The sequence below is a fragment of the Dermochelys coriacea genome, chromosome 1, assembly GCF_009764565.3.
Source record: "Dermochelys coriacea isolate rDerCor1 chromosome 1, rDerCor1.pri.v4, whole genome shotgun sequence".
NCBI classification, from domain to species: Eukaryota; Metazoa; Chordata; order Testudines; family Dermochelyidae; genus Dermochelys; species Dermochelys coriacea.
In genome coordinates this window covers 27,432,075-27,576,253 of record NC_050068.2, presented here as the reverse complement: position 1 = coordinate 27,576,253, position 144,179 = coordinate 27,432,075, and the positions used below count along the sequence as shown (strand labels likewise).

General features: G+C 41.5%; 1 protein-coding gene and 1 long non-coding RNA gene across 4 annotated transcripts; both read left to right on the top strand.

The window, feature by feature from the left end:
* Positions 1-71,184: 71,184 nt before the first annotated feature.
* SESN3 (sestrin 3) lies at positions 71,185-139,722 on the top strand. Of its 3 annotated transcripts, none has more exons than XM_038400938.2 (10): positions 71,185-71,580; positions 104,559-104,624; positions 109,756-109,953; positions 111,265-111,447; positions 111,848-112,084; positions 118,868-119,015; positions 124,297-124,415; positions 126,553-126,743; positions 135,664-135,808; positions 137,235-139,722. In XM_038400938.2, the coding sequence occupies exons 1-10, from the start codon at positions 71,491-71,493 to the stop codon at positions 137,319-137,321; spliced, it is 1,464 nt and encodes a 487-aa protein (XP_038256866.1). In that variant the 5' UTR covers positions 71,185-71,490; the 3' UTR covers positions 137,322-139,722. The 3 variants fall into 3 exon arrangements, with proteins under 3 accessions (XP_038256866.1, XP_038256874.1, XP_038256892.1); XM_038400946.2 differs by lacking the exon at positions 71,185-71,580 and adding an exon at positions 108,533-108,624 and having other exon boundaries at positions 104,564-104,624; XM_038400964.2 differs by lacking the exons at positions 71,185-71,580; positions 104,559-104,624 and adding an exon at positions 108,632-108,774.
* On the top strand, positions 113,539-116,698 carry LOC119855261. The gene is made up of 2 exons (XR_005292807.1): positions 113,539-114,759; positions 115,932-116,698. It is a non-coding gene; the product is annotated as an uncharacterized LOC119855261 (long non-coding RNA).
* Positions 139,723-144,179: the final 4,457 nt, after the last annotated feature.

The window sequence follows — 144,179 nt, the reverse complement described above, 5'->3', positions numbered from 1 at the left end:
TGACAGGGTCTGAAGGTTTCAGGTCTGACAGGCCAAAGGAGAGTTAAGAAGTTAGTACATTAGATTCCAAGAGGAGGAATATTACTTTAAATACTCTGTGCTGTGAATGAGTTATTGGGAGAACCAGAAAAGAACTGAGGCCAAGCTGCCTGCAGTGCCACACCTGCCATAAGGGGGCATGCTCTGGAATTGCATTAAAACAAAAATCACATGGAAATACAGTGATGGTGAATGTGAATGCACTTGGTAACTAGACAAGCGGGAAAACCAGTCTGTAACATGCATGGACAAAACTGCATCATGTATGTTTACAAAACAGGGAACACTCTCAAGGATGGCCACCTGCACTGGAAGGGTCAAGACAGACACAATAATTGAGGGGCAGAAGATGAAATTTGCTGCCACTTCTTTATTCTCTTTAAGAAACAACCCATCCTCCCCTCCCTCCCCATCTTCTTCTGCTCTCCTTAGACCTGGGACTATGCACAACCGGGACAGGCGGAGAAAAGCCAAATGTCAGTAGGTCGTCACCTTTCTGGGTACAGTGCCACTGAAATCCATGTGTGCGCTCACGCAGAGTAAAAGATCTGGCACAAGGCCTTCACATGGTTTACTGAAATGTAATTCCTGCTCTCTGAGGTTCTTTCCCTCCTGGATTTTATTGTGGGACTCGGAAACATTCTGATGTATGATCACAAGTCCCTGATCAGCAAACAGCAAAGCCAATATTCCTCTCACAGAACAGTCCCCATCTCATTTCCTCCTTCCTCAGTCCCACCACCCACCCGCACATCTTGATTCAGGTTAAGGCTGGTGGGAAATGACAAATCCTTTACTCATAAATCTTTACACTTGCTTGAGTTCGCTGAACAACTCTGATGATTTATGGAGGATTAACAGATCAGAGTTGAGGAATGTAAAGAGGTTTAGGCCAGCGAAGTGAAACACTTACAGTTGGGTCACGGTGAATTTGATTCAGACTTATGACTATTTAATTATGAGCAATAAAAAGTAAAATAGAGAAACATGTATATCAAGTGCTCCCTAAAGCACAGAAAAGTTGTTTTCCTTTGTTGCTCTCTAGAGAATATTAAAATACTTTGAGTGACCCTCTGTTGAGAAGACTCTTCAGCTTCCAATGGCCAATGTTAAAATAACAGCAAAAGTGCACTTATTTTTTGTATGTGTACATTTGCACCAACACACAGAGTGGGGTAGGAAGGATGGTGTAGTTGATGGGGGACTGGACTTAGGATAAAAGGTAAAGGCACTGCACCCTGTAAAGCGTTAGCAGATCATGGTGGCTTGGGACAGGGTTTAAAAGCAAAGGTACGCTGGGGTTAAAGGGCAACTAATGGGAATGGTGTGTCCTCTCTCCTGGTTTGGTAAAGCAGGGAAAGCCCCTGGAGAATTATTGCCTTGTGTATTTCAAATTATTTGGTTTGTGGTTTGGTGATTGGTGCCACTAAACAAGTCCTGGGGAAAGCACCTCAAAAGGACTGAGGCTTGGAGCTTGATTTCCATTCCTGGATGGTTAAACCACCCATCAACTTACAAATGGGACTCAAGACACCTGGGTTCTATGCCTGGCTCAGTCAAAAACTTCCTGTGTGACCTTGGTCAGGTCACTTAATCTACCCTGTGCCTCAGTTCCCCATTTGTCTATCAATGGGGATAACAGAACTTTGCTACCTCACAGAGGGGTTGGAGGGATAAAATCTATTTATGACAGTGAGGTGATCAGACAGTGTGGAGATGAGGGCCAGATAAGTACCTAGATCTGCTTGAGTGAATATAAATCATTCATACTGACTCCAGTCATGCAATGTTCTACTCACACAATGTTCTACTCACTGGACCTACTTGGATTATTCATGTGAATTAGGTTTTGCAGGATTGGGCTCTAAATTTATTGCCGAATTTTTTGCTGCTCTTTAAAGGGCTAAATAACAATACCTGCATCTAACTGTTTTGCAACAGAACCCTTAAGAGCTGCTCTATATTGTCCCCTATGAGAATTACTCTTTTTTTTTTCTTTTCTTAAGACCAAAATTGGCTTTAGCTTCACCAACTAAGAGACAGAGGGAGAGCAATTAAGCTCAACTGTGTTAATATTTGAATGTTGCTTTCATGGATTCCTTAGAGTTTGCTGAATATTAATGGCTAAACTATGTATCTGCACATCCATTTAATTAGGGCTCCAACACTGCCAGACACAGTGTTCTTTAATTTAGCTAGTTGCCCTGCTAGATTCTAGAGAAACCTTTGTCATAACATGCCTGCTTCCAGCTTCTTCTGCCTACTGTATTAATTACCTACTTCTAAAAAAAGGAGTTCTTTAGCTATGTGAGACAGCGTGGATATGTCAACGTTAGGTTACATTAGCTTACTGGCATGTCATAAAGTTGAGTGAGCTCTGAGCAGTGAAATGCATACATGTTGGGCTAAATTCTTTTCTCTGCTATACTGATGTAAATGCAGAACTCATTATTTTCAAAAGTGGCTAATAATCCTGAGTTGCCTCAACTTTTGGATGCCCAATTTCAGACACTCTAAAGAAGCCTGATTTTCAGAGGGTAAGTGGCTCCACTTTTAAGATGTTTTAAAGTGGGGCTCAAAAAATGGGTGCATCCAGAGCATAGAATCATAGAATATTAGGATTGGAAGAGACCTCAGGAGGTCATTTAGTCCAACCCCCTGCTCAAAGCAGGACCAACACCAACTAAATCATCCCAGCCAAGGCTTTGTCAAGCCAGGCCTTAAAAACCTCTAAGGACAGAGATTCCACCACCGACCTAGGTAACCCATTCCAGTGCTTCACCACCCTCCTAGTGAAATAGTATTTCCTAATATCCAATCTAGACCTCCCCTACTGCAACTTCAGACCATTCCTTCAAAGTCACTAGTCATTTTTGAAAATGTTGCCTGGAGTAACTATTGAGGTCATTAGGCTCTAATGACTCTAGTCTCACACTGATTTTACACTGTTGTAATTCCATTGACTTTGCAGTACAGCCCCAGTGGAGTTGAACCAGTGTAAACTGGAGGAACTAAGAGAAGAATTTGGTCCATTGGAAGCAGGTCCTATTTGCCAGGCAGGATAGCGCCTGCCTTTCCAGGTGCTATGATTATTAGCTGTAACTAATTTGTCATATTTCCACTTGAAAAGGAAAATTGCAGTGCAAAGCATTCTTGAATAATAACATTCCAGTTGCTGCAGATTATTGCTGAGCAAAGTTTAGTAAAATGAGGATGACACATTCACTGAGACACAAAAGTTTGTCGTTGCAGTGCAGCTGTTTTTTTCAGCTGAAAGAAACACCAACCCTTAGGAAATTAAAATGGAGACACTGATAGCTCACAGTTCTATATTCACTTATCACATCACTCTGCAGGAATCACTGAGATAACATACCTGACCCCAAGGGGAGAGCATGATACTTATTAAAATTCCACTGTATGTTACTAAAACAATAGTTAATATTAGTGTAAGGCTTTGAGAGGGCAGTTCTATTGCAGACAGAATTATAGGTCTAGACATGCTAATGTATTCAGCTGAAGGACATAACGGGATTTCAGGGATGAGATTACTTTGAGGCACCTGATGATCTCTTCCTCTTGATCTCCCAGTGCAACTTGCCTTTCTGTGTTGGGTTTCTAGGTTATAATCTCTCTGGGTCAAGGACTGTCTGTATCGTGTCCAGTGCCAAGCACATTGTTAGCGCTTAACAAATGATAATTAACCATAACATACAATGTGTGAAAAGTGAATGTCATGGGCTGGTTTAGCAACACTGCAATACACTTCTTCAGGGTGGGTCTAGGTTGGAATCTTGGGCCTGATTCTGAGCTCACTTGCACCACTATGTTGAAACTCCACTGATGCAAGGGAAGTTACTCCTGATTTACTCCAGCCCGTTTCCTCCATTGCCATAGCATCTGCCTCACAATCTTTAATTTATTTATCCTCACAGCACCCCTGGGAGATAGGGACATGTGACCTTCCCCCTCCCCGGCCCCCTTCAGCTTTTCTCTGCATCAGCAGCTCTCAGAATTTTCACTAGAGTTGTGCAAAACTTTCCTAATGAAACATGAACCTCACCTGGTTAGGTGTTTCAGATCTGAATCTGTCTTATCCACCCTTAACTACACCTATGTGTAACCCACTGACTCCTAATGGGTGTAACCAAAGGTTGAATTTGACCCATGTAGACTGAGACCAGCATGAGGTAGAGCATTAGAGAAAGGGCTAAACATTGTGCTGCATCTAGCGAGCCCCTGTTTTGCCCGACAGTAGATTGGCTAAGTGCTTTTTTTCTGTGTGTCCTGTGAGATGTGTGATGTTATGCTGTATCAAAATGCAATCAATATAATTAATGGAGAGAAAAGCTACTTGACTGGGACTTTCTTATACTTCTTGAGTCATGCTTTTGCTTTAAAATAGTTTACTTCCAAAGACTATGAATGCAAACTTGAACAAAGTTGGGAGCAGGAGGAGTCATTTAGGCAATGGCCCTTGCCATACTGTAAAGTAGGTTAACCGGGTAGACTTCAAAGGCACTGAGTCATTTCATTTAAATCTGCCTGATTTTGGCACTAGAGAAGGAACGTGAGCCTAGCAGCTTGAGCAGGGGACTAGGAGTCTGGGCATGTGTGTCCTAATCCTGGCACTGACAATGAAGTGGGTACATCACTTCACCTAGGGGTATGTTTTCATTGCAGAGTTAACTTGGGTGACTGGCACCTGGGATGACCTAGCTTAGGTGTAAGTGCCCGGCTTGGCCTAGTCTGGATGTAAATGGCAACACTTTACTGTGTCCACACTACTGCTGCACTCACTCGTGTTTGGCGCTAGAACTTCAGAAGCTCCATGGTGTTTAGAGCTGCACCACTCTATGAATTCTTTTGCCGTGAATTATGAGAGAATTTTCTGTCCATCTAGGCACATAGGGGGAATTGTGGGAAAGCACTGGAAGACTATCAGCACTCGAGTGGTTTCGTCTGTGTCCTTACTGCAAAGGAGGTGGGTTACCAGCCTTAGTGAAAGTGATACCTGAGCTCTAGTCCAGTGGCTCTCAACCTTTCCAGACGACTGTACCCCTTTCAGGGGACTGATTGGTCTTGTGCATCCTCAAGTTTCACCTCATTTAAACTACTTAGTTACCAAATCAGACATAAAAATACACAAGTGTCACAGCCCACTAGTACTGGAAAAATTGCTTCCTTTCTCATTTTTTACCATACAATTATGAAATAAATAAACTGGAATATAAATATTGTATTTACATTTCAGTGTCTAGTATACAGAGCAGTATAAACAAGTCATTGTCTGTATGAAATTTTACTTTGTACTGACTTTGCTAGTGCTTTTTATGTAGCCTGTTGTAAAACTAAGCAAATATCTAGATGAGTCGATGTACCTCCTGGAAGTCCTCTGCATACCCCCAGGGGTACATGTACCCCGGGTTGAGACCCACTGCTCTAGCCTATACTGCATGCTGGGCCAGATAGCTCAGGTAGAAAGCACCACCACACACAGGGTATGTCTACACTGCACACACCTTATAGCAGCATGTAGGGTACATACACAGGTAGCCCTCCTAGCCCAGGTATATATAGCAATGTGGACAGTGAGGCACTGCATAGGCGAGTCGAGTAGACAGTCCTGAACCCCCAGGGTATGTACCCTACAGGGCTCTCTTCACCCCCAAGCAGTGCCTCCACTATTTACACTGCTATTGTTAACAGCCTAGTGTCCTGCTGCCTCAGCCTTTCTCCTCTGCCTCCCTCAGGCCAGAGCCTTTCGCTGCCCCACGCAGCTACACACTACAGTGTGGATGAAGCCTGCTTTTCATTGCAGCATGTAGCTACTGATACGCGCTGCCACCAATGGTGTGTGGTGTTGATGTACCATAGAGAAGGGGGTTTTGCGTGTGGATGGGAGTGTGCATAACTCAGCTCCTATGTAAAAGCCCAAGTTAACTCTGCAATGAAGACAAGCCCTTTGTGCCTCCATGGCCATATAATCTGGTCTCTATTGCCATAGCATCTGCCTCAAAATCTTTAAATTTATTTATCCTCACAGCACACCTGGGAGATAGGGAAATGCTGTTAACTCCATTCCACATGTGAATCCCCACTCCCTTCAGCACTGGCTTTGTATCTGTGTGATGTTCGGACAAGAATGGGGCACCTCACAGTCTTTGGACAGTTCCAATGTTTCTGCTAAAGAATAAAGCTCCTTGGCAGTGCCTGAAGTGACATCAGGGCTTACTCACACTAAGGCAGTAGCTACCACACTTGAACCCACAAACAATCAAACTCACACAAACTGAAAATAATAACTGTAACCTTTATTTATGTAAGAATTGCTTTAAAGAGAAATATACTATCAATAAAAACATTAAATGATTATCATAGAAGCACAGGGTTAGAAGGAACCACAAGGGTCATCTAGTCAAAACCCCTGCCAAGATGCAGGATTTGTTGTGTCTAAACCAGTGGTTCTCAACCAAGGATACACGTACCCCTGGGGGTACACAGAGGTCTTCAACAAGGTACCTCAACTCATCTAGATATTTGGCTAGTTTTACAACAGGCTACATAAAAAGCACTACTGAAGTCAGTACAAATGAAAATTTCATACAGACAATGACTTGTTTATACTGCTCTGTATACTAGACACTGAAATGTAAGTACAACGTTTATATTTCAATTTATTTATTTTATAATTATATGGTAAAAAATGAGAAAGTAAGCAATGTTTCAGTAATAGTGTGGTGTGATACTTTTGTATTTTTATGTCTGATTTTGTAAGCAAGTAGTTTTTAAGTGAGGTGAAACTTGAGGATATACAAGACAAATGAGACTCCTGAAAGGGGTACAGTAATCTGGAAAGGTTGAGAGCCAATGGTCTAACCACCCAAGACAGATGGCTATCCTGCCTCCTTTTGAAAACCTCCAGTAAAGGAGATTCCATTATTTCCCTAGGCCATCTCTTCCATTGTCCTACTGTTCTTACAGTTAGGAAGTTTCTCCTGAGATTTAATCTAAATCTGCTATGCTGTAGTTTGAACTCATTATCTCTTGGCCTGCCCTCTGTGGCAACTTTTCTCCATCTTTTTTATGGCAGTCTTTCAAGTCTTTGAAGACTCCTATCATGTCCCCCCTTATCTCCTCTTTTCCAAACTAAACATACCCAGTTCCTTCAGCCTTTGCTCATATGGCTTATATTCCATTCCTTTGATCATCGTTTGTTGCTCGACTCTGGATCCTTTCCAGTTTTCCTTTCTATACATTGATGACCAAAACTGGATACCATACTCCAGCTGAGGTCTAATCAGCGCCATGTAGAGCAGTACTATCACCTCCTGTGACTTCCATGCTATGTCACTGTCACTACAACCCCAGATTGCATTTGCTTTTTTTGCAACAGCATTGCATTGTTGACTCATGTTGAGGCTGTGATCCACCACTACTCACAAATCCTTCTCACCAGTGCTGCTGCCAAGCCAGTTATCCCTCATTCTGTATTTGTCCATTTGTTTTTTCTTCCCTCAGTGTAGTACCTTACATTTGTCTTTGTTGTCTATAGCCCAGTTCTCCAATTTATCAAGATCCCTTTGAATTTTAGCTCTATCCCCCAAAAATGTTGACAACCCCCCCCAGCTTTGTGTTATCTATGAATTTGATCAGTATGCTCTTTAATCCTACATGCAGGTCATCAATAAAGATGTTAAATAACACCAGACCCATAACAAATCCCTGGGGAGCCGCACTTTAAACCTCTTTCCAAACTCATTCCATTCCATCAATAGCTATTCTTTGTTAGCAGTTGTTTAATGAATTAAGTATCCACTTAATGATATTCTACTGAGCCTGCATTTCTCCAGATTATTTATCAGAATGTCATGTGGAACTGTGTCAAACCTAAAGTCCATATATATTTTGTCCACCACATTCTTCCTATCCCCCAAACCAATTACCCTGTCAAAGAAGGAAATCAAGCTGTTTTGGCATGATTTGTTCTTAATAAATCCATGCTAGGTGCTACTGATTACCCCTTTATCCTCCAAGTAGGAGTATGATTAGAGATATTAATAATGCTTTTTTAATTACTAAAGGCTATGCCTGCAAGCATACTAGGTCATGTGACCACACACTCCCCCCGTGTTCCTAAACAAAAGTGTCTCCCCTCCTAGCTCTGTCCATTCCCCACATCTCAGGTACCCAGGAGGTACATGTGGAGACATGTTGCAGCCTCGTAAGGAGATGCTGTTAGAAACACACTTCATTACACTGGGAATTGGCAGTGCAGGTCTTGATGTTCCAGGCAGGGGAAAGCCCTTTTGCGGATGCAATGGGCCTTAATGGTGCAAGATTAACTAACTACCTAACTACCTTTCTAGCGGTAATACAGTGTTCTCACACAGGCTCCTTTTCTCACTGAGCTGTCAGGAGACTGGGCAGACAGGCAAGTCCATCCTGGAGGTCACCGGAGAGAGACTAGCCACCCGCCCATTCTGGAACGATGCTGACAGTTTTTAAAGCTTGGAACCTGCGGGTTCAGTTGTAAGCAGGTCGGGTCTCTGGATACAAACTCCCACCTCTTGTTCCAGGGCCAGCAGGGTACAGGTGGTGTCAGGAGAACCGGGCTGTCTCCTCTCATTGCCAGCAGACAGGGGGCAGGAGGAGCTGATTGTCCCCTCCTAAGGCTTTTCTGCAGCCTGAGGTCACAGACGGTCCAGTTGCTGGGCCTGGATGTGTTGTGCGAGCCGGCTGCAGGGAGACCTCTCTCCTCTCCACTCCCAGCTGGTCTCTGCCCCGTGCTGGGACAGCCAGGCTATCCACTGCCTCCCAGCTGAGTTCCCAGGCATCCGGGGCGCTGCCCAGAGCAGAGCGTGCTTGCTGTCTGCCTGGCTGTCTTCTGCCCTCTGACTGACTGCTGGGGACTGCTGTTGTCTCCCCTCCTCCCATTGGAGAGGGTTGCCATGATGGCGGGGTGGGAGGGTCTCATCCCCATCCCTTCCCTCCTGCTGTTCGGGAACTCAACAGTGCAGGACTTTGTGGTGGCCCCACAGGGCCCTAAGAGATGTGTGTCCTCTTTTGGGACACAGCCCCCTTGCTATGGGGGCTGGGAGTTTGCTACATACAAATACAGAACTGAGGCACTTAGAGGCTAAGGGGCTTGCCCAAGGTCATACAAGAAGTCTGGAGTGGAGCAAGGTCTTGAACACAGATTTCCCAAGTTCTAGGCTAGTGCCGTACCCCTTCGGTCATGCTTCTTCTCTATACAGTGCACTAACACTTCCCTCACTGTCAGGACTGCTGCGAGGCTTAACTAGCTGATGTCTGTGAAGATCCTTGGATGAAAACTGCAAAAGAAGTCGATATTATCAAACAGATCATAAGCTCTTCAGGGCCAGGCTTGTGTCAACGTGTGTTTGCACAGTGCTTAACATAACAGGACCTCAATTCTGATTGGAGGGTTGGGTTCTAGTGAGATGCCCCCAACAAACAACAACGATTACCAGGACAGACGTTCCTGAAAGGCTCCATCTTTCACAACACATGTGATTGACAGCCAGTGACTAAATGCTGTGTCTTTCATAATCCTGATGACTCACGGCCCTTGGGCTGAGAACGAGTGCAGACAGTGAATGCCATTGTTCTGTGCATATCAAAATAAGCAAGGTCATTTTTCAGCATGTAAAAAGAATATCAGCACATTGGATTAGTTTCTAAACAAAATGCAGCATGAAGGAGGGATGAGTATATCTTTGAGATTAAAGTTCACAAGGATGCTCAAACCAAATTTCACAGCCATTAACAGACAAATAATACACAAACGGCCAGACTTTGGTTCCATTTACTCTAGTGTAAATCAGGAGTAACCCTGCTGAATTCAATGAAGTTTTAATGGCATAAATCTGCCAGAAAGCACGAGGAGAATCAAGCCTAGGATGAGAAGAATATGGTTTAAGTATCCAGTGGTGTATCTGGGCTCCTTGGACACTGAACACCATTATGATGACAGTGAACACTCCTCACTACCTTTGCCCTACAAATGTACACATTCATCTTGGGATGAATAAATTACCTGTACGCATGTAGGAAGGACTCTGATATATGAACACACAGGATGTAACCAATGTCAGCAGCAGAATCCCCCAAAATATGTTCTGGACCATTTATAACTGCGAGAATCAGGGTTTGATGTCCAGGGTTGAAAGTCCTGAAGTGTTAGGAGTGGGAAGGTTTATTTAAAAATAATAATAATGCATAATGGTATCAGGTATGGATGAGCACCTGAGGCCAGATCCTTAGCTGGTGTAATTGGTGTAACTCCATTGATTTCCAGATTACACTACTTGAGGATTTGGACCCTCGTCTCCATTGAACCACAGCATCAAATCCCAGCCAGGCCACCTCAGCCCTTCATCTTTGCAAGGCAGATAGCTGAGCGCCACGCAAGTGGCTATGTACATACAGGCCTAGATTTTTAAAAATGGGTGCCTACAGCACAGACTTCAAAATCCATAGGGAGGTCCCTAAATATGTGATGAGATTTTTCAAAAGTGCTGAGCATCCAGCAACTGCCACTGAAGTCAATGGAAGTTACTGGGTGCTCAAGCACTTCTGGAAAATCCGATCACTTGGGTGCCATAATGGGGATTTAGGAGCCTGTCTTTAGGCACCCATTTTTGAAAATGGCCTGTAATCTATTAAGTGACATGTTTAAAAAAAAAAGAGGTCATTAAATAGCCCATGGCAGTTCTCATAAGAGCCGAGATTTGCCGTGGTAGACTAGGTCAAAAATGTCCTTTGTCCATTGTTGTGTAGTGTGCCCTGCACAATTTGCCATAGCAGAATGGACTGATGGCCCACTTTGTCTGACGAGTACCTGGACAGTGCTTGTTTCATCACAGAAAAGTGTAAAGCCACTCCAGTGTCTCTAATCAGGCATACAGCTCTGCACCTCAGCCTCTATCACCAAAAGAGCAGTATTCTAGATCAAAGAAAGTGCTTTTCTTTTGTCTTAGTGGCATATGGCCTGATCCTGTTATGCTTGCTCAGGCAAAACACCACAGATGCACTATAGTACTTTGACTAATTGAAGCAAAAAGAACACTCTGGAGTAAGGTGGCAGGTGTTCTTCCCCCAAGACACAGATGCCACTTACATTTTACAGCACTGTCCTGAATCATCAGCTATCTGAAAACAAATACAGCCAACCATGCACCAAAGCAATTAAATGTTCATATGTAGAGGACAACTCTGTGATCAAGAAAGTAGAGACTCTGACCAGAAGTCATCCTAGATCTACTCTTACTAAAAGGTGCTTGGATAACCCTGTGATGTGGATGATATAAGAACCTGAACAGATAGATTAGACATTGATTAGCGCTTAGAGTACCTAAGTGCTATCACAATACAAATAATAAATAATAAACAAGATTAGCAATCATTGAGAAGCTTGGTTATTATTATTAATATTATGTGTAATATGCTTGTGCATAAAGGCCCCCTCCAAGACTGGTGCCCCATTGCATTTGGTACTGTACACACGTAGTAAGAGATAGCCTCATCCCAAACAGCCTTCACTTTAAGCAGACAAAACAGACCATGTGTAGGAGAGGCACAGAGACTTGCCTAAGGTCACAGAGCAGGTCAGTGTCAGAGCAGGAATAGAACATGAATTTCCTTGAGTCCCAGGACAGTCCTCCTCCACTAGAGCACACAACCTCTCTCTTCGTACCAGATATTTTAGATTTTATTTCAACATGTTTTGTTTTCTCTTCTTCCCCATTTGGGCCATGCTTAGGGATCCTGCATGTTACAACATGGTTATAAATGATGCTTCTAATTTACTTTAGCCTTGGTGTCCGAATGCCATTGGGATATAAATGTCTAGAAAATAAAGACTTATGTCACTAGAAGAAAAAGAAGAAAAGTCTCACGCTCTAATATATGAAGTAGCTCACGGGGATTTCTACACCTTGGTATGGTACCTAGAGAATGTCACCAATGAACTAAATCCATCTCAAGTGTAACACCATTGACCTAAGTGACCCAAGCTTCCTACCCATCACTGTTAAAAGAAGGAAGATATAGATGATTAAAGTTGGAGCCTGCCATCAGTTTGGAAGAGGGAGGGAAGGGTGGGGCATACAATCAAATCATTTGGGGGGGGGGGAAGGCAAGCCAATCCTTTTCTCCAATTACAATAAGGTTACAGGTCTCTACAGTTGTCTCACAATGGGGCCTGATCTAAAGCTTCTTGCATCAATGGGATTCTTTCCATCAACTCCATAGGGCTTTGGATAGGCTCATAAAAAGTATGACAGGATCAAGCTTATATCCAGCTGGTGTATACACTTCAAAACAGGGGGAATTTGAATTTTTGTCATTTGACATATATCAAATAATGTCATGGATCTATTTTTGTTCTGTACAGCGCCTAGCAAAATGGAGTCCTGGTGCATACCTGGGTTTGCTAGGCACTACAATGTTACAAATAATAATAAATAATAATCTAAAAACATGATTAGTTCCAGGGTACAATCTCATCCATCCTGATTCAGAGCATGACGTGCAATGACCACACTAGCTCTTGCTTATCTTTGTAAGAAGACCAGGATTCAGCCTTCCATGGTCATTTCGTGATATTTAACAATCTTCAGTTTACCTTAAAGCCTGCAGAGAATTTGATAAAAATGCACTCATCTGTTGAAAACTGGCCTCCCATTCTCCCTTGCCCACTCAGACACACAGTAACAAGTAGTAATACTCAAGACAGAATGAGAGATACATGGATCTCCTTTCTAGTGATAAGAAAAGGAGTACTTGTAGCACCTTAGAAACTAACAAATTTATTTGAGCATAAGCTTTCGTGAGCTACAGCTCAGCTTATGCTCAAATAAATTTGTTAGTCTCTAAGGTGCCACAAGTACTCCTTTTCTTTTTGCGAATACAGACTAACACGGCTGCTACTCTGAAACCTTTCTGGTGATAGGAGTCCCAGAACCTGCTCTTTTATCTTAAAAAATAATTGTAGCTTAACTCAGCCTACCCTTTCACATCCTTCCTTAGAATTCTTCTCTGCTGTGATGCCTACAAAAATATATAAATCTATGAATAACCCTTGAGATGCCAGTGCTGGCACCTTAATGTTTTGGAGAAATGTGGGGCAGTAAAGTGATGTGTGTTATTGGCAAATTTACACTGAAGACAGCGTTTGAATAGCAAACTGCCACTGCTGTTTGCTTTCTGTGTACCATGGTGTTGAACCAGGAGGCACTGCCAATTCCTGCTCAGGCACTGATGTCACATAGAATGAGTTTATCAATGGTTGGAATATTCTAATGGTTTCTATAGCTTGCTACAGAATTGTTCCTTCCTTCATAGAGAAAGTGGCTACATATCCACTGATGATGGCAACAGTAGAAATGAAGCAACTAGGCAGTGACATGATCACCAGATGGATCAGTCATGACCCACATTACACTCCCATTGCTTCCATGCTTCGGCAGGTCTGGCACAGACATGCAGTGTTGGACTTGCTGGCTAGTTCGATGTGGTGTGGTGGGATTGCCATATTGCAGATTGAGGTGGGGAAGGAGGTGCCTCAGTGTTGCTGGCACTCTGTTAACTGGTATTGGAGATGGGCAACCAGTTTGGTGAATCCACACCTGCTCCATGTGGAAAGGATTTTATTCCATTGTGAAAATACAGACTTATTCTCATGTACCAGGTTCTAGTGGACCTTGCCAATTCTAAATATAATATTGAGACACCGTAAGCTCGGTGCATGAGCTTGAGCTGCTGCTCTCCCTGGTCTCTGAGCACTGTCAGATTGTTTACCCTTCACCATATTACTGGAGAATACTGAGAGGTGAAGTTTAGCAGCTTTTTTGGGACCATGTGCTGCAGATTCTCTCTCTCATGGGTATTTGATTCTCTCTGTGCTTTGGGGGCCTTCTTTCAGATTCTTTCGAAGATCCTTAAAATGAAAATAAAGGCACTTAAATGCAGCTGATTTGGAGATCACTTGATGACTTCCCACTTTACAGATTTTCACATGCAATTTTGGGGGGAAGGCATTATTAATCATTATAATGATATCTTTATTACCTGTGTTTCTTATTTCACCATATGCCTGAGAAGGAGCTGAGCTGACAGAGTTTATTCAGCTCAGTAGCCCTTATCATCTGAGTAGCCTCATTGACTTCAATGGACCTACTCACATGCCTCACTTGGATTATTTAGGGGCATGGATTTTGACTCAGGTTAGACAAAGTACCATGCAGGGTGACAGACAAAGTGAGAAATATTTGGGAAGAAAGAAGGTTACAATAAAAGATGCTGATACATATTTTCTTACATATACAACTACTTGGTTCATTTTTGACTAATAATAGTATTTCTGTTAAGGAGGAAAGATGGTCTGTGACTAAGGCACTGGACTAAGACTCAGGAGGACCCTGAGTTCATTTCTTGGCTCTCTAACGGATTTCCTCTGTGACCCTCAGCAATTAGGCTACAAAGGGTCATGCTGAAAGGTGAGCTGTCAGGCTGGAGGGAGGTTACTAGTGAAGTTCCTCAGTGACTGGTCCTGGGACCAATCTTATTTAACATTTTTATTACTTACCTTGGCACACAAAGTGAAAGTGTGCTAATAAAATTTGCAGATGACACAATGTTGGGAGGTATTGCCAATATGGAGGAGGACTGGAATATTATACAAGAGCTGGATGGCCTTGTAAACTGGAGCAATAGAAATGGGATTAAATTTAATAGCGCAAAGTGCAAGATCATACATTTAGAGATTAACAATAAGAATTTTTCTACAAGCTGGGGACTTATCACTTGGAAGCGACAGAGGAAGAGAAAGACTTGGGTGTATTCCTTGATCCCAAAATGACTATGAGCTGTCAATTTGACATGGCCATGAAAAAGGCTAGTAAAGTCCTAGGATACATCAGAAGTAAAAAGAAAAGGAGTACTTGTGGCACCTTAGAGACTAACAAATTTATTTGAGCATAAGCTTTCGTGAGCTACAGCTCACTTCATCGAGTGCATCCGATGAAGTGAGCTGTAGCTCACGAAAGCTTATGCTCAAATAAATTTGTTAGTCTCTAAGGTGCCACAAGTACTCCTTTTCTTTTTGTGAATACAGACTAACATGGCTGCTATTGTGAAATCTAACAGGAGAAGTATTTCCAGTAGAGAGAGGGAAGTGTTAGTACCATTCTACAAGGCACTGGTGAGACCTCATCTGGAATACTGTGTGCAATTCTGGTCTTCCATATTTTTTTAAGAAAAAATGAATTCAGAATGGAACAGGTGCAGAAAAGGATTACTAGGATGATCAGAGGAATGGAAAACCTACCTTATGAGAGGAGACTCAAAGAGCTTGGCTTGTTCAGCCTAACAAAAAGAAGGCTGAGGGGAGATATGATTGCTCTTTATAAATACATCAGAGGGATAAATACCAGGGAAGGAGAGGAGTTATTTAAGTTAAGTGCCAATGTGGACACAAGAACAAATGGATAAAAACTGGCCCTCAACAAGTTTAGGCTTGAAATTAGGCAAAGGTTTCTAACCATCAGAGGAGTGAAGTTCTGGAACAGCTTTCCAAGGGGAGCAGTGGGGGCAAAAAACCTAACTGGCTTGAAGACCGAACTTGATAAGTTTATGGAGGGGAAGGTATGATGGGACTGCCCACGATGGCATGTGGTCCATTGGCAACTGCCAGTAGCAAAAATCCCAATGGCTGGAGATGGGACACTAGATGGGGAGGGCTCGGAATTACTACAGAGAATTCTTTCCCAGGTGTCTGGCTGGTGGATCTTGCTCACATGCTCAGGGTCTAGCTGATGGCCATATTTGGGGCCAGGAAGGAAATTTTCCCCCAGGTCAGATTGGCAGAGACCATGGAGAGTTTTCGCCTTCTTCTGCAGCATGGGGCACGGGTCACTTACAGGTTTAAACTAGTGTAAATGGTGAATTCTCAGTAACTTGAAGTCTTTAAACCATGATTTGAGGACTTCAGGAAGTCAGCCAGAGGTTGGAGTCTATTTCAGGAGTGGGTGAGTGAGGTTCTGTGGCCTGCAACGTGCAGGAGGTCAGACTAGATAATCACAATGGTTCCTTCTGTTCTTAAGGTCTATGAGTATTTGTATTACCATCGTACTTAGGAATTCCAGTCACAGCCCTTTTTGCTAGGCGCTGTACAAATAGCAAACAAAAACAGTCCCTGTCCCAAAAAGCTTTCAATGTAAATATAAGACAAGAGGCAACAGACAGATACAGGCAAACAGCACGGGACATGGAAACAAAGACAATAATAGTCAGTATGATAGGCAATGGTAACAGCTTACCAGCTGTTGTCAAGTTTCGTGTGGGCATCACAGCAAAGGAGAGTTTCAAGGAGCGATCTGAAGGAGGACAATGAAACAGGTTTGCAGATGTTCAAGGGGAGCTCCTCCCAACCATGAGGTGCAGCATGGGAGAAAGCATGAAGGTGCATGTTTGAAAATGTAACATGTGGACAATGGAGACTGGCTCCCTATTAGGCAGGAGTCAAACTTTCCATACTGTACGATGAACAGACTGTAAAGTGGCTTTGAAAGTGAATACAAGTAGTTTATGTTTAATGTGATAGAGAAGAGAGGGGCAGTGGAAGGATTCAAAGAGAGAGGGGTGACATGGTCAGAGCAATCGGCTAGGAAAATGATCTTGGCAGCAGCATTCTGAACGAATATGTGCAGGGCGAGATGGCATTTGTGAAGGCCAGAGAGAAGAATGTTGCAGATACGAGATGACAACAGCCAGGACAGGAGTTTTAGCTGTGTGGCTCAATAGGAAAGGCCATATCTCAGACATGTTCTGCAGAAAGAATCAGCAAGATCTTAGACGTTGCCTGGATGTAAGGACCTAGAGAAAGGTTCAAGTCAAAGATGATGCTTACTCTGTGCCTCTGATTCCCATATGTAGAGTGGGAATAATAATAATAATACTTTATTTGCCTGTGTTGGTACAACATCCTACAAAATGGAGCCCCAATTCCTTTTGGGGCAGGTAGACACTACTGTCATAAGTAATTCTTTTCAGCATGTGTTTTTCATACTGAAAGCCAGACTTTACATACAGTAGTGACTTACATACAGACTTTCCTGCAGGACTCCAAAGTGATTTAGACTCTTCACAAACACAAAAATCACTTCATCTGCCATTGATGGTTAATGGCCCATGCCAACACAACATCTTTAGGGGCCTGATCCAGCTCCCCCTGAAGTCAATGGAAAGACAAATGGGATTTGGATCAGATTCTAGGAGAGAAAAGGAAGAAAAAGATTGTATCCAGTTCATTGAAGCTGTTTTGAACTTGTTTCTCTCCTCAGTACATCTTACCCCTTTCAGTCCTTCAGATTCTTTAAAGGGGAACAGAAATGCTTTGAAAAGAAGGAACAAACCTCTTAGGGTCCCAAATATGTGCAGATTGTAAAATAATCATTGAATAGATGATGAATCATCAAAGAGGTTGAAAATCAGTTCCCCTTCTAGTTACCAGCCCCAACCTGTGTTCAGGATTCTGTGTTTCACTTGCTACAGAGGATGGCATCAGCAACTCCTAGAACAGCACAGAAGGCTTTATCACACACAGTGTAGCCAGGGGAAACAGAATCGTGACTTCAAGGCTTGGCAGATGTCATGTCTTTCAGTTCCTCTTTAAGCCCTGTGTTATTTCACTGGGTGAGTTCCAACCCTCTTACATTAATGAATATATTTGAAGCAATTATGGGCTGAAACCAGTATGAACTTGCAGGTCAGCTCATCAGTGTGACCCTAGCAGTTTGCTGCAGGCATGTAAAAAGGGACATTCCATGCCTTCTCCTCCTCCTCCTCCTCTCCTCCTTCCCACACACACTGTATACAATTATTTCTAGTGGCACCCTGCTTCTGACCCAAGAGCAAAACACCACCCAACAATAGCATGGAGAGATTTTGTGCCAATTAAGCAAAGATTTTGCTGTGAACTCTTGTGTATAGCTTTATACAATAAACCTGGGAGATATCAAAGCCATCAAATTAGAAGTATTTCCAGTGTCAGCTGTGTAGTCCACTCTGATGAAAAATCCAGCACAGGCCAGTAAAATGTTTGAAGCAGCTAAATTGAGGCTGATTCTGTGTCTACATCTAATCAAGCAAGGTAGCCTCGGCTTTGCTAAAACTGTAGTTACATGAGGTTTGCATTTTGGTACTGAAGATCATAAGGACATCAGTTAAAGGAACAGTGTCCAAATTGGTAGGCCTCATATTCCACACACACTAAACCAGACACACACAGAAAGAGAGAGAGAGCTTGCAAATGAGTCCCTCAGTGTTGTAATGCATTCCCTCTACGGCCACGGCTTCTCCAGCCTCTGGGTTGGAATAGAAGCAGCAGCCCCTCCATTCATGCTTCACAGGAGTTCCTAACCATGGGATCTACATTGTTTGTACCCGGGCTCCAAATAGGGTAGTACATGAGGCCTCTTGAACAGTTCTTCCACCTGTGGCCATTTCTTTCCTCTCGCAGCCTTACTTGTTGAGTGCAAGTGATTTGGAGGAGATTGTACTAGCCCTCCACATCTGGTTGAACTTCATCTTACAAGTTTCAGTTTGCACTCCAGTTTTATTTTGGTGGCAATTCTGTGCCAGATTTACCCTAACGTAAATAAAAGCAGAGTCAGGCCCCAAGTCTTTTTTTCTTCAAGATCATTGCAGCAATGCTTTGTATAGAAAGCAAAACAAAAATGCCTTCAACCTCATCCAGTGTCAGTTGTCCAGCACTCAGGGCCATCTCTACAAGAGCAATCCAGTTTGTGAGTTAAAAACTTTGGTTCTAGAATTGGATCTGAGTTTTAACTTCTCCCTCAACCTGTCAAGTCTCTTATCTGGGGTTTTGGTTTGGACCATCAGAGAGACAAGCAGCTGCCTGTGAAGTTGGGATCTGGATCTCAACTTCCCACAAGTTTGGGGTTGTTCAGTTCTGCTTTTTCCCAGTTAGGGCTATAATTCAGATAGATGAACAAAACAAAGTGCCCATGCCTCTGACAGCTCAAAACACCAGCTAATGTGGTTTATTGATGTTTCACTGAAAACTAAACAAAGCACTGGGCCTTTTCATCCTTGAACTGTATCTTCCATTTCACTGTGTCAGTCAATCAAACTGAAAATCCTTCTGAAACTCTGTGGGGAAAATCACTGTAACTGTTTAAAGAAAAGCAATTCTGGCTGGAGTGTGCTGTTTCATAAAATCACTCTTCAAATACACACAGTCCCACAAGTGAAAGACTGAGGCAAGTATCTTTGAGCCCCAGCAATGCTTGAAACACACAATTATTTGTGCTGACCTTCCCCACTCAGCACCCTTCAATGAGTATCAGTCTCTTATGAAGCAGAAGAGAGAAGCAATTATCTCCTTTCATGCCATTCTCTTTGAGTCAGACGCCTTTGCATTATGCACCATGCACGGGGAGTAGATATATGCCATCCTGTTTGGAATGGGGCCTAGGAGCATGAAAGGGGAGTAATGGAGGTTACTCACAGTGTAAGCTCTTTGGGGAACTGTCTTTTTGTTCTGTGTTTGTACAGCACCTAGGACAGTGGTGGGCAACCTGCAGCCTGCATGCGGCCCATCAGGATAATCTGATTGTGGGCTGTGAGACATTTTGCTGAAGTTGACCATCCACAAGCATGGGCTCCGCAGCTCCCAGTGGCTGCAGTTCACTGTTCCCCGCCATCAGGGATTACCCTGATGGGCCTCATGAGGCCCGTGGGCCTCAGGTTGCCCATCACTGACCTAGGACAATGGGGTCCTGGTCCATTACTGGGGATCCGAATGTAACCTTTGGGTGGGCTAGAATTCACTTCATTTCCCTTCTCCAGTGCCTTAAAAAAAAAAACAACTCCCATAGAAAGTAGCTGGAGACCCAGAGTTCAGTCTCTAAGGATTTTCAGCAAGGATTGCACAGAGTCAACCTCCCCACATTCAAGTCCCAAAAGGAACTAAAGAAATGAATTTAATTAAATAACTTTATAAAATCTTATGATAAAGAACTAAAAATTATCTAATTTTTACAGCATGACATGGCTATTTTATAATCCATACACATTACCTTCACAGTTATACATAAACATAAATAAAGAAAACAAATTAAAATCTGAACAGTGCAGTCCCCACAGAAATACAGTGAGAATAAATTGAGTTCCCAAAAGCTTTATGTTTTGTTCACATAAGTCTCAGAGTCTTTGCTCAGCAAATCTATACAGTCTGGTGAGTCTAAAACAACATCTTCCCTCCACTTGCTTTTAGGAATCTTCAGCTGGAATCCATGCAGACTCTTCCTCTACTGAAATCACTGCTAGCCAGTCAGCTAACTGATTAACCAATCACTCAGCTAAGTGTACAGAAAGAAAACCTGGTTACAAGAAAATACAAAACTGAGAATAGTGAAATATAAACGACTCTTTCGCCATTACTACATTTAAAGAAAAGTTGGTGACTCAGACTAGTTGAGACAATTTAACTAGAACAGTTTGGCTAAAATCAGAACAACATTCAAAGCATACAATTAAAATAGAAGTTATTTTTCCCTTCCAATTTCCCCTTGCTATAATTAGCATTGCCCATGCTTCCCTGTTTGACAGTTAACAGTATCACTAGCCTGATGCAAAATGCTTCCAAGCTAGGGACAACAGACTGCTTTCTGCTCCTGGGCTCAGCTTCTGCTAACTCACACAGGGCACATGGCCTTCTACAAAGCAACTGCCCTGCCTGCTTGCCCTCATGGAGTCTGACTCCAGCAACAGGGAACCTATTGGAGAAGACCCAAAACTACCACACCCAATTCCAGAAGATGTGGAGTGCTTAATCTGCCTAGCAAGTGAGGTCCATGCTTTCTTTCGTTAGAATCCTTGCCAAATTATTCCGTAACATTTAGTGATTTTTTTTTCTGTTTGTTCATGGGAGGTAATATTTACCAATAAAGAGTTAAGCTGGGGGGAAAACAAAAACAAAAACCAATGACCCAAACACAACTCACTCCTCCCGCGAATGAGCCTCTTAAAGAGCTATCTCCCGATTAGGTACCTGGGTTACACTAGCACTACATCAAAACAGATAGTAAATAATAATAAAAATAAACCATCATGCTTTGGTCATTAACCAACCCCTAACTAATAGGGGGGTTAGGAAGAAACTTTCCCTGGGGGCAGAGTATTATACAATTGCCTGCAGCAGGATTTCTTGCACCTTCTCTTGAAGCAGAGGGTGCTGGTCACTACTGGAGACAGGATGTTGGGCTAAATGGTGTGAACCAGTGTGGCATATTTTATGCCACTATGCGGTGTTGTTCTCCTTCACTGCCTCATCCTTGACTGCTAGGCAGCCACAGAAACAAGGTGAGTATCCAGATATTCACATTGTAGGGAGAGTGACTGGCCAGAAATGGGAGGATGCTAAGGAGCAGAAGCTCTTTGTTACCTACGCAAATTGCTATTACAATTAATGCTGCACCTTGAAGCACTGAATACCAATGCATGGCTTCTGTTGTCCTTGGAGTGGTAGGTGATGTGATGTGATGGGGGAAGCTAACCGCAGCATCACCACTAAGTCAGCAGTGCTTTTAAAGGGGAGGGGCTCACAGATAAGCAATCAAAGATATCCCAGAGTCAAAGCTGGGTTTCCCTACAGATCCCCTGGCTCTATGCACCACCTTTAACCCAGACACTTCTGTGCCACTGTGAATCGCTCCCACAAGATGGCAGAATGCACCAACCTCAAATGATATTCCAATAGGCTGCAAATTAAGTGGGAAGAAAGAATATCATTTAAAGCACAAGTAAAATTTAGAACAATTTAAACACTAAGGGCATTGCTGGCATGACTCCAGCAATATCACTGAAGGTACACCGGGAATGGGACTTGTTCTGTCAAAATCAATTATATTTTGTGTGTTTGTGTGATATATTAAATTCAAGTATTTGGGTTGATTCAGCATAATGCACTCCTTTTTCAGTGGGGTGGAGCATTATCATGTTTATAGGAGTTGATCTTCCTATTAACCCAACATGTTGTTGATAGAGTGGAGTGAGAAACCACAGAAGTACAGCCATTCTAAATGTCTTGAGCCAACTTACACTCTTTAAAATCAGTGTTGGACAGACAGTATTTATACAGTACAGTTTGTGGTTCTCCTAGTCTGGTCTTTTAGGTAAGTGTCAAGAGATCTCATCTCTAAAGATAGGGAAAAAATACTTGAAATATACATATCCTTGAAATGTGTGCATCGCGCCCTGTGTAAGCTTGTCTCTTTCACCACAGAAGTCAGTCCAATAAAAGATCTGACCTCACCCACTTTATTTCTAAAATGGGTATTCTACATTCTCCAACAGTCTAAAAATAATTTTATTTCCTGATGTTTTCTTTCAACCTGAGATATGGGGGAGGGGGATTTCTGTGACATGCTTATGTCTTGGACTGTTTCAGGACTATGTGTCACCTTCCAGTCAGGTTCTATTATGTTGCACTGGTGTAATGCTAGAGTAGGTCCACTGAAGTCAATGAAATTATTCTTGGTGTAACTGAAATCAGAAGCTATCCCTTCATGTGGCACTTTCCACTCTCCATTGAAGATTTTTTATGGGCTGCCAAGGCTCTTTGCTGGTGGGCTGGCTTTAAAATGTTCCTCCCATTGGTAGCAAACTGCTTTTTCAAATGTTTCCTCTGGTAACATCTAGATTTTGGAGGCCACCTCAATAGGTAGTCTAATTTAGGCCAGATGTGTGCACTTGTTAACGTGTCTGTGATGATATATAAAAACATTAATTTTAGAAACGCCTATTATGGTTTTTTCACTAATAAAAAAGGCTCTGTGTTATATGCGGTGTGGTAAAAGGTTAATTCAGAAACAGCAGCTTTTAGCGGCTTCTCAAAACAGCATCAAGTCTCAGGTTATGATGCTCAGCTAAAGAGAGTTTGTTCTGATAATGCAGTGCTCCAAACTCTGTTTCAGCATGGGCTGACCTGATTAGTTCTGAATTTTGTCTGCAAACTACACTTTTAAGGCTGGATACACCGTGTTACTCCAGGTTTGGGTGGGCAGAGTCAGTGGAGTAACACCACTGAAAAACTGGAATAATGGAGGGGTGAATCAGGCCTTCATGGCAATTTTTCTAATTTAAGCCACTTAGGGCCTAGTCCTAAATTCCATGCAAGCCTCTACTGACTGCAACAATTCCAACAAATCACTTATTGCTATTGTTTCAAACACAACACCTCTGTGGGTTGTACACGCTTCAAACACTGTGGGCCACATCCTGATCTCAACACTCAGTATGCGCAGAGCCCAGCTAGAATCTTTGGTGTTGACTAATAGCACTAACCTTGCTTGCTTTTGCACAGAGACTGCAACTGTGACCATCCCCTGTGCAGCAGAATAGGAACTGGCCTATCATAGATTGGCTCAGGTGCAAATTCTGATTCAGTTACAGCACCATAAAACCAAAGTAACTCTCTTGACCTCACTGCAGCTACGCTGGTGTGAATGAGATTCAATCCTAGCCTAGAATTCTAGAATGGTTGGAATAGTGATGTACTGTTGCCCCAAATGAGAGGATTTGGAAAGCATCCATGTGGTCGGGGTCCTAGTGGGGGCCAGCTGTGGTCATTCAATTAGGGTGAACTGCAAAGAATGGGGCAGACAATCCCTAAAAAGCTGGTGATATTCCAATATTTAGATTTACCAAGTCAGCATAAAACAGCTTCTTTATTACCTTACTGGTTACTCAGAAGTCCAAACAATACAGTTCCCTTGAAGTGGTCCAGCCTCTGGCCTCCATCCAGGTACCCACATCAAATATGATGACATTTTCTGTAAATCTTATTTCATCATATAAAAGAAAATCTTCTTCCAATCCCAAAGGATCGGACATACCTCCCAGGTTACTGAGTATTCCAGATCTTACCCAAATACACGCGACAGCCAATTCTTATTAACTAAACTAAACTTTATTAAAAAAACGAGAGAGAAAGTATGGTTAAAAGATCAATATACATACATGAGTTCAATCCACTGGGGTTCAGATTCATAGCAGAGATGGTGAGCTTTGTAGTTGCAAAGAGTTCTTTTAGAAATAGTTCATAGGTTATAGTCCAATGTCCAAATATCATATTCAGGGCATACCAGCACAACTGGGACCTCAGACTTGGGACTCAAGCTTCCCCTGATGAAGCCTAAGCAGATCTGAGATGACTGAATCAGGACCCAAGGATCTTTTACGCAATTTCATGTCTTTTGACAAGTTGGAGTTCAAAAGGTAATTAGCATGACTTTGAAGGAGGTCCATCACCAGTACTTAGCTATAGAATTAACATAAGGCAATTTGCTTGTTCCTCCACCATTCACAGACTATTTGCTATACATTTCAAAGAGAGATGAATACAGAGATAACCAGTGTTTACAATTCATTTAAATGATAGGATGTTCTTTTGAAATTATCAGAATACAGCATAGACAGGGAACGTTGATTACATTGTTGACCCTATGCATACATAGGTAAATACATAAAAACACAAACATTATCTCCCCACATGTCTTTTGAGGATTATTTATTTTGCAGGATGTTTAATCCTTTCTAACCATGCATCACAATCCAAGAGACACGTAAGATGCATGCCTGTTTTCCCACAATTTCTCCATCATGTATCAGTCAGTTGTAGCCATCCTTTGTTCCATCTGTAGTTCATAAAAATCTTAGAGGCACTTCTCATTTCCAGTCTCTCCATTCAGGTGAATTTGTGACAGATGCTCATCCGTCTAGAGTTATTTCCCCTTTATTTGAGTCAGTAGTTTTGCCACATTCTTTATCCTATATCACATGATCCAACTCAATTAGCTTTCAATGGAGCTGTATCCATAAAGAGCATGTGCGCATTGGTGACCCATTAACTCAGCAGCTCTCATTAAGATGTTGTTCACCCTAGGGATGTTTGGAAAACCAATGATCTAAGCACCGTTATTGCATGACCACAATTCAGGATCTGTTGCATTAGAAAATGTGTACACTGGAGCGTTTGAAGAAACCAGGAAGGAGGAGGGAGACTGGGGTCTGGATTTGTTTGAAGGTTTTTAGTAATTATTCCTCAAATGAATACAGAAGGGCAAAAGCCAAAACACAGACTGAAACACCCACAGTGTTGGAAATGTATAAAATCCCAAAAAGTCTGGGATTTCAACACAAATTTTGAAAATTCTTTCTAATGCAACGAACAAAAGCACTAGGTCCTACTTCCTCCAAACTCTGGTCCAAAATCTGGATCAAAATTTTGTGACTTGAACCTATTTCTACAAATAACTGGTTCACAAACAGTATTTTCTTTCCTTGCCACTATTCTCTCAAGCTATGAGTGAAACTTAGAATCAAATTATCCACTTTGATTCAGGCTCATTAAAGGTACTGGATAAACAGTACTAGAGGACATGGATGTCATTTGTCTGTCTATCTATTCAGACAGCAGCAGCAGCATAAAACTTGTATGTACTGCTCAGCAGCATTCCCATTTCTTGGGAATTTGCATCCTCAGACGCTGTAAATCAGTGTAGCACTGTGCTAATTTACATCAGATGGAGATCAGCCTGCTGTTTTTAAACCAAGACCAGACCATAACAGCCTCTGGAGGAGTTACCATGGGACTGTAGAATCTGCCACATTCAAAAACTGCAGTAAACAGATGTGAATGCCAAGGTTCAATGCTCGTTGTTCCACCCATACATTCATAATACAGCAAGCAACTTGATGATCCAACCATGTAAAGTGTGAACAAAAACAGACAATTGTTACTGCAATGCTTCACTATCCTATATTCTCCAGTTTAAACAGCTTGATAAAGAACAAAGACTCATTGGGCTCTAAAATACCAGTATTTCAATCAAGCAAAATTCCCCACACATACAGTTTCAGAATCTCAAAACTAATCAGAGGCTCTCTACTCACTCTTGCCCTTCTTAGTTTTCCGTTTACACCTGATTGCACCTCTTAGCCACGTACCTGATTTATTTTACCCTGCTCTTTTATCTGCAATTTACTGTACACACAGTAATGCTCTTTTCTTTACCAGTGCCCTTGGTCATTCTGGGCTTGACCGGCTCCCACTGAAGTCATTGAAAAAAGAGATCTTTCCCTTGACTAGGAGCTGAAATGATATAAGGACGCAATAACATAATGCAGATATTAGTATTCTTCCTCTTCCCTTCCCCAGTGTTCCAGATACAGTACAAGACACATTGAACAAGTGCATTATATAAGCTTGGCTGTCCCTCAAGACTGGGAACCCAAATAAAATCCACCCTGGTTTGTGACTCCTAAGTTCACAAATACTTCAGAAGAGGACTGGTTTAACAATGATCTAATAATAATACTCAGGGTTCATACCTGGGTTCAATGCTCCACATTGTCAGAGCTCTGCTCAAACAATAATTAATTTTCACAGCATTCCTATAAAGTGGGTAGGTCAGTATTTTTAAAACCATTTGACCGAAGGGGAAAGTGCGGGTGGGAAGTTAAGTGACTTGATCCTGGCAGCACAAATAATCAGTGCTAGAGGTTCCTGTGTGCAGACTACAGGCTCATGTCTCCCATTGCCCAAGTGAGAGATGTATTTGACTTTGTAACACAGCAAATAAAAACTGAGAGACCTGATTGGTCAGTAAGTATTCCAGATTACGGGCCAAATTCTACAGATGCTCTGCGTCTGGAACTCCCATTGATTCTGGTGGGAATTCTGTACACAGCATGCTTCTAGAATGAGGTCCTACATCTAGCAAACCCATGTCAGCTAGACCTTCACCTCCTCAGTGACTAGTACTCACCACTTCAAGTCATAAACTTAAATTACTGGAGAGACGCACAAAAATGAATAACAGCAACCACCTCTATATCCCAGAAGAAGGCTATTTTATAATAGGCAGTAACACATTCTGTGATGCATGGGTGTGCCCTGGGGTGCAGCTGAGTCACAATAATAATGCTTAGCCTATCTGTAGCAATCTCCATCCAAGGATCTCAAAGCAGTTCGCAAACATACAGGGTAGATCCTCAGCAAACCCAATGAAACTATGTTGATTTACACCAGCTGGAGATCTGGCCCTAAGTCTCCCAACCCCCTGCAAGGTTGGTATTATTAGTTTACCAGATGGGGTCCAGATTCTCCAACACAATCCTGCCACTTTGCACCATTACGGCGCAAAGAGGATGGATTCTGGTCATAACTGGCCACCGGAAAATTCCACTTACAGAGGTAAACTCCTCATTGGCATAAACCCAGAGGTGGTGCCAGTGCCAGCTGCTCCACCCTCTACCCTGGCAAAAGGGGGCAGGCTGGGAAAGAAAGGAGACATGACACAGGTGGGACAAAGGTAGGGCAGGGATGTGGATCCTCTACTCTAAAGAACCTTATAGTTTAAGGGACCTCATGCTGGCAGCATAAGATAGAGCAGCTCCTGGTTTGCTCTGAGACGCAGGCCAGCCTGGATCAGCAACAGGGAACTGGATCCTTGGTGGCTCCCACATGAGAGTCGGGGGAGGACTGAGCCTATGAAAACTAAGGCAAAGGGTGAGTAAGCGACTTGCCCCTCATCTTGCAACCAGTCACAGGTAAAGCTGGGAACAGAACCCAGGGTTCTTGATTCTCCATTCCATTCTCTTAACCATTAAATCTTGACTCCTCTGTGGCACAACACCTCTCCATACTCCACGTGCCAATCTCAGCGCTGATCTCTACTACCAATTTATGTCAGTATAACTATGTCGCTCAGGGGGTGTGGAAAATCCACACTCCCTGAGTGATGCAATGATACCGGCCTAACCTGAGTGTGGACAGCACTATGTTGGGCGGGGGGGGGGCAGCTTCTTCCATCAACATAGCTATTGCCTCTTGGGGAGATGGAATACCTTTACCCAGGGGAGTTATCCCATCATCTTAGGTAGCATCTTCACTAAGAACTACAGTGGTGCAGCTGCACCAGTGCAGTGCTGTAAGTGTAGACAAGCCTGAGATGTACAAACAGAGGCCAGCTCCAGCTCCTTGCAATCAGAGCACACTGGTTCCACCATGTGTCCACTAGAATCACACTATCTCAAATCTCTTATTGGCTTCATCTGCCCTTGAACGTCCTGCATAATCATCTGAGAGGTAGTATTTTGTTAGCTTTGTAATCAAATTTTCCTTGTTGGAGAAACCTGAATCATGCATAGAGAATAAATTTCCTGTAGTCCAACCAGCTGCCAGTATAATTAAAGAGGAGAGAAGCTGACATTGTCATTTTTTTATTTCCTCAACAACAGGTTGGGAGTAAATAGCTGACTGCTGGCAAATGGCTGTGGACATGCTGTAAGATTGGTATGAAAAAGGGAAACTGTTAAGGAGAGGTCAAGTATTTCCAAAAGAATCCATTTCTGTGGTTAAATCACAGCTGGTGCTGAAACAAGAATAAATGGATGAAATAATCCTTTAGCAAAATGAATGGGGGGAAAAAAGTCTATTAGAGAAAATCTCCTCCTGTACATACACTGTGAAGGTCTGACAGCAGCTTCTGTGCTTAGGAGATGTGACAGCATATGCTGTTATATTACCTTCAGTCACAGAATCATAGAAGATTAGGATTGGAAGAGACCTCAGGAAGTCGTTTAGTCCAACCCCCTGCTCAAAGCAGGACCAACCCCAACTAAATCATCCCAGCCAGGGCTTTGTCAAGACGGGCCTTAAAAATCTCTAAGAATAGAGATTCCACCACCTCCCTAGGTAACCGATTCCAGTGCTTCACCACCCTCCTAGTGAAATAGTTTTTCCTAATATCCAACCTAGACCTCTCCAACTGCAACTTGAGACCATTGCTCCTTGTTCTATCATCTGCCACTACCGAGAACAGCCTAGCTCCACCCTTTTTGGAACCCCCCATTCAGGTATTTGAAGGCTGCTATCAAATCCCCCCTCACTCTTCTCTTCTGCAGACTAAATAAGCCTAGTTCCCTCAGCCTCTCCTCATAAGCCATGTGCCCCAGCCCCTGAATCATTTCTCAAAAAGAAAAGGAGTACTTGTGGCACTTTAGAGACTAACAAATTTATTAGAGCATAAGATTTCGTGAGCTACAGCTCACTTCATCGGATGCATTTGCAAATGCATCCGATGAAGTGAGCTGTAGCTCACGAAAGCTTATGCTCTAATAAATTTGTTAGTCTCTAAGGTGCCACAAGTACTCCTTTTCTTTTTGCGAATACAGACTAACACAGCTGCTACTCTGAAATGAATCATTTCTGTTGCCCTCCGCTGGATTCTTTCCAATTTGTCCGCATCCTTTCTGTAGTGGGTGGACCAAAACTGGAAGAAATACTCCAGATATGGCCTCACCAGTGCCGAATAGAGGGGAATAATCACTTCCCTTGATCTGCTGACAAGTGATCTGCTCCTACTAATGCAGCCCAATATGCTGTTAGCCTTCTTGGCAAAAAGGGCATGCTGCTGACTCATATCCAGCTTCTTATCTACCGTAATCCCCAGATACTTTTCTGCAGAACTGCCAGTTAGCCAGTCAGTCCCCAGCCTGTAGCAGTGCATGGGATTTTTCTGTCCTAAGTGCAGGGTTCTGCGCTTGTCCTTATTGAACCTCATCAGATTTCTTTTAGCCCAATCCTCCAATTTGTCTAGGTCACTCTGAACCCTATCCATACCCTCCAGTGTATCTACCTCACTCCCCAGCTTAGTATCATCCATGAACTTGCTGAGGGTGCAATCCATTCCATCATCCAGATCATTAATTAAGATGTTGAACAAAACCGGCCCTAAGACAGACCCCTGGGGAACTCTGCTTGTTACTGGCTCCAACTAGACATTGAGCCGTTGATTATACCCATTGAGCCCGATAATCTAACCAACTTTCTATCCACTGTGACGGGGCAAGGCCAGATGGCTATAGAAAAGTAGTGGGAGATAGATATATTAGCTCCAGGCTGAGCAGATCCCTGGAACCAGGATAAGTGAAATGGCAGCTGATCCAGGTCAATTAAGACACCTGGGGCTAATTAAGAACTTTCCAGAAGGCAGGGAGAAGGCTAGGTTGATTGGGACACCTGGAGTCAATCAGGGGCTGGCTGAAACTAGTTAAAAGCCTCCCAGTTAGTCAGGTGGGGATGCATGTCAGGAGCTGTGGGAGGAAGTTGTGCTGTTGGAGAGGCTGAGTAGTACACACCATATCAGGCACAAGGAAGGAGGCCCTGAGGTCAGGGTGAAGTGGAGCTTGAGGAAGTGAGGGCTGTTGTGGGGGAAGTAGCCCAGGGAATTGTACATGTTTCTAAAATGTCAGCTACCATTGCTGATACTACTAGGGTCGCTGGGCTGGAGCCCAGAGTAGAGGGGGGCCCAGGCTCCCCCCCACCTTTGCCCCCTGTTTAATCACTGAGACTGGGAGACAACAGAGACTGTTCAAGGAAGGATAACTTCTCCTCACCTCCCTCGCTGGCTTATGATGAAAATGGCTCAGTAGACTGTGACTCTTGTCTCTAGAGAGAGAAGGGTTATGTGCAGGGTCACAGTGAGCCTCTAAGGCTAGCGAAATCTGCCAGGAAACGTGAGACCCATGGAGGCAAGGACAGAGCTTTGTCACACCACCTTATAGTCCATTCATCCAATCCATACTTTTTTAACTTGCTGGAAAGAATACTGTGGGAGACCATATCAAAAGCTTTGCTAAAGTCAAGGTATATGATATCACGTCCACCGCTTTCCCCATATACACAGAGCCAGTTATTTCATCATAGAAGACAATCAGGTTGGTCAGGCATGACTTGCCCTTGGTGAATCCATATTGACTGTTTCTGATCACCTTCCTCTCCTCCAAGTCCATGAGCCTGGTGCCTGCTGTCATCAAGGGAAATTGTGCTACAGATCTAGGGCAGTGTGTGTCACTCGACATACAGTTGTGATTCTCACAGAGCTCTGTTATGACAGTGTTTGGCACCCACTTGACACAGACTCTTCTTGAGGATCACAGACTGACCCCAGCAGAATACAGATTTACATGACATATTTGTTCAAAACTCAGGAGTCAAGACAAAAGAAATCAGGAGGGTTTTTTTTTTATTTTTTTAAATAAGAAATTTGGTGGTCTTTTTGTCTGTCTTCTGGTGCCTGAGCATTTAGGTGCCCCCCCTCCCCCCGCTTCATGCTTTCCAGCTTTTCTCCACAACCACAAGGGCTAGAAATTTCCTTCTTTAAAAAAAAAATGAAAACAGATTTGCACAAAAGCACTTGATTCCAGGAGCTGGGGTTTTAAGACAGACAGCAAACTCTGAGAGCCTTGCAATGAAACTGAGCTTTGACAACATGGCATCTAGTGCCCTTGGTATGGCTGCCAGGCTATGGAGAAATCCAGCCCAAAGTTCTGAAACTACCCATAGGCCCACATCAAGATTGCAGATCGGATTGTACAAAGATCCACAAAATCAATACTGGTGGGAGCCTTCATATCCCAAAAAGATTAAATGTACATGTTAACCACTCTGGTTTTAAAAGCAGTAAAATATGTCCTAAATATTTTCCAAACCATTACGTGCCTGTCAGAATTCAAACTGTCAAGTCAATAAATATTATACATCTGTGCTAGCAGTGTAGAGACGAAGTTTCCTTCTTGCATAGTTGGTTGAAACTAGTTTTTCATGATTAACAAAACAGGGACTTGTTAAACTACAAAATGTAGAGATCAGGGCTCTGATAACCAGCCTGCTGAAGGCAGTACATAGAGCTAAAAATACAGAGGAAAAAAAACACAATAATCTCAGCAAGGCAACTGCCAATAGGTGAACAAATGAAGCAGACATAATGTTAAATCAATTTTGCAATCACATTCGAGCTCCAGCAGCAATGGGAATAGCTATAAGAACTAACAGCAGAGCAAGTTTGACACCAGTTCAGTTCTATCAGATCCATGATTAGGAAAAACAAGTTAGAAAGGGCTACCTGGCTCTTTGTTCAGGCTGCCCCTCACTATTTGGACAAACTGGTTTTTGAATTGCAAAAATTAAAATTAAGCTATTGCACTACTTTAGCTCTTCTACTTATTATAAAGTTCTTTTCATGAGTAACCACATGCCCAGACTCCATTTGGAATATATCATATACAGAAAATGAATGGTGTGGTACAAAGGTTTTATTAGTATAAGTTTTTGATGGCTGTGTGCATCCCCAGGGGATCTGAAGTCAATGGAAAGACTCCCATTGACTTCAATGGGTTTTGGATTAGGCCTGGGGTGAGTTATGCAAGTCATCCGCAGTTAATGCCAATAAAAGTTTTATACCACATTACGCCACCTTTGTGCATGCTACAACCACAATTATTTTCCTAATAATTTAGAGTTTAAAAAATAATGTATCAATTATTTCTTGCATACTTCCTCATGGAAAGCCAGGATCCTTAGTTACCACGAATGTAACTGTAGAGGGCTCAGATGTAGGAAAAAACCATAAATAATACACTTTAAACACTTCTAAAAATCACACAAAATAAATTTTTCTGTAAATATGTCATGAATTTAAAGCCTGATATCTCAGGACTTTGCAGAACTAAAAGTTGGTGCTGATGGTCCAATTTAAGAAGCTGGGAATCTCTTTCCCAATCAGAAAAAATTCCCCTTTCTAGCCTTGCAAGATCCCATGATAATTGGATTCATCCTGGTCCAGGATGAATATTGCCCATGCTGCACTTCAGCTCTGTTTAACTACCAGCAGTGTGGGTGGGGAAGGAATTTTCCTTTGGCGGAAAGAAAGGAAGTAGTTTTGTGGCAGGTTGATTTCTCTTCAAGAAATGGCAGCTCCTGGCAGTGGGCAAGAGGTTTTGCAACATTAGAAGTAGATTGAGGAGATGGATTAATGCGCTGAGTGTGTCAGTAGTAGTCAAAGGCGCCAGATCAGTTTATTGGGATCATCACCATATATTGCACGTGTGTGTATGTGTGTGTGTATTTATGTATCTGTGTACTGTACATTGTTGATTAAAAGGATCATTGCCATATAGCCAAATAGTTCATAATTTTTATGATCTGCTTATCCTTGGATCAATTTATACATTTAAATGTACCAGTAAATGCAGAGTAATAGATTGCAGACCTCTGTGAAAAACCACTATCAATGTTTCAGTAACGTACTGTACAAGTTACAGAGAACTGCACTGTCAGCAGGATATAAGCTGGGCATGTATCCATGTTTTCCTTACTTTTAAAAGAGTCATTGACCTTACATAGGCCTATATCGAAATAGGATGAACACAAACTAGACTAGACACTGCAGTATTTGGTTAGGCTTCTTTCATCATGTAAAAAAAGTTACTGTATATCCATTTGCAGTCATCAGAATGCTGATGATCTACTTCTTGTACATTCAGCATTATTTAAAATACACAAGGAATAATCAGCTGTCACTCAGTTTAAGAGCAGCAACTCACACAAGAAGGAACTGAAAAAGGATCTGTAAGCTGGGGGGAAAAACCCAATACCTTCATATTGTTTTTCTATTTTACTTCCTCATCTCACTGCTTGAGATGATTTTGTAATGGTATGGGCAGATCATGTGTATCTCTGTTTGGGGTGTGTATGAAAGACTTTGTTTATATGAGATTAAAAATGGGCAGTGGGAATTAAGAGTCACAGACAGAAGCAAAGCAATAAGGAGGATGGGAAAATTTAAAATGAATTTAAGAGGGGGACTTTAGAAAGCTGGATTGGGAGCTACTTCAGATCCTCCAGAATTTGGTTGGTCAATATAATTTCAAAAGAATATTATTGTTATAAAGAGACAGTCTATGAGCTATGAAATGTTCATTTTGGGTCTGATCCAAAGCCCATTGAAATCAATGGGAGTCTTTTTAGTGACTTCAGTAGACTCTGAATCAGGCTTTCTATGCACTAGGGAATGCCCAAATGTGTTCAGGATGCAACCAAAACTGTTTTTCTAGCTTTACGACTATAGCAGCTTGTTCTGGCTACCTGCAATGAGTGAGAAGTATCAGACCTTAAATCTCATCCTTCTGATTCCCACACATTTCAACTGCAAACTGTTTGTGCCTGCTTTCTCCAACAGCAGCACCCAGGATCTCACCCCTGGACCTGCTCTGAAGGCAGGTGTATTCTTGTCCTGGAGAAGAGACTTGAGCCATCCAACCCACCTTTGATGCTATGCCCGTCAAAATCACTAGGTTCCTACACAACTTTGAAAAGAGATACAATCACATGACCTTCTCCCCCCCCCACCCCCTCACCCCTACCACTAAGAACAAACTCCTTCAGAGGTCTTCCAGCCCCTGGAACAGCCTCCTGCCTCCCACCCTCCCAATTAGCTCTCATGTCCTGGGGGATGTACATACAGTTCTCCAACACATTAAGACATTTTAAAAAGTACCCTCTCTAATTTGAGGTTCCTCCAGTTTTGGATGCTCAATTTGAGCTGCCTTGGGCCTGATTTTCAAGGGTACTGAGCCACTGTGGCTCCCATTGAATACAGCTTTCCAGCACTAATGGCTAGATATTGCTGGTTAAACTACCACAAAGGTCAACCCTCTCTTGAACCCTCCTATTATTCCTTGTTTCAAAATTTAGTTTAGCTAAAGCCCAATCCTGCTCCCATTAGAACCACTGGTAGTTTTGCCAGTGATTGGGGTCAAGACACTGATGGGGAGAACACTAAAATCAGCAAGTATGCTGGGCTAAAATATATAAAAAAGGAACATGTATTAGAGTGAGAGGCCTTTTAATCAGCCAGCTTCCTTCTGAGAAAACCAGGACTATTAATTGCTGCTATCTGTGTCTAGTTAATTAAATAAAAATGGGCAGTTGATATATGGCCAAATACTATCTCATTGGTATTCAGCCATACAGGAACAAGAAGAGAAAAAAATAAACCAGAGAAGAGCAGTGAGAAGTTAAAATGGTTTCCTAGAACAAATAAATATTTTCTGTCTCGTGAATTATCATCTTCAGCTCCTCTCTTACAAGGGTGGTAAAGTCAGCTAGCAAGCTGCATGTTCCACAGATGGATTGGCAGTGGAGCATGTACCGTATATCTGATGTACACAATTTATATTACCTTGATATGTAGGTTTTGGGTGGCTGGACAGAAGATTATCTGGAGGAAGGGCTCAAGAGTGAATTGGCAAACTCTGAAGATGATTCAAAGTGATTTAGGTTAGTCAAAACAAGACAGTATTGTTTTGAGACTGTCTTTTGAAGATAGGCTGTAATATCGTATTTGTGCAGTGCCTAGGATAATGAGGCCCTGAGGTAGCTGAAAGCTCTCTCCACTATTGCAATATAAATGATAAACAATAACTTCTGAAGAATCTAGCAAAGTTAGGCAACAGGCTAATGGGATGGCAGATGAAATTAAATGTAGACAAGTATAATCCTTGAGCCTGGTGCCCATAGTATCAGCAAGACCTGGGGCTGTAATGGACCTCACTGTCCTGGAGTGTCTGTGGTGGCATTTTCCAACTGATTCCTGTATTCAGAACCTGGCTCTCCAGCCAGATCCCACTGAAGTTCCACCCCTTCCAGGGAATAATGTTCTTAGTGTCCTAAATAATGCCCTTTGCCGGTTTTAAACCACAGGTAGCAAACTAAAACATCTTCTGCCCCACCTGCGGTCTTACTTGATTTTCAGTCTCTTCACTGAGACACAAACAAAATCTAACACTTCTGTCCTATTGTCAAGACACTAAACAGCAGGGCCATTTCTATTGGGTCCTTCTCCCCCTGTTATGAGCCCAGTGCAGACACTTCCCCCCACCCTATGACTGTGTCTCCTTCAGCCTTTCCACACAGGAGAGGTTTCCCCACTGCCTCTCCCCTAGGCCTTCTACTTAGAAGAGGACTGAAAACCACCTTCTCATACCTGGGTCTCTTCTCACTATTGCGCTGAACTCCTTCCTTTATGGAAACTACCAGTGCTTAATTTGTAATGAAAGAGGTGCCAGGGCTCAAGCAAGTAGGTGCTGGGGCTCAAGCAATTTTTTTACTTTCATAACTCACGCAGCAAGCCCTTAGGTGCCGGGGCTATGAACCGCCAAGCCTTGAGGTGCTGGGGCTCAGCCCTAGCATGCCCTGGCACAAATTAAGCACTGGAAACTACCCAGTTCTTCTTCAGTTGGGTCTAATACTGAATTGAGCCTGAATTGAGCAACCAGGTGGGTTAGCTGGTCTTTCAGGCTCTTATTAAATCTTTGTTGGCCTTGTATGGGATTTATATAGCCCATCACTAGGCCTACATCAGTACAAGGTAATCCTTGTTGGAAAGAGAAGTTTGAACTAATGAGGGGGGGTTAAATTAACTGTAACCACTCAGGAAATAATCTAGCTGCTGTTGTGCCTATTACACAACTCAATGGCTTTACCTTGAATACTGTATTCAGTTTTTGTTGTCATGTCAAGGATATAGGAAAAAAGGAAGGCAACAAAAGGGATTGGAGGTATAGAAAGACTTTCATAAGGGAAGAGTAAGAGTAAGGCTACCACAGAAAGAAGGTGAATATCAGGTGACATGAAAGATAATGAATGGAATTGGAGAAAGCCATTCTCCCAGTACAAGAACAAAGGGAAATTCAATTAAATTAAAAAGTGACAAATTTAAAACTGATAAAAAGGAGATACTTTTTTGCATGATCAACATGTGGAACTTATTGATACAAGATAATATTGCGGCAACAAGCTTAGCAGAATTCAAAAAGTGATTATATAAGTATATTAATAAGAACATCATCTGCAGTTACACTAGCTAGCAAAAACATTTATAGAGGCTATACAAACTCCCAGATTCAGGACATAAACCAGCTGTTCCTAGTCTCTGGTTAAGAAGGAACTTCCACCAGGAACATACTATAGCAGAATTGTACATTATGCAGATTTTACAGCATCCTTTAAGGGAACTGGTGTTGGTCATTCCCAGGGGCAGGATACCAGACTAATTGGTCTGATTCATTTTAGCAACGTCTATGTTTCTGTGTAAAGCAAACACAGATCCTCAAAAAGTAATTGACTTCAGTGGGAGTTAGATGCTTACATACCTTTGAGGATCTTGGGACCTATCCCTTCTGTGGTACCCAATATGGTATTACAATAGAAAAAAGCAATTTTGGTATAAAAACCACCCATAAAACAAAACCAAAAACCAACCAACCAAAACAAAACATTTGGGGTGAAATCCTGGCACCATTAAAGTCAAGGGGAGTTTTGCTACTGGCTTCAATGGGCCCAGGATTTCACCCTTTTAGGCAAAACTGACTGAAAGTTTATCAGTTTTAACGACATTTTCTTTGGATTTTGCTTTCATCAAACCTAAAAGCAAGACTTAAGAACCACAGCAATCAAAGAGATATGAGTCTGTGCAAACCAGATCAGCTGAGCTTCAAGCTACTCTATTAACAGCATCTGCGATAATGGAGAGTGACAAGAATTAGAGAGATGCTAGGGATCCTTCAATCTTACATGGATTATTTTCCCCCTATTGACAGGGAGAATGTTTCTTGCTCCTTTTTAGTCAAATACACTCCTTTGTATGCTGGCCCTACTTCAATGAAGGTTTGCCCTCTTCCCTCACACTCCCCTAGCCCCTGCCAAACCAGATGAACCGGATACCTTCTCAAGATACACCCCAATTTTTAAAGAGCAGAATTGTTGACATCAGATAATTCAGGGCTTGATTCTGCTCCCATTGACTCCTGTGAGTGGGACTATTACAAGCTTCTTGTTTAAATTATACCCTAATTTGAAAGGGATAATATGTGAAACAGACAGTACCTGAAGGCACTAGGCAGAGATTTCTACTATGAGAAAGGTAGTAGCAGTACCCATTGCAGATTGCCTGAAATAACAGACCAACATATCTCTTCTGTACCACTCCTGTACAATGGGCTAGTACCAGCATACTTAGTAGACAATTTGTTCCCTCTTATATCTTCATGGAGACAGTTGCCAGCATTATGGGAAAAATTCCCAGGAGAATTCCATGAAGAAGCCAGGGCTCTGGGTTCTACTGAGGCAAAAGGTGACACGAGGGGGGTGTGATGTTACATTCCATATGCTTTATGAAAATATGCTTATGAATGTGAATATGATGTAACTGAAATCTGCTTTATGCAAAAGATCTCTTGTAAGGTATCATTACAAAGCTTATAATCTACTGAGTGTATTCATCCTATTTGTTTGCATGTATTATTTCTATGTCTGAAGTTAGGAGAATAAGATATAACTTGTATTACTGATGTAAGCATTTAAGTGGAAGTCATTAAGGGTGCTTCAGAATCAATTAACTATAAACGGCTCTTTACTTGCAAACCTTCCTGTGTATGTGTGGGCCAGTCCAGGAAGAATGGAGACTGGGGTCTCACAGGACATGTGACCACATCACAGGATACTGGAATCCATCTTAAATCTGGTACTTTCCCATTTAGAAGGAAGGGTGGGGACCCAGAGAGACAAAAGATTCCCACCTTGTGCCACAGCTATAAAAGGGGGTGGAACAGAACAGAGGGCAGTGGCCAGTCATGAGAAAGCCCTTGTTTTCCACCTAAGATGTCTGCTGGAACTAAGAAGGACTGTGCATCTCTCTCTATCAGTGTTATAGAGGGTGGACAATTTATGAGTTTACCCTATATAAGCTTTATTCAGATATAACGGATTTATTTGGGGTTTGGATCCCACTGGGAGCTGGGTGTCTGGGTGCTGGAGAGGTAACCTGCAGACCTGTTTTCACTTAAAGCCTGCAGCTTTGGGGGCGGGGCCCGGACCCTGGGTCTGAGTTGCATCAGGCTAGCGTGTCTGGCTCAACAAGGCAGGGTTCTGGAAATCCCAAGCTGGTAGGGAAAATGGGCTCAGAGGTAACTTCAGCACGTCAGGTGACAATTCCAAGGGGGTCTCTGTGACCGAACCGGTCACAGAGGGGTCTCTGGGTTGAGGAGCAGGAGGGTTCTTTTGCATTAAGGGAATTAGTGAGTCAGGAGGAAAGGTTGGTGGACTAATGGGTGGGAATGTAAAAAGTTGTTTTGGGGTTGAAAAAGAAAGTGGGGGGAGGGTGTCTTTGGATTATGGGGTTGGAGGACATGGTAATGTTTGGGGAGTAGGTTGGATTCACTAGATTTTGGGGGGTCCACTAGTCCCAGTCCATGTGGGAGCCCCCGTTTCCTGCCCAGGTAGGGGTCTGTTGGAGATCAGAAAAGAGCCAATTTGTAGCAGCAGCTCATTTCCTGCCAGGAAAACAATTTACAGCTCAGGCAGGAGAGGCACCCATACCGGCCTATAGCCCTAGGACATAGGGACCAACCAAACCAGGAGTAGTGTCCGGTGTGTGTCTACCATAGATAGTGATGGGGTGAAACAGTACTGCCTTTGAAGTAAGCTGGCTCCTCTATCTAGTTGTTATTATTTTTAATTGACAGTGTTTATATGTATATACAATTTGCATATAATTGATTGAATCCTTCTCCCCTGACCCTTCATATGCTACTTGTCTTCTAGATTGAGGCATGGACCCCATTTTTTTTACATCACCTGGCATAAGAAGGTGCCAATCAAGATTAGGGCTTCTAGGCACTACTTTAATGAAAATACAAAATGGTAATATTTGACTCAGCCAATTTGGTTTGAAAGTCATTCAGTTCACAAGTGAACAGATGCTGGGCTGTATTTTGAGAACAATGGGAGTTGCTGAGTATCTCATATTCTTTTAAAGGGCGAGTCAGCATTTTTTAAAAAAAGATTTATTTTCAGCTAAAATTAACATTGCGTTATTTATGAGAGTTAGGAGAACCCTGCCCAAAAGCCAGGCTGGCACAAGTGGGAGTCTTATGTACGGTTTATTTCTAAGGCTTGCAAAATCCACACCCCCATAGCTAGAAGATTAGCTAAAACCAGAGACATTATAAATTGCAATTTGGCCTATAAAACTGAATGAAGAAGAAATGTTTTGATCTGGAGATGTGCAATGGTGATACTGACCTAACCCCTGGTGTAAACAGCACTATGTTGATGGGAGGACTTCTCCTGTAGACATAGGTGGAGTATCTACACTGATGGGAGATGCTTTCCCATCAGCATAGGTAGTGTCTTCACTAAGCATGACAGCAGCATCACTGCAGCACTGTAGGTGAAGACAAGCCCTAAGACAGCTGAGAAGAGCTGCTGAAATAAAGCTAACTCGGAACTGCAGCATAGGGAGATAAATTCTCCATCCCAATAGATGGATTTTCTGGGGGTATCACAGCAAGTCCTATTCACTGAAGCTGCTCCAGTGAGTATTCAACAGATGGTGTATCCAAGTACCTACCTACATAGGGTGTGTGTATAATAGCACGGGTTCACAAGGTGACAAATAGAGCAGTAGGAAGGCTCAACAATACAGATACAGAGAACAGAGCGAAGAACGGGGACAGGAGAAAGAAATTTGATGGGAAAATAGATATAGTGGGTTTAACTCTCCTCTCACTTACACAGAGGTAAATCAGGAGTTACATGGATGTAAAATTGGTATGAGAAGAGAATCAGGCCCAGAACATGTGTGTATTCAAAATGAATAGAGCTATGCTGATTTACTCCAGCAGAGACCCTCATCCCTATGTATGTATTTTACTTACACAGGGTCTGATTCATCACGGTGATATTCCAATTTAACCCCAGTGTAAATGCAGTGATTTTAGTGGTGTTATACAAGTGTAAAACTGGAGATGCACAATGGTGATTCAGGGCCACAGCATTTGTTTTTCCATAAGTAGTTTCCCCTCTCCGTCTGCTCCCTATTTTACCCCACCATCTCTCCAACACAGAACCAATAAGATAAAAGTTTGAATTGAACTTTTGCACCCAGGATATTCAACTGGGTTTGAAATTAGGCAAAAGTATGTTTGCTCTCCTTCACTTCATGGAAAATAAAAGTGTTTTATTTTTTTATAGTGTTAAGCTGCCATTTGATAGTTAACTTGTAGAAAGAAGCAAAATGGAGTTTTAGTTGAGCTCTAACAAGAACCTCAGTTGTTTCAGCTCTGTTAAAACAAGTTGTTTCAGCTCTGTTAAAACAAGTTGTTTAAAAGGTTATTTTTATAATAACAACAAAGCTCCACAAAACTTCTACCTTTGGGAAGGATCAGTAACAGGATGCTCAAGTTAAAACTCTTAGTTCAGCAGGGCATGCTTAAATGAGTTATTTTCTGTTGGAGTCTGTTGATTTAAAGTGAGATGACACAGAGACAGATTAGCTAAAACCACAGACATTATAAATTACAATTTGGCCTATAAAGCTGAATGAAGAAGAAATGCTTTGATCTGTGACTCACTTAGGACTGAACTGAAAAGCATTTGTGGGGGGAAAAGGGAATTGGACATAAACAACATTTTCTCCAATTACAGCAGATGACCCAAATAACAGCATTCAGCATTAAAGGAGTTATTTTTATCATAGTTTAATCACATCTGTAATGGTTACCAGGAAAGGGGCATACAGGGTGGTGAATAGTGGTATGGTGAGGTGGGGTTTCTATGATAGAGCATTGCAGCTCTTAATCCAGTTCATTAATAGCAAGACTACAAAGCATCATTTAAAAGACAGAGCCAGATTTGGTCCCACGCTATGGCCCCTTTGTGGGAGGTGTGCTGGGAAAAGTGGAAGGGGAATCTTTCCTGAGCCCTGGAATCAGCTTATACATTGAAGCCATTGGTTTAATTTACTTTCTTGGTGGTAGCTCAAATATAACCATTGGTCATAAAAGCCACAATTCTGCAGCCTTTGAAGTCAGCGGGATTTAAGAACATGCCAAAAGTTAAGCACATGCTTAAGTGGCTTGCTGAATTAATGGCAACATTATCCTGCTCTTTTTAAAAGAAAATCCAGTCACATCTCTCTCCCTCCTTCAGGGAACCCATTTCAAGCAAGCCATCCAGCGTTCGTATGGTGGATTGTGATCAAAGATGTGGTTCAGTTCCTCAGTAATATTGGCCTTTCTTGCTAAGATCCATCTTACTGTCCTTTAAGCAGTCTACCAATCTCTTGCTGCTTATATAGCATATAACTGTTTAGCTAAAATGAGAATAAAACATTATACACAGTCCCCCTTGTCATTCTTAATTTACTTGATAACTGGATTATAATCTGTACTTTAGCTCATGTAAAGGAGTGTACAAAGGGTCGAGCACTTGGGGAAAGACTGGTTGACCAGTAGGTCTCTTAGTGCATCAGAGTCAGGGTTGAAACCTGGGGACAGGCTTTCCAGCCGCTGAACTGTGCTTCAGTCCGGTCCTTGGAACCCACGTGAGTAGCAGAGACCAGATTAAGAGGAAAGGACCATAGCAGAAGAAAGCCCATGTCTTTCAATACTCAAAGTGTGTCATCTGACTGAGAAGCTTTCACACATCCTGAGTTTGGGCTATGCCTGAAGGGAGCCTATTTGAGCAGGACAGAGAAAACCCCTGCTTTGATGGTTGGAGTCAGAAAGCCTAAGGAGACAGGACTTTTCTGGTTCCCTATCTGTAAACAAACCAACTCTCTGGAATTATTCTCTAGTTATGCTCATTTCTGTCAAGGAAGTGCTATCATAGCTGTGTTAATGCTCCTCTAGAAGCACTGATCCTTCTGCTTTCTTCATCTTGGTTGTAGGGTCAGGCCAGCTTTGGTTTGGACCAGTTTCAACAGCCCTTGCCAGCTTATTTGGTGTCTGTATAGTTCTGCAGCCCTGGCCATCATACCAGCTAGTGTCCTTTCTGATCAAAAGGTTAATGCCATTAGAATTGCAAGATTACTTTGAGCCAAAGTCAATATTTATTTTGCTGAGCTATCCATCAATCCCAAATTCTAGTCTCCTGACAGACCTGACACTGACTCTCTGCATACCTTGGGCAAGTCATTTGACCACTGTGCCTCAGATTCCCTTGTGGAAAAGGCAAGCAATGGTACCTACCAAACTACAATATCTCCCAGGCCTGTTATGAAACTTAGTTAGATAATAGTCCTTGTCGTCCTCACCTGAGTAGTCCCACCAAAGAAAACAGGACGGCTCTTGAGAATGAGGCAAGCAAGACGTAGCCCAATATTTTCACAACGCTTTAAATATGAAAAGCTACTATTACATACTAAGATATATGCACAAGAGAGCAAAAATGACCTTAGCTTTTAGAATGCCCTGAATTTTGAGAGCTTAAAAGCTCAAAATTAGGTCCTATCCAGCATAGTACTTGACCACATGCTTAACTTTAAGCATGTGAGTACTCCCTTTGCTACCACTCATGCTTAAAGTTAAGCATGTGCTTAAATGCTTTGTAGATCAGACCTTCAGTGCTCCAGTGACGCTATTTTTTGCACTAAATTAGTTTTAATTGTTTCACATTGAATGTGTAGTAGCTAATTATGATGAGGCTGAACATAGAAAAATAAAGGACTCTGGATCTTGGGACTCAGATCTACATATTAAATATGATGAACATTGTGATTTACGGATTTATAATTCCATTGAGGCATTCTGGTAATGACACAAAACACTTGCCCTCCAAACTGGTATTTTAGGGTGTCACCAGAAGCTCTGGATGGAATCATAACCCTATAATTCAGATGTCTGGTGTTGAGATTACATCACAGTCTCTAGGATAAGATCAAGCCCAGTGGCAAAGGAGTCACTTTAATTTGGTGCTAATTGAAGAACTTTTTCAGTGACATTAGAAAAACATCTTACATTTGAAAGTACTGACTGCTTTGGTTGCAGCATGCAAAGTTCTGGCACTATAACAAAACAGCAGACTACATAATGGGTGTGTTGAAAGAATGAGCAGATGGGAGACTGTTAGAACAAGAATTTAGCATTGCATTTAGAAAACAGATTATTTGGAAGTTGAAAAATTGTGAAATATGACCCTCTCCCCCACCCGACACACACACAAAGTGATAGTTTGGCAGCAGACCATGTTAGTGACTCAATTGTGATACACAGTAAGATATTTACAAGAATTAGCAAGGAGGTGATGGTGGTGGGAGAAAAAACCTCTTCTTTTGATTTGCAGTAATACCAACTTGGATTTTTAACTTAATTTAACCTCACAGCCTGGCCCTGCCCCTCATCACCGGCAGAGACTGCAATTATGGTGCTTGTCCTGTAACCAGGCCTCTTCACAGCCAGCAGGGACTCAACAGCCTGACTGGGCACATACCTCACACCTTCTGCTTGGTGGGTTGACTGTGGAATTATTTTCTCCCTTGCTACTAGTGAGAGCAGAGGTGGGTCAGCAGGTTGTTATGGTTAAGGGGGTTCCCCTACTGAGGTGAGAGGCCAGCAGAGTAAGAAGTTATTAAAATGAGAATCCCTTAGATCAGTTCCTATGGGCATAGCCTCTGTGGCAGGGAGACTGGCCATAGGTGATGGTAGGATTAGAAATGGGGGCAGCCTGCAGCATGAGAAGCCAGGAGGTTTTGTAAAAAAAAAAAAAAAGTAAGTGCTGGATGAAGTAAAAGTAAGAGGGTGGAGGAGTGTCTATAACCAGAAGAGGCTCCTCCAGTTAGGAGGCAAGGGAGTCCTGAATTCTTCCCTCTGGTAATTCCATGGCAGCGGGACTGGCGGCTGAGGGTGGCAGAGACCAAGAGCGTGAGTGATTATGATGGTGTTCCTTTCCATTAGGCCAAGGGGCCAGTGTGGTTAAGGGCAAGAAAAAGAAATGATGTCTGTAGAAATGGGGGGGGGGGTTCACCCATTTTTGAGAGGGATGGCACTGTAGGCTCTCAGAGGTCCTTTGTTGTGAGACAGTGAGTGGGTGGCGGGTTAGGAAGCAGGGGAGGGTGTGTGTGTTTTGATTCAAGAAGTCTTTTGCAGCCAGTCCTGGGGTGGAGATGGAGAAATCACTATTTGGGCACCCAGTTGTGTCCCTTTACTAGCCACTGTCAAGTGGTCAAGAGGGTAGGACAATGGTGCCATATGCTTGCAAAATGGAGGCCCATGGGGGTATGGTTGCATGAGCCTGGAGTCCTCAGTTACTGTAGTAGGTGGCAGGGAGAGACAAGGAAGTAAACTTGTAAGGAGATGGTATAAGCCAGGAATAAGATGTTTAATTTCTGCACTTGTGGTCTCACCCCCTTAGGAGGTTGAGCTGTCCGGAGACAAGAATCCTAACTTTTGGTTCACAAAGATTAATGCCCAGTTGGTGCAAAAACAAAAACACTCTGAGTTAATAAAAGAGGAGACCCTCTACTTTGTATATATTATCAAAACCTGATTAGATGTTGTTGCTGGGCCAGTTTTGGCACAGTTATCACCAGCAGGTATTCACAGTCCATCATAAACTAAAGGGGAGGGGATACAGTAGGGAAGAGGTGTGGGTGTATTGCATCCAGCCTGAAATGCATCCCTCTCCAAAACTGGATCTGACTGAGTGTCCATTTCAAACACAAGTCCTAGGATGGGATTAAGACAGGGCTACTTTTAGTGCATGGTTAGCAGCTGCACTGCCAGCTCATGTCATAAACTGATTAAATTCCCTCCCTCCACTGTCAATGAATTGTCATTAGCACAGATTGATTGTTCTTGCTGACTTCAATCTGCAGGTAGATGACGAAATTTCTGAGGCAGTGCAGGATTTGCTGGCCACCATGGTGACCATAGGCCTATCCCTGGTTGTTACTGGCTCAACTGATAGCTGGTCACACTTTGAATCAGTTTTTTAGACTGGGATTGATTTAGGCCAGTGGTTTTCAACCTGTTGTCTGCAGGCTATGTCTAAGGGGTCCACAAAAGGTTGCCACCATAGAACACTGATTTTCAACCTGTGGTCCATGGACCCCTGGAGGCAGCAGACTATCTCTAAGATTTACAAAGGGGTCCACACTTCCATTTGAAATTTTTTAGGGGTCCACAAATAAAAAAAAGGTTGAAAACCACTGGTTTAGGCAATTGAACCACTGGAAGACAGCTAAAACACCAGGCACAGAAGTCTTGTCTGGAGACTGAGTGGTTACCTCATAACAAATGTTTAAATGCACGCTGTGCTGAAAGTTCCTTTCCTCCACTACAGCATCCACAAACTCTCAGCAGCTTTGTGTCATGTGGTAGATAGTCTGCTAGACGGTGTCTCTACCCGGTAGTTGTACAAGTCCCTCTTGGTGACTTTCCAAGCATGTTGCAAAAGACACCTTTTCAACAGAGTTTCTGGAGAAGGCTGAGAATGTGCTTCCTAGAAGATGAAGGGGACAGGTGACTGGCTAAGATCCCGATACAGATTTTGCTGTTGCTAAGGTTTAATTTAAGTGTATTTATTCTATGACAGGGTAGGGATCTATTATTTTAAATAGAAATAGCTAGAATCTTTTACAGATGGCATACACATAGTTCAGTATTGCCAACTTTAGAGATTTTATTGCATTGTAATATTTGATGTTTTTGTTAAAGTCCCAGTTCCTGGAGTCATGATTATATGAGACCATCAACTAGCTTTCATCTTCTTCATCTCCCTTCCCCCTGAATGTGTTTCTAGCCCTCACAGTTACACAGAAAAGCTTTAAAAATATGACCCAACTGCAGCCTAACTGTTCAGAAACCAGAAGGCAAATAAAATAAACCCCAAACTTTTTTTTAAAACAACAGTTTGGGGAGGCAATACCACCTTGCCTGTCTGATCCCTTGGGTAGCAAGCATCCCTGGAGGAGCTGGTGACACACACTGACACATTAATATGCAAACTAGATACCATTAACTTGGGTTTGAATAGAGACTGGGAGGGACTGGGTCATTACACATATTGAATCTATTTCCCCATGTTAAGTATCCTCAACCTTCTTGTCAACTTTCTAAATGGGCCAAGTTTTTTTTCCTCCTGCTGATAATAGCTCATCTTAATTAATTAGCCTCTTACAGTTTGTATGGCAACTTCCACCTTCTCTGTATGTGTGTATGTATATATATATATATCTCCTTACTATAAGTTCCATTCTGTTCATCCAATGAAGTGGGCTGTAGCCCACGAAAGCTTATGCTCTAATAAATTTGTTAGTCTCTAAGGTGCCACAAGTACTCTTGTTCTTTTTGCGGACACAGACTAACATGGCTGCAACTCCAAAACCAACCACTGATAGTACTGCTAACTGTCATGATTTTATTATGAGTCTCATGTGGTTTTTCTGAAGTCCCAAATGCTGGAATCAGGAGAACTGGCTTCTCTGTAAGAAAAGAGAAAGTTGCTAGCACTCAATGGCTCAGAACCTGAAAGAATGAATATAAAAATTAACTTCCATTTTTTAAAATCTCATTATTTTTAAGCCAATCTTATGATTTTGACCATTTGGGATTGGTAACATGGCAGTGGTATTTCAGAGGGAAACTGCTGCCATCCCTCCAAGACTAGCTGCCATGCTCAGCAAAGCTAGAGCAGCCACAAGGAGACTTTAGCTTACACTGTGTTTTACTGACAATCAGTTTAACTCAATTCATTTTTTTAAGTAAGACTTGAAAGGATTCTAGAGTGGGGATAAGAAGCATACTAGAAGTGGTGTGAGGAACAAACTGTTGCTTTTCGGTTGAAGCCTATTAAATATGAAAGATGGAAGAAAAAGATCAATTTGAAGCGATATTGATTGGATAGATCAGAGGTAGGCAAACTACAGCCCGCGGGACCGTCCTGCCTGGCCGGGGACGCTAGCCCCCAGCCCTCCCCCGCTGTTCTCCCTCCCCCGCTGCCGCACGGGCAGCACTCTGGGCGGCGGGGCTGCGCACTCCTGCAGCGCAGAGCAGCACCATGTCCAGCTCTGGCCAGGCGGCATGGCTGCAAGACATGGTGCTCTGAGCAGCATGGTAAGGGGGTGGAGGATTGGGTAAGGGGCAGGAGGTCCCAGGGGGCAGTCAGGGGACAGGGAGCAGTTGGATGGGGCAGAGGTTCTGGAGGAGGGTATGGGGGGGGAAATGGCAGGGGGTTAGATGGCAGGGTGCTGGGGGACAGTTATGGGTGGGGGTTCCAGGAGGGGGCAGTGAGGGGAAAGGAGCGGGGGGGGGGGGCTTGGATGGGTGGGAGGTTCTGAGGGGGGCAGTAAGTGGGAGGGGCGGATAGGGGGCGGGGGCCAGGCTATTTGGGGAGCACAGCCTTCCCTATCCAGCCCTCCATACAGTTTGCACCCCGATGTGGCCCTTGGGCCAAAAAGTTTGCCCACCCTTGGAATAGATCAATCCTTTATCTTCCCCTGCATGAATTATTCCTGCTCCCAGCCCTTGCATGCATTTAATATTCAGTCAAACTCAGAAGCATCTAGGGCCCCAATCCTGCCACTTGTTCTAAGTATGCAGACACCTGCATGCACACAGATCCCCCATTAACTTCAGTGGGGCTCTATGGGGGTTCAGAGATCTGTCCGTGGAAATCATTTGCAGGATCAGGGCCTAAGAGGTTCAGAATCAGGTCAACACTGGTGACACCTACTGGATCATAATGAGATTGTAACTGAGAGAATGGTTTAGCTCAGAAAGTCTACATAAGTGTCTACCATCATCCAGACTATATATTGGCTTGGGCTCTGGAAAGCCGAGTGCATGGGCTTGCCTACACACAACTACTGGTGGGATTGAGGCCTAGGATTTCCACTAGATTCTCAGACTGACAGATTCACACCCACTTTATGAGTAATTTACACCTCCCCCCTTATATTACCGGCAAATTGGCCCTCTAAGGGCCGGTCTACACTTAAAAATTCTACAGCAGCATAATACAAGAGCAGCCATACTGAGTCAGACCAAAGGTCCATCTAGCCCAGTATCCCATCTTCCAACAGTGGCCAATGCCATGTGCAACAGAGGGAATGAACAGAACAGGTAATCATCAAGTGAGCCATCCCGTCGCCCACTCCCAGCTTCCGGCAAACAGAGGTCTAGGGACACCATCCCTGCCTAATAGCCATTGATGGACTTATCCTCCATGAATTTATCTAGTTCTTTTTTGAACCCCGTTATAGTCTTAGCCTTCACAACATCCTCTGGCAAGGAGTTCCACAGGTTGACTGTGTGTTATTTAAAGAAATACTTCCTTTTGTTTTAAGCCTTTTTCCCATCAATTTCAGTAGGTGACCCCTAGTTTGTGTGTTATGCACTGCTGCAGCACTTCAGGATGGACATTACCCTGCACTGCCAGCAGAGAGGTTTCCACTGGTGTAAGTAATCCACTTCCCCAAGAGGCAATAGCTAGGTTGAGGGAAGATTTCAGTCAGTTTAACTATGCTGCTCCGGGGTGTAGATTTTTTTTTTTTTACACCCCAGAGTGACTAGTTACACTGACCTAATTTTCTAGCGAAGGCCAGGCCAGGCCTATGTTAGACAAGGTGGGTGAGGTAATATCTTTTATTAGGTTTCAGAGTAGCAGCCATTTTAGTCTGTATTCACAAAAAGAAAAGGAGTACTTGTGGCACCTTAGAGACTAACAAATTTGAGCATAAGCTTTCGTGAGCTACAGCTTGCGCATCCGATGAAGTGAGCTGTAGCTCACGAAAGCTTATGCTCAAATAAATTTGTTAGTCTATAAGGTGCCACAAGTATATCTTTTATTAGACCAACTTCTGTTGGTGAAAGACAAGCTTCAAGCTCTTCTTCAGAGCGTCACAACTAAACACAAGGCGGAACAGATTGTTTAGCATAATTAACACATTTCAAGGGACCGGTCAAGGTGAAGTGGCCCATTAACACCTCTCCAATCACTGGGGAGGCGGGATTGTTGTATAATCCACTAATCCCCCCCATTTTCCTCCTCATCCCATAACACCTGAAGACCCTTTGTGTAGCTTGAAAGCTTGTCCTTCACCAACAGAAGTTGTTTTAATGAAAAGATATTACCTCACCCACCTTGTCTCGCTCATATTCTGGGACCAACACAGCTACAACACCGCTTCACCCAGAGTCTAAGTTAATATACAGGGATCAATTTAAAAGTACTTATATTCTACTCCTACCCCCATCATATCTGAGAAACTTACAATTTGCCATGCATTTATCCTCACAACAGCCCTGTGAGTTATGGCTGTGCTCTTATTCCCATTTTAAATATGGGGGACTGAAGCAGAGAGGGACTAAGTTCTTGTCTACTGACAAAAGTTGTACTACTTCAACTATACTAGTATAATTGCATCCCAACTAGGGGCTGTACAGGAGTAACTTTTGATAAAAATCATACCCCTGACAATACAAGACCTGTTTGAGACCAGGCCTGAGTGAGAATTGCCACATTGGCTTGGACTCAGGGTCTCCAACAGTGGGCAGCACTGAATTCTCCAGAGAAAGGTATAAGAACTGCACAATAGGATACAGGATATTCTGCCCCCACATATCAGATCTCATCTTGGTCTCTAATGGTGACTGATTGGCTTAAATCCCAAAGCATAAGGTTTAGTAACAATTTCTGGAACAAGGGATATTTATTAGGATACACTTGCCCAAGGTCACAAAGGGCAGAGCAGGCTAACCTGCATCTCCAGACTGCCACCCTAAAGCCCCGGACCATCATTCCTCTAATTTAGGTCAGACTCTTCAGAACAGGCCAGGGGACTTTACAGACAGAGATTAAGACACAATGTAAATATAGTGCTCTACATATGACTTAATGGGCATAGGGAGATCTTATCCAGTGATTTGGGCCCAGCCTGGCACTGGTGGGAGCTGGGTTCACTAGAGAATTTTTAAATTCAGATTGCCCATCTCTGGATTGCAGACTTTTTTTTTGGGTGGGGGGGGGGTGGAGAGGTGGCATAGGCAGACAATATTTTTATGGCCAGTCATGGCTGGGTGATCAAAACACCAATTAGGCTGCATCAGCAGATGTGCCTGCTTTCAGTCATTATCAGTCCCAACAGCATACAACTATAGCCTGTTTTGGGGGAGAAAATATTCAGAAATTAAAGTACAACTTAGACCCTTCAAGTGCTTAATTAACCATTTTAAAATCTGAGTGGGGATGGGATTGTCTTTTAGCCTTCCTCACTATATCAGCCCAGGTTTCCTGTGGGGGTTCATTGAGGGTGATTTTGTGTATGTCTATATAAAGGGAAGTAGCACATTGAGACCCTGAACAGTTTCACAGAGTGCATGTAAGGCCCTTATCCAAGAAGCACCCCCTGGCAGACAGTGCAGTGCCACAATTACTTCTCTGCCTCAGTTTCCCCAGGGGGCTTTCAATAAGTTCAATGAGATTTATGTATATTGAACAGTGCTCATTCAGGGTTCTAGGCTATTTAGCCTGAAGGCAGATCAAACAGGCCTCTACCTCAGCATGTCTAGCTAGAGGGGGGAAGGGCTAACAACCTTATTCCATCAACTCCACTTACATCCATCTCCCTTACAAGCGAGGTCCTCAATACAGAGCACTTTTCTGGAGACACGGGCTTTTGTCATCACTTGTGGAAGGGTCTCTCCTCTTGGGCTGAGGTCTCCAGAGGTCAAACCCAGACAACTTCCTCAGAAGAGCATTAATTTCTCTGACCTGGCGCTCCTGCTGCTACCTGGTGAAGTCTTTCCATTGGGAGCAGTTTTGCTGAGACTTGGCATTGATAGCTCTTCCCTCTCCCCCCCAGGAACACTTTTCTTAGTTTCCTTTCCTAGGACATTCCCTCAACAGCTACCCCCAAGAAGCCTTCCTCTAGCCAGCTCCCCCAAAGGAATTTTCCCCAGGTGCTTCTTCCCTGTGCCCTTTCCAGTCTGAGCCCACATAACTCTGTATAATTAGTTAAGGCTCAGCTGTAACTTAGTTAAGTACTGCCCAGCGACTTAGGCAAATCACTCATCCTCAAATGGATCTGGGCTAGCTCATTCTCTTTAGCAGAGCCTGTGAATGCCTGGCTCCCCCTCAAGGGCCAGCTCTGCTGGGACAGAGCCCCAGTGAGATCACTCAGATTATTGTTTTATGTGCAAAACAAAGGTAATGGTCAGATTTTCTTCTCACCTACACCAGTGAGAATCTTGATTTGTTACCCACATTTACAAAGCTGTAAATAAGAGCAGCAATTAACCTGTGCCATGTTAAGCCCACTTGCTGTCACAGATGTCATGTAAGGGTCTCATTTTCTAAGGACTTGATCCTGCTAACTGCTTTGCTTAATACCTGCAAAGTTCTGAGTATCCCCAGTTTCTACTGGCTTCCTTGGCAGTCAAGGACAGGTAGAACCACATAAAACTGGGCCCAAAGGGAAGTCTGTTCACCTTCTATTTCTTACCATATGCTGTGTGAGGACTCTGGGGAATTCTCCTCTAAATATACTAGAGGTTCTGGTGCCATTGCTGGACATTTAAGGTCTGCATGATGTAATCACCCCACTCTATGCTTGCCTCCTACATAGGGTGTCCAGGTGCCCGATTTTTGACTGGAAAGTCAGGTCATATCTACTGACCTGACACCCAAAATCTAGTTACTGTGGGTGGGGAGGCACTGGGTCATCACCCATGCCATCCTCTATTCAGCTTGTGCTGCCTCCTACCTGTGTTGGGTGGCTGTGGCTCCCAGCCCCAGCTCTTTAGGCGAGTCCCTCCTGACCTGAGGGAGGGGGAAAAAGCAGCGAGCAATGGGGGAAAAAGGGAGGGGAGAAGAGGCAGGGTGGGGCAGATTCCAGCACTCTTGCTGGAGTGTCTAGTTTTAAATTGCCACCAAGTTGACAACCCCAGTCCTACTCTAACACTACAGGTCATCATAGGGAAATCCCACAGATATTATAATCCACCTCAGATGGCTCTGCCATGTCTGCATGATCTCCCCACTGATAAAAGCCACCCCATTCTTAGGGCAACAAGCCTCTGCTGAAATGCCCTCCATCACATCTCATGCCCTGTCTTATTGGATTTACTTAAAATGAGAGTTGCATTAATGTCCTGGTAACAAGGAGGCCTCTGGTGGGACACAACTGAGTGTATCAATTCAGGACAAATTGCTTAGAGCAAGGCAGTCACAGCCCAAGGCTGGGTGTCCTTTATTATTAAAGGCACACAAAACCAGCCAGCCAAACAGAGGACTTCAGTTTTACCCCACTGGCTAACCAAAAGTCATAAAAGCAATTCCCTCAGATATTCCAGTTCCCTTTTGTCACCACCAGTGCCACTGCTTATGGGGGAGGATGAATGGTAATGAAAACCAATACTGCAGTAAAAGAAAAAAGGTTCTCCTGATCCCAAAGGACCAAGGTCCTGACCCAGGTAAATAGACAAAATCAGATCTTACCCACAAATCATAGAATCATAGAATATCAGGGTTGGAAGGGACCCCAGAAGGTCATCTAGTCCAACCCCCTGCTCAAAGCAGGACCAAGTCCCAGTTAAATCATCCCAGCCAGGGCTTTGTCAAGCCTGACCTTAAAAACCTCTAAGGAAGGAGATTCTACCACCTCCCTAGGTAACGCATTCCAGTGTTTCACCACCCTCTTAGTGAAAAAGTTTTTCCTAATATCCAATCTAAACCTCCCCCATTGCAACTTGAGACCATTACTCCTCGTTCTGTCATCTGCTACCATTGAGAACAGTCTAGAGCCATCCTCTTTGAAACCCCCTTTCAGGTAGTTGAAAGCAGCTATCAAATCCCCCCTCATTCTTCTCTTCTGCAGACTAAACAATCCCAGCTCCCTCAGCCTCTCCTCATAAGTCATGTGCTCTAGACCCCTAATCATTTTTGTTGCCCTTCGTTGTACTCTTTCCAATTTATCCACATCCTTCCTGTAGTGTGGGGCCCAAAACTGGACACAGTACTCCAGATGAGGCCTCACCAGTGTCGAATAGAGGGGAACGATCACGTCCCTCGATCTGCTCGCTATGCCCCTACTTATACAACCCAAAATGCCATTGGCCTTCTTGGCAACAAGGGCACACTGCTGACTCATATCCAGTCATATCCAATCATGCTGTTGCTAATCCTTTAGAATCTAAAAAGGTAAGGTTTATTCATAAAATATGAGTTAAAATTGGTTAAATGGAATCAATGATGACATACAGTAATGGCAAAGTTTTTGTTTCAGGTTTGTAGCAGTGATGTAATAAACTGCAGGTTCAAATCAAGTCTCTGAAGTACATCCACAGCTTGGATGGGTCATTCAGTCCTTTGTTCAGAGCTTCAGCGTAGCAAAATTCCTCCAGAGGTAAAAAGCAGGATTGAAGACAAAATGAAGATGTTTCCAGGGCCTTTTATGTTCTCTGCCATGTAGAAGGACACTCCTTTGTTCTTACTGTGGAAAAAAAAAAAAATCAGTGGCAAGGTGGAATTTGGAGTCACATGGGCAAGTCACATGTCCATGCATGACTCAGTTCTTTACAGGTGGAGCAGCCATTGCTCACATGCTACCTTGAACTTTCCCAGGAAGGCTCTTAGATGTGGATTGGAGTCTCACAAGGTCCATTGTCAGTTAAGTGTTTCTTGACGGGGCACTTAATCTGAAGAGTCCCTTCTCAATAACTTCAAATACAAAAATGATACACACAGATAGCATAATTATAACCAGCAAATTACAACCTTTTGATAGACACCTTACTTGCCCTCCTTTGTAAAAGATTTGGTGCCACTATATGACCTTGGTTGCAACAATGATCTATACAGTCACAGTTCATATCACAGACCTTTTACTGGAGGAAAAAAAATCATCCCGACCTGGAGCCATGCTTTGCTACCAGCTGGAATGGAGGCTACAGAGTTGCTTTAAGTTATTGGGTTGGTTGACTAAGAACCTTCCTGGGCCCCTGTGTGGAAGTGAACAAGTTTTATCCACAATACATTGCAAAACAATTCATAGAGTGGCACAGCTTGCTAATAGGCTTGGGATATTCCTTCAGAAAACCTAGTGCTTAACCTGGTTTAGTGCAGTGCCAGTGTCAATGCAGCTACATGGATATGACTTGACTGTCACTTACAGTAGATGCTCAGACCTGGATTCCCATACTCAAATGCCCAGACCTAGGGTAACTCTGGAGTGAAATTTTTGTTCATGGGGATTGCATGTGCACAGGGAAAGGCAAATTTGCCCAGCCTGAGGAAAAATATTTGTTCTCTGATCACTTCTGGCATATGCCAGTTTACATATAGGCAAAAGAATATGGCTAAAATTTTCACTGAGTGGACTAAAGCAGGTTACCTTTCTGTCCTAAACTGCAGATCTTGATGCAGTGCATTGTGAAGTTTATAGTAAATTGAGGTCACATGTAAAAAATGAATTTGCCTTCATTAGAAAGTTTCATCTTTTTATTTTAGTATTTTATTGAGCTTAGAAGTAGCCTGAGTTTAATTTTGTGGTTCTCACACCTAGGAAAGCAGTGTTTGCATTGCAAGTGCTCCAGAGGAAATGTAGAGTTCAGGAATTTAGTATACTTTCAAATACCTTTGAACCCTTTTGTGGTTCTCACTCTATTTTTCAGAAGCTACCAGAAACCTTGCCAGAGCAGTAGCATATAGATGTAGCTGGGCCCTACATGTTCAGTAAACATTTTTTTTGGACCCAGCTGTGCTTGTGTTTTCTTCAAAGTATGCATGTTGCAAGAGATACAACTGAGTGTTTAAATCCTGACTTTCTTCACTGAAACAAAACCACATAATGAAAACACTTTACAGTATTGGATTTTGCAAAGTTCTGCACAAAACCTACATTTTGGCCCCAAATACCTGATGTAATCTTTAAACTTTACAGTATCACCAGGTTTCTAGTACAATATTGCTAACATCTGTCTCTGGTAGGCGATTGATTTTTCTACTGGCCCCCTCAGGCAGTCATGTATGGTAGATCTCAATATAACCAAAGCAAGAGCATGGAGCCACCATTCATTAAAATAATCAGTTAAGTCCAAGAGTTAGTGGAGGGCACTGGACTGGAATCAGAACATCTTGGTTCTTTTCCCAGTTGTGCCACTTGTCAGGAACTCAGCTATTTTTGGGCTAGATGGCCTGGCAACCCAATAAGCTCTGTGGGGCACAATAAACCTACACCAAGTGACTGCGCTCCCTGATTGGTAGGTAGGGCCCTACCAAATTCAGTCCATTTTGATCAATTTCACAGCCAAAGGGTTTTAAAATTTGTCAGTTTCACATTTTCAGATGTTTACAACTGAAATTTCATTGTGTTATAACCATGGAGGTCTCCAACCAAAAAGACATCATGGGGAGGATCACAGAGTTGTTGTAGGGGGGTTTTGGGATGGCCACCCTCACTTATGTGCTGTCTTCAGAGCTGGTCTCTGAAGGCAGAGCAACTGCAGACCTTCCTGTGGCCAGGGGAGGTACCCTGAGATAGGTCTGCTTCCTCCTGGGAAGCAGCCATGCAGGGCAAGTCCTGTTCCTTCCCAGCGTGGTATATTAGCAGCTGGAGCCTGGTGAATAGTAGGAGCCCCCCCCCCCCAACCCTCTCTCCCCTTTCAATAGCTAGATTTCACAGGGAAGATCTGATTTCATGGTCCATGATGTATTTTTCACAGCTGTGAATTTGGTAGGGCCCTATTTCTTGGGCAGAATGACCAAGAGATCACCTACAGCTGTGCCAGACCTGCTTCCTGCCCAGTCCTTGCTCCACCCTTGCCCGTTCTGCTGCAGCCCTAGACCCTTCCTGCCTCTGAACTCCTGATTCCAACCTTTGACTTACCTCTTAGCCATGCCTCCAGTTCTGCCCTGTGGGTCTGCTCTGACCAGTAACTTGCTCCTCCTACACCAGACTGGTAAACACCCCTGAACTGCTCTGTGACCTTGGCCAAGTCACTTCATCTTTCTGTATCTATTTCCTCTCCTGCCTTTTGCCTTGTCTATTTAAGCAGTTTATATCAGTGGCTGTCTACAACGGGGCTGCTGTTTTGGTTGTGTTGCCAGCTCTTGTGAGTCTTATAATATTTGTTGCTTTTCTTAAAGCCCCACTTACTGGAATCCTGTGGTTGTAAGAATATCAACTTTCATTTTAAAATAATAATTTTTAGCTCTCACAGTCTTGGACAAAACTTGAAAATGTGAGCACAAGAAGCTTGGAAGCCAGACAGCAAAGAAGAACCCCAAAATGTATTCCCCCCAAGAAAAGCAGACTCATTTCTAAATCCTAAGGGTTGACAGTGCTCAGACAGCATAAATACAACTGATATACAAATGAATGCCAGTGGACAGTAAGAGTGCTCATGTTGCAGAGGAACTAAGAGAGCAAACATCTAATCATGTTTTAAGAGCATGGAAATATAGTTAACTTGCCAGGAGTTGCATAATATCACAGCATATTTTGTTTACAGACACCACTATTCAAAGGAAATATTTTTAGCCCTTTTTATCACATTGCCTGGGTGCTCTGCAAACCTCAGCTTGCTAAGAATCCTGAATCAGCACTTATCACCCCCATGCCTATTTGTCTTGATGCAAATGATGTCAAATGTATAGTCATTCTTTTGTACATTTTCAGTGTCTGGAGACATCCTGTCTATGCTGCAAGTGCAAGGGAAGTGCAAAGAGCCCTTGCGCACCACAGGAGAGCTTGCTTTGCTAGGAAACAGTGCTATGATTTTGCTCAGACAGATTCATTCTTACCTCTGATTGGTCACTTTCCTTTACCACTGACATCATCTTGTTGCTGGGTGGAAAACTTCTGAAGCACAGCAATTGATACCGTTTTCAGCAAGTTGGGAAGATGACTTGCTCTATAGCCTATGTTTTCCAGTGAAACCAGATTACTTCACACATACAACTTTAGAAATTTGTTGGCAAATTGTGACTTCCAAAACTAAATGATTCAATTGTTGCTTTTAGACTGGTTGCTCCCCCTCCACAAAAATACAATTGAATACATTCAGATGATACCTTTGTAAATCAGCCATTTCTCTTTGAGACTTATGTAAGAAGCAGCTGTGCTCTAGTGAGCTGAGAAAAGGACTGGGAATCAGGAGACCTGGAATCTATTGTTGATTCTGCCATTGAATTGCTTTGTGATCTTTGACAAGTCACTTTATGCATAACCTACCCTGTCTACAATGAGAATGATGCATACCAATTATTAGTTATATTAAAATAGCACCTGGGGGCCTTAACCTAAATCAGGGTCCCATTGTGCTAGGTGCTATATAAACATAGTACAAAACAATCCCTGCCCTGAAGAGCTCACAGTCTAAAGACACAAAAAGGTTCTACAGGTTGGGAACGGAGGATGCAGGGAAAGTGACTTGCCTACAGTCACACTGGAAGGCTGAGGCAAAGTCAGGAACTGAGCCCAGACTTCCTGAATCTCAGACTCATACCATAACCACAAGACCACCCTGGTAAAATTCCCCAAGGTGCACTATATAGTGCAGGGTAGTCTATTTTTTTTGTCAAGGTACAAATTTTTTGGTCAAGGCATAGTCAAGGTCCAGACTCCAGAGAAAACAATAAGTAAATAAAGATTTTGGGGTCTGTTCAAAAGCATCTGGCAGTCTAGATTTGGTCTTCAATCCACCTATTGACTTCCTCTTCTATAAGGCTTTTCATGCCTACAAAGGCTAAGTATTGTTACATTAGAAATAATTGGCTACATTCAATCTTGGTGTAAGCAGGTGCAACTCCATTCACTTCAAGAGTGTTACAGCAACTCAGAGCAGAATTTGGCCCAATATTTTATGTTTGCCTATTTACTTTAAAACAAGGAGTCTGGTGGCACCTTTAAGACTAACAGATTTAATTGGGCTTAAGCTTCTGAAGTGTTTTTTTACCCATGAAAGCTTATGCCCAAATAAATCTATTAGTCTTTAAAGTGCCACCAGACTCCTTGTTTGTGGACACAGACCAACACGGCTACCCCTGATACTTGACACCTATTTACTTTAGGGTTTGCCTTACTAATGGAGGTACAAAGATGCATATTTCAGTTCCTGGCCATTGACAGCCAGCCACCTTATTCCTTGCCTTCACTGCAACTTCTGCCCTGGCATCTTTCCAGGGCATCCTCTTTTTGAAATTGCCCCTGGTTCATGGGTGCCTGAAGTATCCTGGCTTCTCCAACTAATTGCTCCATTCTACATTGCTGCCATAACTGCTTATTTTATCTCCTCAGCCTGTGATTCTCAGAGGCAGTTTCAATATCACTGTTCCTCATTGCCTGTCTTGATGCTTTATTAAAAGAAAAAACTCAAAACTATTGCACCAGACTGACCTTCATGATCATTGGCTCAGCTTACTGCAAATAATCTTTAGAATGTGGAGTTTGGTCTAACACTATAGGGGCCTTCTTCATATGCCATATGGGGCCCAGGTAGCAGAACTAAACTTGTTCTTCATTTTTGCAATTGTGCTGCAAGTAGCTGCTATGATTTCAATTTGTGTAGTGCATCTTAAAGTTTCTGGAGGCTGCATTTTGTGATCCCATTCAGATGCTGTGTACTACAGCAGAAAACACTGTGCTCTCCATCCATTGGATTCTCTTAATCTAAAATTTAAAAAAAAATCATTTAGACCGAGTATATGGCTGTTCTTTGGATACAGAGAATCATTACACAAAGGGAACTGGAAAGGGTTAAAACAGTTCATAAGTCATTTGGTGGAGTGTTTGCACAGGGACACATTTGTGTGTCTGTGCAGTAGGCATTGTTATAGTGATGCTGGTTGGGGTATTCCACTTGAAATGTAACCCCTTTGATTTTCATTACAAATGTTACTAACTGTAGCCAGCAGTTTAATAGCTCCTCAGCATATTCCTCACATTTGCTGGTGCCTCCATTTGTGTAAAGCAGATTGTAGCACCTATCATCCCCTTTAAATATAAATATGAGTGAAGTATGATCATTTCCATATGAAGGCAGAACAGATAGTTCATTTCTACCATCTTCTTTGTATGTTGTCAGACCAATCTGATACATCTTTGATATTAATGGTTAGTTTTCAGTTATGATGGCTAGAAGCCAGGACTGAAACCCCAAATCAGTCTACCTCTGATGCTAAGGTTTGGATCCAGATCTGAACTCTGCGGCTCAGTAAAGAGACCAAAATATAGGCAGACAATTCAAGTCCCTTTAAACTTGAGAAACTTCACATTAGAAATTGGCCTGAGCTATTATGTTCTGGTTACCATAGGAATTTTGCAGCAGTTGGACCACACATGCAGGATAAATCAGTTTCTAGAAGAGTGGTCCAGAACCTTGGGTAATTGGTTTAAAAAAATCTACATTGCTGGATGTTCTTGCTTGCATCTCCTTTTATCACGATCTTAGATTAGAGATCTGACACTGTTACCCAACACAGCATATATTCTTCTGTTCTGATAGCAGAACAGCTACTATCATCCTTAATCATTCTCGGATGGCCTGCTGGGGAACTCTTCTAGCGCAAGTAATGAGATCATTCTCTATTTGTCACGCTCCCTCAGACACTTTTCCTAGTCAGAGGAATAAATACTCACTTCCACCAGTCATCTAGGTAGCACTTGATTAGAATATTTTAAACGACTCAGAAAAGCATGATACCAATAACTTTTCTTACCAATGTTATGGCCGAGAGCTCAGTAGTCATGTCTGCTTCATGTTCAATATGAAGATCTTATTTACTTTCCCCATAACTTTTCAGATCTAGAATGTTGCCCATTATGTGCCATGAGAAGTAAGCTGCTCTTTTGTGGCTTATTTTCACACTGTTAACACCTTTCAACAGACAATTTCAAAAGCACTTAGCAAAAAAAAGTCTCAAATCCTGCAGGAGGATAATGGGAGGGAGATAGAGTCTGATTCTCCAGTGCCATGTGTAATCCTTTACATGCATGCAAAGTGCAAAAAGAGCAAAGAGCAAAATGTTACCATTTCTGTGAATGGAGAATTCTGATTTGTTAGTATCTTACACTTTCTTTGCATGGTTTTAATGACTAAACAAAATGCGAGCAGAAGAGAATCAGTCCTGTAGATGTTAAGCAACTTGCACAAGGTCACCCGAGAAGTTTGTGGCAGAACCCAGAACTCAGATGTCCCACTCAATCCCCTTCTCTAGGTCTGATTCAAAGCCTACTAGAGTCAATGAAAATACTAACTGGCTTCAGTGGACTTTGGGAAAAGATTAAAATGTTTAGAATGGATGAGATTAGTTGCTGGCATTATATCCATCAATGGATTCCTTGGTAACTGCACCAGCATCCCCTCCAGCAATCCAGGTGTTTAATTTCTGCCTCCATTGTCTTAGTGGGCAAAGCATAAACATGGTTTAGAATCAGCATTTCTTGTTTATTAGAAGCCTGTTATTTGATCGAGTTGTTTTCAGTCCAAGTACATGCTATACCAAATCAGTGAAGATTAAAGTTGTAGTTTCTCCAAACATGTGGCTTGTTCACTTGTGCTCCCTGTAACTCTGAGTGTTTAACGTATTGTAAGTGATTATGCTGTAGAGTGCACATGCAAACTCAAAATGGACAAAATTAGGCGGCACTTTCACAAGTCATTAGTGAGAATGACAAACAGTAGCAATATACAGAACCAATTACATTTTTCTCCCTCCCATGGCTTTGAAACAGAACTAGTTTAATTATGTTGCAGACAGCTTGTAAATATGGGGTTTATATTTCAAAAAGGTTTGGACTCAATGCCTAGGTCCCATTTCTCTGATCAAGTGAATACATACCATATTTTATCATGAGGGGAAGTCACTGAAGAGGTTAGAAGGATCCTCAGTTTCTAGAGAAAATGCTTTGCCCATTAGCTAACCAAGTAGTGGCAACAGAACTTCCACTACTCTTACAAAATGATGCCATTGTCCCATGGCAGACTTAGTAGCCCTCTGTCTCCAGTGTTTTTGGCTGATATATTGCTTGTATGGCATCATAAATGCCTGCTTTTGTTTGAAGGTAATATCCTACACTGGAGCAATTCAGTTTTCATAAACAGATTAAGAAAAACAAGTTATTTGCCCAACAAGAACATGCATATAAATTGCCTTTGTGTAAACACAGATTACATAGAGCAAAATGACTCCAAACTTGTTTACCATGAAATTCAACATTTTATTTATATATATATATATATATATATATATATATATATATATATATATATATATATATATATAAATAAAATAGAGAGAGAGAGAGAGAGAGAGAGAGAGAGAGTTGCAGCACCTTTTAGAAGTTTAATTTCTGTTCCTTATTTCAGCCAGATTTTTTTTTCCTGACAAAACTCTGAAATAAAAAAAATTAAGCCAAGTGTGAACTAACTAATCTTTCATCACCACAATAGTTTTATCTACATTCAGTACTATTTTTTCCTAATTTGCTCAAAATGGTATTTAAATAGAGGGTTAGGTTCTGCTCATTGTTTCACACAGCATTTATACCAGTGTCTCCACTGATTAGTGGAGTTACCCTGGATTTACACTGACAGGATTGAGATCAGAATTCTGGCCCAGTGTTTGTAAAAGAATAGTGGGAGTGGAATTTTGCCAGGAAAGAATTTGGCCCATTGTGTTTAAGTGATGGAGCCAAATAATACAAAAATGTAAGTTGATCTTTAGTCTGATTATAAGAAAATCCACTATTTCCAGTGATTCATAAACCACAGTTAAAGAAAGTTAAAGTTCAGGAGTTATTCAGCATGGCTAAAAATGCCATATTATTTTCCTCTGTAGCAGGACACTATACTAGAAAAAGGATAAATAAAATTCTTGAGACATGACCTTACTGTTGAAATGCAGTGCTTTTATGTAACATCTCATTGCATACTTATACCAGGGAGCTGGTATGGTTTTAAGACATCCACATTAGTGCCTCTGCTACCCAATATCCTCACAACTATTAATTCAAATGTGAATGAGTAACAATTTAATTGTGTCCATTTTGGATTCTACCTCTAGATTTCAATGAGGCAACTGATAGAGCATACAACTGAACAGGACTAAGGATGTCAAAATCAGGCTCTTAGCCAATACATTAATTGTTTCCAGAACTATCCTAGAACCCACTGCAAAATACCATGGGCCAAATTCTTCTTTCAGTTACATCAGTGCAATTCTACTGACTTCTGTCTTAGGTACTTCTGTGGCCCCTATTACTATAGTATCTGAGCATCTTTCAGTCTTTAGTGTATTTATCTTCACAACACCTCTATGAGGCAGAGTTTCAGGGCTATACTATTACTCCATTTTAAAGACGGGGAACTAAGGCACAAAGACTAAATCACTTGTCCAAGGTAGGCACTGGTACAGTAGGAAATTTAACATAAGTCTCAAGTCCCAGACAACTGGACCGTACCATCCTACCTGTTTTTGGGGCTGCTCTGGTGGAACTGAGGAGAATTTGTACCCACCGTTCTCTCTGCAGTCTGAATTCCCCCCCCCCTTGCCTATAAAGAGTCCTATCCCTCTGCAGAAGCTGCACTACTCTATGAAGTGAAATTGTTCAAAGAGCTTTCAGAGGGGATTTGTGAAGGTCCTATAGCTAAAATGAATACACAAATTAAAAGGACATGGGGAGGGGGGAAAATGGATTTTGCTGATGTTAGTTGTGGAAAGGAAATGTTGCTGCTCCTTTTCTCCTATATAATCGTGGCAATGGCTCTGCCCCAGTCTGTATTTTTGTGCATCATAATAGGTACTGGCTGGCTTCACAAAGGAGGGGGGAGAACAGAAATGTAAGACTAGTCAGCTAGACATTTCTTGTTAGATCAGTCATTTTTTTCCTGCTGCCTTGGAAGCTGTTTTTTTTAGTCTTTGAGTTTCAGATTTTGGGTCCTCTCACATTCACAAACATTCCTGGTACCCCAATAGTGTTCAATGCAAAGAGACTCCCTGCAACCAAGTTCTAGCCCTCAAACCCAAGCCTACCCTGCTCTGGTACATCTGCATTCAGTCCCCTCAATTACTCTCCTGATCTTATCTCTTTAAATGGTGGCACCTTTTGAGAAAAATTGACACTTCTGTCTTTCCATGATATAAAGATCAGGGAAATAATGAAATAGAAACATCTGTTAGCCAAAATACAGGCAAGGGCACAATAGATGCAAATCTTTCTGCATTTCAATTTTTCTTCACTAGAAACGACTAAAACTGCCCCATAATTCAGCATGATCTTCCAGTGTAGTTTTGTTAATATATTGGAATAAAATGTCAGTGCCTTCAATGGGAACCAGACCTTAATTATGGGCCAAATCCTGAAAGCTGCTGAGTGTTCTATTGGTTGTGAAAATAGATGTCAAGTTCTACAGTGAATGCTGCAGGCTTACTACACTGATCAGATCCATCCTGAATGTGGTGGTATGCTACAGAATGAGTTTCATTTGCAAGAAGGGAACAGACAGGTTCCCTTTTGCCTGATTAGCTATAGTAATAGAGCATGATGAATTTCATGGAGAGTTCATGGTAAACAAGCTTAGAGTCACTTTGCTCTCTGTAATCTGTGTTTACACAAAGGCAATTCATGTGCATGTTCTTGTTTGTTTTGAAGAAGCTGTTCTGAGTCACTCCATTTACCTACTAGTCACAGCTCCTGAAGAGACATCTCTTGCAGGTGTCAAACCCAGTCAGACCTGCTGAGTAATCACAGTTGGTAAAGATGGGTGCTGCAGCCCAGGGACCTGTCTGAATAGGAGAATCATGGGACTCCAGGACAGGAGTAGGCAGAAGCCACATATCTGGGGAGGTTCGCTCTGGGGAAAGGAAGATGCAGTTTACCCCAGCTGTAACCATGACACATGCATTAATTTTGGAATGTTGGTGGTGGGAATCTGTTGTATTTGTGCAATCTCCCTCTCCACCTGTTGACTGGTTTTGACTTTTTACATGACCATAAAAAAAAAATTATAGGTTTGCAAATATATCCTTACATTGGGCCACATCCTGCAAAGAGCTGAGCACCTTGCACTTCAGCACAGAATTCAGCCCTCAATGTGAATGCTTTTGAATGCATGTCAGCTCATAGGCCCAGCTCCTCAAAGGTATTTAGGCACCTAACTCCCATTGGGAGTGCTATGGAGGCAAATGATTTAGGGTACATGCACCTCCAGGGAAAGAGGGGTGCAGGGGCTGTTCAAAATCTTTGTGAATTTGGCATCTTAAAGCCATCTGTGATAAGATATGATAACCTGCCTAGAAGCTTATGGCTACTATTGTGTGGTACTTCCCCCGCTCCATCTCCCAACTGTTACTTTCATCCTTTCTTTCAAGATGACACTAGTCCAGTTTCCCTCTATATCCTCCTTCAGTAGCTTCTGTTACTCCAGCCCCTGAACATTCTGTCTCCAGCCCTGTTTCACTTTTCTTGTAACCCCCTCTTTCAGAACATTGGGCCAAATTCTGCTCTCATTCACAATGAGAATCTAGAGTCTCCATATTTACCCATGTAAACAGAATTTTGGCCCCTAGTCTCCAGCCCAAACTGCTACTCCTACTCCCTGACTTCACTCCCAGCTGATTGTATAGACCCTGTCTCTAACCAGAAGCCAGAGTAGCCTCAACAGTGATGCAAATACATTACAAATAATTATTTGCCATTCGTGTAGGAGTAAAGGGCAGCCAAATGCCAACAGTCCTTACCTTTTAAGCCAATATATTGGCTTTTTCCCTCCCTACACTGTCACTCCTTAAACTTCTTAGACTAAAAGATTTCCAAAGATAACTTAGCAAGACCCTATTTGCTCTCCAAACGTCCCTATTTATTGTTTTACACGGTTGGTTGATATGGTATTAAAGCTGTAGAGCAAGGTAAACAACATTAGAATACTTAGCAAGTTATAATGCAAAACACAAAAAATATAGAGAGGTAGAGAAAAAATAGATTTCATAGATAGAAAGTACTTGAATGTTTTATAAAATTACACAGCAGTGAGAAATTAGAGATGGAATAGACTTATTAGGTCATCTAGTCCATCTCATGGGCCAGTGCATAATTGTTTCCTAAGACATACATACTTTTTAGTGCTTTATCTAGTCCTGATTTAAATGTCTCAGATAAAGAAGCTTGCACCATTTCCCTGGAGTGACTATTCCACAATCTATTAGCTCTCACAGTCTCATGTAATTATCTCTACTATCATTTTGCAAATTAGGATATGTAATTATAAAAAGTCAGAAAGTTTCATTTTGTAATTTAAAACATTTATGTAATATTATTCAGAGCACAAATATTAACTGCCATCTTTTCTCCCATGATGAATTTAAAATAAAGCCTGCATAAACATTACAGCAATGCACTAACAAATGTACAAATCTAAAAGGCAGCACTGTAGTTCCTTCAGCATGTAACAGGAGAACTTACCTCATGTACCTCTAGCAGCTAGGTGGGATAGTGCAGTCTGTTTCTCACACAAGCACCCTCTGCAGGCCAGCCTTCTGTGGCCATCAGTCCTAGCTTCAGCCCTTTAAATACAGGTTCTTTGTTTGGGTTCCCAATTCAGTCCTATCCCCATTCATAGGTTTTACAGTGCTTTATTTGTAGCCAGTATGGGAAACAGGCTCACCCACTACTCCAGGTTCCAACCCAGAGACATTAAACACAGTAGCCACATACCACTTAACTCAATTCTTTGTTGCACTGTCCCTAAACCTCTTCCAATGAGGCCCTTTTATCTCTATCCCTATCTCAGGTTCTTCTCTCTCTATAATTCCCACTAGGTAAATTCAGTCAGCAATAACACCTAACTAATTATCACACTCCTTTGGCCAGAGAAGAACACCCTTCTTTACTCCCCCCCAGTCCTAGCCTTCAGCTAATCTGCTAGCCCCTACAGCTCCTTTTATGGGAACCTGATGGGCTCTGATTGGCTCGTCCATGAGGCCTCTCTAGGCAGGCTTGGAGGAGTCAACTTTGCTGGTCCTTTCCTGGCGTGGGATGTAATAGGACTGTGGGACCTCCTGCAAGGAGCTGTAAAGGCCAGGTAGACCCTGTCACACAGCACCTATGGTCACAAGGTGCCATGCTGGATTTCTTGGTTTGCTCTGGAGAAGCCATGTATATTTCTCCTCTTAACTGTATTTGCTAGCTTTTGCTATCTGTTCCAACCTTAACCATGTTTAATGCAGTGTTAATGTATGATTCATAGACTTTTGACACCAGAAGGGAACATTAGATCATCTAGTCTGACATCCTATATAACAGGCAATATAATTTCATCCAGTTACTCCTGTAGTGAGCCCAATAATTCATATTTGATGAAAGTGTATCTTCCAGCAAGGCATCCAGTCTTGATCCAAAGACTTCAAGAGATGGAGAATCTACCACTTCTGCTGGTAGTTTGTTCTAGTGGTTAATCACTTCCACTATTAAAATTTTGTGCAAAAATTGTGACCACTGATTATAAAATCTATGTAAACCAGATTAGGAGAGACCAAAAATGCAGCCCTTTTATTGCTGTTCAATAATCTGTGAAATCAATTTGAGGGTCTCATTCCAATTTCTGTTTGACAAGTATCTATATCAGAAAAACACCCCAGTGCATACGGTGCTAACTGGCTTCCTTTGTAGGCAGTCTCAGCAGAAGAACGAAGAACTGAACAAATTTGCAAACTGAACTACACTCTCACCCCTATATCAAGATTAAAGTTGTGTGGGTAAATTTAAACTCCCTCTGCCAATGCACAATACCATAAGCTAAAATACAGGCTAAGTAAAGGACTTTAGTAACTTTCACCAGTTTGATGATTAGACAAAAGTCAAATGAAGATCACAGCCGTGGGTGAAAAGGAGGGGGCAGTTGGACTGTGAAAGCTGCCAGTCAAAGGTGGAGGCTGCACTGAAAAAAAAACCATTTCAACTATATACATGTATATTCATGTACATAAAAGAAGTATCCTAGAGATTTTTGAAACATTTAGCAGAAAGGCAGTTTTTTATAAAGGCCCCAGTTCTGCAAATGCTTCCCTTGAAATCAGTGGAACTGATTACACACTTAAAATTAAGCACGTGTGCAAGACTTTGAAGTCACATGGCTTCAAGCTAAGCACATGCATACATTTTTGCAGGATTGGGGCTACAGTGAAAGATATAATCCATTTCATTCCATGGTATTTGGTCAAATATTTCAGTTTTTTAAAAAGTTTTTCTGTTCTTACTCTATAAACCAGTAGCCCCACTGGTGGCACAGAATGAGAAATCCATTCATGTCCCATCAAGGGCTTTCCTGAGGGGCATGTGCAAAAATTTAACTTTGACCCCTTTTGGGTGGGCACATTCTGTGCCCCCCCCCATGCAAGAACTTGCTTTTCCCTCCCTTCCGCCCCCACCCTGGCTCCAGCAGGAGCTCACTCACCTCCCTGAAGGACTAGGGCCCAGAGAAGCTCGCACTCCCCACTATCTCAGCCCCAGGACTGGAGGAGTTCTGTGCCCTGATGATTATGGGGGGAGAGGGAGGGTATGCCACAGCTTGTCTCCCCTTGTGCATGCCCCTGCTGATTTCCATTACCATGATTCATAAAATTGTCCAAGAAAAAGAATATGTAGGAATTTCTGTTTGTGAGCAGAAGCAGTCAGCTTCAGAAGAGATACCCAAGAGAATCTTTCTCATGATTCAGTAGAAAATTTTCATTATAATCTAACAATCCATTCACTGTTTGTTGTATCATTTCAAAAATCACTGCCATGCTTCTGTAGTTTTACACAATTCCACAGCATATGTAATAAGATAGCATTTTCTGTATTACATAGCCCACAATTGTTTATCTCTGGCATAGGTTTTTGGTTCAAGGTTTGTTTGGTTGGCATTTTTGGCTTTTTGGAGTCCACTAAAGATAATTAATCATAAAATAATACTTTACTATAACATTTTCATTTATTGTTAGATTTTGTGTTAGTGCAAAAAAGAATTCTTCCAGTGATATGGAAGACCCTAGGTATGCTTTTATATGTCTCAAGTTGTATCTATTATGTCAATAATTGCATAATAAGCATGAATAATACATTTAGGCCCTGCTTATGCAAATTGATCCAGGGAGGTGAACCATGCACTTGCATTGAATCCCATTGAAGCCAAAGGGGCTCTGACTGTCTGTCAGGGTCTGCCCATGTGAAATGGTTATAGGATTGGGGCCTTATTTACATCAGTATGTTTAGCATAAAGTATTCTGTGCTTTTTCAGGAGGAAGGACAAGGGCAATGATGGGAGTGGTTGATGCTGTGAATGATGTTCTGGTTATGGTAGAAATGTTTTTTCAACTCATGAAGATTTTCAGTATTTTTTAAAGATAGTCAGACCTTGTATTTATTTAATCTCCTCTGGAGACATAAACTGTTTGACAGTGTCCCTTTATGCAAATCACTTAGCTAAATGTTATGTTGCTTAACTTTGCAAAAACAAATAACACTATCAAAGATAAAAATATAGGAACCAGATCATAATTCGTTTACAGCCAATTTACAATTACTTTGACAAGATACAACTTTTAAACAATGTACATAACAAAACAGTAAAACCTATTTTAGGGATTTCAGAGGGCTATAATATTAGAGTGCTAAGTTTCTGTAACAGATAGATCAAATGACTTTATAGTATTATTTTTCAGAGTTGAGATCATATACTATCCTATCATTAATTTCCAGAATTTTATTGAAGTCAACAGGATTACTCACATGCTTAATGCACTTGCATAAGTGCTTAGAACCTAAAATCTAAAGTTATGATAGCCCATAAATGGGGGAAATTATAGTGATACATGGTATAAAACATGTGCACCACTATTATCAGAAAAATGGGGACTACATCCCACCCACCTGCCCTGTAAACGAGATTTGTCTTTGTCCCAATTATATCCCTTGTCTCTCTGTGCATTAGCATGGAGGCTAGAAAACCTGACTCATCATTTTTTAATAATCCTCCCAACCTGAGACAACACACATACTCTCCAAACATTCCCAAGTCCCAACTTCCCCTAAAGCAAACATCTAATCTCATCCTGCCTGGCAGCACAGCAGTCTTGTTTCTACGTGTGCAAGCAACAGCCTTAAAGCAGGATGTTTTTCCAGAAAGCATTTTTTTCTCCAGATAATCTGATCTCTACACTTTTAGTATGAAGGCGGTAATAATGCGGTATCTCTCTCTTGATAAATAATTGATTAATGCACATTGGGGAGAAATGGATAATAATCCAAAGAAAATGGAGTTGATGCTAATGAACTGGGGAAGAATCTGATGTTTGTAGTCTCCTCAAAGAAGGGGTTTGTGTCTATTCTGCTCAAGAGATTTACAGTGGGCGTGTGGGGGCTTTTTTACCCTTGTTTGCTCCTGCAAACCAGGAAATTTGGAGGCCAAAAGCAATTTGTCTGGTTGCAGTCATGACCAGACTTCTGGGATTTGAAGCTTGCCATAGTACTCTATGACTTTTAAAAATTCTAGATTGGTTTACTGCAATGCGCTCTGTACCAGACAGGTTTCAGAGTAGCAGCCGTGTTAGTCTGTATTCACAAAAAGAAAAGGAGTACTTGTGGCACCTTAGAGACTAACAAATTTATTTGAGCATAAGCTTTCGTGAACTACAGCCACTCTGAAGCTCCAGCCAGGGCAGAACTACTTTGTGTCTGCTTGGTGGCAGAGCATATCACACTGCTTCTGCTGCACAATTGTGTTTGCTTCCTATTACATTTGGGGTACAGTTCAAAGTGATGACTCTTATCTGTTGACCTGCACTGAATAAGATTTGGGTCGTAGCTATGAGGAGCAACTCCTCTCTCCCTTCCCAATGACAGCGGTTGAGATCAGTGGACCTGCTTGACCTAAAAGACCCCTGATTGGAGTAAACAGCCGTGCACGACGCTAGGATTGGCTTCCTCCATGGGTCTGACAGCCTCAGAATTTGCTAGCTTTTCAGGCATGGTGCAAGGCTCAGATTCCCCCTCCCCGTTTCTGCACGAGGAAATGGTGGTTTGGTATCTGGGGTGTTTATGAGCACTATATTTTCCTGTTTTTTTCCCTTCCTCTTGGCCTTTCTCCTCCTCTCCTCTCCCCTGCCTTTCCCCTCCTCCTTTCAGCTCCCCCTCTCTCCGATCCTTCTTCCCTCTCTTTCGTATTCCAAGCTCTTCCTTGAGTCAGCCCACATCCCCGCAGCAGCCGCAGCCAAAGTTTAAAGGGGTGTGTGTGACTGACACCTAGTAAGCGTGGGCTCCTGTGCCTCATCTGCAAATCCTCGCGCCCGTCGCCCTCTATTGGCTGGAAGAAGCCACGCCCTCGTGCTGGGGCCCTGGCCTCAAGGCCGCCCGGAGACAGGAGCTTTCCCCACCCCCTTGTGCTGCGGCTCCGCCCTTTTCCCCGCCCCTGGCTTGAGGCTGCCCGGAGACGGGAGCCGGCGAGCGTTCTGGCAATTGGTCAGCGTCGTGCGAGCTTGTCGATTGGTCGCTAGCAGCGAGAGTGGGCGTGTCCGGAGCGCGGTGATTGGCGGAGGGCTGTGCGCGCGGGGCGGGGGGGGGGGCTGCCCGGGAGCGGTGGACTGGGAAGCTGCGGGAGGATGGGGATGGCCGGAGGAGCGGGTCAGTGAGCTGAGCGCCGCCAGCTCCTCCGACCCGGGCGCACCCGCTCCCCGACAGCATGAACCGGGGCAGCGCCGGCTCCCTCGGCAGCGCCGCCTCCGCCAGCGAGTACCGGGTCTGCAGCAACTGCCGGAAAGTGCTGAGACAGGTACCCGGGGCGCTGCTGGCGTGAGGGGCCCGGGGGCGGCGGTGGAGCCGTGGGGATGTGAGCGACTGTTGGGGATGTGGTGCGGGGGGCGGCCGGGCCGCTGGGGTGGGGACGGCTGGGGGTTCGAGGCCGGCTGTCGGGGGCGAGGCGGGATACTGGGACTCGGGGGACGGGACCCAGGCGGCGGCGCGAGCGGATGCTGGTGTGTTTGGGGGGGGGGGGGGAGCGGAGCGCAGGAGCCGCTGCCCCCTCCGCGCACGGGAGGCGGAGAGAGGGAAACAGCAGATCTGAGGGGAAAGAGCGGGGCAGCCCCTTTAGCGAGGCGAGGGGGCACGGGAGGCTCTGGGGGTGGCAGGTGGGTGAGTATGAGGGGAGTACGGGGCATTCTCCCGGGATGGGAGGGGGGGGTACCAGCCCCAGCATGGTAGAGAAGAGGGGATGGGCAGATCGTCCTTCCCACCCGACACTGGGCCTCTGGCGAAGGTCCCTCTTTTCTGCTTTCACTGATCTCGGCATCTGCTTCTGCCCGGTGTGAGGGATGTTCCCCGGCCCACTGATGTCCCTGTTACCCGGTGAACGCAACCTTCAGCCACATCTCCTATTCGTGAGGTTCTTAGTTTCTCGTGGTTCGCACTCCCCCACCCCCTGTAGTGCCTTTCCCTTGTTAGCGATTCCGCCTGGGACATAAAATGTATGTGGGGATTTGTATTGGGTATGGGTATGTATGTTTTTCAGCAAAAGTGTTTACTGGGATGGATCATCAGAAACACTGGGCTCAGGTTGATTCTCATAGAGAGGGGCTTAGCAAGTTTATTCACATATCCACTTAGTAAAAAAACGTGTATCACTACGATTTTTATGACAGGTTTCAGAGTAGCAGCCGTGTTAGTCTGTATTCGCAAAAAGAAAAGGAGTACTTGTGGCACCTTAGAGACTAACAAATTTATTAGAGCATAAGCTTTCGTGAGCTACAGCTCACTTCATCCGATGCATCCGATGAAGTGAGCTGTAGCTCACGAAAGCTTATGCTCTAATAAATTTGTTAGTCTCTAAGGTGCCACAAGTACTCCTTTTCTTTTTACGATTTTTATAAAACCTTATTTTCAGACTGCCTCTCTGAAATGTAAAGCTTTTGGGGGGGGAAATCAGCTGGTTATTAACAGGTCCCCTGACCAGAATGTCTTTTGCAAATATTCTAATCCTTTACTAACTCCTCTCAACAGCTGATTAATTGGGAACATTAGTTGAGGTGCTTTTTGTTTGTCCAGTGCAAATGAATTAAAATTGCTGAGCTGTGCAAATGCATCAGGACTGGAAGACTGAGAAAAATGCAGTATTTTTTTTTCCTCATCTATCTCTCTAAATACATTTTGCACCAGGGTTGTTCTTGTAAATATTAAGAAAGCATGTAAGTCAGCGAGCTCAAATATTTGCGCTCTTTGTCCAAAAACTGTTTTTCTTCCTCTGTGGGTCAGGCCAAGTGCCAATCAAAGTTGTTTTTCAAGCCTCTTTTTGCTGCAGTGGGCTGCTGGGTTTTTTTGTTTGTTTGTTTGTTTTTTGTAAAGGGGTTGGTTTTTGGAGAAGAGGTGTGTAGAGGGAGGGGGGAGCATATTTAAAATGCATGAGAGAGAGGGGTGTGTCTTAATCATGTTTATAGAATATTTTAAGGGAAACAAACTCTTATTTAATATGTGCAATTGGTATGTGCAGTTATTTTTTCCATAAACTCTTAGATCATATTACAGTTGATACTTGGTACTCAGCTCATTGTAGTGCAGCTTGTGAGAAATGTAATGGGTCAGAGAAGTGCCTATCATTGCAGTCTAATGTTAACTATTTCACTGCATGGCCAAACTTTAACGTGCTAATTAATTGTTTTGAGGAAAACAAACATTTACAGAAAAACTTCTGAGACATTAAAAGCCTGAAGCTCTCTCTGTGAGATTTGACATGTTTAAAGGATTGGCTTAACAGGTTAATTGGTGTCGAATTGGTCTATGGCAGGGGTTCTCAAACTGGGGGTCAGGACCCCTCAAGGGGGGTCACAACGTTATTACCCCAGGGATCACGAGCTATCAGCCTCTACCCCAAACCTTGCTTTGCATCCAGCACTTATAATGGTGTTCAATATATAAAAGTGTTTTTAATTTATAAGGGGGGTCGTACTGAGAGGTTTGCTATCTGAAGGGGGTCACCAGTACAAAAGTTTGAGGATCGCTCGTCTATGTAAAGAGTGGGGAGGGGAACTTGCTTTGTTCTTGTCAAATAAACAGTTTTAGATGACTAATAAACTGGTGTTTGGCAATCCTAGTATTTCTAAAATTGAATTGATCTGAAATTTCTTAAAGCCATAGTCTCAAACTAGTGAGTAGGTTTTTTGTTTTATACCTTTTTAATACTAGCAACTGTGGCTATAATATACTTTCTGCTAGCCTGTAACATGCATTACTTTCCTAGTAATGATTGTGAATGATTATTTATTTACCAACATATCCTCTGATGAAATGTTGCTATTCAAGTAAATTATGGAGAATAATGGTGGCATGCTTAGGTATCAGAGTGCTGGGCACTGCATAGGAACCTAGTTGGTTAAGTGGATGTGAGCAGCTCTCTTTGCCGGCCTGCCTTATGAATTCCCTGCTGGTGGACTGTGCTACTCTTGCTGGAGGATTCATAATTCCAGTTCAGTTATTGAAATTAAATTATGAGCAAGTGACTTGAGAGGGATATTTTGTGATTGAATTGATTGTGATGTTATGGCCTCTAGCCTTCAGGCTAACCAACAAACATAGCAATACAAAAACAATGAGGAGTTTGGTGGCAGTTTTTTACCCACAGAAGCTTATGACCAAATAAATCTGTTAGTTTTTCAGGTGCCACCGGGCTCCTTGTTGTTTTTGTGGGTACAGACTAATACGGCTACCCTTTTGATACTTGATAGTAATATAAACCTTGTCTCATTTGCTCTGTAAGCATTTAATATGTTTGTTATAATAAAGTCAGTGTAAACTTTAACCTTTTGCACGACATTAGCTAATTTACAAATAGAAAATACAAAATTCTTCTCAAGTGTAAATGAGATGCAAACTTTGATCTGGATCTCAATGTATATGCTAAAATGCCCTGAAGATTGTTGTTGCTTCACCTTGTTTTATGACAATATTCTTTTAAAGCTAACATGACAATGCATTGGAAAAATAACTGCTCATAAAACATTCTTAATCAGTTCCTACTCTCGTCTATTTGAGTCTATATTTTAAACTGCTAAAGTATAGTCTCTTAGCAACAATTATTGGTGGATGGGGTGATATGGCAGTGAGGGAAAACAAGCCTCTCAGCTTACAATGAAATTCAGAACAGACAAACTAAATGCAAATTTGTTTGGGTGAATTGGGGTATCTTATACTGAAAGATGTAAATGGAGAAAAACTAGATTTAGAGTGCATAGTCTGTTTATTTTGGATTAATCAAAGTTATGCCTTTTTAAAGATGTTTTCCATCTCTGGAAAAAAAACAACGCTTTTTTCAATATGGGAGAGCCCATTGTACAAAGGTTAGCATGAATAAATAAATAAAAATGCAGTCTTCCTATAAGAAAAGGAGTACTTGTAGCACCTTAGAGACTAACAAATTTATTTGAGCATAAGCTTTCGTGAGCTACAGCTCATTTCATCGGATGCAGGGATCTGGCAAGCTAGTTCTGTCGCTGCTGGCTAAAGGTGAGGTAATACCACTTGAGTAGCAGAGGTGGGTGGAAATGCTGATATTTGCTTTGTAGAATTCAGGAGGATTTTCAGGAATGTCATCCAGCAAAGTTAAGGAAATGCCACAGTAGTACAGCCAGTTGGATATGACTGTGTTTCAGAGTAGGCTGAACCAGGCTGGGAAGTGGGAAGCACCTGCCAGACCACACACAGCCTTGTGTATTGTCAAAGGATTGTACAGTGTGATTTTTTTTTAAAGGAACCTAATAGTCAAATTACTAGTGACATGAATCGATCTCTTCATTTTACAATGTTACACTTAATTTTTAAAGACTTCAGATGAACTTGTATACTTCCTATATGTGCACCACTCTTCCTAGTGGTCATGATGTGTCACTTCTCTGTTTTGAGCTGTATCACAGCTCTTTAATTTTATGGTCTCTTAAAATTAGTCACCTGCTGAAATCTCTGATGTGATCTTTTTTTAAGGAGCTCTCAGAATGAATTAGCACACTTCGACATGAAAATATAAGTTTTGTGATATTTAGTGTTTGTCTTAGAACCCAGCCCCTGAAGTCTTTTTAGTATGTGAGAGTTTTAGCTTTCATTTAAAAAAGAAAACTCTAGCACACATGGTTGCAAAGAAAAGATTGGAAATGTGAACCCTAAAGGCTCAAAAACTAGAAGGCAAATTTAATAGAATGCCAAACTTATAACTTCTTTTAAAAAAAAATCTCATGAGGCATAATGTTTGAACACCCGGAGTTGGCAATATTTCCACCTGCCATACTTTCTTATCCTGTAGTATATGCCTGGCTTGCTGACATAATGTTTCTGGTTTTAGGCAAAAAGCATTTTATTACTTCAAATTTCTTAGTGTTTTTTAGGAAACGTTTACAAAATTGTACACAGCAAGCGGCAACTCCTTTCCTCTAATAACTGCAGTGAAAAGACAAAAATGGTCTTTGATGCTGTTCTGACTGTTTGCACAGCTCAGCATCTTTCCATACTGCAATCCATTTGGATAATTGTACTCTTTTTCCTTGTTTAATTATTGGCTTTCGCGGTAACAGAGTGCTATTGTTCTCAGCTCATGTACGCCGATATTGAGCATTCCTGTGTTCTTCAACTTATTCCAAAAAAGTGGAGTAAAAACATGGGTGAACTGGCCATTGAGGGATGCTAGCCTCTGGCCCCTCTCCTTCTGTCTGAGAACCTGCCTCTCCTTCCATCCGTTCCCACCGGAGCCCAAAGCATCCCCACCATGCCTGTCAGACCCCCAGCTCTGGGCTGCCCGAGCGCCACCATCCCCAGAGCACCATGCGGTACGTGGATGGGGCCATTCCAGCCTGTTTGGGGAGGCTCAGCCTCTCCCAGCCTGTGATACCCATGAGTAAACATATTTTTTTTATGTTTTTCTAATCTCAATTATTGGAAGTCAGAAAATGAACCGTTAAATTCTCATTGGGGGTCTGAGAAGAAATTATCCTCTACTGAAATGTCATAGTCTTGCAATAAAAAGAACATGTTGTCCTCTGGGGCAAAATTCAGCTACAGCAGACAATTCAGAGGGAGTGAGAGAGCTACTAATGTAAGGAGAGTTTGGCTGCAGGGAGAGTTCAGTGGCCTGGGGAGTAGTATAATCTAGCTACAAGAAGGGCTAGAAAAGAAACGTAACAAACATACTCTAAATTTAGGTCAATAACACCCTCTCCCCACAAAAACAAACAAACAACTCAAACCCCCTCCCCCCCCCAAAAAAAACTTGCAAGAGTAAAAATAATGCAGGCAGAAGTCCAGCAGCAAAGTGTGGGTATCCAGTTTATTGCATTGAATGCAGCATGAACCTTGCTGACAGGTATTGTATGTGTGCATTTGATACAAGCAGCTCATAGCCCTCCGATTCAGTACAGGCTAGAATGGCTGAGTTGGTGGAGGTAAGGGGGACAAAAATCTACATTGAGGAGACTTTCAGGGTTGCAGTAGTACACCCCAGTCAGACAGTTTGTGTTGGGAGGATGAAAGTATCGGGGATAGAGAAAATCAACAGTTCCATAGTTGTGAACCTCCTTTCAGGTGATGTCATGGTATCCTCGCTCTACAGATACCACTCCTAGGGAGGGAGCCGCAGTTACTATCAGGAGCAAATAACTCAAGGGATATGATTATTAGAAATATCAATAGTTGGGTTTGTGATAGCCAATGGAACCACATAGTTAGTTGCCTACTGGGTGTGAAGGTTGCAGATCTCATGAGATGTCTCGATAGACTTATATGCAGTGCTGGGGAGGAGCCAGTGGCTATGGTATATGTAGATACCAATAATACAAGGAAAGGTAGGGGAAAGGACCTGAAGGCCAAATTTAGGCTGCTAGGTAAGAGTAGAGAGTAAAGTCCAGGACCTCCATGCAAGCAGTCTCTAAAATGCTTTCAGTTCCATGCACCGGGCCAGAAAGACAGGCTGAACTGAAGGGTTTTTATACATGGATGAGACAGTGGTATAGAGAAGAGGGTTTTTGGTTTATTAGGAACTGGGGAAGATTTTGGGAAGGGAGGAGCCTAAACAGGAAGGATGGATTCCACCTAAAACCAAAATGGAGCTAGACTGCCAGCATGTAAAATTAAAAGGTTATAGAGAATTCTTTTAAACTAAGGGCAGGGGGATAGCTGTCAGGTGTGGAGGGGCACACAGTTGATGTGGAGACATCCCTTAGGGATGGATTTATTAAAGTGGTAGGAAAGAAGTTGGCAAAGTATAGATAGGAGCTAGTGAGGAATAGTCAAACATAAGAATCCCATTCAAATCTAACACATGAAGACAATCAACTGAATATTGACAAAGTATATGTGCTAATATACAACTGCTGAAGTCTAAATAAGTAAGATGGGTGAATTAGAGTACCTGGCATTAAATGAGGATATTGATATAATAGGCATCACTGAAACTTGGTGGAATGCAAATAATCAGTAGGACATGGTAATAGTGCCACATCCCCATCAGCATGAACCATTTGTGAAAGAGCATAGTCAAACATAAAAATCTGAAATGAATCAAACTATACTATAGACTCTCTGGGTAGAAATTACATGCTTGAATAATAAGAGTATAGCAGTAGGAATATACTGCCACAATCCTGATCAGGTGATTGGCAGTGATTGTGAAATGCTTAGGGATATTGGAGAAAAAACAAACAGAAAACCCAATAGTAATGGAGGATTTCAGCTATCTGCATCTTGAGTGGGTATATGTCACCTCAGGAAGGGATGCAGAGATAAAATTTCTAGACACCACAAATGACTACTGCTTGGAGTAGCTGGTCCTGGAACCCACAAGGGGATTCTTAACTTAGTTTTAAATGGACCATAGGATCTGGCCGAAGAGGTGAATATAGCTGAACTTCTTGGTAATAATGACCATAATGTGGGGGAGGGGGAAATGTCAAAAGAACCCACCTCAGTAGCATTTAACTTAAAAAATGGGAGCTACCCAAAAATGAGGAAGCTAGTTAAACGGAAATTAAAAGTTTCAGTCACAAGGGTAAAATACCTGCAAACTTCGTGATGGCTATTTAAAAACACCATTATAGAGGCTCAAATTAAATGTATATCCTAAAAACAATGGCAAGAGGACCAAAACAACTCTATCGGGTCTAAACAGCAGAATAAAAGAGGTGGTTAGAGGCTCCTTTTAGAACTTGGAAGTCAAATCCTAGTGAGGGAAATAGAAACAATAGAGCATAAACTCTGGCTAGTCACATGAAAAGTAAAATAAGGCAAGCCAAGAGAGAATTTGAAGAACAACTAGCACACAAACAGCAAAAAATGTGAGTACATTAGAAGCATGCCCAACAGTCAGTGGGGCCACTGGATGATTGAGGTGCTAAATGATCACTCAAGGAAGGCAAGGCTGTTGCAGAGAACATAAATGAATTTAGCTTCTATACCAGGTGACTGAAAGGTAGTTATTATAATATCAGTTTTTAAAATGCTCCAGAGATGATCCTGGCACTTATAGGCCAATAAGCCTAATTTCAGTACCAGGCAAATTGTTGGAAATTGTAGTAAAGAACAGAATTCTAAGACACATAGGTGAACATGATGTGTTGGGAAAAGTCAATATGGCTTTTATAAAGGGAAATCATGCCTCACCAGTCTATATTAGAATTGTTTGAGAGTGTCAACAAACATGTCAATAAGAGTGATCCAGTGGATATAGTGTACTTGGACTTTCAGAAAGCCTTTCACAATGTCCCTCACAAAGGCTGTTAAGCAACGTAAGGAGTCACGGGAGAAGAGGAAAGGTCCTCTTATGGATCAGTAACTGGTCAGTATCAGGGAAAGGTAGAAAACAAAGGATAGGAACAAGTGGCAGGTTTTCATAATGGAGAGAGGTAAATAATGTTGTCCTCCAAGGATCTGCACAGGGACCTATGATGTTCAGTGTATTCATAAATGATCTGGAACAGTGAGGTGGCAAAATTTGCAGGCAGTACAAAATTACTCAAGATAAGTCCTAAGCTGACTGTGAAGATTTACGATGGGATCTTACAAAACTGGGTGACTGGGCACCAGAATGGTATGTGAAATTCAGTGTAGATAAATGCAAAGTAATGAACTTTGGAAAACCTAATCCCAACTATACATACAAAATGATGGGGTCTAAATTAGCTATTACAACTCAAAGAGATTTCAGAATCATTGTGGATAGTTCTCTGAAAACACAGTTCTGGTTACCCCATCTCAGAAAACATCTTAGAACTGGAAAAAGGATAGAGAAGGGCAATAAAAATGATTAGGTATCTTGAAGAGCTTCCATATGAGGATAGATTAAAAAGACCGGGTCTGCTCATTTTAGAAGAGAGGCAGCTAAGGGGGGATATGAAAGAGGTCTCTAAAATCATGAATGGTGTAGAGATGGAAAGTGTTTACCCATTCACATAACAAAATATGTTTAAAATGCCCGATTAAATTAATAGGCCTCAGGTTTAAAATAAACAGAAGGAAGTACTTCTTCACACAACACAGTCAATCTGTGGAATTTGGGGCCAGGGATGTTGTGAAGGCCAGAAGTATAGATGAGTTCCAGAAAGCATTAGCTAAGCTTAGGCTATTAGCCAAGACGGCAATGAATGCAACACAGGGCTCCATATGTCCCTACACCTCCAACTGCCAGAAGCTGGGACTGGACAACATGGCGTGGATGGCTTGTAATTGCCCTGTGTGCATCAGTCATTCATTGCCTGAATTATAGGGAAGCAAAGAAATACTGGTGGCAATGAGGGGTTTAATTTTTTTTTTTCACAAGAGGCCTCCACTGTTGTTCACTGGGCTATATTAACTGTTTAAATTATTTTACCTACTGTTTTGACTATTACTGCTAACAGGAATAAGTGATATGTTCCAGTACTTAGGAGAACATACCAATAATCTATTAACTCACCAGACTGAAAAAAAGAAAAGGAGTACTTGTGGCATCTTGGAGACTAACAAATTTATTTGTTAGTCTCTAAGGTGCCACAAGTACTCCTTTTCTTTTTTGCAAATACAGACTAACACGGCTGCTACTCTGTCACCAGACTGAGTTAGGAGACCTGGGTTTTGTTCTCTGCAGAGTTAATTAGTTTTACTATGACTTCAGGGAATTTGAGAGGGAAATTCAGGGATTTCTTTATCTGTAGAACAGGGCTAATTCTCGTTTGATTATGAGAAGGTGCTTTGAGATCTGCAGAAGAAAAGTCCACTGGAAATTAAGTATTAACTTTCTCCTTTCTATTTTGGAGAGAGGTAAAAAGCTGCTCTTTATTTGGATATTCATTTCGACTGGTTTGGGAAGTTGGAGGAAGAGAATAGTCATTGAATTCTCCATTCTACCTTGATCTTGCTCACTGAGGTGGTTTGGGTTGTGCATTTATTGTCTGTGTCTCATTTCCACTATGGATAATAGGGCTATTAAAGATTGTAACACGCCATGTTTCACTCTGTGGAGCTGAGTATCTGGTTTTCTGTGGGTGGGTTAGTCTGTCCTTACTATAGTCCTGGCCATCAGAAAAGAAGCTCAAATTATAGGAGGAAGAAAGTTTAGTTTTATGACTTCTTAACCATCACAGTAGGGACCTAAATAGTAATTTATATTTGATTCTCCTAGTCTGCATCTGAAATCCCATCCATCTCAAAATCTCTTTACTAGGGTTTCCTCCTCAGTAGAGCCTGGTAGCATAAGCCACCTTAGGTAGAGTTTGCAGAAAAGCTAGGCAGATAACTGCAATGTTGCGTGGAACTATGTTACAAGAACAGAGGCATTATCCATAAATGGATTTTATTTTTTTGTCAGTTAACTTTGAGCCAATATTTTAAACATGCTAGAAAAAAAACTCATGATCTTGTTTCCTAACCAAAATTAGCTTTCCCTATTAAAATTCATCACAAGATAAAGGACTTTTTGGCACTTTACCCTGTACATTTGCACTAGTATTGGTGGTAATATGGGCTGCCATGTTTAAAAATGATGTTTTTAAAGATTCATTTTTAAACTAAATCTATACAAAGTGGGCATGTGTTTGGTTTGAAGACCATATTCCATATGAATGCAGGATTTCCCCCCTCCCCCTAGTGCTTCAAGATCATTACATGTGAATTTACTAAATAGACCAGAATAGGATAGGGGTTGCGTCTTGGCTGGCTTGCTGCTGCACCAGATCTTAAGTAGAGCATTTAACAGAAATTACATAAGAGTGAAACCCATTTCCATTCTGGAGCATCTTTCTCTGGGTAGATAGCGACCAAAGTTATGTCCAAAAATCAATAGTGGGATTCTGTCTGCTCATTATTCAGCTGCTTGATAGATGGCTAAAAGTTTTTCATTCAGAAAGTAAACTGTTGTACGAAAGTTCCATGCTTGTATCATTACTGAAATATCTTCAAGAGATTTGGTAACTGGAGGAATACTTTAATTTAAAGAAACTGTTCAAGGAATATTTACTTTAAATGTCTGTTTTAACCCACCAATCTGCTTAGTCGTTTGAGATTGGCTTCTTAATGCAAATGAAGAGTTGTAGACTTGGGTTAGATCCCACACAATATTTCACTCTCCAGGATCATGCTGTCCAAATATTCAAGGTTTAGTAGAAGCAGCTATTGATATGGAGTTGCAATATTTCAGTATGCTCAATTGAAATTAATTTAAGTGATACTGTACATAGTAGTGTTTATGCAGAACTTTTTGTCCCACCAATCAAGTTTCACTGGTCAGTACAGACTGAAGGATTTTTAAGAAGAAAGCCTATGCCTTGTTGATATCAGTAATTTGCCCTACTTCTAGCAGTCTGTGTCAAGCCACCAATGTAACTGCCCTGGTGCAGACTCCAACTGCAGATGAGGAAGCTGTGATCTGTGCAGAAATTCTGCTAGTAGTCTGACTAGCATCAATGGAACTTCCATGCTGATTTTATCTTGTGAACGCATGTAGCTGTGTTGGTGACTGGCTATTCAGTTGCTGGATTTGGGGAAGATTATGAATGTAAACAAGGTCTTTAGCCTGTAGTGCTGCATAGTTAAGCTACTGCAGAACTCTTGGGTTAACAGCTTCCTTTATCTTAGCTCAAACTGCCTCAAACTCGTTCGTATTTTCTCTAATTCATAGTTTACTGAAATTGGAGGATCCATTTTGGGGAGATTTGTTTGATTGAAGCACTGATGCCTCTTGGCTTTATCCTACTAGAAAATTAGTTAACTGGTATCACATGCTTCTTTACTTGATGCATGTGCAAAGCAAATCATACACGTGTCTAATAAGAATTTGCCACTCTCTAGCCTGAAAGAGGACTCCATGTCTTTAAAATCTTACTTATATTTTTTTTTGCCACTTAGTTTATTTTGTGAAATATTCCAGCTCCATAATTGTTTGAGTTTTTCAGATACTTAGTTTCTCAATATATAAAACAGGCCTGGTCTGCATGCAAATTTTGAACTGGTATAACTCAGTTAAGAGTGTAACTTTTTTTACTTTTTTCTTTTTTTTTTTTTTAAACTGATAGTTGTATTTGTACAACCTCTAGTCTGGATGCAGTTAGCGTATTTCCCTTCTCACACAGGAATAAGCTATACTGGTTTAAATACAATTATACTGGTATAGAAGTATCTTCAGTGTGGGGGTGGGGATTGTATCATTTTACTGTACCTGTGTAGTTACAGTGGTACAACTTTTGCATGAGGATACAAGTTATTACTGTCTGAACAGTTGGAAGTATAAAATGTACTTGCAAAAAAAGAAACATTTTCACAGGGCCACTCCATAAGATCTGTCTCGAGCAAAAGCATTTTTTAAAAAAAATCTGGGGAGCTGAAAAGAGAACTGGATCTGAATACTGTTGTTAAAGACTACTTTAAACATACCTTCAAAATGAAAAGAGAATAAAATTACAAAGCATCTTTAAAACACAGTCTAAAACAGAGTTTCAAACTTTTTCATAATGTGGACCTCATCCTAAGAGTGTCTTCTGAAACATCTTCCATTTGTACTACTACTCCTGTTTTTAATCACATAATGTCCCTGTGGGCTTATGACAATCAGGGCCCAGACACTCAAGAGAATCACTAAACAATAAGCATCACTAAAGAATACAATCAGTGGAACCAACTGATTGTGTACAATATTATTGTACTATAAAAATGTATTGTATAAAGTATCATATAAAAACTGGTGACACACTGGTCATAAATATAACTCTGATGTACGTATGGGTGGCCTGTAAGGAGTTCTGTGTGCTGGAAATATGTTCCTAAAGTATGTTTTGGGGGGCAGACTTAATGAACAAGTTTGTCTTAGGCAAATTTACATTCCTTTGTGTATCTTAGTCAAGCTTTGTAAGCCATCGATTATGTAAGTGTACCTTCATTTAAGGTAAACAAAGCAGTCTAGTCAAGTGGCAGAGGCAACAGCTTGGTGAGCACAGCAAGATAGACACTGGAGTCTGAACCCCCACGGGATCTTCTGGGATCTTGAGTCAAAGATAATGGACTTTGGGAAATATAAGGGGAGCAAAGAGACGTTCTAGTTAGTCATCACTTAAAGGACAGAGAGGATAACACCCTCTGATTCTGTGACATTGGATCCTCCTACAGGAAGGGCTGGAGATGCTTCTGCATTGATGTGAGGAAAGCTATTTAGATACAGATTGTAGCCTGCTAAAGTTAAGTATTGGACACTAGGAAGTGTAGTTTTGTTTTGTTTGTAACCTTTTTCTGTTTATTACCTCTGCTTAGTATCACTTAAATCTCTGTTCTTTATTAACAAAACTTATTCTTAATTTTACTATAAACCATCTCTTTGCTGTGTTTAGGATAGTGTCTACAGCGGGCCAACAGGTTGGTGTGTGTGCTGTATCTTTGGAGGTTGTGAACCTAACTTCTGAGAAAAGAAAAGGAGGACTTGTGGCACCTTAGAGACTAACAAATTTATTTGAGCATAAGCTTTCATGATCTGATGAAGTGAGCTGTAGCTCACGAAAGCTTATGCTCAAATAAATTTGTTAGTCTCTAAGGTGCCACAAGTCCTCCTTTTCTTTTTGCGAATAAAGACTAACATGGCTGCTACTCTGTAACTTCTGAGAGTGTCCCGTGAGAGGAACTAGCTGCTGCAGAGACATTTCTGGGCAACTCTAGAACTGGAGTTCACTGAATGTTACTGACAAGGCAAGATTTAGCCTGGTACAGTCTCAAGGAGTTTGCTGATAAAGTAGACAGACTGGTGTGGCAGGGACCTGACATACAGTCTAAACTCTAGCAAACCTCTCCCTTGCTGAGGCAGAGAGGTATCACAGTAGCTTAGGATCTGGGTGCCCTTAGCAGAGTGACCAAGACTGCTACAGCAAATGATTACGTGGAAAGGTAACATTTGGGAACTGCTTAATATATTTCTAACTTCTCTTACTGTGCTTTAGCTGGAAACTAGCAGGAAAGCCTGCGGCCTGGTCTACGCTACAAAATTAGTTCAATATAATTGTTGCTCAGAACGTCAATAATTCACACCCCTGAGCAATGTAGTTATACTGACTTAAGTGCCAGTGTAGACAGCCCTATGTCAGCGAGTGAACTTCTTCCTCCAACCGTAGCCGCTGCGTCTTGTGAATATGGAGTTATTAAGCCGATGGAGTGCTCTCTCCCATCAGCTTGGAGCATCTTCACCAGAATCACAACAGCGGCACAAGTACACCATTGTAAATTTATAATGTAGACCTGCTCTGTGCCTTATGTCCTTCAAGCTCCTTGTATACCATAACACAGGGCTCTGCGGGCTACCATTTGTCCATGGATCACTGTTGGGTTTAGACCAACAATTCTTGTAAATGTAAAAAGAAAAAAAAAACCTATGCTGTCTTTAAGTACGAAGGCCCGGAGAAATCCAAACTTGTGGCTAAAAGTTATGAGGGATAGAATAGTTCTTTATCTTTTGAGATGCAGAAAATTTCCATAGGGAACTGACTTATAATTCTTTTTAAAATTCAGGATTTTCATAACTGAGTTAAATATTCCTAAACACAATGTATATTTTGATTAGTGCACTTCAAATCAAATCAAAATTATTAAATATAACTGACTTTCTTAGAATGTTTTGTTTAAAAAGAACTTGGTACATCTTTATTTCACACCATAGAAGTCCAATTAGTATAAACTCTGAAGTTTAACACTGACCAGAGAGGAGTGGACATGAAGATTACTCAACTAAACTTATTTTCCCCAATACTAATTTCTCCCTACTGTTACTCACACCTTCTTGTCAATTGTCTGTAATGGGCCACTCTTACCACTTCAAAAGTTATTTTTCCTCCCTTGGTATCCTCCTGTTAATTGATTTATCTTGTTAGACTGACCTCACACTTGGTAAAGCAACCCCCATCCTTTCATGTATTTATACCTGCTCCTGTATTTTCACTCTGCATCTGATGAAGTGGGTTCTAACCCACAAAAGCTTATGCCCAAATAAATTTTAGTCTCCAAGGTGTCACAAGGACTCCTTGTTGTTTCAACTATCTAATGTTTTCGCATACAAATACTTAGTCAAGTTATAGTTTTTAATTCCTAAATTATTTAATCTGTAGAGTTGCCCATCAGCCAAAAAAATAGTGTTAGTGATTGAGGAAGAAAATGGGTTGTGTTGATTTAAAGCTAGTTTTTTTTTTTAAATGACTACCAACCTTGTACTCGGAATCAATTTATGTATAGTGTCTGTGCTGTGACTACATTGGAGTCACTTTAACTGAATATCAACAAATAGAACTGAAAGTCATATATGTATTCTTTCTTGTTTGTATGAATTTGGCATTTGGAAATGATTAAATATGAAAGCACCCATACAGAATACTGAACCAGACCCAATTTAACAGTGTATACTTGTAAATATGTTTAACGTTTCATACTTTAACTGTATTCCCTTTGCTACTCATTAATATATTTGAAGAGTTTCTTAAACATATGGTTCTAAATCTGTTTTAATATAGTTATGCTTTTAAATGAAAAATACTTTAATAAAATCATTCCGTCACATTTGTTTGAAATACTTTTCAGTTTGTAAATCCCCTCCTTTGTGGATCAAATAGTGGAAATAGTCATTTGCTCTTGAATTTAGAAATTTTATGTAGATCTCTAATGAAACCAGGATCCTACACAGTCAAAATAGTTGGCTCTCATCCAGTTTGAAAGAACGCTTGACATGATGTTGTATTACAATACAGTCATGTCTTGCAATCAACTGTGCATCAAACATGCAAATACCTACTAGCTGGCCAGAGTAAATCCTGATCTCAGAAAGATGGCATCTGAGCTTTCTTACTCTTCAGCCTCTAAATTGGGTATCAGAATAGTCTAGCAAATGTTCAGTAAACTGGGGCAAACCTATTTTTAATATAAACCAATAGTGTTTAACTCTAAGTCAAGTTAACTTTTTAAAATAGTTACATACACAACAGATATGTAAAATTAAACCTGATTGGAAAGATTTGCACGGGCCACTTTTCTTTGCTTAGATACAATTTTAATTTTTAAATACAGAGTACTCTGGTCATGGTTACAGGACTACTGCACCTCTGTCCCCTTTCTGGTCTCTGAGTGCACTGCCTCCAGTGTTAGGCCTTGTGCCTTTACGTATCCTGGGATGAAGTTTACCAGTCTTCCAACTTTTTGACTGGGACATGGGCTATCTGTGTATCCACCATTCTTAACTTGCAAGTCTAACCTGCATTGAGGCACCTAAGAGTCGTCTTGTCAGGAATCTGTGAACAGTGGTGACAAGTGACCAAAAAGGTCTGAAAACCAAAGTATTGTTTGTTTAGCAGTGGGAACAAAGCTTTTTGGGGGGGAAGAAAGGATTTTAAAACAGGATTCATGGCGCATGTAAACTAACTTCTTTGAACGCCCCCTCTCTCCCTCCCTCCCAGCCGGTCCCTGTCTGATTCACCAGAACAGATGGCTCTCGGGTGTCCCTTTTAAATCCTGCCAGAGTGTTTTTGTTCTCCTGTTTTTCGAAGATCATTGGTCATTCCTAGTGAGAACCATTTTTGAAGGTTGGGTGGATACAGAGTGAGAATTATCAAAGCTAACAGTTCTGGTGTTGTCTCTTAAAGACTCTCAAGTCTCTCAGTTGATGGGTGGCTATCTGGAGCCATCTCTTTGTTTCTGACTGTATTCCAGAGCAACCCTCAGTGAGTTAAAGCAATATAGTCATCCAGAAAATCTCTCAATATATTAGGCCAACATATTGTCAATAAATTATCAAAGGGAACCTCCAAATCATCACAACTTCCAATTCTGGCTGTAGACAAGGTAACAGATTTGCTTTTCAGACTTAGCTGTGGTTCTAACTTCTACTAGTAACATTTATCTGCAGTACTGACTACATTAATCAGTGAGTGGAGCCAAGTTATTGAACTTAATTTACTCTCCCATTCTATTTTTTTTTTTTCCTCCTTAACTCCCTTTCTAGTAGTGGTACAAGAAATAAGACACCTTGTGGTGGCTGGACAGATATCCAGCTACCAGTTTTAAGTCAATTTAATGTAGATTAATCTGCAACCATATGCCTTTTTTTATCGATTCTTTTAAGTGATGTGACTCCTGAGTGGAAATTTTAAGTCTTTGTGGAAAGAGATGCATTGAAACAGCATGTTGGGTGTACATCTCATTTAAAATAAGTTAGATTAATAGTCTCTCACTCCATAATAGTGAAGACTGAATCTGTCAAAATATCTTAAACAATCTAGGTTATAGCTTTATTTGTCTCCAGCTTTATTTTTTCCTCAACTTTTTTAACCATGCTGTTTTGTCTGCCATCTTGGATTCTTCTGTAATTCTACTACTCACTTTGTAATCAACATTTGCTAATAAAATAAACTTTTTAAAATAAAGTTAATTGGTGGGAAGGACTGAAAAAATAGAAGCAATGAGGAATAACTTGCATTCAAACTGTTTTTGTTTAAAACTGGTTTTCCATCTAACACCTATTTAACTTTGATACCTGAGAGGCAATTGGGAGAAAATAGGCCTTTCTTAAAAATTCAATACCTTAATTCTTCAGTCAAAGGCCAAGGGACCTCCCCAGTCCACATATGAGGCCTCCAAGGAGTTATCCAGCAAGACTAGGGAAGAGAGCATTTGACATACTGGAACATTGGCAGAGAATGAGTTAATTTGTATTAAGTGCCAACTATACAAGACTAATTTTGAACCAAATCATGATCACTTCTGTGGCTAGTACAAAAGAAGATAAAAGTACACTGCACATGGAATAACATACGGCCAGTAGGCAATTAATAAAATATCTGACATGCTTGGAACACCAAGCTCAATAATTCAGAGATGTTTTCCAAAAGGAGAAGGGTGTTTATAAGCAGAAAGCTGGCTGTGGGAGGTACTGTAAAATTGAATGGTTTATATAACTCATCCCATTTTTAATGACAGAGATTAGAGGTTCCCTTCTTCCCTCGTATTTTGATGAGTTCATCTTCATTTATTTTTAAAAGGGTTCCCACGCAGTCTCAAATCAACATAATTGTCATATAAAAAGCTTTCTAAAAGACTGTTAGAAAACCCAACTGCTCTTGCCATGTTTTCCTGTCTCTAAATAGAATTTGGTTTATGCAGCACCCAGCAAATGAAAGGTACTTTTTTGAAGCATTTTCCAGTAACAGCAACAAGTTTTAGATCAGCGGCTGGCAAACTTTTTGGCCTGAGGGCCGCATCGGGTTTCTGAAATTGTATGGAGGGCCAGTTAGGGGAGGGGGTCGTGGCCTGGCTCCTATCTGTGCCCACCCCCCCAGGACCCCCGCCCCCTCCACACCCCACCACCCCCGGACTCCTGCCCCTAACTGCCCCCCTGCTGCCACATCCAACACCTCCTCTCATTCATGACTGCCCCTCCCCCCGGGACCCCTGCCCCATCCAACCACCCCTTCTCCCTGTCCCCTGACTGCCCCTGCTGCCCTATCCAACCCCCCTCTCCTTCCTGACTGTCCCCCTGGAACCACTGCCCCATTCAATCCCTGTTCCGGCCCCAACCCCTGTCCACACCCCCGCCCTCTGACAACTATCCCGAACTCCCCTGCCCTCTATCCAACCCCCCTGCTCCATGCCCCCTTATTGCGCTGCCTGACGCACCGGTGGCTAGTGGTGCTACAGCCGCACCGCCCAGCTGGAGCTGGGCCATGCCACTGCCACCACACAGCACATCACCAGGTGAGGCTGGGCTCTGCAGCTGCACTGCCCCAGGAGCTCACAACCCTGCTGCCCAGAGCATTGTGCTGGTGGCAAGGTGAGGCTGCAGGGGAAGGGGGAACAGCAGGGGAGGGGCCAGGGGCTAGCCTCCTGGGGAAGGAGCTCAGAGGCTAGGCAGGAGGGTCGTGCGGGCCAGATGTGGCCTGTGGGCTATAGTTTGCCCACCTCTGAGTTAGATGATGGGGTTGTGATTTATAATGTAACAGTATGTATTCACTCAGCAATAGGTTTTGCAGAGCTGTGGACTTTAGAAGATGACTTATTGAGACACTATGTTGGCCAAGACACACATTATCAGTTTCATTTATTCAAATAGTGCCATGGTTTCTCAGTCTTCCACCTGAACATCTGTGGAGAAGTAGCAAAAAAAGCATCTCTCAAACAGCAATTTGAATGGTTTACAGTAGTTGGCTGAACATTGGGTAAAGACAAGCAAGCAATGCAAGATGACCACGCAAACATCAATAAAAACTGCAGTTATATAGCAGTCTTCATAGGAGAACTGCTGGGGGTTTACAGTAAAACAGTAGTACAGTGATCAGATTTAAAAGCAAAATAAAGCAGGAGTAGACAAATTTCTTAAATTTAGTTTTAAATGCCAAGAGTTGCTTGATGCTGTGAGAACTATGGTAGGAAGCAAGAGCCATAACAATGCTGAGTCTAAGCTATCAAACTTCATAGCTGCAAATATCGTAGGTACAATTAACCAGTCACTTCACTGTATGGTCTTGGAATATACAGTCTCGCCTTCTATTCTTTTACAGCTGCCTTTCAAGCAGCAGGATCCCCTCCCTCCCCCCCGCCCCCAGTGTCTGAAAGATGTGTACTTTTGTGACTTGCGCATATTTTATGCGCATTTTACAAATAAGGGGTCTAACTTCCAGCCCTTCAAACTTAAGCCTTTGGCAGTCAAGCTATGCTCTTTCCTTCAGATCATCAACTAGTAAAACACCTTGTGGGTCAGATGAGGCCCTCTAGGACATCTGTGCAACCTTAGTGGGTTGCATGGACATGACTGGAACTTGGCAGGAGTGCTGGAACTATGGGCGCTGGGGGTGTGGTAGCATTCCCTGGCTTGAAGTGGTATCTATCATGTATCTGTTGGCAGTGCTGTCTTCAGAGCTGGGTAGCTGGAGAACGGCAGTGCTGGCCAGGAGCCTAGCTCTGAAGGCAGAGCTGCTGCCAGCAGCAGCTCAGAAGTAAAGGTGGCATGGTATGGTATTGCCACCTTTACTTCTGCATTGCTGCTGGTAGCGGGGTGCTGCCTTCAGAGCTGGGCACCTGGTCAACAGCCACCATTCTCCGGCCATGCAGCTCTGAATGCAGGGCAGAAGTAAGGGTGGCAATACTGCGATCCCCCCTAAAGTGGCCTTGCAACCCCCCTGCAACTCCATTTTGGGTCAGAACCCCCAATTTGAGAAATGCTGGTCTCCCCCGTGGAATCTGTACAGTATAGGGTAAAAGCACACAAAAGACTATATTTCACGAAGGTAGACTAGATTTCACAGTCCGTGATGGTTTTTCATGGCTGTGAATTTGATAGGGTACTAATTATAAGAATTTACTATAGGAATTAGACAGCTTTAAAAAGGTACTCATGCAAAATTGAAAGGTTTGAAAAAATTCTTCTGCATTCAGAAAACATTCTGCTTCACACCATATTTACTAATTTCTTTTTTTTCTATTAAGGACACTTTCTGTGAAAATAGAACCTCTTAAAGAGTTTGTGCTTTTGGTGTTCATTCTGCACTTTTTCTTTTATGAGTGGAATGTCACAATATGTTACTGTGTGAATTTATTGCAAATGGATTATAATTTGAGAGAGGTGGGGGGAGGGAGAAATTCTTAAGAAATTAAAGTCCTGGAGTTTTTTTTAAAATATAAATGTTCTTAATGTTAGAGAAATAGAAAATGATTCACAAGTAGAAAAGTAATCATAAGCAAACTAGGGAAATGTGGTCTGTATGGAATATTGCTATAAATTGGATGGATAATTGGTTAAAAGACTAAACTCAGAATAGTTATCAGTAGGTTGCTGTCAAACTGGGAGGGCATGTTTAGTGGGTCCTGTGAGGGTCTGCCCTGGGTCTGGTACTACAGTGAATGCTGCTTAATAACACAACCCTGATGATAACTTCTGGTTCAGAGCAATATTTTTCCAGGAACCATTCCCATTAACTTTATTATTAAGGGGATTCAGATATTGGCAATGGCATGCTGCTTATGGAACTTGTATTTAAGAAAGTCCCCAGCCACCGGGTTACCACCTGGCCAGTATTTTTATGAAGTTGCCAGAAAAATAACTTAATCTACAGGGTTTTTCTAGCTGGGTCTAAGGATTTGCACTATTATCGTAATACACTGGGATATCTAATGTTAAGTTTCTGTGTCCAGCTAAAGATGTTGCAGTGTTCCCACTTCACAGTTTAAGTGATAACAGATCAAAACTGTTGAAAATATAGCAGCTGTCTGCCCACCAGCACGCAAGTACACTGTGTGTGTGTGTGTGCGCGCACGTGCGTGCATGCGTGCACGAGAGGATTTGAGTCATGCAAGAGTGAGGAGGCATGTGATGTTATCTCTCTAGATACTATTAATGGCTGTTGGCGGGGGTGGTGTATGAAAGTTGCCTTGTGATTTGGGAGTTGGGTTTGCAACGGGCTTGCCTTGTGGAGAGGAGATTGCCAGGGTTTTTGCATTTCAGAAGTGGTAAACCTATCCAGCCACAAGCAGGTTTGTGGGGCTGCAACTTGGGAATGAAGTGGGACGTGTCTTCCCTGGCTGAAGCCTCACTCACTGGCCTTTTGCTTATTGGCAACTGCTAGGTAACAAACTTTTTGCTGGCAATGCAGAGGTTGCTAATAAGTGGACTCTGTTGTATTCAGTATTTTCATTATTGACCTGAATAATGGAGTGAAGAGTATGTTTATAAAATTTGCAGATGATGCCACACAGGGAGGAGTTGCAAGCACTTTATGGGACAGGATTTAAAATGACCATAACAGATTAGAGAAATGGTCTGAAATCAACAAGATGAAATTCAGTCAAGGCAAGTGCAAAGTACTACACTTAAGAAGAAAAAATTACAAAATGGGGAATAACTGGCTAGGCAGTAGTACCGCTGAAAAGGACCTGGAAGTTATAGTGAATCACAAATTGAATGAGTTAACAATATGGTGCATTTGCCAAAAAGCTAATATTCTAGGGTGTATTAGCAAGAGTGTCATATGTAAGATACGGGAGGTAACTGTCCTGCTCTGCTCGGCACAGGTGAGGCCTCAGCTGGAATAATGTCAAGTTCTAGGCCCCTCGCTTTAGGAAAAATATGGACAAATTGGAGAGAGTCCAGAGGAGAGCAGCAAAAATTATAAAGGTTTAGAAAACCTGACCTATGAGGAAAGGCGTAAAAAATGTGTGTGGGGGTAGGGGGACTGATAATACTTGTCAAATATGTTATGGGCTATTATAAAGAGAACGGTGTTCAATTGTTCTCCATGTCACTGACGGTAGGACAAGAATTCATCTGAAGTAAGGGAGATTTACATTAGATGTTAGGAAAACCTTTCTGACTATAGGGGTAGTTCAGCTCTGGAATAGGCTTTCAATGGAGGTTGTGGAATCCCCATCATTTGGAGGTTTTGAGGAACAGGTTAGACAAACATCTGTTAGGAATAGTCTAGATCAGAGATACTCAGATTAAGCCTGGGGAGCTGCAAGTGGCTTTTTAATGTCTCGTGCGCCATCTGTTTGGGTTTTACCTGGACAGTCTGTTTTTTGGCTTCTGTGTCTGGGTGCCATTTAGGGTTGCTAGGTATCCAGTTTTCAAGGTCCTTGGAAACCCTAAATGGCACCCGAACCAAAAGTCCAGTTACCGCAGGGAGAGGGAGGTGCTGGTCGTTAACCTGTGCCAGCCCCCAGTCAGCTGGGGCCACCTCCTACCTGCAGGCACGCTCCTTGAGATGATCGGGCAAGCAATGTGGGAGAGAAGGGGAGAAGAGCATGTGATATTGGCCGGGCCTGGAGCGGGGGGAGGTTGGGGGGGAAGAGGTGGGGTGGGGGTCTTTTGGGGGTTGGTTACCAGCAATTAGATAAAATGGTGGCAATCCTGCCTGCAGTTCTTTGCAACACATGATAGTAAAACACTTTTTTTATTTAATTATTAACCAATCAGGATGCTTTAACTGTTAACCAATTGTAGTTGGTAAAATTAATAATACTTGGTCAGAATAACCGTGTGTGTGTGTGTATAATTATATATATGAAACACTGAATTTACACTACTGTGGCTCTCCATCGCTATTTTGGCTCCTGAAGCCTTGAGGCCTGAGTGTCACTGATACAGATATACTTGGTTCTGCCTCAGTGCGGGGGTCTGGAGTACATGACCTCTCAAGGTCCCTTCCAGCCCTACATTTCTATGAGTCTGCATTTCTAAATTAGGAAACTTCAGAACTTCATAACATTATCTGCTTTTTTCGTTTTAAGCATATTATTTTGGGTTCTTTGATGTTTCTGCTTTTTTTCCCATGGCTCCTCTCTCCTCTCCTCTTTTTCTTGTCTTGATTCATAGTTTTCCAGCCAGATATTTAAACAAGTGTTACTTGTTATAAAAATGAAACACTTAGTTGAGAGACTAAATTTTAATATTTTTCTTACAGCCAAAAGAAGAGTCTCACTATAAAAGCAAAAGTATCAAACTGTCATGCAAAAGGAAGAAAGGTTTTCCTTTTAATGAACAAGGACTATTTCATAGCTTCAAATAACGTAGTAATTACTAAACTTTCTGAAAGTGTCAAACAGTTCTGACCTTAATAAATTGGATGTTTCCAGAACTGCTGCCACAGTCCGAAAGTGCTGATTACTTCTGAAATTTAATCCACACATGAAGTTATGGTTTGAGTTACAGTTGGGTTTTCCGGTTCTGCAATTAAATGAATAAGTGACCCTTCCACTGTGTTTCCACACCCTCCCCACAAATTGAATACTGTCACATACACCCAGGAAAACCTCTGCCAGATTCAGAATTATGCTCTCAAATCAAGCTTTAATATACTCTTGCACATGTTCTGTACATTCAGCTTTTGGGCACTTTTTTGGGGGGCGGGGGGGATTTCCTCATAGATATAGTCTGTTTGTTAATCACAAACTGTTACTAAATGACTGCTCATATAACTTCTTTCATTCCCTATTTACCATCTTGTTTAAAAACAATTATACTAGCCTCCTTGGGGGCAAAGTAAGGTATGGTTCTGGCCTTTTCATGGGGAGGTAGGAACATGGATTGTGGGGGGAAAAAACTGGTAAAACCACTTTGAGATCAAGTCTAGTCTATTCTTACTGAAAACCAGAAGGTATGATCACAGTCAGGATAAGCAGGTATCGGTGCTGTCAGGATTCAAGAGCAAAGAATTTGGAAACGTTTGGAGTGCTCAACATTTTAAAATTTAGATTAATGTAGCTGCACCATTCAGCTACACCCCGTGTCATAGTTAGGCCAACCCAATCCCTGGCATAGATGTGGCTAGGTCAATGGAAGAATCCTTGTCAATCTAACCACCGCCACTCAGGGATGAGGATTACCTACATCAAAAGACAAATTCATTCGTTGATGTAGGAAGAGTCTATACTTTAGCACTACAGTGGCATGGCTGCAGCTTTGATGCTGTAGTGCTTGTAGTCTAGACATAGCCCTAGCATCTGATAGCAAGGATAATAGAAGTGTAGAAGTTAATTCATGCTACTGGGGTTTTAACTGGGGCCAATAATACTAGCTATTCTGTTAGCACTAAAGTATAATTTTTCTCCCCCAAAATGGCAGAGCTGTAGTGTTTGACCTCTTGAGAGTCCAACTGTGCTAAACTTGAGTTAATATAAACCCATATTGTGACAATATCATGGTAGTGGTAACTTTTTTTATGCCTTCAAATGCTACAATGTTGAGTACATTATAAAATGACTTTAGCTGGTTATAAACTATAAAAAAGGTTAAAATGTCAATGAGGGTAAGGGGTTGTGTTGATAAATAAATAAATGAGACCGTATGAAAAGATCTGACCATCAAAAGAAAGATGAAGTGTATCTAGTCACAAACCTCAAGTAATAAATACTAATTGTAGGTGCATGCTGCGAATCTCTCAGACAAGAATTTGAGTATGGGAAGCTGTTAAATCTAATGATCGGATAATGAGGGGTTTTAACTACTGCAGTATGAGCTTGGCTGAATTTCATCACTTGGGCAGGGCTTGGAGGAGCATTTTATTGATTCCATATAAGATTTGTTTTCATAGCCGCTTGTCTTAGTACTTAGAAGGGATGTATTAAAAGGGGCATGGTCAATTTGATATTAAAAACAAAACTTTTTTTCATAAAGCACCTTTTTAAAAATGTGTGCAAAAATTAATTTAAAAATAAGTGCTTCAGTACTCCCTGTTGGTGTTTAAGGGTCTCTTCAGCCAGAAAAAAACTGTATTGGGGAACATGGTGAAAATGACTGTAGAGTGTCAAATGCACAAAGTAAATGAACAGCAAAACTTTATTCTTCCACTCTTCAGTGATAATAATCTTGTCAGTTGTAACTATATAATAGTTAATGAAATTTTCAGACACAGTTGACTTTTTTCCTTAGCTGAGTGTCCCATTAAGTAGCAAGAAGGGGTTAATGCAGAGCATGGATGTAGGAGCTCCAGCGGGGTACAGTGATAGCAGTACAAATGGACTTGATGCAATAACTGAACATGACATGGTGAGGAAGTCACTGACAAATTTTTAAAAAGGCACATCCTTAAAACTCTGAAAGTGTCTCATTGCATACCGAAGGGCAAAGTTTAAAAACACATATGAACTGTAGAATCGGCTTCTTACAGGCCATTTTAGAACACTGCACTAGAAGTACATATAGTTTGGATGCTGTTGGGAAAACAAATAAAATGTGCATAGTTAAGAAATGCATGGATTTAAGGTTTAAAAGCATTCTTAAACTGAAAAACCTCGAATATACCAAGACAATACAGGCAGTGTCAGTTACGGGGGAAAATTGGAAATAAAAAAAAGTATATGCAAAGAACAGAGGCAGAAACATCAGAGTTCACAAAATAATATGCTTGAAATAAGCTAGCAATGCAAGGGGGAAACTAGAGGGTGGTCAACTAGTAGAGAATTATATGAATTGTCCATGTCCTATGCAGTAGAAGATTATGGGGAATTTCCTGTTTCAGAGGCACTTCTTATGTTAATCAGAGTATGGCCTTGACAGAGACTGAACTTTGTGGGGAAGTTACAAAAAAACAAACTCAAGTGTCAGATTTCAGAGTAGCAGCCGTTTTAGTCTGTATTTGCAAAAAGAAGAGGAGTACTTGTGGCACCTTAGAGACTAACAAATTTATTTGAGCATAAGCTTCCGATGAAGTGAGCTGTAGCTCACGAAAGCTTTATGCTCAAATAAATTTGTTAGTTTCTAAGGTGCCACAAGTCCTCTTTTCTTTTTGCGAAACTCGAGTGTGGTAAAGTGGTGGCACTTACCTGGTGTTTTCTGAAGGATATAAAGTGTGAAATAATGGAGATCAGCAAATTTTGTATATTCTTAAACAGCAGCTATATCTCCTGAAGACTGGAAAGCTATTAATGAGGTTGCTGATACACAAGAGGGAACCTGCTTTATAAACTAATTGGGAACTGCGGCGTTCATAAAATCACAATTAATAAAATCTAACATCTCAAAATGACAGTAGATGCAGTGCATAAGTTGCATTATGATGTACCACATCATTTTGTCGTCTTTAAAACTACTGCAGAGTGATTTCCAGTGCACTGAAGACCTTAGAATGTGAAGAGATGTTGACTTGTTCTTAATTGATATCACTCACATCCCCCGCCAATGGAGGAAAAATACTTCATATAACTGGTGGTTTGTAAAATTGATGTTCTATTATATTGTCTTAAAGTGCCAAGGGAGATCCTAGCAATTAGAGGGGTAAGCATTACTTAAGTCATAGGCAAATGTATGCATCTTAGAAAGGGGAGTATAACTTGATACGGTCAGACCAATGCAGCTTTTGTGGGGGAGGGGGGACTTTACTAGGTCACCTGTTTGTTTTTTTTTTTTCTTTGAAAAACTTACTAAAATTGTAAGTAGACACATGTGAGGAACTTTATGAAAGATTCATGAACAAGCAAAAGTGATATTGGAAAGTGGGGACAGATTAATTGTGGGGTGCTTTGTGGAGAGGAGGGGTCTGTGTTAAGACCAGTGCTATTTAATATATGGATGATTACATTGTGGTTGATAATATGTAGGAAGGGCAGAGGAGTTTGTGGTGGTGATGAGTTGGTGGGCCAGATTCTCTCTTCTGTTTTGGCCAATTTACACCAGTCCATGGGGCCCCAGAGCCGGAAGAACTGGCCACTATGGAATCTTTTGCCATAAGGGGAGGTCCTTTGAGCAGTATAAAGCCTCAGAATGATGCTGTGCCTCCTGCAACCCTGTCCCCCTTTACTTTGTCAGTCTGGTCGATACAATTGTTGGAAACAGTTGCCATACTTCACTGTCTTCTCAACACTTGGCATCTGACAGCAGACACCCTCCCTGTTGTAGTGACTAAAAATAAATTTTGAAACTACATGCCAGACAGTCTTTGGATCTATCTTGTTTTGGCAGTGTGCACGCTAGATTTATTAGCAAGCACGAAGGAACCTCTGATCATGTGGTGTAACCTGCAGAATGAAACTATTTTATAGCTTAATACATAATAATTAAGTGCTCTAAAACTCTTAAGTGTTCTTCCTAAAAAATCCTGCTAGCGATTACCCGTATTATAGAAGGGAAATAACACAAGTACTTTCTGACGCCCCCCACAGTTAATGTCAGAACTAGGATTAGAACCCAGGAATTCCTTTTTACCAGTTCAATCTCCTCTTAAGAACTCAACAGCAATGTAGTTTTAAAAGTCATATATTAATGTTACTGATGCAGCAGTCTGTTACTTAAAATCTTGCATCATGGAAGCTGTCCTCTGAGTACAGTCTATATCCTGAATCTTCCCTCCCTGGTCAAAACAATGTGGGGAGAGGGAGATAAGTTACACAGACTCCCCTTTTAAGGCTGCAGTGAGCCTCTTGAACATACTCAGAATGCTCACCATTGCATGCCTCTCTGAAGGAGGCGGAGCTAATCTTTGATTCCATAGAGCCTGGTTCCAAGGAAAGATGCAGTAGCAAATATTAGTATCATCCAGTGTGTAATTTCACTGTTATATGCCAAAGTTATGTACAGTATCAGATCAGCATATATTGGAAGGCCTTGATCATAGTTTTCTGTAAGCAGCTATGTTTTTCTGAGGATAAAAACCCTAGGAAAAGGAAGCTGACCTTGCCAGTCCTGAGCTATTCATATCTTAATGAGCGCTAACTTTGGACAAGCTGGGTTTTTGATTGCTGTACCGTTTACTCAAAAGTCCAATGTGGGAAGATAAATGTCAGCTGTGTCTCACCTCTGTCTCCATGACACCTATCTTTCTATCATTCTCCCCTTTTACTACTGATGATCGATGACAAGCTGGATGCTTTTTGCCTGTAAAGGAAGTGTGTGAATAATGCCTGGTTCATAGGTAAGCTAGGAACCCCAAAGGGCTAAGCAACCTAAAGAAACACTTTCAAGAGACATCTCCCCTGGGGTGTGGTGAGAGATACGCAGGTCTCCATATAACGAGACCCTGAGATGGTTGTGCAGCTGAAAATCCAAACCAAAAAGTCATCTATTTCTAACCATATGATGATACTTGGTTTTGTTTTTACCCTACCATGCAGCATGGTGCTTATATACCCAATTGCCAGTGACTGAACAGTTTTCTATGGTTATTTGTGTTCAGGATGTTAATGACTACCTGAGCCACCTTGTTTCTCAAATATCCTGGGGTTGATGAAGCTATAACTACACTGCATACAAAGAATCAAACAGCCTATCTTTCCTTTGTTTATATGAGACACAATTATTCTTCAGTGGGTCTCTTGAAAAGATGTTCACCAAAGATTTTTATCTTCATGAAGATGAGCGAGGCTGTAAAGTATTTTCTAGTATGCAAATTGATGAGATTAAGAATTTTGAAATCTCTGCTACTGATGTATGGTGCATGACTGCCTGAAATCATATTGGGAAGGCTACAAGATCTTTCCATCCATCATAATACTGGTATAAGTGATAACCTTGGTTTCTAATTAGAGTGATTATAGATGAGCTGGTTAGCAGAAAGTTGTCTCTGCTATTAATAAGATAGTGAAAACTCTTATGCTCCAAAATCCTCTGTTGTTCCATCAATTTGAGACTGAAATAGAGTTCATTGTTTGTAATTGGAGATGGTCAGGAACTGGAATTTTACTTCATGGGAAGTTCTGACACTTCTAAATTTTTTTCATTCCAATTCAGAATGAAATGCTGAAATTTCCTGTAAAACACAAATTCCCAGATTTTTTTTTTTTTTTGGTTTAGGACTATTCAAATATTTCATTTTGTCTTGGAGGCTTAATGTTATATTAAATGTATACATATTCAATGTATAAATATAAACACATTTAATGTGTAGAGTTGAATCAAAATACCATCAAAACAAAATGTCTTGACTTCTTTCCACAGAAAATTTTTGTCAAAATCCACATATTCTCTCAAGTTTAGATTGAGAAAACTCTGTGTGTGTGTGATTTTAAACAGACAACAGTTCAGGCTAAAATTTATTTGACTAGTTCTCCTTGTAATCTGTCTCCAAATTCTTTTGCACAGGCTAATACATATTTCCACATTCCTGATGTTGGCAAACAGAATTCAGGTTTTTCTGTACCTTTTGCCATGTTAGATTCCAAAGAAACACTGAAAATATCCAGTTTAATGTGAAGCCATTTTGATGACTTGCAAACTAGAATTTTAGTAATTTTATTTCTCAGTTTTACCTGTAGTTGAAAATCTGTTGAAGCAGGATGAATGTTAGTTAAGTAACTAAGCACTTAATAGCAACTAAAATACAGCTGTTAATCCGATATTGCAAAAGCTTTTTGGAGGGGAGGAGAGAGCTTTTTAGATGCTTTTTTCTATTTGAAACTCATTCTTTATAGAGTCGCTAGCTTCCATGTAGTTTCTGGGTCCCTCTGCTGGGACTTGGTAACTCACTTTAGGTTGGTAAATTGATCAGCTTGGCAGAATTAAATCATTCTGCTCTAATAGCTTTATTTCTGTTGGGTAAACTGTTTTCACTAGGTGTGTTTCAATGGAAGATGCAACATTCATGAACATGTTTTATATGTACAATTAATCCAAGGTTTGTTGTGTACACACGTATGTGTACATGTGCTGTGTCTGGAGTCACATGATTTAGCACTTAGTTTTACAAAAAGAAAAGGATTACTTGTGGCACCTTAGACTAACAAATTTATTTGAGCATAAGCTCACTTCATCAGATGCTCACGAAAGCTTATGCTCAAATAAATTTGTTAGTCTCTAAGGTGCCACAAATACTCCTTTTCTTTTTGCGAATACAGACTAGCATGGCTGCTACTCTGAAACCTGTCACTTAGTTTTAATGTGCTTTACACAACTTAACCAGTGTGTCATTTTGTCACAGTTTTTTAAGGGGAGCATGTAGATCCTGCCATCCAAAAAATAATGGATCCTCAAAGCTAGTTTATAGTAAAGATGCTGCCCTTCCTTTCATGGGGTATTACACCAGCCAGTTGGTCCTCAGGAGTGTATTGCAATTTCTGTTTGTCTCTCCAGGGCTCCATAAAGGTATTGACCCTGTCCCAGACTCGAAAAACTTATCTCCCATCTTGAGAGTGTTTAAATTGGAATTTTCCTTCTTCTGTCATGACAAAAGGGCCACTGAGCAGCCTGGTTTTAAGGCACCAGGCACTCGGCTTTCACATCCCCCCTCCCTGTTTGGAACACCTCTGCCATGAGAAAGCAAGTGGCAGGAGTGTGGTTGTCACCTAGGTGGTATTACTCTGACCGTTTGGAGCACTTTTTATAGGAACTATGCTCATCTTCTAGCCCATAGCAACCCTTTAGGAGACATTAACCTAGTTATCAATAGAAGCTTGAATTATCACTAATCCTCTAATCCCAGAGCGCTACCCCGTCCCAATTATCCCTTCTGAAATGAAGATTATCCCAAAATTCGGATTTTAAAATAACTTCAAAACAGAACAAATCCAATACAATTCTAACAGTAGACGTAGTAGTTACTTTGGGAAATGTTTGTTTTCATTATCAAAAATGTCAATACTTTCTATCTTTCTACTCAATGGTATTTCAGTGCTCCGTTCTCTAAATTAAATTTGTAAGAAAATACAATAAAACAACTTGCATGTGCTCATATCCCATTAAACAAATAAAGTATTTACTTCTGTTTTCTACAGGATTAACAAATTTGGTTGATAAATATTGTAAATTATCCTGGAACTTTATTGCAATTTACTGGGTGTAAATTGTTGAACTGTCTCCCTACAACTGTCTGTCTCGTGAACAGCTCAGATTATTTCAGAAGGGGTGACAGCATTTCCTCAGCAGTAGACACTTTTCTGCCAAATTAATGAACATAACTCCCATGTAATCCCTAAATCATCAAACTCTTGTTTTAGCCTCTTTCCTGAATAATTTGCCCTGACGTTATTTCTGATCATCTGAAAAATCAACATAGGTGGGATTTTTTTTTTCCAGAAATGTAACAATAATATGAACCTCTAGTGTTTTTACTTCCCTATGCTGCAATCTGTTGCAAAGATTAGTGTTTAAAGTAATCTTGGAATGGTGCACATATTCATTTACAAAATTAGTATATTTCTCAAACACCTCTCTGATGGCATTGTTGAGGGCATCTAAGACTTGATTGTCAGATGAACAAAATATTTTGAGTGAAAATCTAATAATGCAATTACCCATCATTACCAGTATCTTTTGAAATCAATCATGTACCTGTGAGAATAAGAACTAATGCTTTTGGAAGGAAAGTAGTTGAATGGATATGAGCCATTTGATAAACAATAAGTTTTAAGGGGTGCACAAGTATTGGGGGAAGGTATTTATGCTGCTGTTGGAAAGCCTCTTCTTTCATTTTTCTTGAGGTAGAAGCAATAATACAGATCTGTAGACCAAAGCCTGATCGATTTATTCTTCTCCAAGCTTCCAGACTTGGTTGGCATCTGGCAATGAAACTTGTCTACACATTTTGATGTAGAGCATCTGTTTATTTCCAAACTTCATGGTTGTTTGCAAGGCATATAATAGTTCATAGGTATTCAGTTGCATGCAAATCTTCATCTTGCACATATGAACTGATGTAACAGACTAAAACTGTTTTCCCAAGGTTAGTGATTTACGGGGGCTATTAGTTGACTATTATTGAACCAGTAAATCAAAACTTATTCATTCTTGTGAAGATTAAGCTGCTAGTGAATTTCAGTCAGTGGGATGTACTATTGTAACATGCTCACACAAAATCCCAGGCACTTTATTGACACTGATAGTAATAGGAGTGCAGATAGTTACAGGAGTGGACGATGACAATGTAGTTCACTCATCTCTTACTGTGTTAGCATTTGGTCGTACCCATCTTGGACTTGATCCAGCTCCTATTAAAATCAGTGGAAAGACTACCATGTAAGTCAGTGGAAGCTGGATTGAGACCCATATGTTTTCTTTAAATCTTAGTTCAATTCTCTTCTTGGGGCAGGGGAAATACACTGCCTATTATGTAGTAAATAAATTTTGTTTATTTACTTGTTTCTTATTTATTTCTTGTTACAAGAAACTTGACATTAATTCTTTGGGGGCCTGGCTCTTCCTTAGTTTTAGTTTGTGCCTTATAGGCCTTGTAACCTCTAGTCTCTTCTGGATACAGCTCAATTAGGTCATCTCTTCCTCAGAGTGGAGGCATAGTTTTTCTAGTACAAGTTCTTAAAACACTCTGGTTGCTGTATGTGTGGGTAATAGCTGTTTTTGTAAGAATCTTGGCACTTCCAGAGCATTTCTAATCTTCAAAACCCTTCGCAAACATTATATAATCAAATTCAATGTTGAGGGAAATGGAGTTGAGGACTATCTCTCTTGTGCAGACTTGTCAATCTTATGTCTAGTATCATGCTAAAATTTCCTTTGAGTTTAGTACTTCTCTCTATTCTAACAGTTTGTTTGCTCTGAAGTATTGTCAAAAGTTTGAGCACTATTGCCACATGTTCTTGTATAGATCTGTAAAGTAGTCAAGGTTAGATTTCTGAGTGATGATTTTTTAATTTTATTTATGTCCTGTTACTGGCCAAATTTTGTGCAGTTTATTAAAGAGCAATGTAAAGGACTGCTAACTCAATCAAACTGATATGGCATGTTAGCCTCATCTGTTAACGAGTTGTAAAACAGGCAGACAGTCTTTTAAAGATAACTAAGTCAAGGCCTTCAACATCTAATCTTGTAAGATAAAGTAAGTTAACATGTTATCCTTGCTAATTCTAATAAAAGCATGTGACGTTCCTTTGCAGGAAAAAAGAATTCGAGTCTCTCAGCCATTAACAAGAGGACCAAGTGCCTTTATACCAGAAAAAGAAGTAAGTTTACAAACTAAAACTACTCTGCATAAGTAGTAACTGCATAACAAAAATATTCAGGGCCAGATTCAGGCATTCTACATCTATTGGGCAGTACCTTAGTCCATGTGGAGTCCCATTGAGAGTCCAGTGCAGTTATTTGTGGACTAAAGGGCCATTTAGTGTGAGCATCAGAATCTGGCCTTCAGTGAGTAAAAGTCAAAGTTTGCTCCTTATCTTCAGGTAGCACCCATTGACTTGTAGACTAACTTTTCTGTCTTCAGATGCAGATATGCAACTCCCATTAAATCTGTGGGACCTGCAAATACCTGTAAGCTTTTTAGGAGAAGGACTCATTTATCATTTACACAATACCTAGCACAGTAGGACCATACCTTGCTGTAGTCCTTAGGCAGTACTGCAGTTTAAATGTTTAGTAATATGAGCAGGATCTGACTTTCAATTTTCACAAAAGTAAAAGTGTGATTAATTTTGTAGTACACAATTATGTCCATAATAAAATTTTATCGTTGCAAAGGTGCAAACTCAGATTGGTTCCTGTGATTTAAATGTTTAAATCTTGATTGCAGATTGCTGCAGTATACATAAAGCTCGCTACAGTATATGTAAAACTTGCATGCATAGTTCTCTCTCTAGGAGTCAGATCTTTACAGGAACACTATTTCCTGAGGGATTGTTTGTGAAAGCAAATTGTAAAAGGCAAGTCCTGCTTCTTGTTTTCTTAAAAGAGCTAGTAGCTGTTAAAGCCAGGCAATTAGAATAATAAAGGATGTAAAAGTTAAAACAAAATAAAGGAAAGGCAGGGTGTAACAATGCGGCCTCTGGCGGGACACAACTGAGAGTATTAAGTCAGTACAAATTGCTTAGAGCAGGGCAGTTACAGCCCAAGGCTGGGTTTCCTTTACCATTAAGGCACACCAAACCAGCCAAACAGAGAGGACTTCGGTCTCATCCCACTGGCTAAGCATAAGTCATACAAGCAATTCCTTAGATGCTTCAGTTTCCCAGTATCGCCACCAGTGCCATTCGTTATGGGGACGAATGGTTATGAAAACCAATACCCCTGTAAAAGAGAAGGTTGTCTTGATCCCAAAGGACCAAGCCCCAGACCCAGGTTAATATACCAGTCAGATCTTACCCACAATCATGCTGTTAACAATCCTTTAGAATCTAAAGGTTTATTTATAAAAGAAAGAAATATAGATGAGAGCTAAAACTGGTTACATAGAATCAATTGTATACAGTAATAGCAGAGTTCTTAGTTCAGGCTTGTAGCAGTGATGGAATAAACTACAGGTTCAAATCAATCCTTTGGAGTACATCCACAGCCATAGGCGCTGACTCCGTGGGTCCTTCGGGGCTGGAGCACCCACTGAAAAAAATTAGTGAATGCTCTGCACCCACCGAGGAGATGAGCTGTTGGCAACTGCCAATCAGCTATTTAGCATGTGCAGCAGCCCTCATCAGCTCTTTGGCTGGCTGCAGCCAATCAGCTGTTTCCCCTGCTGCTGCTGAAGTTCCTAGCAGACTCCCACCGCAGGCATGTGTGAGTCCTTTTAATTTTCAGGGCAGAGGGAGCTGGGTTAGGTGGGACAAGCAGCCAGGGCACAGCAGCTCCTGGGCTAGCTGCAGAGGGGTGGGGAAGATGGGGTGGGCAGCCTCTCGGCAGAGGACTGGGGGGAGACAGGTGGGCAGCTTCTCGGCTGGCCCCAAGGAGTTACTGGGGGGAGTATGGGCCGGAGGGGTTTCTCAAGGACCAAGCCAGCTATTCTCAGCTCATCCTGGTGTCTCCCCCAGATAGGATCTTTGGTGGCCACAGTGGGATATGGTTGGTTGGTTTTTGCTGTTGTGGGACAGTCCAATAATCAAATGAATGATATTGCAATTTTTAAATTTTGTGCTGAATGTTCCCAATGACATGAGCCACCTGACTTGAGATGGGCAATGGATAAGTTACAGGATTATTTTCTTTGCATATTAATGTGGCCTCCTGGATTAAGTAAGTGGGAATCTGCCCCCTGTTTTAGATGTAATTTCTAGTAGCTATGTTTAGGGATCATGTGTTATGTAGTGTATGCCAAAATATGAATTTCCAAGGCTATAATATATTAGACCCATGAGCAATAAGTAGCATCAAGACTAAATCTCACGAAATCCTGCTCAAATATTTGAATCTCAAAAAACAAACAGAAAAGAAATCTTAAAACATGCACTGGAAATGGAGAGGTAGGGGAAGAAGTAAACAAGGATACAGGTTAAATTGAGGCTTGCAGAGAAAAGATCAAGGCAGACTGAGTCACTGCTAGCCAAAGTTACAAAGGAGAGTGAAAAGGCTTCCACTAACATCACACAGGGATCTGAGAAGCTGAACTTAAAAGCAAACCTGTAATGAGAACAATGAAGCTTGGACAATTGGAAAGCAAGGAAAACGCCATAAAGACAGATAAAAAGCAAAAGTGAATATTTTGAATCTGAACATGTAGGTTTTGAGAGAATTGTCTAATGAGATTACTGTATCAGTTAAAGTCCAGCATGACAGGAAGGGTCCTGGAAGGTCATATAAAAGAAATTGGGGTATGTCTAAAATGTACAATGGCATTGCCGTGACTCTTCAGTGTAGACTGATAATCCACCTCCCTGAGAGGCAGTAGCTAGATTGATGGAAGAATTCTTCTGTTGACCTACCACTGTCTACACCAGGGTTAGGTCAATATAGCTTTGTAGCTGTACCATTATAAATTCCTAGTGTAGACCAAGCCTTAGTCTTCAGAAAGGAGGGTAATTCTGCAATTACTACCCCATAAGCTTGGCTTCTATCGCTAAGGAAATAGTGGAACAAATATTCAAACAAATCACTAAATTTCTGTGCAAAATTAGAACTATAAACAATAAGCAGTGTTAGAGAGACTAAAATTGCTAGGCTGGCTTGACTTTTTGTTTTGGTGATAGTTATCAATGAAGGATGAAGGGAATACACTTGATATAATTGTAATTTTAATAAAACATGTTGGTACATCTCAAAGCTTGAGAAAGTAAATAAAACTGACTTTGGTAAGAGCGATATGGAATAGATTGAAAACAGAAGAAGTGAAGAAAAAGGTAATGACAAGCATGAATCAGAAGATGTAAGGGTACTGTAAACATTTGGAAGGGCATTTTATTGAATCCATAGATGCTACTAATTTACAAAGAAGTACAGATACTTGTTAGAGCAGAAGTGTAATACCTGTTGAACTAGACACACAAACAGTCAAAAAATACGAAGTCAGCCTGGAAAATGCAAGCTAATATATCCAGGGGAAAATTATCCCAAAACACTTATTATGGAGATAAGCCAGGGAAGTAGTAATGCTCAAACAGAGTGTAGTTCTGTACCTGTCTATTCAAGGCACAACAATACATGACAAGTCCTCTCTCTCTACAGAAAAACGTAACTGCACCTGAAATCAGTTTTCTGTTCCGAGTACGTTCTTGCAAGAAAGATGCTGACAAGCTGTAGGAAGTATAGAGAACTGGCAAAGATTCTCAGAACTGGAGAAAGAAACATAGTTTTCCTAAGAGACTACTAACGGGGACGTCCATCTATAAATAATTGAAGGGTGTAATCACCAAGGAGCGAGAGGAATTATTAGAGTGGAGTATAGGAGTATAACAAGGACTAATGGGATAAAATTAGGAACAGATTTAGGCCTAGTGTCTGACTAAAACTTAGGTCAATCTACTGATATTACTCAGGAGTGTGAAAAATTCACATGCATAGTTAAGCTGATCTGAGTCTCAAGGTAGACAGCACTAAGTTGACAGAAGCATTCTTCTATCCACCTATCTGCTGCCTCTTGGAGAAGTGGAATTTACTACAGCTTTTGAAGAACCCTTTCTATCGCTTGTAATAAGTGTCTACCCTACAGCATTGCAGGTTTGCCACCGTAGACAGTCTGAAAAAACAAAGTTTCTGATGGTCAGAACAGCCTCCCAGGAAGAATGGAAGGCCCATTGCTTGGTACGAAACACAAAAAGAGGCATTGCAGGGAACAATTATTCATGGAAAGGTGATGGGACTAGTTAACTAGATGACTGAAAATACTCTCTTCCACCTCTGCCTTCTGATTCTACAAGCCAAAACAAGGAAACCTTGCGGTAAAAAGAGAAGGTGCAGTAACTTGTTCATGTGTGTTCCTTAAGAATAAAACTTGATTTGTTGAGAAACATTTTTCTCTTTGCCAGTTCAAGATTTTTGTTTTAGTTTATGATGTAGTCACGGAATCAAATTCAACAACAACAGAGCTATGTTCGATAGTTGCAGGGATTTTATCTTTTAATTCCTGGCAAACCAGTTGGAGTAGAAAAGAAGGTCATGGTATTTGTAATGATAAACTAGCTACCCTAATGTTCTGTTATAGGGAGTTAAAGAATAACTCTTGGTATTCTAGTCCCTTTCTTGCAACTCTTTTCCACAGATGAACATGTTTAGAATGACCGTTCTTTGGTGATAAAACACTGCTCTAATAGCTGCTAATGCTTTTTGTTAAGGCTTGCATTTCAAGAGCTACCGTTCTACCACATGATTTCATCTTGTAGCCCAAAGTCAGGTTGGCTGGAATGGTTAGTAAAGAACCGTTTAAAGAAAGCATTAAATTCCTGTATTTAAATAATGCAAGCTTTTAAAAGAAACTAGCTTTTGATCTCTTTAATTATACAAACATAAAACTCTGAAGCGGCAGACAGACCTATTCTCTGGTTTAGTTACTTAACTCGGCTCCTCCCCATATTAACTTTGAAGTAACATTTTGGGGCTGAATTCTCAGTTGGTATATCAGCATAGTTACGCTGACTTCAGTGAAGCTATGCTGACTTTCACCAGCTGAGAATATGACCTGTAGAAGGATTTATGGAAAATTTCACTCCATTTTTATGGAAACATGTCAAAGCAACAAACTGAGTGTACAGCTTCTTTGCAGATTTCTTATTCTTTAATTTTGTTAAGCATTTTTTGTATGTATATATGCACAAACATCCCAAAGTCCACAGAAATTGGGATTTGCATGCACAATTGAATTATGTAGGTTCCTGGGGTTACTTGGGCGGGGGGGAGTCTATCTTAGTTTATCTGTTTGCCTACTTTGCTCTTAAGGTGATGCAAGCAAATGGTTTGAATGAACGTACTAACCTTCTTGTGGAAGAATACTCAACATCTGGTCGCTTGGACAACATCACACAGGTCATGAGTTTACATACTCAGTACTTGGAGTCTTTCCTCCGCAGCCAGTTCTATATGTTGCGTATGGATGGGCCCCTTCCTTTGCCTTATAGGCACTACATAGCTATAATGGTATGTACCAAGAATCCTTGTATTAACATGCATTTTCCTGCCTATCTCCTTAATGCCCCTCCAAAAAAGACCCCCAAACCTTGTTTATAAATAGACCTGCCTTAACAACTGGTCTTCCTTTCTTTCTATAGTGCAAGCTCTGCAAGCCTGAGTCAGTTCACTTAGACCAAGTCTACACTACAAATGTACATTCATATAACTACGTTGTTCAGGGGTTTGAAAAATCCATACCCCTGAGCAATGTAGTTATACCGACCTAGTCCCCAGTGTGGACAGCGTTCTCCTGTCAACATAGCTACTGCTTCTTGCACAGATGGATTAACTATACCGACACGAGAAGCTCTCCTGTCGGCATAGTAGTATCTTCACTAAAGTGCTACAGTGGCATAGCTGCAGAACTGTACCTGTAGACAGGCCCCCAGACTCTGAGACTTGCTGCTGGGGTGTTTTTGCAGTGTAGATGTAACCCACACACCTGAGTGTGGTGTCCTGTCCCATCTAGTGGCACCAAGACCACTTAGATTAATAAGTCTGCTCTACAGCCTTAGCTAAGGGCATGTGGTTTTTAGCTCATGCAGTAGAGCAGGGGTGGGCAAACTATGGGCCAGGGGCCACATCCGGCGCTCCAGACGTTTTAATCTGACTCTCGAGCTCCTGCCAGGGAGCAGGGTCAGGGGCTTGCCCCACTCCATGTGGCTCCCAGAAGCAGCGGCATGTCCCACCCCCCTTTTGCCTCCTATGCATAGGGACAACCAGGGGGCTCAGCACGCTGCCCCCACACCCCTCCCCCTGCCCCAATTGGAACTGTGGCCAATGGGAGCTGCGGGGGCAGTACCTGTAGATGGGGCAGTGCACAAAGCCACCTGGCCGAGCCTCCGTGTAGGAGCTAGAGGGGGGAACATGCCGCTGTTTCTGGGAGCTGCTTGAGGTAAGTGCTGCCCGAACCCTGCACCCCTGACTTCCCTCCCTGCACATCCTAACCTCCTGCCCCAGTCCAGAGTCCCCTCTCACACCCTGAACTCTTCATTTCTGGCCCCAGAGCCCACACCCCCAGCCGAAGCCCTCACACTCTCCCACACCTCAACCCCCAATTTCATGAGCATTCATGGCACGCCATACAATTTCCATACCCCGATGTGGCCCTCAGGCCAAAAAGTTTGCCCACTCCTGCAGTAGAGGCTCATGCATTTAGCTCCAGAGGTCCAAGGTTCAATCCTGCCCGCTGCTGACTGGGGTTTGTTGGTGTTGCATAGACGTGTCTAAATCTGCTGCCCTTGTAATACCTCTTCCTGACTGTTCTAACTACTTTAGGCTGCTGCCAGACATCAGTGTTCCTACATAGTAAATATGCATGTTGATGAGTTTCTGAAGACTGGAGGGATTGCAGAATGGTTGAATGGTTTGGAGTATATCCCACAAAGACTGAAAAATTTGAATGAAATAAACAAACTTCTTGCACACCGGCCCTGGCTGATCACAAAAGAACATATTCAGGTACCCATCAAAATATATCTAGATTAGCAGTGTAATTTTATTAATGAAAAGTGCTAAATAATACGCAAATCTACTTTGGCTTAATATTTTTGTTTTGTAATTTCATTATTAAATGAGAAATCTACATATTTAGTAGAAATTCTGAAGATATTAGGATATTAAATAATTGTATCCCTCCCCAAAGATGGGAATTAACATGAATAATTGTAAATGGAAAATAGGACAGAATATGTTCCCTTATTTGGTTGGGGGTGGTTTGGGATGAAAGAAAAATCATTTTTGGAGGCTGGGAATCAGAGCCATCCCATCCATATACATTCTCATACACTTTCTATCTTGGTCTCTAAGCTCATATATTTTCTTTCTCTCTCTCTCTCTCTTTATTTTGTTCTCATTTCAGAAACTTGTCAAGACTGGAGAAAATAATTGGTCTCTTCCTGAATTGGTACATGCTGTGGTCCTATTGGCACACTATCATGCCTTGGCAAGTTTTGTATTAGGTAGTGGCATTAATCCAGAGAGAGATCCAGATACCTCTAATGGGTTCAGACTTATAGCAGTCAACAAATTCTGTGTCTGTGATCTTGCCAACGACAACAACATAGAGAATGCATCCCTCACAAGTAGCAACTTTGGGGTTAGTGTTGCAAGAGTATTCTTTTGCTTGCTTCTGTTTTGTATTAGGTTTTTTCCATTCTTTCCTATTTAAGCCTAAATTTTGTTTGTTTTGTATATACTGTTGCAATGCTAGCGTTCTGGTGGCATATAAGATTTTAACCCTGACAGTTTGCAATATATCAGATTCAAAATCACATAATTCTGATTACAAGCTTCAGTTACAAGTGATTTTTAATAGCTGATCTCCTGAATTACTGGGGTAGATTAAGGCTTCTTTTTCTTAGAAAGCTGGAAGCCCTAACTTTTAAATAGTATAAATCACTGTTTGAGCTCTGGAGGCTCATGAAATAGAGGGTGCTGCAATCAAAATGGAAAAAATTGCAACTTGGTAATCAGAATTGTGATCTATTTAAAGTCAGTGATCTCAAAACAGGCTAATGTTTGAAACACTTTGTTAGGGGGCTTATTCCTTCACCCACTTACTTCCCTGGTCCTTCTCGCATGAACAGAGAGCAACAATACCCGAAGTCCAAAGGTGCAAACAATTTGATGTTTATTGGGGTGAACTTCCAGCAAGCATATTTCCAGTTTCCTTCCTTAGTGTCCCCCTTCTCAGCTCTGACACCACAGAGCCTTACCTGTGTCCGTTCCCATTTCCCCTCCGTTAGCAAAACATGATTCCAATTTCCCCACCCCCATTCCCTGTTTCCATTTCCCCCCCCCCCCAGCAAAACATGATTCCCATTTCCCCCCCTTACTTCCTGATTGACTGCAGACTATATAAGAAAACTTGAATTCTGCTTAGGTATACCTTAACCAATCATTTTCCTGAAATTTAACTAACCAATCCTAACATATTGTAACATGATTATTTAACCAATTATATCCCACCACCTTAATAAGTTTACACCCAGCAAAATTAATTATACAGCCGACAGAAACAATCACAGAACCAGACAGATTATACAGACAAACAATAGGGAAATGAGGACTACGATGATAGAACAACACAGAAATGAGGATTTCATAAATACATCTATAAAGACATAAGGGTTTCCGTGTCTATTGATAAGTGAGTTCTTGCCAGACAGGATGCTATCAAACTTAAGTTTCCTTTTATATCTTCTAGGCACTTCCCTTTCTCTGGAGGTGATAGGTATTATCAGGACAGGATTGTATTGTATTCCTAACAGACCAATAGCACCTTATTTCAATGTGACTGACTAGGTTGGAATGTGAGGATGTGACCATTCGCTTCCCAGCTTATGGCTGCCTCTGCTGCTTAGCTTAAGAACAAGGCCTCAGACTGTCACAGTAAGAGAAAGCCCTTATACTAGCAGACAATGATTTTGATTCTTTCTTTTATACTTCTATAACTCTAAGTGATAAGAATACACCTAAATTCTATAGGCCTTTACAGACAGGCCTGAATATCTATATCCTAACAGGTTTCAGAGTAGCAGCCGTGTTAGTCTTTATTTGCAAAAAGAAAAGGAGTACTTGTGGCACCTTAGACTAACAATTTATTTGAACATAAGCTTTCGTGAGCTACAGCTCACTTCATCGGATGCATGCCACAAGTCCTCCTTTTCTTATATCTTAACACGCTTTTTTGCAGATGAGACCAAGTACTTCCAGGATCAGTAAACTTTTTTTTCAAACAACTTTTTTTTTTTTCTCCCTGAACCAACTAGCAGAAAGAATTTTGATCTCTAGTTAATTATATTGTGAAAACCTGGTGTGTATTACAAATCCAATTTTGTAATGTTTTGAAAAGGAAGCCTTAAATTGTACTACAGGTTGATGTGCTAGGCTATTTTTTGGGGGTGGGGAGATCCGTGGTGCATTTTAATTAGTAGTTAAGTTCACTGCTAACAAAACTAAATAACTTTTCACAAGTAAGAGATTGAAAGGAGAGAGAATAACAGATTTAGGTTATGCATATCTGAATCCTTTTTTGTCACTACAAAATGTAGTTCTAATATGCGGTTCTTCCTTGTAATATTTTTATTTTTATATGTATAAGCAACTAGTTTGAGTTAATAAAACATTAAAATAGAATAGAATATTGATTTACTCTCCTAGGTTGGGCTCCTGTATTGCTAGTATCATAGACAGTGTGACTCGTTAGTAAGACGGCTGTCAGCAGCAGTAGAACCAGAAAAGTCAATTTTAATATTTAAAACTGTCTTCCGGAGTTCATATCAACATTGGTTCAGGGATAAGTGAATTCTTCTGAACCTTCAGAATGTTGCAACGTACATTATGGATACAGTTTCCTCTTTCAAACAATGTCTGCATTTCTCAATTACCCCTGCTGCAATAAAATAGTTTGATAGCCTTGAATAGTGCTCCTGAGTCCGTCCCTTTTCACTGCCTTTCCTTATAACATTTTAGGTATGTCTACACTGTAGTGTAAGTGCAGGCTCAAGTCTAACCCCACACCTTCATCTACACCCATTGCGCTAACCCAGGGCTAAGACCTAGGGCTTCAGGGAACAAGCCTAAATCACACTGGGACTCAGGGTTCGAGCCCAATTGCTTTGTGGCCTCACTTAACTCTTGTTCTGGGTGTCTGCCAGAAGTATCCCACAATCCCATGGGTTTAAATGGTTGCAATGGAGGCCCAACAGAACAAGCCTTTTGCAAAAGGTGCAGCAAACCTGGAGGAGATGGAAGCCGCACCTGAGCCCGGTAAGTCTGACTCCCATTTAAAGTTTGTTGTTACAGTAATGGGAGGGATTTCTACTCTAAGAACCAATGCAAAAGTTAGGAGAAGCCCTGGTTACTAGCATGTATTTGCTAATGGCAGATTGTATCCCAGCGCCTTGTCATCCCTCTTTCTTCTCTCCATTCTCCCCCCTGCCCATGTGGAGTTCAAAATGCAACTGGGAATTGCAAACAATAAAAACCTGCTTTTATAAGGGTTTTTTGTTTTTAAACACAGATGTTTGCTAGGGTCATTCATGTTTTCCTTTAAGTAATAATGGCTTTAAGTTTGTGGTTCTGTATTCATTCAATGGTCTATGCAGCTGCCTGGAAATAGTGAACTGTGTGTTTGTGTGTGAGAAACTGTGTTCTATTTCCAAATCTAGTCCATCTCAGTTAGAGGTAGTCCAGGCAGTCTGTGGGTGACAATGATTTCTCCCAGGTATGACTGGGGGTATGAATTTTTGTCCAGAAATGTGCTGTGGACGGGGAGTAGGAAGGCTGTGGAGTTCTGCATGTTTGCATGCAGCATAAAAGGATAAGCCATGTGTATGTAAGCTAATGCAGCATCATGTTAATTTCCTCATGGATTCTGACCCATCCTGGTTGCTGATGGCTGCAAACCTTTTCCCTGAGGTAGGAACTCAATTTGGTAGTCACATGGTGGGGAAGGGTGTATTTTCTAGGGTCCCCCCAGTAGCTGACTAGTCCACTCCACTCATAGATACGCTATTCAGTCACTACGTTTGAATACTTCTCCTGCATACACTGCAGGTTTCCCACCAGCAGCTTGGAATAACATCTACTTTTTCCAATAGGGCACCACAAGAACAGTTATATCCTCCTCCAAAATGAGAGTCATGAAAGAAAAAGCATTTTGTTGCAAGGCTACTTGCTGCCCCCCCCCCCAAGAAGTTGTGCGCTTTTTATAAAAACAGAAAAGGCTTATAATTTTAAACTTACAGAAGGGCAGCAACAGTGGTAACTGCCTTTACCCGGTATATGTCCAGAGAGATTCTGTGGACTGAAGCATCCCTTTCACAATATATTTTTGGTTCAGTTTTGAAATGTAATATTTTATGGCCTTGAGATTCCATAAGAATTAATTGTGCTTCTCCACTGAGCTATTTTAGACAATAATCCTTGTCCTATTTCAGGCCTCATGACCTCCACTGGCTGTTGTATGTCCTGAACTTGACTCCTGCCCCAACATACCTACACAGACCATTCCAAGCAGAAGCATTTCCATGATGAAATTATGGTCGAGGCTCTTTAGAGGGTAGACAAGCAGGTCCAGTACCAGCAGCAAAGGGATGTAAGACTGGAGCAACAGCATGCTGAGAGGCAGAAAAAAAGGCTTAGGCTTGCCACACTGCTGGAAGAAAGGGCTTCAGCAAGGGAGCAGGCACTTTCATGTAGTTCCTGGAACAAAACCAGCAGCTAAGGGAGGAGGAAAGAGCTCCATAGTGAACTGTTGCAGAGCCCATCTCCAACATGTCTGGAAGAGCATCGGCTGTGTTGCCTCTCACACACCCCTGCAATGTATCCTCAGACCAGAATTAGCTTGGGCAACTCAGTGTTGGGGTGGCCCATGCATTTAAGCTCCCTGAGTGGCTGGGCAGGGCTACTAAACCCCACGCAACCTTCATTCACGAACCCATCTCCTGTGGCTATCTTCATCCCTGTTCTCTCGGTGCCAAGTGCATGGAAAACCAAAGAAAGAAGGGAAGGAGAATGTACGGCCAGGGGACACGCAGCGATAGGGTGTTTGTGTCATGTTTCCTGCCCTTATTTTTCTTTGGAAATGTTCTTCTGTTACTTGTTTTGGGGAATTGTACTGGCGGCTGCCTTGCCTAGCAATGGATGTCTATTGTACTGTGTTAACACATTTATAAATAAAGCCTTTAATATCGTCAAGAAAGTTTACTATCATTGCATCACAATCATGATTTCAGATAATAAAGCTAAAAACAGTATCAGCAGCAATTTCACATTACTAAGCAAACACTATTCCTTATGTAGTTACGTACAGTGATTCACAGTGCATTATCTGCCTTGTATGAGCCTATATCGTGATTCACTACCCCCCACAATTCATTTTTTTTTCATGTCATTCATAAGTTAACTGCATGGCAATAAAGCCCAGACCCCTTCCCCCCACAAGCACATTCTTACAGGTACTATTCCCCCTCTTCTACTAGGCCATGCAGGTTCATAATGTGGGAGCACAAAGCATTCCTGACTTCTGTTGCCCTGGTGCAGCCAGCTCCAGCTGTGGTAGGTACACTTCCCTGCTGAGTGTACTGATTCAGCAACCCATCACTCTCATAGATCCATTCAGGGTGAAATGGCTCACTTCTGGCTTCATAAAGATTGTGAACAGCATAGCAAGCCACAATAATGCGGACAGCACTGATGACACTGGCATCCAAACAGATCTGTAGAGATCTCCAATGGGATTTAACCTGCCAAAAGCAGGTTCTACCCACATTCTACAACCATTCTGCACCTGCTGAGTGTAACTAAACCTCCTTTTGCCAGGGCCTCGGAAACCAGGGTATGGTTTCATAAACCAAGGCAAAAGGTGTGTGTGGGAAGGGGGAGGGGGTGAGACGCAGAGTGCCCCAGAATAACAGTGTGGACAGTAACTGTTTAATACAGTGTCATTTAGGGAATAGTGTGCCATCCTCTCCATGAATGTAGACTCTCGAGCAGTGAAACTTTTCTTCATTAACTTTTCCAGTGCAGCCCCTTATGACATTTGTGAAATCAGCCTCCATAGTCCATGAGGACCTGCATAACAATGGAGTAGTACCCTTTGCAGTACTACCTTTGCAGTGTAGGTGCTTGTGCTCCTTGAGGAGGGCAAACTATGGGCACATGAGTCTATCAATGGCCCCCAGCACAGTTTGGAAACCTCATTCTCTCAAAGCTAACAATTACCTCAGGAATACCTTTAATGCCTGCCACTTTGTGGCAAACCATGTGCCTGATTGCCTCAGAAAACTCACTTTACCCACAGTTGACTTTCTAACACCAAACTGGTTGACAGCAAACCTGTAGCGGTCTGGGGTAGCCAGCTTCCAGACATTTATGGCAACCTGCTTCTGGATAGGCAAGGGTGCCTTCGTGTGTCTCTTTACGCTGGTGAGTCAGAGCAAGCTGCTCACAAAGCTCTGAAATGTTACTTTCTTCATGGAAAAACTTCTGGACCACTGCTTGTCATCCCAAGTCTGCACGACTACATGATCCCACCAATCTCTGCTTGTGGGCATGCACTGGATTATTTAGGGGGTATCAGTGACTCTGCTGATTGTACTGAGCAGCGTCTGCCATGCGTGGATGCTTCTCCTCTGCCGCCACCTCCTACTTGCTCCATCATGAAATCTGTCAGGTACTTTTGGTAGATCAGAAAAAGTTGCTAAAATGTCCACCAGTGCCTCAGAGAAGCTCTGCCTGTTTCTTGACACAGGAGTGAAAATGCAAGCAAGAAGTTTTTCAAAAGGCACATCAACCCTTCCCCTGGTAGTTGAGGGCCTACATATCAAAATGTCTCCCTGGCTGGCTATGTTGGCAGGCTGTTCAAACTTACTTTAATGTGCAGCATGGGCAATAAAATTTTCTGACAGTGCAACACAGTCAAAGGGCTAGAGCAGCCACGTTTTGGGAGGGTGCTAGGGATTCTGGGCGATTGACTTGGAATCTGATTGGTTTGACTTGGATCAGCGTGCTGCAGTGTGGACATCAGAACCACAGTTTTGGGCCTGGGTTACAAAATTCTTAACATAGAATTAGAATCAGTGTAGATGCTTAAGCCGAGGGTTCTCCAACACGGGTCAGCTGACTCGAGTCCCACTAACCCTGGGCTTACATTGCAGCATAGACATACCCTTTGTGAAAGACTTTCAAAGATGCATCACCTATAATGCACTCAAAGTATATGTACCATATGCTGTGTTTTCAAGGATAGAGATAACTTTTGAGAATATTTAATTTGAGTTTTTACTCCTAGACAACTATGATGCCATTTTACTTTTTAATTTTCCAAAATATCATGGTTGGTTTTGGGGTTTTTTGTTTTTTTTTTTTCCAGATTGCAGATTCTTTGAGTGAGCTGGAGGCCTTAATGGAAAGAATGAAGAGGCTGCAAGAAGAAAAGGAGGACGAGGAGGCCTCACAGGAAGAAATGGCAACTCGTTTTGAAAAGGAGAAGAAAGAGAGTCTTCTAGTAGTTACTGGAGGTACTTCACCCTCTCTGCCTCCCCTTCTTTCTCTGCTCCATTATAACTAAAATTGTACAGTCCAATCCAATTAGTGGACTTTAGTAGTTATACTGATCTGGATTTTCACAGGGTAGTAAGGCTAGCTCATGTCACTGCCTGTCTGATTCAGATTTCTTGGTTCTCAAATATATTAATCCTCATTATTATTAGAAATTAGTCTTCTTTTGTCAGTAAGAAACTTGCACACAACTTCAGGAGAAACTGCTTTTTCATAGTGCTGCCTATCTTTAAATCCCAGTTCATTCCTTAATAGGATTTTTGAATAGCAGACTTCTATCACATTTTCAAATAGTGTTTCTGGAAAGTCCCTTGCTAATAGTCTTAGAAGGAGATATTTTCTGTTCAAGAAATAAGTATAAGACAGAATGTGGCAGCACAGACTTCGCTACATTACTCCATCATTGAGCTTCAACCTTCTCCTGAAGGGACAATCTCAGGGAGAGGGGGGGAAGGGGATGGATTGAAATTATCTATTTTTGAGGTGTTTTGTTATCCTATAGCCTTTTCCTGTATTCTGATGGAGGTTTCATAAAACATTTTTAATTTATTTCTAAGTTATCTTTCAAAATTCAGAACTGGGGAGTCTGCTTTGCTATATTTCTCTTTTAAACTCCTGAGAATAATAGTTCCATCCATGGACAAGGAATAGCTGAAGTCTGTTTCACATTACTTGTGGGAGAATTCTGCGCCTAAAAATTCTGCACACAATTTTAAAATTCCACATATTTTATTTGTCCAAATAACACAATATATTCACATCAGTTTCAATTTTTTTGGTAATTTTATTTCAAAATACCTGTCAGTAAGTATGGCCGTAACAATACGGACAACAAAAAAGATTCAGGAAACATTTTTTGACAAATAGATTCCTTACTAGGCATATTTAATACAGAACTCTAAGTAATAATTCATTTAAACTACAGAACAGAACCATATTTTCTGGACCTCGCAGAAGCAATGCAGAGGCCTGGGGGAGTCGGGGGTAATGGAGGAGCTGAAAGAGAAGGAAGTAATTGCTGGGAAGGAGCCTGAGTATGAACTTGAAGGGTTGTTGTGTATGGGTGGGGAAAAATATGTGTTTTTGCAGGGGGCAGGGAAGGATTGTTAGGGAGTGTACCTATGCAGATCCTAGCTGACCCCTAGTCTCTCCCATTCAATCAGGCGCATCTGCTCCTGTGTCTCTGTGCCCCATGTGTCCTTGCACCCCTTGTTCATGTGTCCCTCCACCCCCTCTCAGACACCCCATCCCCATGTCTGTGCACTGCCTGTTCCCATGTATTTCCGTGCCCCCACTCAGCCATCCTCTTTCCCCCTGTAGCCTGCACCTCTTCCACTATGCCCATGTGGCCCTGTACCTCCCTCCCCCCTGTGGCCCTATGCTTCCATTCCTATTCAGCCCCTGCCCCAGTATGTCCTCTCTCACTAGCCCTTATGAGCCCCTGTCTGTGATTTCCCCCCCCAGCAGCCGCACACTGTCTGTCTCCCCGTATTCCCTGTCTCTTGACCTGGCCCAACAGCCTGCCTTTTTCACAGTGCCTTTCTTTTCCCTAGCTGGTTGGGGCTTGCCAGGAGCAGCTGCTGTGTTCTAGCACCACAGTGCCCTCTGGTGGGCAAAAGATGGAATTGCATCAATTTTTCAGCAGAAGCTATCTTCTGCGAAAAAATTAAATATGCATGGCACGTGAAATATGCATGTGCACAGTGGTGCAGAATTTCCCCAGGAGTATAACATGTGTGTGACATTATCCAGCATACAATCTGGACTGTTGTCCCCTCAATTCTCCAACCTGGAGTGCCTTTTACACTGCTTCACTGTGAGAGCAACCAGTCCTGGACTGCTAACACCACAACCTCCAGCATGTAGATTACTCTCAGCTGTATTGTGAATGCTGTAGCCAGCCACTCCTGAATTATATTGCAGAGCAACACCAGCAAATTCCCAGTCATAGACTTGTCCCCAGAAATGTGCTTCTTGTATTGCCCAGCCCTCTCTTGCACAATACAAGCTAGGACCCCTCTCCCCAGTCCAATGCGTCTTTCCTTGTACTTCAGGTGTTCTGAATGCCGTGGGCAGAGAGAAAGGGAGGAATCACTTGGTGCCTGTTTCCCATTCTCATACGTTTTCCTTCTGTTTTGAGAATGATCTCCAGCTGAGGTTCAAGAGACAGAAAGTCTGTGGGTAGGAACCACCAGCTGTTCCTTTTCCAAGGTGTAAATTTCTTGCTCGCACCCTCTTTTCCTGCCAGAGAATGGCTGCTTTAACCAGGTGGTAGTCCATTTGATTTTGTTGATACCTGGCTGAGGCATCAGTTTGCCTTTTGTCTCTAAGGAACTGGTTTGTGCCTGCTTTTCTAAACTTTGGAACGTGCCTCATTAATGTCGTACAGTAGAATTTTATAACTTTATTACAATGTTGCCATATAATTTACTTGGACTATTATCAGTAAATTATGAGTTTTCAAATGATACCTGTGATGGATTGGATCATGGAAACCCCCCTGTGAATTGCCACCTGATGTTCTGAAACTACCTCTGAACCCATTTTCCTGGTAGCTTGGGACTTCAGTACCCTGTCTTGAGCCAGACACACTAGCCTGCTGCAAACACAGACTCTGGTCTTAACCACATCCCCAAAAACTGCAGGCTTAGTTGAAAACAGCTTAAGAAGTGCTCCCAATGGGATTCAAACCCCCAAATAAATCCATTTTACTCTGTATAAAGTTTATACATGGTTAAACTCATAAATTGTTTGTCCTCTATAACACTGATGGAGAGAGATGCACAGCTGTTTGCTCCCCCAGGTATTAATTACATGCTCTGGGTTAATTAATAAGCAAAAAGCGATTTTATTAAGTATAAAAAGTAGGATTTAAGTAGTTCCAATTAATAACAGACAGAACAAAGTAAATTACCAAGCAAAATAAAACAAAAACACGCAAGTCTAAGCCTAATACAGTAGGAAACTAAATGCAGGTAAATATCACTTTCAGAGATGTTCCAATAAGCTTCTTTTACAGACTAGACTCCTTCCTAGTCTGGGTCCAGCAATCACTCGCATTCCCATAGTTACTGAAAAAGGGGTGAACATAACTGTACAGACTGTCACAGTATGGTATGGTAGATGTTCACTATAACACCCTTCACAATTACAAACCTTGGGCTAAAGCGAACCTGGTCTCTGGATCCCTCCACCACAGCCCCAGCAGGGCTCTTTCACTATAACAAACCTCTTGCTATAATGAACACATGGCTTGGATCCCTAGGGGTTCATTATGGCAAGGGTGTACTGTATTGATATTTCTTGGGAACTGAAGTAAGAGAAGATAGCTAGAGATGCTGTGCTGCTTAGCTTAGCTTTTTTTCTTTTTTTAAAGGGTACTTCATAGGTACTGATCTGTGAGACTCCCATAGTTTTACTAAAACACTCTAATGCTAGAGTTTAAGTCTTATAGCTGCAGGAAGCAGCAAATAGGAAAATACAAACTGTAAACCAATGAGAATTAAATCTAACTTGAAATAATCTTCAGGGGTGATTACCTAGGGCAGGTTCCATGCAAGTTTCTTCCTATACAGTTATGTCTTGATTAGTTAATGAGCCAGAGAGAAGATAAAGCATCCCTGTGATTCTTAGATGAGCTGGGTTTTTTTTGTTTTGTTTTTGTTTTAAGTGTGAACAGTGGACATCTGGCAATTTTTCTGTCAGTGCATGTGGAAGTGAGCCAAGATTTAATATTGGGGTCAAATGCAGTCAGCTATGTGGTAATCAACTCCTGTAAAGGTAGTTACACAATCAAGCCACCTGTTTGTTCGGTGGAGATAAATTGATTTCTGCTAGAGAACCTGTCCTCATTTAGTAACACATTGTTGGAACTCTTCAGAGATGCATAGTTACTGTAACTCTTGGCATAAGTTCAGCCTGGAGCTTGATGAACTGTAGAGTTCACTGCTTTCATATAGTTTTGAATTGGTATCTACAAGCCAAGTCTTGTATGATTTAGTTCTTTTTCGAATGATGGTCCCTATATGTATTCCAAACATGGGTGTGCATGTATGCCATGTGCTGGAGCTGGAAGGTTTTGCAGCAATGTTCATTGGCCCTCACATGTAATTGTATGTAGCCTCGTGGTGCAGGCAGAGTTATGAAGCTGTGCAGGATGATGCCCCTTTCAGTTTCCTCTTATTGCCACATGGTCGGAATCCTTGTTCCTCTGTGCTCATCCCTTGCCTCTGAGAATGCTTGTCCATGTACATACTTAGTGTTTCTTTTTTCTTTACTATATTTAGTTAGTGTTAGTTAGTTTAGTTAATTGACCCTTGCCCCTCATTAAGTCTGTATGAATGCTTACCGCAACTCTCAAGTGTTTTGTTATAGGGCATGTGCTCTCTTAATACTTAGCTAGTTTGTATACAGTAAGAAAAACATGAACTACAGTTGTGTGTTGTAACTTAAGGTTTTTTGTTATAAACAGTACTGTAAGACATACCACTCCTTTCAGTCTTATATAGCCTGCTGTAATCTCAAATTCAGTAGAGTCAAAATTGAACTTGCCTTTTCTCGCAAGCCCTGTGCTATCTCCATTCCCTGTTAATTGAGTCGCACCTTAATTCTTCCTAACTCTCTAGGCAGCATTATGGTCATCTTTGATATCTTCCCCCTCAACCAAGCTATGACTAAGGTCCTAACCTTTCTTTCTTCATCTCCAAAATTGAACTTTTCCTCCCTATTCTAACAAATAAATTACTGATCCACTCCCAGGTCATCTTAAACCTTTACTATTGCAATCTTCCTCACTTCTTCTTCTCTAGATTTCTTGTTACTAATCTCACTCTCTCATCCCACCCTGCAATCTGTTTAAAAACATCTTGCCCATTGTTTCAATGAAGGGTTTTAGAAAATCTCTGAAAAAGGGAGAAGTGTAAAAATAAATTTAAATATTTACTTGCAAAATTAAGAAGAAAAAATTGAAACACTGGTGCGAAGTAAATCAAGCAAATTACTATGAATTACATTGGCAAATGTACACAAGCATAATATCATAAACTGAACGGAAATTGATTGAAATTCTCCTAATCGTCCTACACCAACATGTTATCCTCTTCTTTGTACACAGAATTAGTTGCAAACTTTAAATATTGTGTTCAGTGCGCCTTGTAGTCTTTGTTGAGGGAGAGGATCAGAAGGCTACAACGGCCTCCATATTTATCCGTCTTAAACACAGCATTTTGCTGTCCTTCTCAGCATTTGATGATGAAATGGTTTCTACGTCGGATGTCTCCCGCTATATCGAAGATCCTGGTTTTGGGTACAAAGACTTTGCCAGGCGGGGAGAAGAACATCTACCAACATTCCGAGCTCAGGTACTTAAATGCACTTATTTTTTTAAAATAAATTTAACCCCAACATTTTAAGGGCATGTCTGCATGACCATTTACTGTGCAGAAGGCTGGGGCACAAATCTATAGCACGCCAGAATACCTTGAACTAATTTTCTGTGTGGACTGTGCTGCTGCACGCTAAAAGTTCCTTAGCACCCTTTGGTGTACTGTGGGTTGATGCCCCAGCTTGCTGTGCATGCAGACATGCCCTAAGTCTCTCTTTACTGGAAAAATAAGCTGTAGTAGTAGAAGGACATCCATGTTAAATGTCCAGGTCCAAGTAGAGGATCAAGAGCTGGTCTACGCTGAAAAGTTAGATTGCCATTGCTAAATCCCTCAGGGGTGTGGAGTGTGAAAAAGCCATGCCCCTGAGACACATAGTTAAACCAACCTAACTTCTGGTGTAGACAGTGCTAGATCAATGGAAGAATTCTTTCAACCTAGCTACCACCTTGCAAGGGGTGGATTACCTACAGCAATGAAAGAACCCATCCAGTCACTGTAGTGTGTGTTTCTACTAAAGTGCAGTGCTGCAGCTGTGCCACTGTCGTGTTTTAAGTGTAGACATAGGCCACGTAGATAAGTGCTCATTATGGTATATTTTTATATTTGTAGCATTTTGTTCAGTCAGCTGTTAAATATCTCAAATGAAGAGGTTTCCATCACTTCACTTTGGTGACTAGCCCACCCTCTATTAATTGTAAACCTTAGGCCAGGGGGTATTAGGTCTTCTGTTGTGTTAGCAGAATAAGTCTATGTAACGGACATATTTTTGTTATGTCCAGGCAGTGCCTAGCATTGTGGGGCCCTAATCCACGAATAGGACTCCTATGCACTATTGCAATACAAATTAAAAAAAAAAAAATAGGGACAGCTCTAGGTGTTTAGAACAGATCACTGACTAACGTGAGTTTGATCTCCTGGGAATCTAATATTAATAAACTGCAAGTTATGGGAAAATCTTGAGTCATGTCAGAGCACTTGTAGACAAACCAAAATAGGTGTGTAAAAATTCCTTGGTAAAGCAAAAGAGTCACGATTCCTGTCAGCAGACATACTTAGGGCTAGTCTACACTTGAAAGTTAATTTGGATTAAAGTAGGGTGTGAATTTAAAGCACAGTAGCTATTCTTGAATAACTCCCTATGTTGACAAGCTCTTAGATTTACAACAGTCTGTGCTGATCAGGATGAATTCATGCTGCAATAAACCATGTTTTGGGAGGTGACGCAAACACCACCTTGGGTGTGTATTGTGGACAAGGATAAGGCAAAGTGTGTGTCTGAGATCAAAGATTCTGCTGACCTTTCTATGAACTTTAGAAGGCTCCTCTTGGAAAAGGCTGACAATTGTCATTGACTTGAGACAACGTTAGACATGTACAGCACTGCTTCAGAAGAGCTTTATGGAAGGTTGCACTGAAACCAAATGTCTCTGCGTACAGGCAAGGATTTTCAGTTACTGGCTTCAACTTCAAAAGTTTCACCTTCTCCAGAATAGCTAACTTGTTTAACTGTTTCCTAGCTGAATGGTGGTAGAATGTGAGACCTTTTACCCAAATCATATCTTCTATTGTAACAATTGTATTACAGAAGCATCCAGAGGCCCCAGTGATGGAGCAAGGCCTCATTGTGCTAGGCACTTTATGAACATAGGATAAGCTAATCCCTGCCCAAAGTGGTTGTGTTTGAAGTAATAGCCTGTGAAAGTGTTGCTGCGTAGGCACAGCTAGCGGCATTTCTCAAACTGCTAACTTTTACCCTCTCTCCTTGGCGCAAGAGTGAAGTCATGTCTCTAAGGAACAACACATCCCTGTGCTTCTGCTCTGGCTCATAGCTTTCCAAAGCAGCAGTCTCTCTGAATAATATCAGTGTGAATATTTTCCAGTCTGAACCAAATCTGCAGGACCTAAGGACTAAAGCAGAACTGACCGGGGAAAACTTATTGATTAAAATACCCCTTTTGGAGATGGGGACGCACAGGGGAATTAGTAAAGCAGAATGAGAGACAAAACAGAGAACAAGATCTTCAACTGGAGAAGAAACCAGAGGGAGGATCAGGTGGGAAGGCACTATTTGCATATTTATGCATTGCTGGTGTGTTTCTTTGTGCTCTTACAGGACTATACCTGGGAAAATCATGGCTTCTCCCTTGTGAACAGGCTTTATTCGGATATTGGGCATCTCCTGGATGAGAAGTTTCGGATGGTCTACAATCTAACCTACAACACTATGGCTACACACGAAGACGTTGACACAACCATGTTGAGAAGAGCTTTATTTAACTATGTTCACTGTATGTTTGGAATCAGGTATGTAACAAATTGACCTAAGTGTATTTGGAAGCATGTAAGCAAAATATATTTACTTGGGGACAGGAACACATTAGATTTTGATCACACTAAAGCAGTGTTTAAAAATTGATGTCTGTGGTTTTTAAATTTTTCTGCAGTGAAATTGGTACAAATACTGGTGATAGTATAACTTAAATTCTCTATTTAAAAAAAGAGTTGGTATTACAGAATCAAATTAGGATTGATATTTTTACAGAAATCTGTCTTCTCTGAACTTGTGGACAACATTGTCAGTTCAGGAAAAAAGGAAATACCACACTATTTAATAGACTCTTAGGAACTGAGTAATTTTTTTGTTCTTCTTTGATTAGTGTCTCTATGGGTTCTCCACATCAGGAGGTGCAAACACACATTCGCTGTTCAGTGATTTGTCAGCAGTGTCCATGGATCCATGCCTGTGCCCCAGACACTTTCATGCTCTGGTATGGGGATATATAGGTCGGAGGCAGACCCACTGCCACTCCAGTTCCTTCTCAACCACCTATGGCTTGAGGTGGAACATTGCTGTGTGTTAGATAGCTACACAGTTTGCTACTTCTCTCACACACAATCCTTTTCTCTGTATATTCTTTCTTTTTGTTTTTTAGCACTGTTTTTGCTTTTTTTATGGGGCAAGGGAGTGAACCCCCTTCTCTTATTTTGCCTCCCTCACTATCTTATGCTTATGATTTCAAGGCCATTCAGGACCTTTCTGTGGCAGAAACCCTGCATACTCCATTATAGGAGACACCAGAATACCAACATTCCCTGTTGGACATTCTTCATACATCTGCTGCAGGCAAAATTACCTTGCCCACCTTGTTCTGCTGACGTCTGTGTGGCAAACTCCAATTACTATACCACCTATGTGATGATGGGCTGACAGAAAATACTACTTCCCAGCCAAAGGCTCAGAATATTTGTTTCACATCCCATTCTGAACCCAACTCCCTGGTTCATAGAGGCAGTTATTAAACGGAACAGATAACAGGTTCTACCCAACGCCATCCAACAAAGAGCTCAAAAGACTGGATTCAAGTCTTCTGGGATACAAGAACTACTCTGCTTCTCTGCAGTTCAGAGTAGCTAATTACCAAGCCCTGATAGCAGAATACAATTTTACAAACTATTGCAAGTTTTCATCTTTTATTGAACTCTTGCCACATGATCAGAGGGAACAATTTCAAGCCCTCCTAACAGAAGACCAGACAATTGGCAAGAAATCTTTCCAGGCCTGACTCAATGATGCCAATATAGCTGCAATATTCCATGGCTACAGAAGTTTCTTGGCTGCAATCTTCTGGTGTGCCTCAGGAGGTAGAAAACACAGTTAAGGACCTTCTTTGGAAGGTCCTTCTTTGGAAGGTCGTTCGTGAAGCCAGGGTCTCTTTGTTCTCTTAAAGACTCTTGGGTGACACTATGATCTCTGAGCATCTGTACACTTGTGGCAAAGAGAGAAAGTACAGTAAATTGCAGATGGCTCAACAGTCTTACCCAGGATGGCCGAGCCCCCAAGAAAGAAGCCAGGATAACTAAGAAAAAGGGCTGTCCTTACAATAGCCTTCCAGTCAGCAACATTCTTGAAAGAACTGGTTTTCGAACCTTTTTGGTCCAGGGTTACAAACTCTGTCCTGCTCCTCATCCTACACTGCGTGTATTCCCCCCCTTACCCCTTCCCCCATTGGGATAGTCTCCCGTTTCCTACCTTCCTGGGAGCTCATCACCTCAGACAGGTGGATTCTGAAGATTAGTTTCTACAGGTTACTCTATCCAGTATGCTCCTCCCCACCCGCCCCCAACTTCTTCCTCCCTCCCTCTTCAGGGACCCCTCTCATGAGAATCATTTGAGGTAGAAAATATAATTCCTGACACCGGGGTCAATCAAACCTGTTCCACCAAAATTCATTGGAAAAGGGTGGTTCTGCAGCCCGCTGCCTCCCACAACTCTGGACATCAAGCCGATTTCTCTCTCTAAAGATAAACATTTTGGCGTTGTACAGTCTGCTCCTACTTGCTGCCAGATTCTCTAACTCTGCAGGAGCAGGTAGACAATGGTGGTTTCTTTTGCTCTCACCTCTTTTCCTTCTATTTTAATTTTTTCTGCCCTGTTTTTGGGCAGTGGGGAGCAGTGTTCTCCCTTCTCGGCATTTCTTCTCCTTCCTGGATCAGTTAGCTTTTAGGGGGCTTAACTCTCTCTGAGACTCTGCTGTAGTGTCTCTCTGCTGGCTCATCTGCCCTTTACAGGCATGGGAGAGCAACCAAAAAAGCACCAGATTAAATCCAAGCAGGGATCTATTTGTGAGGCAGCCTTCACAGGCCTAAAACATGGTGAGGTATGCCCAGCCTTCCATCCCTAACTGCATTAGGTCCCAAGGCTGCAAGTCAGACAAGCAGGTATAGTTCCCTGCCCACCAAGGCAGCCACAGCTTCAACAAGGAAAATTTGGACCAGAACCCCCGCAGTAGAGCAGAGAGGTTCCAGACTATTCGACTGGGGATAAGTCCCGGAGGACCCCTGCAGAATAAAAAGAGGGGAGGCTTGAGGACCACAAGTGTCCATCCCGCCCCCACCCCCCATGATAAAGTGGGTCCTGAGCACCCTGGGAAGAAAACGGAGTTTCTAATCAGCTCTTCTCTCTCTCAAGCTGACTAGGAGGTTCTGACAGCAAGTCCCCACCCTTCTCCCAGGGGAAATATGAAGCAGTGGTGGAGGATTCTGAGGCAGACATCTCAAGAGAGCACCAGGCCCTAAGGAAGGCAAACTACAAAAGGCCTTACCAAAGCCACAGCTGAGTGTCCGTACTCCTAAAGCATCCAAAAAGGTTTTTGTATAATTAAAAAAAAAAAAGGGGGGGGAATTGAAGGGGGAAACATCCAAAAAAATCAGGGGATATGAATCATCCTCTATCACCACTGAGGAAGGTGAAGTGTCTGTCTCTGAAACTTGAGCAAGCCCCTGTGAGTAAGCCTCAGAGTACATTTCTTCCCTCACAATCTTCTTCTCCTGGTGCTGCAGTATCCCTTCACTTCTTCTTTGAGGAAGTGATTAGGGATGAATGGAATAAGCATGATAAGGGCAAGCATATTAATAAGATCTACCTGAGGCTATATATCATTAAAAACCAAAAGGCTTTATTGCTGAGATACTGAAGGTTGATGCTGCAGTAGTGTCCATCATCAGGGGAGTTGTACTGTAAGGAAACCACAAAAACCCACAAATAGAAAGATGAAGACCACTCTCAAAGATTTTTGAAGTCTCCTTCACCATCCTCCAAACATCCCTGGCAGCTACCTGCTTTGCAAGAGCATCTTTCCTGGCTAGAAGATCTCAAAGCCCTTAAGGACAGAGGTCGCCCTGATTTTGATGCCACCTTAGAGTCGCCCTAGCAACAGCATTTGTAGCAGATGCCTCAGTGGATGCAATGAGGTTTTCATCCTGAGCCATGGCTTCTAGCCAGACACCACCTTGGAAGACGGATACTCAATCTAAGCAGGTCATATGCTCAGCCAAGCTTACAGGCTCCCTTCTTTTTGGAGAAAAATTGGAGAAGATGGTGGCTGAGAGTGTGGCAAATCCAAACACACTGTCCCTTCCCACTAAGTTCCCTAAGGAGAGAATTATAAGTCAGCCGTCAAACAGAGGCTGTCCTTTCTCTCCCCATTCTTAGAGGTACTAGCAAAGGGACAACAGATTCCCCAAGGGAAAACAGTGGAATCGAGGTCTGGGGCACAAGTCAGAAATAAAGGTAAAGGTGGTGGAGTAGCATTGTATATCAATGATGAGGTAGAATGTAAAGAAATAAGATGCGATGCAAGAGTCCGTCTGAGCAAAAATTACATTGGGGAAGATAACTAGTAGAGCCTCTCCTATGATAGTGCTTGGGGTGTGCTATAGACCTCCGGGATCTAATTTGGATATGGATAGAGCACTTTTTAATGTTTTTTAATAAAGTAAATACTAATGGAAACTGCATGATCATGGGAGATTTTAACTTCCCAGATACAGACTGGAGGGGCCAGTGCTAGTAAAAATAATAGGGTTCAGATTTTCCTAGATGCGATAGCTGATGGATTCCTTCATCAAGTAGTTGCTGGACCGACTAGAGGGGATGCCATTTTAGATTTAATTTTGGTGAGTAGTGAGGACCTTGTAAAAGAAATGGTTGTAGGGGATAATCTTGGTTCAAGTGATCATGAGCTAATTCAGTTCAAACTGAATGGAAGGATTAACAAAAATAAATCTGCAACTAGGGTTTTTGCTTTCAAAAGGGCTGACTTTCAAAAATTAAGGAAATTAGTTAGGGAAGTGGATTGGACTGAAAAATTTATGGATCTAAAGGTAAAGGAGGCCTGGGATTACTTCAAATCAAAGCTGCAGAAGCTATCGGAAGCCTGCATCCCAAGAAAGGGGAAAAAATTCATAGGCAGGAGTTGTAGACCAAACTGGATGAACAAGCATCTTAGAGAGGTGATTAAGAAGAAGCAGAAAGCATACAGGGAGTGGAAGATGGGAGAGATCAGCAAGGAAAGCTACCTTATTGAGGTCAGAACATGTAGGGATAAAGTGAGACAGGCTAAAAGTCGAGTAGAGTTGGACCTTGCAAAGGGAATTAAAACCAATAGTAAAAGGTTTTATAGCCATATAAATAAGAAGAAAACTAAGAAAGAAGTGGGACCGCTAAACACTGAGGATGGAGTGGAGGTTAAAGATAATTTAGGCATGGCCCAATATCTAAACAAATACTTTGCCTCAGTCTTTAATAAGGCTAAAGAGGATCTTAGGGATAATGGTAGCATGGCAAATGGGAATGAGGATATGGAGGTAGATATTGCCATATCTGAGGTAAAAGCGAAACTGAAACAGCTTAATGGGACTAAATCGGGGGCCCCAGATAACCTTCATCCAAGAATATTAAAGGAATTGGCACCTGAAATTGCAAGCCCATTAGCAAGAATTTTTAATGCATCTATAAACTCAGGAGTTGTACTGAATGATTGGAGAATTGCTAATATAGTTCCTATTTTTAAGAAAGGAAAAAAAAGTGATCCGAGTAACTACAGGCCAGTTAGTTTGACATCTGTAGTATGCAAGGTCCTGGAAAAAATTTTGAAGGAGAAATTAGTTAAGGACATTGAAGTCAATGGTAAATGGGACAAAATACAACATGGTTTTACAAAAGGTAGATCGTGCCAAACCAACCTGATCTTCTTTGAGAAAGTAACAGAGGTTTTAGACAAAAGAAACGCAGTGGATCTAATTTACCTAGATTTCAGTAAGGCGTTTGATACCGTGCCACATGGGGAATTATTAGTTAAATTGGAAAAGATGGGGATCAATATGAAGATTGAAAGGTGAATAAGGAATTGGTTAAAGGGGAGACTACAATGGGTCCTACTGAAAGGCGAACTGTCAGGCTGGAGGGAGGTTGCCAGTGGAGTTCCTCAGGGATGAGTTTTGGGACCAATCTTATTTAATCTTTTTATTACTGACCTCGGCACAAAAAGTGGGAGTGTGCTAATAAAGTTTGCAGATGATACAAAGCTGGGAGGTATTGCCAATTCAGAGAAGGATCGGGATATTATACAGGAGGATCTGGATGACCTTGTAAACTGGAGTAATAGTAATAGGATGAAATTGAATAGTGAGAAGTGTAAGGTTATGCATTTAGGGATTAATAACAAGAATTTTAGTTATAAGCTGGGGATGCATCAATTAGAAGTAACGGAAGAGGGGAAGGACCTTGGAGTATTGGTTGAACATAGGATGACTCTGAGCTGCCAATGTGATATGGCTGTGGAAAAAAGCTAATGCGGTTTTGGGATGCATCAGGAGAGGTATTTCCAGTAGAGATAAGGAGGTTTTAGTACCATTATACAAGGCACTGGTGAGACCATACCTGGAATACTGTGTGCAGTTCTGGTCTCCCATGTTTAAAAAGGATGAATTCAAACTGGAGCAGGTACAGAGAAGGGCTACTAGGATGATCCGAGGAATGGAAAACTTGCCTTATGAAAGGAGAGTTAATGAGCTTGGCTTGTTTAGCCTAACTAAAAGAAGGTTAAGGGGAGATATGATTGCTCTCTATAAATATATCAGAGGGATAAATACAGGAGAGGGAGAGGAATTATTTAAGCTCAGCACCAATGTGCACACAAGAACAAATGGGTATAAACTGGCCACCAGGAAGTTTAGACTTGAAATTAGACGAAGGTTTCTAACCATCAGAGGAGTGAAGTTTTGTAATAGCCTTCCAAGGGAAGCAGGTTTCAGAGTAGCAGCCGTGTTAGTCTGTATTCACAAAAAGAAAAGGAGTACTTGTGGCACCTTAGAGACTAACAAATTTATTTGAGCATAATCTTTCTTGAGCTACAGCTCACTTTGAAGTGAGCTGTAGCTCACGAAAACTTATGCTTAAATAAATTTGTGAGTCTCTAAGGTGCCACAAGTACTCCTTTTCTTTTTCCTAAGGGAAGCAGTGGGGGCAAAAGATCTATCTGGCTTTAAGATTCTACTCGATAAGTTTATGGAGGAGATGGTATGATGGGATAATGTGATTTTGGTAATTACCCTGAATATTTAAAGATCAATTAAATAGGCCTAATCCCCTGAGATGGGATATTGGATGGATGGGATCTGAGTTACCCAGGAAAGAATTTTCTGTAGTATCTGGCTGGTGAATCTTGCCCATATGCTCAGGGTTTAGCTGATCGCCATATTTGGGGTCGGGAAGGAAGTTTCCTCCAGGGCAGATTGGAGAGGCCCTGGAGGTTTTTCGCCTTCCTCTGTAGCATGGGGCACGGGTCACTTGAGGGAGGATTCTCTGCTCCTTGAAGTCTTTAAACCACGATTTGAGGACTTCAATAGCTCAGACATAGGTAAGGTTTTTCGTAGGAGTGGGTGGGTGAGATTGTGGCCTGCTTTGTGCAGGAGGTCGGACTAGATGATCAGAATGGTCCCTTCTGACCTTAGTATCTATGAATCTATGAAAAAGTCCAGAGGGACCGCAGCCCTCACCTCTCCCCCAAATCCCCTTTATGTTAAATATTGCATAGGCATCTGCCCAGAGCTGAAGTGAAGGGACAGGATTTCCCATTTCCTAGATAAATGGTTTTCATCGACCACAAACAAGTGCATCAGGGAAATAATGAGCCAGAGACACTACCCCATCTGTTCTTCATCCACTCATCCAGCTCCAATGACCTCGTAAAACACAATCTGATCTGGAACAAAATATCTCCTCTTCTGGACATGAGAGTGATAGTGTTCCCTCAGAAGAAAGATTCTCTGGGTTCTAATCTTTTTTTTTTTTTTTTTTTTTTTTTGCATTCTACAGAAGAGCACAAGCGTGTGTGTGTGTGTGGGGGGGGGCATTATCAATCATTTTTGACCTCTAAAGGCTCAACAAATGCATGAAGAAAATGAAGTTTTGGATGGAGTCCCTGTCCTCTACAGTGTCAGCCCTATCCTGGGGGAACTTCAGAGAACATTTTCAGTAGCAAACACTCCCATTTAGCCTGTCCTCTGCCCTCAGGGTTGTTACAAAGATGGTGGTGGTGATAATAGCCATACTCAGGTTGTAGGGACCCTTTCCTGAACGACATCCTGATCAGAGCTTCCATTGCAGTCATCAGCTTGCAGGATTACATCTTGGACGTTGAATCTCTTCCAGGCACACAGCTTCATCATCAGTGCCATCCAGGAATTTTCTTGCTCTAGAGCCACAGGAGGCCTACCATACCACTATGCCTCCCAACTGCTAGGACGTGTTCAACCTTTTCCCTTCTGTCAAGGAACCAACTCCATCATGGGACCTCAACTTAGCTCTCAATGCACTGAGAAAACACCCAGTTGAACCTGTGGCAAATATTGATCTATCCCTTAAGACCTCATTCCTCGTGTCTTGCCCCCTGACTGAGGCGATGGTAGCTTGGAACCTTGGTGGCTGACTCCACTATACAGTGTTCTGTTGAACGAGGTGACACTACGACAACACCTTCCCTTCCTACTAAGGTTTTCCAGAATTCCACATTAAGTGATTCACCTGCTGGTGTTCATCTCAAGCCTCACTGTTTGAGAGGACAAACGAGCCTCCATACACTGAACGTAAAGTCCTTGCTTTTTACCTGTATAAGACTAGGCCCTTTAGGCTTTTGCATCTCAACTGCAGAACGCATGAAAGGAGGTACGATTTCCACACACTCATACGCTGACAGTTATTGCTCATTCCACCAGGACTCAGTCTACCTTTGTAGCCATATTGAAAAACGTACCTATCCTTAACATCTGCAGGGGTGCCACCTGGTCTTCAGTGCACACGTTTTCCTGGCACTGTGCTCTTGTATCGACTTGCAGAGCTGAAGTTGCTTCAGTGATGCTGTTCTACTGAATCCCTCTTCGGCACCCTCCTCCATAAATGAGAGCTGATGAATTTTCTGATGTGGAACACCCATAGGGATGCTACTCGAAAAAGGAGAAGTTACTGGAGCCTAACTGGAGTTCAAGATGTGTCCCTGTGGGTGTTCTACTTCCCACCCTTCTTCCCCTCTGCCTCTAAGTCTTTCTTTCACTGGACTTCCATGGTTGAGAAGGAACTGGCCTGGCAGTGGGTATGCTTCCTCCTCCTCCCCATATGCCCTCGTACCAGAGCATGAGGGTGTCTGGGGTGCAAGCATGGACTTGCAGATGGACATGCTTGCAAAATTTCCTATCAAAAGTGCACAGGCATGCGCATGTTCTGACATGGAGCACCCGTAGGGTAACACATCTCTAACAACTCCAGTTACTATACAAGATAAGTAACCGCTCCTTCTAGTATTATATTTCATAAATACATGTAGTTTCAGAATTTAAAAAGCCATGTGGGTCCAGACAAAATATCAGTCTGCCTTATTTTGCTTAGGTATGATGATTATGATTATGGGGAAGTTAATCAGTTACTTGAACGCAGCCTGAAGGTTTACATTAAGACAGTGACCTGCTACCCAGAGAGAACTACCAAGCGCATGTACGATAGTTACTGGCGTCAGTTCAAGCACTCAGAGAAGGTAAGTGTTTCATAGCACAGGGCCTCTTGTGTAATGTTTGGCTATGTAAACAATGCAAATAATAAGGGGGCTTGCAAAAGAGGGGATGGGGGGGATGTACTAGAGTTAACTTTCTTAACAATAAAGAAAAAGCTTAAAGAATTAACTTAAATACTGTACAGTAGAGCCTTACAAGTTAGTTCAATGAATATTAAATGTCACTGTTGCCAAAACATTTTCATAATGAGCACATCATGGACAGTCTCTAATGACTCCTGCATGAAGCTAGATCCATAGATCTGCATATAGAAAAATGGGCAGTTTTGGAAATGGTGAAGTAGTCAACTGTTCTGATACGACTTGATTCTTATAGAGAAGATAAATTAACTTGTATCTACGCTGCTTTTCAATGGTAAAATACATTGCACACGCGCACACACACACTATTTTTAAGTTAACTACCAAGCATTGATAATACTTGTATGCCTTTTTAGTATGAGTGGCATACAAAATATCATAGTGTGCCTGTGGCCACTGTGTCTTGTGCATGATGCAATAAACAGGAATGACATAAAAATCGCACTCCTGAGATGACACACAATACTGCCCATTATTTGTTCTTTCTCTAAACTACTACTGCAGATGCCTCCAATCATGATGATTAGATCTTCGATACAAGCAGGCTTTCTTAAAGACCTGTAATAGATAAGATAGGATAAAGCTTTCTTGATCTTCCTTTTATTTATAACTGTTATGGTCTCATAATATCCACCAGTTAAGCCAGAACAGACCTGGTCAATACTTGGGTAGGATACATGCCAGTGCTCCTGCATTGTACCAGGAGACGTGCTGCTAGAAGTTCCTGAGACAGTTGTGCAGTAAGTCCAGATGCTAAAGCAGTAGGCAGCGATATGTGCATTTCTGTTCCTTGTTAAGTAAATGTCATTCTGAAACCATCCTCAGTCTTCATTGGAATAATTTGCCGTCCATGAGGTTGCATTTATTTGACAGTTGACTTCAGATAGTACGTAGGGTGTGTGGCATGTGGATTGATTATATAACACTGATAACAGAAAACTAGTCCTCAGAGTATAATGCTTATAGTGATGGTGAATGGTAAGTCTTCTGTCATGATTTCCATTACTGTACAGCATTGTTTTGCTGTAATTTCTGTTAAAGCAGATGGAACACTGCTTAAAGCAGTAATTAAGGCTTGTTACCTGGGAGTCCAGAATGTCATATAAAATTGGCATATTAGATAGCCATCTGGAGAAGAAATGGCAACACTTCAGTCTAGTACGTGGCACTAGAATGTAGAGAGAAGTGATGCAGCTATTTTCATTTGGCACAAAAATCTAAATCTGTAAGATAATTAAGTGATTAAATGCCTCTGCTTGTTGATATGTAATGGTGAACTAAATGACTAATTTTTTTTAATTTCAAATAGGTCCACTTAAATCTACTTTTAATGGAAGCCCGTATGCAAGCAGAACTTCTATATGCCCTTCGTGCCATAACTCGTCACTTGACCTGAAGTATCAATTCAGAGGGGGCGAAGGAAGTTTAATTGATATGTAAAGACCTTTTTGAAATAGATACACACCAGAAGCTGTATGTGATGTAGCATCAAATTACTCAAATCTCTAGTGTCAAAGTTTAGCCGTGTTTTTGGCGGCTGTAATGTGCAATGATGTGTTTTATTTTCTTGATGCTTAACATTACTAATGATAGCAAAAATAACACTGAGGAGCACTACTTTTTCTGGTTGGATTTCAGGATACTGGTCAAAATCCTAAAACTAGTGTTGTTAAACTCAACTTAGTGCTTTGTTCTTAAACACAGGAAAAAAGTGTTTATCTTTTCCAGCAATCATTTTTCAGATTAGTGGAATTCAGCAACGGTTTTTTTGGATGTTCTAAGAGATCTTAATGCAATGTCCTAACGCTAGTAGAGAGAAGCATGTGATGTATTAAACTCAACTGGTTACTGGATTCTTTATCTGCTGGAGACTACTTGTCAGGCACTGTTTTACTACAGCAATTGAAGGTGATGTGAAATATAATGCCAATGTTGTCCACATTTTAATGTGACATTAATCATGATAAATTCTACAGAATGCTACTGAAATGCAAAATTCAGTTTTTTTTCCTTTCCTCTTTCCAAAAGAAGAGGTTTCACAATTATCCATTTCAGTTGTACATATTATGGTTCAATCATGAATAATCTTGTCTTACTGACAGTCACTCTCAATCTTCTTTACAACATGCATGCGCATCATAGTGTTGCTTGCAAGTTCACCTAGTTGGCATCTGTAAACGCAATACAGAGACTGACCAAAAAAAAAATGTTTGCACTCTCCTTTCTCCAGTGCATTTTTTAATTAAGTAAAGCAAAGGAAGGCTATCATACCTGTTCTTTTCCTAATAGGTTATAGAAATTTATTTCCTAGAATTTTTTCATTCATGGTGTCTGAACACTTCAATATTCAAAGCTAAAATTGTGTTTCTATGCATTAATGTGTGTGAACAAAAGAAAAGTGCAATATTTAAAAAGAAAGCAAGCTTTTCCCTAGTATGTCGCTACTAAAGTGCCCTTTTTATACAACCATAAAGAAATTTTAAAACAATTTCTTTATTGTCCAAGGCTTAGCATTTTTGTTTTAGCTTGTATGGCTTGAGCAATCTGATATTTAAGTGCCAAAGCAGCCACAAAATAAAATTTACTTGGACAACTGGTAATATTGGGGAAGGGAAGAAATAAGCTGTCAAAAATGTCACATTTTTGCATTATTTTGTGTTGCTTGACTAGACTGATTTTAAGAGCACAACATTTCAGTGTTTATAGCTTTACTTTGGATTGTATTAATGAACCGGTGAAGTGCCTAAATTGATGCTTAAACTTTCCCAGTAGAACACAGCTATCACTGCTAAAAATCTTTTGTTTTGGTTTTTATTTTCACTATATAAGAAGGGTGACTTTATTTTGCTTTTACATGTATTAGAAACTAACTGGTTAGGTTTTTTTAAAGTTCCTCTGAATTGTAGAAGATGTAAAAAGGCTTTTCCATTGAAGACTGCAGAATAGCTTTTTTAACATAGTAGTCATATTTTTACATCTTTCATTGAGGGAAAACAAACAAACTTGGACCAGTATGCTACTAAATTTAGGGGTTTTTTCTTCCTCCTTCCCTCTCTTAATAACGTGCTGTGACACCACATGTTGGGAGGTTTTGCTTTAGCTGTCTGTTCCAGATTGGAAAACTAAATGATTGTACATTTAAATAAACTTTTTCTGCACTTTTGGACGGCAGTCTATTTGCATAAAAAGCCTTGTGAGAAAGAAATTACTAATTTTTTTAAGCCAAGATAAGAAACTATCCATCAAACTGTGCATCAGAATCTCTCCTATATAAAACATTGCATAAATAAGATTTATTTATCTTGTATAGCTAACTACAAAGATTATTCAGACAAAATGGTGAGAGGTTGATATGCATAACCTTAGATTTGAATTCTTTAACTTGTTATAATCTTTTTCAACTTAACTATAGTGGCTGCACCTAGTGAGTTTTTGCTTGTAACAATTATATCTGGTAAGGACGTTCTTCAGTTAGTAACTCTGCCTTTAAGTGACGGGAACTGTACAGTGAAATTCCTTTGGTATGAGAAGCCAGGTATTTCTCAAGAAGAGTTTAAGTTTTGGAAGGAAGGTGAAACTAGTTTTAGGTAACTATCATAACCACTTAATTCCTCTTCTGAAATATAAGGATTTTAAAGTAGCTTGAGTGTTAGTTGTGGAAACTTTAGTGCCTTTATTTTAATCTTTCACTATAGAATTTACTTTTCCAGCTGAATTGCCTTCTCAGCAAAGTACGTGATTAGATTTTGAAATACATAAACTGTAAATGAATTGATCTATTCATAGTGAATCAGTTTTAAAAAAAAAACAACAAAACTTGATTTCAGAAGGTGCCATATCTAATCTAATATGGCCCGCATGGCATTCCATGTTGGGAAATGTCATTTGCCAACTAGTTTGCTATAACTTTTCTATATAAAATGCAAACTTAAAAGTAACAATGCTGTTTTCCACTTTTTCAGAGTATTGAATTTACTGTATAATCATTTATAGCCTAGCTTTTATACTCAAAATGTGATATTTTTAAAATATAGATGTTTGTTCAGGACAGGTGTTAAAGGTATACGATTATACCGTATATTTTTACCTACACCTTAGGCTCACTTTGTGCCAAACTTAAATGTGCAACTGTTTTTAAAAAAAAAAAAAAAATGCACGTTGTGAATGTGAATCCTCAAACTTCATTGCTTGTTAACTTCCTTTGTCAGAAATGTACCTTAATGGGAGTACATGCATAGATACTGACTTTTTGCTTTCTACTGCTGGGGTTTCTATTTGCCAGCATTAACATTTAGTCATCAAAATCCCAATCTTCACCAAGTTAAAAAGACAAATGCATCATCTCATCTGCTGAAGAAAAGGCCGAAACTATTGGCTCACTGGGGTAATGACTAACCACATATCGTAGGAAATGCTGTAAATAAGGAATTGCTTTTTTTATGAGATTGGAGTGCTTATTAACCTTAAGAGCATTTTAAAAGTATTTGTATTCTGGTCAGGTGCAGAACAATACTCTCAGAAATTGCTCATCTGTAATGAAAATAAGTGGGGAAAGTACAAATTAGAAAAGCCATTTGCATTAGCTCAGTATTCTGTGGAATATAAAACTGGCAATTGAACATCATGGGATTGTAGTCATATAATAACAGAATTCATTTTAAACAACAATTTATGCTAACAGCAAGTGATTCAAACTGTTGTAGAGTCCCATGAGAACTAATTTTTGAAATGCTTCTATAGTTCACTTATATCCATCAAGATCCATCGTGCTGCAATTCTAGTGCATAGGATGCCTCCATGAATATTGCTGGGATTATTGGAGAATTGGGCCAGAGAGCTTTTTCCCCCATCCCCCATTAAAAAACAAATTTAAAAAAAACCCTAATTTGTTTAATGTTTTAGCAAAAGGGAGCTACAAAATCAGCTACAAATCTAAAAATTACATATTCAGGGTTACCGTAAATTTAAGGTAGATTAGAACAAATCAGAAAAACAAGGCTTTTTTTAATAATAAAAAAAGCTTAAATTAAAAAGGACAAAGGGCCAGATTTTTAAAGGAGTTTAGGCAACTAAAGACGCAGATTAGGTGCCTACTACAGTTGTGTTCGATAGATGTTAGGTACCTAGGCACTTTTTTAAAATCCCAATAGGTTCCTATCTCCATCTCTGAACCAGATTTTTAAAGGTATTCAGTTGCCAAAAGTTAATAGGGTAGAAATCAGTTTCTCTGGATATTAAAGTAATAGTGTGATTTGCATTGGTTTATTGACATACATACGTTTTATTAACTTTTTCAAAAGATCTTAATCTGTAGGCTGCTACCCCTGTAGAGCAAAATCTTGACATCCTTTCTCTTGCTTATGCATTTGTTCATCAGAAGTACATGCATTTAACAAATGTGCTCAGACTGACCAGTTTAGATTCTTGTCTTCTAGGGGGTAAATTCTGCAGTCTCCACTTGCACAAAGTGCCCGTTGGATTCAGTGGGCGTATAGCCTGTGTCGGAGCTTCATATTCATAGGGCCTGATCCTGGACTTTAGTGCATAAATAAGAGAGGGAAATGGATCAATCATCTGTAAATGAAACTTAGCACTGGCTGATCTGTTTGTGGCATACAAATGCTGCCAACCACAAGACCTGGCCAAAAGTGTCAAATTTTTCAGAATCCATTTTTAAATTAGAGGGAAAGACCCCATCCTAAGTGGTGCAGCCATTAGTTTCTTTACTTCTAGAAGATTTAAATCAAGAAATCTTTCCCAAGTGAAAGAGTTTGGCAAGCTATACACATCACAAAATCACACACCCCTTAGGCATGGGAGACACGTAGGACAAGAATAGCAGAGGTGTCCCAGATTAGGACTGATGCATTGGCAGAGCAGTGGGCGGATGCTTGAATAGAATCTGCCTGTTCTATGCTATTTTAACCCTTACAACAACTATACTTGGCCATGCAGTCGGTCCCCACAGCCACCCCATTCCCATCTCCTGTCCAGCTGTACAATCCTCCTGCTCTTCACCAGGGGCTCTGACCCCCTCTTTTCTATGGCTAAACCTGCCTACAAAAAGGTCTCTTCCTCCCTCCCACCAAATGCTGAGAAGTTCCCAGTCCTGGTCTCCGACCTGTCAAAGCCTAAATGTCATGCTTCAGGGATGAGCTCCCAGGCTCAAGATCTTAAAATTGCATTCATTTCCCACATCAACCACCTAGAAGCTAGCTGGAGTTCAGTGGTCATATTCAGTGTTCCTCACTTTCAGCAACACTGAATTCGCAAACAGAAAAGGAGTACTCGTGGCATCTTAGAGCCTAACAAATTTATTTGAGCATAAGCTTTCGTGAGCTAAAGCTCACTTCATACTCGTGGCATCTTTGAGCCTAACAAATTTATTTGAGCATAAGCTTTTGTGAGCTACAGCTCACTTCATTGGATGAAGTGAGCTTTAGCTCACGAAAGCTTATGCTCAAATAAATTTGTTAGGCTCTAAGATGCCACGAGTACTCCTTTTCTGTTTGCAAATACAGACTAACACGGCTGCTACTCTGAAAACTGAATTCAAATGTTCTCTTTATTCCTGGCCAGGGAAATTAGATCTCTTCTAAAAGTTCAGTACTGAGTACCTATTTTAAATAGTGAAATCACACTAACTGTCAAGAAGGGAGACTAGCTTAGCAGAGCTTTATTTCTAAGGGTCACATTCTGCCATCCTTAAGATATGAACCAACTGGACCACTTGTGGAGGGGTGCTACTCAGTATGGGCAACTGGGATCAGATTCTGGCTCTGTGGTTACAATAAAAGGCCTAAAGAAGAGCTCTGTGCAAGCTTGAAAGCTTGTCTCTTTCACCAACAGAAGTTGGCCCAATAAAAAAAAATCTCGCCCATCTTGTGTCTACAGTAAAAGAAGTCCACTAATACTTACACTTGATCCACTCACGAAGGCTCTTCTCAGGCAAAACTTTCTTTGACTTTGGGAGTTTTGCCCATGTAAGGGCTTTAAACCTAGACCACTCAGTTCTCTCGCACATCTTTATACAAATGAGTAAGAGACTAAAATGAATTTCAACAGGGAACCACTTGAGACTATGTGGAAAAAAACCCTTAAAATGGGGTAGAATTCATAATGGCCTTTAGAACAAATTATCTTTTTTTTCTTTTTTTTTACTTCTTGTGGGACAACTCCTAAGCATAAATACATCTCATGGTTACTTGAGACAGCAAAGGTTTTTTACCCCCATTTAAGGGGGCTTAATTCTGCTTTAATTGAAATCAGTGGGAGTTTTGCTCCTTATTCTGATATCATTATAGCGTCCTTATGATACTGATGAATATATAAAATAATTGGCCTAACCATGCAGCTACTGTTACCTGAGTAAATGTACTCGTATGAATAAAGTTACTCACATGCTTAAGCATCTGCAAACATGGGGCTGTTTAACAGGAAGGAAGTAATAAAATTAGGAGGGAAATCAGTGTTTTTTATTCCCGAAAATAAAATAGCATTAAATGCATAAAAATACACAGATTGTACTTCTGTATGCAGGGGAGAAGTTGGCAACACTTTATTTTTCCCCAAGATTACCAATGAGATTTCCTTACAAAAGGTACGGCTTTGAGTTGCTTGGTTGCAATGGAGTAATTGTGGTATCTTGTCCATTTTATCATTACTCCTGCAGTAGAAAGGGGTAGGGGGAGCCAGCCTTTAATTTTTGAAAGCACAAACGAACTATTTATTTGAATCTCCTTTTCTGGTTATAAACTTCTTTAAGGCAAAGTTTTAAGAATTATGGAACATCAGATGCCTGTCCATCTTTAAGGATGTAGATAAAATGGCACCAAATTCATCCAAACAAACTATAATCAATCTACACTTTGCCTCCTCCAGTTTTACATTGTGCCTCTTCATATTTAATTCATTTTGTCACCATGATTCAAACAGGGCCACCCAACAATACACGTGATAAATGAAAAGGTATTGTATGATTACAGGGAACAATATACTAATGCTGATAGGACAGGTACAGCCACTCAACAAACCTCCAACAGTAGGATAAATATTAAAATCTTGTAAACTTGGGCTCCAGTCTTGAGACTTTGAGAAAATACACAAAGCCACAAAATACTTTGATTGTGACAGAACTGGTTATAAACTGTAACTTACAAGATAGGATTTTAACTTGAAATCTGTACCCCAATTTTTGCTGGACAGCCACATCATGAATGTATATGCTATGTCTTTGTATCTGAAACACAATTCA

Coding starts and splice junctions, on each gene's coding strand:
- SESN3 (XM_038400938.2), top strand. CDS start 71,491: ATGAACCGGGGCAGCGCCGGCTCCCTCGGCAGCGCCGCCTCCGCCAGC. Junction 104,625..109,755: donor CCTTTATACCAGAAAAAGAA/GTAAGTTTACAA, acceptor TTTGCTCTTAAG/GTGATGCAAGCAAATGGTTT. Junction 119,016..124,296: donor TCTTCTAGTAGTTACTGGAG/GTACTTCACCCT, acceptor TGTCCTTCTCAG/CATTTGATGATGAAATGGTT.